Below are 144,179 nucleotides of genomic sequence, written 5' to 3' on the forward strand. Positions count from 1 at the left end.
GTGCTGTGTGTTACCTTTTTATGCCCTTTTAGATCATAGGCGATTGGTTCTTGAGTGTGTGAGGTCGGACTCCGGTTTCAGCCCCCAGTGTTCTATTGGAGGAGGCTCGATTTATGCCTGATGTCAATCCATGCCATGTTTTGGAAATGCCGGTTGTCCTGGGTTCGTAGCTCTGTTTCGGGATTTCGGCTCTCGCCTGCTTCAAAGGGTTTTATTACCTCCAGGCCATAATCCCCAGATGTTTTCACAGCAGGGATTCCAAGCCATTTGGCCCATTCTAGGTGAGCCGACTCCCTAAACTGTCATTTTGACATAGAACAGTTCATGGGCCGATGAGCTCAAGAATTCTGGTAACTTTGGGGGAGAAGTCTTCTTTAGATCAGAGCTCCAGCTCAGGGCTAGAATGCTCTTATCACAATACACCCCCCCTTTACCGTTACACAATATACCCTAACATTCTCTTTGCCTTTTTTTTTTGCTTCCCCACATTGTTTGGATAGAGAAAGTGAGGAGTCCACGTAGACTCCTAGGTCTTTCTCATGCATTACTTCTATGCCTACAGCTTCCAATTTGAGGATCAGTCTTTGGTGTGGAACCTCATCAAAAGCTTTTTGAAAATGTAAGTATATCATATCATATGCTTTCACATGATCTACAGCTGTAGTTGCGTGTTCAAAAAACTCCAATAAATTAGTAAGACATTGTCACAGGCAGAACTACAAGGAGTAAGGACCCAGTTGCAGAGCAAGGGGAGTCCAGAAACTGTCAAGGGGTCAAATAGCTGGCAAACAGGAACATCACAGGGAATCTGAAAGGGTAGGTCAAAGAGACAGGCGAGAGGTCTGTGATCAGGCAAACAGTACAAGGTAGGAAATCCAATAATCAGAAGTTGAGAGGGAAAAGGCTGTGGTCGATAACTAAAGACGGCAACACGGTTAATAGAAGGCTCAGAATTGCTATTGGCCGTAAACAAAACTTCGCGATAAGTTAGTGTTTGTGTGGGGTTTATATAGAGAGGAGGAAAACCAAACGGAAGGTGCAGGGCAAATGGGAACAGGGGGTGATAGCAGTAGTACATGCATGTTTCAGGAATGTGGAAAGAATGAAGGGAGCTTGGAGAAGTGACTAGTGAAAAGAACAAGGGTGACATCTAGTGGTGAAATATCAGGCAGACAAATGTGACAGACATGATCTACCTCATCTTAAAATGCTCCTCTATACATTTTACAGGTGATGCAGGTGAGACTGATTTGTCTGTAATTTCCTGGCTCAGTTTTGTCCCCTTTCTTGTGGATTGGTTTGACATTTGCTGTTTTCCAGTCAGTTGGCACATCCCCTGTTCTACGTGTCTTTTGGAATATTTGAGTTAGTGACCTAAAAATAATTTCCCTAATTTCTTTAAGTGCTGTTGGAAATATAGCATCTGGCCCAGGTGATTTGTTTGTTTTTAATTCTACTAATCCCTTTAGTACCTCCTCCTCATTTATCCTGATCTCTCTTAGGATTTGACTGGACTGATAAGAACATTTGCCACATCTTGTTCGTTTTCCAAGATACTTCCATTTGTGCCCTTTATCTGTTTCACTTCCTCCTTTATTGACCTCTTGCTGTTATAGTATTGGATGAATTCATCCAGGAAGGCAATCATTCTGCAAACCTGACACTGTAGTGGAGACATGCTTCTAAATGTTAGTTTTTTTTTTTTTTAAGTCTCTTGGTTCCAGATCCCTAGTCAACTGCTTAACTTTTATGACCGAGAAACAGCGCCGCTCTTTCTCAACAGCTGCTTTAAGTCTACCTGCCCCCAATTCACACCTAACTGGCCACACCTGCAACAGAATTCCTACTAGTCCTTGACTAAATGTCCTTTCTACAACCTATTTACTTTCACCAACTCAGCAGCTGAACTGAATTGACTTCAATTTATGCAAACTACAGACAATGCTTGCTTCAATTAAGGCAAACTTAAAACAAAATGAGGAATGCTAAGACTGGTCTGAAACAGAAAGACAAAAAATAACTGTAAACTACAAGGTATTCAATAAATAAAAGCTGTATTAATTCTGTCCTGTAGCCATTAAGTTACATTTGTGGGTAATTCAGTGTCTTCTTAGAAATACAAACAAAAAAACTTGATTCGTGGCATCTTCACACACTGCACCTATATATAGGAATGAAATTGGCTCATTGAAGAAAAATACAATGCAAAGAAAATGAAGATTTCTGTTTTTCACTTCTGACAAAATAGTTACAAATTTAAATACATTTGCTACGTAATGGCTTAACCAACTGGCTATATATTGTCATTTAAATTAACTTTAAACCATTCTGCAGAAAAAAAAAGCCTATCATTTGATATTTTAAAACTGATATTTTGAAAACAACCACAGTCATACATACAACCTGGTACTTCAGACAATTAAATATTCTAATTTTCAGTACATTTAAACGGTATATTTAAACATTTTAATAAGTCATGAAGGTGAACTTACTTTCCAGCGTGCTCTTCGGTCTGAGGTCATCTGAGCAGATGCCTTTCCTGAATATGGTCTTGAGGAAGAGTGCTCGAGCGCTTTCAAATAATGAAGCTGGAACATTTCACATTTGACAGTATCAAACATAGTTATAATGATTATTATTCATACGTATGATATTTTAAGGTAGAAGGAAAAAACTTACCAGCCACTTGGTATTTTTACCAGCCAAAGGCAAACATCACCAAAAATGCATGAGGGTGTGTAAATGTGTCATGAACATGTTAAAACATGACATTTATTCAGGTAATTAATCAATTACAATATATACTGTATAGACTCTTAGACAGGTGCATATGAGGGAAAAGGATCAGGATAGAAAAACATGCTCCCACACACTCTTTCTACTTGCAAGTGTTATAAGGTCTTTGACCAAAACTTTGCATTCTATTGAATTATAACACTTGCTAGTAGAGACAGTGTGAGGAACATCCTTTTCAAATTAATCAATCACATATGCAATAACATGGCAGCTAATGTGGACACTAAACTAACACAGGGGTGTTACTCCACTTCCTCTCACTGCTACTCCCTTCTCTGGGTTTCCGCGTGTCATTAAAAGTCATTACATTTCAAAGTATTTTCTTAAGGCCCTTAAAAGTAATTAAAATGTATCTTGTTGTCATTAAAATCACTCTTTGTGAGCTACAATGTAAAAGTCTGATTCTCTCTCTCATCTGCACTCTGACCACTGCTCTCAGCAGTGCATAATCTGATACCTGCCTGATCACCTGAGAGTTCCAGGGCTGAGAGAGATCCTTTGGATTGGCTAGATATTAACAGAGTCACGGTCTGTGATTGGGTAAAAAATATATAATCTCTAGGGATGATGACGGACAGTAATGTCCTTTGGTCAGTACCATGCCTATGTTCTGCAGTTGCGCAAACACCAACAAAGACACGATGTAAACAAATCGCACATGGTTCTCTTCAGCAGCTTCTCAGCTATGCAGCAAAAAAGCATGTCTCAAATCATGTCCCCATAAATTAATACTTTGTTATTGATGTAATTGATGAATACTTATCTAACACAACAACTTTGTTAAATAAATATCTATGTAAAAATACACTATTAGAAGACTTATGGAAATGGCATAACAGCAGACCTCGTGTGAGACTCTCATATTATTATTGTTTCACGACATTATCAGAACTTTTATTGTCACAATTTCAAATTAACTATAAAGGTTGTGACTATTTGTTGATAAAGGAATATGTTCCAATTACAGCTGTAACTGACAGACCAATATGTTTTTCTTTTTCAATGTATATTAATTTTCATTCAATTGCCAGTTGAGCAATGTGAGCTGCAACAAAAATGCACATAGCGTCCTTTCTGCAATGTTTTCCAGTCACAACAGCGAAATACAAAATATATAAGACCTATCTAGCTAGCTAATTTATAGAATCGACTTGACTAAATGATTTACTTTTCCACATTTCCAAACCACACTCAACATATAGACTACCGGTCTACATTCAGAAACATACCTGTGCATTTGAGTTCCAGCAAATAAAAAAATTGTAGCGCAGATTTCCACCGATTGTGCGTGTATGGACTTTGTAAATGCAACTATTATAATTCTAAAAAACTTTGATCCACGTCATTAAAAAGTCAGTAATTATGACCATGAAAACTCATTAAAAGTAATTATTTTTCCACATCCTTAACCTGCAAGAACCTTGTTTCTGCTTCATTGCTCTCCATGAAATGTGTCCTCCTGGACTGAAGGCTGAAGATGCCATATATTTTCAAAAAACATATTGTGGTTTGCCAAATCAATCATACCAACACTACAGCGTCAACAAATTAATTCGTATTTTGAAATATACCGACCAATACGTGATGAGAAACTAGAAAAAGTTAAGTTCCCGTACATTTGTTGGCTACCAGCCAAAGTGGCTGGTAAAATTGACAGATCATACTGGTGCCAACCATATGCTGATGTCAGCTATATGTCACCCCCACAACCGTGACTGTTGTCCAACCATGCCAACCATATGCCGACGTCGGACCAATGTCCTGTGCTATCTGGGTAGTCCGGGCACAAGCCAGCAGAGGAGCCCCTCTCGCGGGTGAGGTCTCTTACGACAGACTAAGGCTTAGGCCGGGCGGTGGGCCTCGTCTATTACTGCTGCTGCGAGCACTCTCACCGTGGAGGAAAAAGTCCTGTGGACAAAAACCAACACAGCGAATTAGCCTGAATAATAATAATAATATTAAATGAGTAGTAGTCGTGTGAAAGCCTTGCTGTTGCTGGACACAACACTGTGTATCCAAACACTGGGGTGTAGGATACAAGCGCCGCATAGGCCTGTAGGCTTAACCACACCATCTGTGCTGGGGTTTCCGGGGACACTGGGTGATGTGGGGTCCGGGGTCCGAGGGGGCCAAAGTTAGTAGGCCACCAGCTGAAGCTGGGCCTAAAACCGAGGCTGCACACACGGACAAGGAGGCATAGTAGAGCTTGATCCCAGCAAGGTGAGAGTGCGAGATATCCTACAGCCACAGCCGCGGACTATAGCCAACGGAGGTGCCCCTCATGATGCAGGAGAAATCTCTTACGACACACCGAGGCTCAGGCCGGGCAGCTGGGCCTCGGATTTTACTGCAGCTGCTAGTGCTCCTGCTGTGGAGGAAAAAGCCCTGTGGACATATAAACAACACAGCAAGCAGTCGGAATATATAAGGCACTATATAAACACGACTATTATTTTTAAAAGTGCTCTATTTGAAACAAAACTGAAACTGAAAGCGCAGGCAGATCCCCGGTGCGCGGTTGGAACAGTCAGATTAGCTACCAATAATAATGAATGCGATTAAATAGACACACACACACTAATAACGGTGCCGAACAACACAGCCGTGAAGCCAACCAACTGAACAGTGTAAATAATAATAACAAAAGTCTAATGCACAGACAAGACACAGAGAGCTCAGATTCTAGGGTCCAGCGAAATGGCAAAAGAGGATGAACTTGTGCAGACGTCACGTTTTATAGAACAGGAAGTGGAAGGGACCTGTTCTGAGTGACGTGCCCAGGGGCCAATGGCAGCTTTGATAGAGTGATGTTTTCGATCAGGTTGCTACGCAAGTGTGCAGAGACCCCTCCCCCTTGGGCAGTGCTTCCTACTTGAAAAATAACACAATATAGGGGACGTAGTAGTAATAAATATTACCCAATACTCATAATTGTCTGTATGTATGTAGGTCATCACAGACTCAAACATAATCGTATTATGTACATTACTGCTGCTGTGTGTCCAAAACAGGTGTGTAGCACCTACTGCAGTGCTGTGTAGCTGCCATATACTTTTTGTAAGCTTGTTTTCATCTTTTGAAAATACAGTGCTTAAAGTGCACAAAGTGGATGATTTGTTTGTTTATTTTACTTATTTATTTTACTAGTGTTGTTATTAAATTCAGTGCATATTTGGATGTCCTATTAATATTATTATTATTAAGTTATTGTTTTAGTTTTCTTACATTTTCTTTGGCTGAATTTGATTAATGATCCACTCTAACTGGGCATTAATTAGTTAATTTTTCTCTGAACCATGTTATTGAAACACAATTCTAATTTAGAGAAGCTGTGAAAAGCCTTATTCATTGCCTTTTAATTGTTTATTATTCAACTTCAGGAAAAAATTATATATATATATATATATATATATATATATATATATATATATAACATTTAAAAAAGGGAAAAAATAAATACATTAAATTACAGCCCCACTTCCAGATTTAAACCCATAACGCTGGGCTTGCAGCGCTGTTCCTTAACCACTGTGCCAACAAAGATTAGTATTAAAGTGAGAAATCTGTTTTAAGTAGCATAAAGCTGCCACAATGCTTAAATGGATGTTTCCACTGGCTGTTTTTCTGGATGCCAAAGTATCTGGTGCCAGACTTGGCCGTAAGCATCCGTCACGCCCGCTAAGGAAATACTTTGTTTTCAGAAGGGGAGATGTGTGCTTCATTTGTAGACAGACAGGGAAGAGAAAAGCATCAGATACACATCAGCTACATTATGAAGTGTCGTGTGGGATCACAAAGAAATTACAGTTTTATTATCAGCATGGAGTTAATATTCAAATGTATTAAAAACATGGATTTAACAGGACCGTGGTGCAGTTCCATAACAACTACAAAAAAACGGGACAATAATCGAAGCGTTAGCAGCCAATAATTTACATTTTATGAACAACTGGACAGTGTTTCAGACTTTCATCTTGTGAGTGGTGTGCAGGCCTGTTGTACAACAGCTCCACAGAGACAAGAATGAAGGCGAACACAATTTAGTAAATGTTTGCCCATTAACAAGTTAAATGAATGAATACATAAATACAGCAGATCTGTGTTTCCCTTTAAAAGATGAAGGAATGGTTTAATAAATGCATCTATAAGTCCATAATCACAACAACTGAAACATGCACACTTTAGTTAAATTTTAATCCTTGATCACTTAGTTATTAATGGACACCAAACAACCATGATGTGTGGAATGGCCTCCTCTTCTTATGTTCTGATACACTCACCTAAAGGATTATTAGGAACACCTGTTCAATTTCTCATTAATGCAATTATCTAACCAACCAATCACATGGCAGTTGCTTCAATGCATTTAGGGGTGTGGTCCTGGTCAAGACGATCTCCTGAACTCCAAACTGAATGTCTGAATGGGAAAGAAAGGTGATTTAAGCAATTTTGAGCGTGGCATGGTTGTTGGTGCCAGACGGGCCGGTCTGAGTATTTCACAATCTGCTCAGTTACTGGGATTTTCACCAACAACCATTTCTAGGGTTTACAAAGAATGGTGTGAAAAGGGAAAAACATCCAGTATGTGGCAGTCCTGTGGGCGAAAATGCCTTGTTGATGCTAGAGGTCAGAGGAGAATGGGCCGACTGATTCAAGCTGATAGAAGAGCAACTTTGACTGAAATAACCACTCGTTACAACCGAGGTATGCAGCAAAGCATTTGTGAAGCCACAACACGTACAACCTTGAGGCGGATGGGCTACAACAGCAGAAGACCCAACACCGGGTACCACTCATCTCCACTACAAATAGGAAAAAGAGGCTACAATTTGCACAAGCTCACCAAAATTGGACAGTTGAAGACTGGAAAAATGTTTCCTGGTCTGATGAGTCTCGATTTCTGTTGAGACATTCAGATGGTAGAGTCAGAATTTGGCGTAAACAGAATGAGAACATGGATCCATCATGCCTTGTTACCACTGTGCAGGCTGGTGGTGGTGGTGTAATGGTGTGGGGGATGTTTTCTTGGCACACTTTAGGCCCCTTAGTGCCAATTGGGCATCGTTTAAATGCCACGGCCTACCTGAGCATTGTTTCTGACCATGTCCATCCCTTTATGACCACCATGTACCCATCCTCTGATGGCTATTTCCAGCAGGATAATGCACCATGTCACAAAGGTCGAATCGTTTCAAATTGGTTTCTTGAACATGACAATGAGTTCACTGTACTAAACTGGCCCCCACAGTCACCAGATCTCAACCCAATAGAGCATCTTTGGGATGTGGTGGAACGGGAGCTTCATGCCCTGGATGTGCATCCCACAAATCTCCATCAACTGCAAGATGCTATCCTATCAATATGGGCCAACATTTCTAAAGAATGCTTTCAGCACCTTGTTGAATCAATGCCACGTAGAATTAAGGCAGTTCTGAAGGCGAAAGGGGGTCAAACACAGTATTAGTATGGTGTTCCTAATAATCCTTTAGGTGAGTGTACATACCTATATATGCATATGTATATGTTCTATGGCTCTATGCTAAGTGAATGCACTCACGGTTACATATGCTCATGTGGAGAACATATGAGGGGAGCAAATTGTGTCTGTGTGAGGCCGGTCACCCTGCAGCATATCTTCACTGGGGTTGCTGTTGCAGGGTGTACAGTGCAGCATTACTGTCCAAGTGTCCACAGACATGATGCATGCTACTAACTATGTTTCTTATGTATGTATGTATGTATGTATGTATGTATGTATGTATTGTCATTCTATCAAAGACTTTATGGTGCAGCACACATATATAAAAACAGACAGCCCCATTGTTGACTGTGCGCTGGAATGTCATATTATAATACGGGCAGTAGGGAAGTGTGCTCTTATCTGCTCCACTAATGTGAAGGGTGTTTATCTGCACTACACTACACTAAATATTCTCTTGTCTTTCTTTAAGTGTTGAGTAGTTTGTGTAAATCGAAAGGATAAAATCCCATTTAATTGCCCTAACATTTCAGGTTTTAACAACTCCAGGGGGGTGAATACTTCCTGCACTGTAAAATGCATTATAGACTACAACATAGCTACTATCACATTTAATATTGATTTATTTGTAATGGTAAATTGTACTTATCACAAGAAATAATAAATCGTTGAGACTATAATAAATGAACTAGAATATAGTGTTTGTATTTAATTATCACTGTCATTTTCAATTAAAAAAAATGATTTGTGATTTGGCTGTTCTATGTCCCTAGACAGATTCAACACTGGGTTTACCTCTGAGAATGAATGCTTTAGTGGGACATTTCCTTAACTGTATTCTGAGCACCTGCGACTTGCAGTGCAGTATATAAACACAGCAATTCTGTGCATTGGGTCTAAACAGACATAGCACTTTAAAATGCTACTCTTGGCAGAGATCGTGTTCATTGCTCTCTTCATCAGAGCAGAGAAGCCTGTCTGCAAACCACGAGGAACAATAGAGTCCCCTCTCATTGCACAGGATGGAGATATTATAATAGGAGGGATATTTTCATTACATAACAACCTGATATCTAATATGCCAACATTTAAAACCAACCCAGGACAAATGCAATGCAGAGAGTAAGTACAAAATGCTTGCTTGCATGTTTGTTTTCTTATTAATTAATTACATTGTAGGGATTACTATGATTACTTTTTTTTGTTTTAGTCCACACATTAATGAATATCATGTAGCCCTGACAATGATCTTTGCCATTGAAGAAATAAATAACAGTACAGAGATTCTTCCTAATGTGTCTCTGGGATTTAAGATATATGATGCATGTGGTTCCACAACTTTGGGGATAAGAGGAGCAATGGCTTTAATGAATGGGCAAGAGGACACAATCAAATCAGACCAGTCCTGCAACAAATCGCCATCTGTTCCTGCAATAATAGGAGAGACTGCTTCCTCACCAACAATTGGAATAGCAACAACTGTAGGGCCATTTCATATACCAGTGGTGAGTAACAGGTTAATTAGTTAGCTTTATAAAATAGACACAATAATACAGACAAAAAATATAAACTGAAACTAAGATAAAAGCATGGAATATAAATATTCTAGTAATAACAAATAAAACTATTGAAATATATAACATGTAAGTAATTTACTTATTTTACACATTATAATAATGAATTATTAAAAATTCTTGTAATACTACTACTTCTAATAATAAATGAGTATATTTAACCAAAATACTACTGCAAAGTAAATGTATACATACTTTCAAAGACACACATATCAATAAATACATTAAGTACATCCAAAGACACATTCATACATAAAGACATGAAGGGCAATTAAACTTGCTAATCTAAACTTTAATCTATTGTTTCTACTTAATCTAGGTGAGTCATTCAGCTACATGTGCATGCCTCAGTAACAGAAAAAAGTTCCCCACCTTTTTCAGAACCATCCCCAGTGACTTCCATCAAAGCAGAGCCCTGGCTCAGCTCGTGAAACACTTTGGATGGACCTGGGTTGGGGCAATCAGGAGTGACAATGATTATGGCAACAATGGAATGGATACTTTTATAAAAACTGCACAACAGGAGGGGATTTGTATTGAGTATTCAGAGACCATTGGTGGAACGTATTCACATAAGAGATTTGTTGACACAGTTGAAATTATTAAAAAATCTACTTCCAAAGTCATTGTTGCCTTTGCATCTCGTACAGATATGGTGTATTTGGTGAAGGAATTGATCATTCAAAATGTCACAGGTTTTCAATGGGTGGGCAGTGAATCTTGGATTTCAGACAGAAATCTTGTCTCAAAAGAAAGCTATACAATATTAGGTGGGGCAATTGGGTTTGCAGTTAAGAATGTAGAAATACCAGGACTGAAAGATTTTCTACTGAGTGTCCGTCCCTCTGGTGCCCCTGAAGATGTTGGGTTCAAGAGCCTTTGGGAAAGTCTTTTCAATTGCACTGTGACTGCTCAAGAAAATTATGCTACTAATAGGATATGTACAGGGAAGGAGAATGTGTTAAATAATGAGTACACTGAAATAGCAGATCTCTCCATACCAATTAATGTGTATAAAGCTGTGTATGCTGTAGCACATTCATTGCAATCTCTGTTTACATGTGAAAATGGCCAAGGAACATTTAATTACAAAAATTGTACAAAGAAAAAGATAGAACCTTTGCAGGTAAACTAAAGCCTTATAATGGATGTTATTAAGAGTAATAATAGATATAGAATTCATATTGAAATCAACCTGTTTTCATCCAGGTACTACAATACTTGAAAGATGTAGATTTTACAACCAGGAATGGAGAAAGGCTTTTTTTTTATGAAAATGGGGACCCAGCAGCACGATATGCACTAGTGAACTGGCAGCTAAACAAGGAAGGAATCACCACATTTGAAATGATTGGTCTGTATGACACCTCTTTACCAGAAGGACAGCAGATTGTAATGAACAATCTGAGCACAGTGTGGTCAAATAATCAAAATAAGGTAAGGTCTTCAAACATGTATACATAAGAACATTTATTTAAAGTTTATAAATGAGAGGAGGCCATTTGACCCAACATGCTTGTTTGGTGTTCTTAATAACTAAGTGGTCCAAGGATCCTATCCAGTCTATATTTAAATCTTCCCAAATTTTCAGCTTCAACCACATCGCTGGATAGTTTGTTACAGATTCTGACAACTCTCTGTGTGAAGTAGTATCTTCTGTTTTCGGTCTTGAATGCCTTGGAGCCCAATTTCCATTTGTGTCCCCGGGTCCGTGTGTCCCTGCTAATCTGGAAAAGCTCCTCTACATACTAGACAACTTGATACTCTTCTTAAAGAGAGAGCACAACCTATAATGAATTTGAAATGATCATCTATTTCTAAGAACCATTGACACCACACAAATTTTAAGTAGCATATATATATCACTACTCTATAGGTGCCAAAGTCAGTCTGCAGTGAGAGCTGCCTTCCAGGGACTCGTAAGGCAATTGTCAAAGGAAAGCCAATCTGCTGCTTTGACTGCATTCCATGTGCTGAGGGAGAAGTCAGTAATACAACAGGTGAGTAGATAAAAAATATGTTTTATTTTTATCTTCTAAAATGCAAATATGCTTTACAACAACTTGTGAAATGAAATACATTTAGAATCATGGATGCAATGCAATGCAATGGAATTTTTGTTCCTGGGTAGTAAGTGTTATTTCCTAATTGCTTATGCCTCAAAAGTATAGAAAATGGCTATTATTCCCCACAAACTTTGCTTTTGTGACCAGGACAGTGATATTTTGAAATTTACCTATTTCCAATGAGAAAGGGGCAGATTTGTATCTTTTTGTTCGCATAAAGTCAGAGAAAAACAACACATGAATCCAAAAAGTAATAAAGTAATACAAAAATGACTACACAAGATTTAGAAGTGAGTAGTTTCTTGAGATTTACGATTATACTGTAAATTACGAAAATACACAAGGAACAAGGAACAACAACAAAAGATGTTACACGGTGTAATCAATGCAATTATTTTATACTCAGGTCTTAAAGAAAAGTACTTAATGAAGCATCTGTTTATACTTATTGCTTTGACATACATGCTGCAATAAACACTGCAATTAACAACCAGGCCACCAGGTCACAGTCTGCAGTTCAGACAGAAAAAAATGTAATTCAGTTAAACTACTTGTTTTTCATTTTTCAGATTCCAGTGATTGTTCAAAGTGCCCTGTGGAGTTCAGCTCAAACCAACAAAGAAATCAATGCATCTTAAAGCAAGTCGAATTTCTCTCATTTGGGGAAATCATGGGGATATTGTTAGTTATATTCTCCATGACTGGAGCCTGTCTATCAATAATTACAGCATTAATATTCTATAAATACAGAGGCACTCCAATAGTCAGAGCCAATAACTCTGAGCTCAGTTTCCTCCTGCTCTTCTCATTAACTCTGTGTTTCCTTTGCTCACTTACTTTCATTGGCCAGCCCTCTGAGTGGTCCTGTATGTTGCGCCACACAGCATTTGGCATCACATTTGTCCTGTGCATCTCTTGTGTTCTGGGGAAAACAATAGTGGTGTTAATGGCCTTCAGGGCTACACTGCCAGGCAATAATATTATGAAATGGTTTGGTCCCACACAGCAGAGGTTAAGTGTTCTTGCTTTCACACTCATACAGGTCCTGATTTGTGTCCTTTGGTTGACAGTTTCACCTCCTTTTCCTCACAAAAATATAAAATACTACAAAGAAAAAATCATTCTAGAGTGTGATGTAGGATCAGCAGTGGGGTTTTATGCTGTGTTAGGGTATATTGGATTCCTCTCTGCCATGTGCTTTGTGCTGGCTTCTCTGGCTCGTAATCTGCCTGATAACTTCAATGAAGCCAAATTCATCACATTCAGCATGCTCATATTCTGTGCAGTCTGGATCACCTTTATCCCAGCTTATATCAGCTCTCCTGGGAAGTTCACAGTAGCAGTGGAGATATTTGCCATTTTGGCTTCAAGTTTTGGGTTGCTTTTCTGTATTTTTACACCAAAATGTTACATTATCTTATGGAAACCTGAGAAGAATACAAAAAAAAATGTGATGGGTAAAATGCCTTCAAAGTCACTTTAATGAATTATCCAAAATGTTTTCCTTAATGTGTATTTTTCATTGTAAATTAAATAATGTGAATGTAAATGTCATTAAATAGTTTGATAGTAATAGTGTGGTTCAAGTCCTGTATTCTGAGACAAATTCTAAGATGTCAATGAACTGCTCAACTTTTCCATGGCCAGGTTGAAGACTGATGAAAATGCTTACAGAAAATGCAAAAGGTGAACTGATTAAAAATAATTAATAAGGATGTCCAAGAAAATTAACTAAATAGAAAAAAAAAATGAAACGAAACAATCCAAGAAAACAAGTAAGTTACAAGAAAGCAATTATTCGAATTTCTAGACGTTTCCTTTGTTTGCATCGCCACGGTCCACACTGTGCACACCTCTCTCTCTCTCTCTCTCTCTCTCTCTCTCTCTCTCTCTTTCTCTCTCTCTCTCTCTCTGCCTCAAGCTCCCCTTTTCTATCTTAAACCCCACCCACAGAAATATTTCATTATCTTCTCAAAATAAAATAAAAACATCTTCAGTAAATGCAGTACGTACAATATAGATTTTTCCAGCTTCTACTAATCTATGATATTACAGTTTACCATCATTACTCCCCATTTTCCACTGACATATAATTTCCTTTGACTTCTCTTCCCACCTCATCCTCCATACTCCAAAGGCATTTTCTCGATTCTGTCAAGCCAATCAAAAGTTTGCCCAACTGGCCGGAGCAACAATGGCGATCTTTCAAAACAAAACTAAAAACACTTCACAGACAAACATAAGAAGAACATAAGAAAGTTTACAAATGAGAGGAGGCCATTCGACCCTTCGTGCTCGTTTGGTGTCCATTAATAACTAAGTGATCCAAGGATCCTATCCTGTCTATTTTTAAATGTTCCAAAATCTTCAGCTTCTACCACATTGCTGGGGAGTTTGTTCCAGATTACTCTATGTGTGAAGAAGTGTCTCCTGTTTTCCGTGTTGAATGCCTTGAATCCCAATTTCCATATGTGTCCCTGGGTGCGTGTGTCCCTGCTGATCTGGAAAAGCTCCTCTGGTTTGATGTGGTCGATGCCCTTCATGATTTTGAAGACTTGGATCAAGTCCCCACATAGTCTCCTCTGTTCCAGGGTGAAAAGATTCAGTTCCCTCTGTCTCTCCGAGTAGGACATTCCTTTCAGACCTGGAATAAGTCTGGTTGCTCTCCTCTGAACTGCATCTAGAGCAGTGATATCTTTCTTGAAGTGTGGAGCCCAGAACTGTACACAGTATTCCAGATGAGGTCTAACTAGTGCATTGTACAGTCTTAACATTACTGCCCTTGTTTTAAATTCTACACTTCTGACAATATACCCTAACATCATGTTTGCCTTTTTTATTGCTTCCCACATTGTTTGGATGGAGAAAGTGAGGAGTCCACATAGACTCCTAGGTCTTTCTCATGCGTTACTTCATCTAGTTCTGTTCCTCCCATAGTGTAATTATAGTGGACATTTTTGTTATCTGCATGTAATACCTTGCACTTGTCCACATCAAATTTCATCTGCCAGGTGTCGACCCACAACTGAATGTTATCTAAGTCCCTCTGAATAGCCTGTGCTGCCGAGATTGTATCTGCTGAGCCACCTATTTCAGTATCATCTGCAAATTTGACAAGTGTGCTAACTATCCCAGAGTCCAGATCATTAATATAGATTAGAAACAGCAAAGGCCCTAATACTGATCCCTGTGGAACTCCACTAACAACCTCACTCCAGTTAGAAGCAACTCCTCTAATCGACACCCTCTGTTTCCTATACATCTACCAGTTGATAATCCATCTACTTACATTACCCTGAATGCCTACAGCTTCCAATTTGAGGATCAGTCTTTGGTGTGGAACCTTATCAAAAGCTTTCTGAAAATCTAAGTGGGCACTAGGAATATCATATCAATGCTACACCATGTAACCATTTTTTTTGTTTGTTTGTTTTGTTCCTGGGTAGTAAGTGTAAAATGAGATTTACGATTATACTGTATTTACAGTATAACCATACATTTAAAAAAACTACTCACTTCTAAATCTTTTGTTGTAATTTTTGTATTACTTTAGTATAAATACATGTTAATTTGATTCATATTTTGCTTTTTCCTGACTTTTTGTGAACAAAAAGACACAAATTCACCCATTTTCTCATTGGAAATAGGTAAATTTCAAAATATCACTGTCCTGGTCACAAAAGCAAAGTTTGTGGGGAATAATAGCCATTTTCTATACATTTGAGGCATAAGCAATTAGGAAATAACACTTACTACTCAGGAACAAAAATTGTGTTACAAAGCGAAAACTAGGAACCCCATTAAAAAGAAAAGTATTTTATATGAGTAGGCAACCAAACTAACACACGCAAAAAAAAAAGAAAATTCTCCCGTATAACCTGACACTAGACTCTGACTAGGCGGTTTCCTTTGAAATCATCTGGGTCATGCTACATGTGATTAACACATTACCCCATTACTCCAGATCATCTGGAAAGTAAGAATAACAGCAAAACTAAGATCAAAGGTAATTTTTGGTGGGTGGGGTACAGTGAAAGATTAAGTACAGTATGCGTAGTTTAGGTATGTACAGAATGTGGAAAAAATACAAAAATAAAAATACTAAACAATATCCTCAGCAGTTCAGACTTTTCTTGATAATTATTTGACTCTTTGAACTCCTGGGACATGGTTCACCTTACAGAATAATTTATTTAATGAGAAAAAATTGGTTAAAAAAAAGAAGATGGACCAAGCATGTATGATATTCCAAAAACGATATTCCATTTGGCATCACATTTGTCCTGTGCATCTCTTGTGTTCTGTTGAAAACAATTGTGGTGTTAATGGCCTTCAGGGCTACACTGCCAAGCAAGAATATTATGAAATGGTTTGGGCCCACACAGCAGAGGTTAAGTGTTCTTGCTTTCACACTCATACAGGCCTTAATATGCACCCTGTGGCTGATTCTATCCCCCCCTTTTCCATATCGAGAATCATTCTAGAGTGTGATGTAGGATCAGCAGTGGGGTTTTATGCTGTGTTAGGGTATATTGGATTCCTCTCTGCCATGTGCTTTGTGCTGGCTTTCCTGGCTCGTAAACTGCCTGATAACTTCAATGAAGCCAAATCCATCACATTCAGCATGCTCATATTCTGTGCAGTCTGGATCACCTTTATCCCAGCTTATATCAGCTCTCCTGGCAAGTTCACAGTAGCTGTGGAGATATTTGCAATTCTAGCTTCCAGTTTTGGTTTGCTCTTATGTATATTTTTTCCAAAATGTTGCATAATTGTATTATAACCTGAAGAAAATACCAAAACATTTAATGGGGAAAAATATCCAAATAGTCTCCTTGACAGTATTTTTTTCTTCTGTGTAATTTATAACTATTTTAAGTATTTTGAGAATACTTATTTTAGATACAATATGAAGGTTTTGAGTTAAATTATATTGTATGTATTTCTTCATTATTATCATGATTAGTAGTAGTAGAATTAGCAGCAGCAGCAGCAGCAGCAGCAGTAGTAGTAGTAGTAGTAGTAGTAGTAGTAGTAGTATTATGTATGTATGTATGTATCTTTACATACAAAAATAAATGAAGAACAAAGATACCCCCTGCTGGAGGAACATCACAACTATAGCAAAGCAGGATTTTTCACTACTGAGAACTCCCCTTACTGCATTAATCAATCTGGTATAACACTGGGAATTCTATTAAAATTGTGTGATAAAATGCAGCTCAGAGGAATAAGATTGTCTTTAATTTGACTTTAACTAAGGCAGTTGAAATTATTACTTTCAAAATTTTAAATTAATTTAATACAACAATAATAAAAACCAATGAGTCATAAAAAGGTCTGAAATCTCTTGATTTTCTTTTCTTGCAAAACTAAAAACTAAATTAAATATTATAAACCAACAGCAATAAAAACAGATTCAAACAAAAAAATCAAATACATATTCCAAAGAATGGTATAGTTTGAATAAGAACATTGTATGTATATGAAAAATCTGACGTTTAAGAAAAAATATAAAACCTATATATCAATCGGTAAATGTAATAGTATTAAATAATAAGCACAAGTAGAGACATGTCATTTTTCTTTTTTCAGTACTATTAATCTCATTATTTCAGTAAATATTCCAGATCATGAGAAATCTTTCATTTGGTACAGTATTTGTTTTAAAGTTGTTATTCTCTGTGTTCTGATCAACCTCTGAGAATAACACAAAGCTCAAATGAGATGTGCTACAAAATATACTATATCAGCTGAATACAATCCTTAATGAAGTAAAAGATTATTTGGAAATGAGACTCTTTTTTGTTTGTTTGTTTGTTTGTTTGCTCTTTTAATATGGGCCAAGTGTCTCATTGAGAACTGATCTGTAATTATGAAAAGATGGAGACACCATAATTGGAGGAATCTTCATTTTTCATAGTGGCACCAAAGAACAAATACTGTTTCACAGAAAATCCCAAAAATATATAAATGTCAAAGATTAACAACAACAGTGAGTTGTTTGCTTTGTTTTAATAAAGACTCAACAATTACTAATGTTGTGCATGGAATATTAAATGAATCCGTGGAAACTGTAACAATGTTGCTGTGGTCTACAAATTGAAGTTATATAATTTCAAACTTTATATATTCTTCATATTCAATGTCTGAGCAACACAGATATATAATATTTTACTTCTTGTTTTACTATTTACTGGTTTACATTATGCAATGGATTACTCTAGTTACAGTGGAACTAAGCTTGCCCAAACAATTATATTTACCATATAGGAGACATACATTATAAATAATAAATATGACAGACATAAATTAATTGAATAGAAATAAAGACATTCCCCATGATGTTACCTTGGGCTGCAACATATATATATTGCTTTTGGTACAACTAACTTGTAAAGAGCAGCAATGTCTGCAATGTATGGTCAAGAACTCAGAGCAAACCAATACCAGACAAGCTACAGTGCAAGTCATTATAGGACACCCCTCAGCAACTGATGATCACCAAAGCAACAGGACCTTTCCATATACCAGTGGTATGCAAACAAAAAATGTATAATACATAATGATTAAACATCAAATTGTTCTAATGCATATTACATACATAATATGCTTTTTTGTTATTGTATAATTACAAAATATCTTCCTGCTGTAGCTTTTGCTCTGGTTGTGTGGTTAGTGGTGTCATGTAGGAAACTGACGAACTGTTAACATTTTGAATTACTTGTGGGAAAGAAAAACAATCATACTTGTTATTTGTCGATTCATGTTTTCCCTTCACAGATCAGCCAATCATAAAACAAGCAGTCCTACACGAACACAACCCTTAACTAACTATTATAAGCAACATTTATATGCAAGTAAAACCAAAGAATGATACAAAACTACATTTCACACATTGAACTGCCACACTGAAATCAGAATAATTTAAGTTTATGAAATGATAGCAAATCTGAATCAATGAGACGAAAACAAACCAATCATACAGAAGACTGTCAATTATACTGTGGGTGTAGAAATGTTCTAGGAAATCCATAAAATTCTAATTCAGGAACAGAGTTTTGTACAATAATAGTACATTATCTACACTAGCACAGATATGACTGCAAGGCTGATAGTCAATTAATTATCCAAAAGAGGAAATGTATTTGTGTGTTTATACAGCATTTGCAGAAGTGCTTTTTAAATAAGGGATGGAATCAAAGGAATACAGTGCTCTTTGTGATTTATAACGTCTGTCTTGCAAAGACTCACTAGCACATGTCAACTCCCTTATTATTATCATCATTATTATTAGTTATCATGATCACTACCTTTGTCAGATTTCAAAGGTAACTTGTCTGCTCAAAGGTGCTTTCCAGAAAGTCAACAACTTTCAAGACAATGCAAGACAATTCTGACAACAGCATTTCGGGGCCATGGTTACATAAGGACAGTTTAATTTATTAACACAAGTGGTTCCAAGCTAATTACACAAAGACAAATTAATTTCTTGTTTGGCTCGTGATGACTACTTTGGGGTTATCTTTACCCAGGGATATGTGGCAGATCCAACACACCTCTGAGAGCTGCGGTGTTCATGAGTTTCTATGTTTCCATGGTTTCTATCTGACGTTTGTTTTAGCACATGGGAGGGTTCTACATCAAGGCACAATATAAAAACATGGTACATGCAGTTTCTGGCCATTATCTGAAGAATCCATCAAAATGTTACTCCTGCAATACGTGCTGTTTTCTCATTTAACAACAGCAGAAAAAACTAATTGTGAGCTACTAGGCAAAGCAGAGTCACCTGCATTTTCAAGGGATGGTGACATTTTATTAGGTGGAATCTTTTCAATAAACAGAGACTATCCAGGTACCAGCCCAGACTTTCAAAGCATCCCAGGGCGTGTGGAATGCATGGGGTAAGCAGACCATTACATTAATGTGGATTAAACTGGTGACATTTTTATTTTAAAATACTTACAATGTTAAGACTAAATATATCTTAAAATTGTAAGCATTAACTAATTATTTACACATATCTCCACAGCATACATTTAAGAGAGTTTAAGTTTGCGCAAACAATGATCTTTGCTATAGAAGAAATAAATAACAACACAGAATTGCTTCCAGATGTTTCTTTGGGCTATAGAATCTATAGTGTGTGTAATACTATACCAGCATCAATAAGGGCAGCCTTGAACTTAGTAAATGGCCAGGAAGGAGGAGGCATTTTTGAGAAATCTTGTACAAAACCACCCAACGTTCATGCTATAATAGGACAGTCATCATCATCAATCAACATTGCAACTGCAACAACAATTGGACCATTTCACGTTCCGGTGGTAAGATTTTTTTTTTTTCTTTGTTCTGACATTGTCACTAAAATATATCAAGACTGGCATGCTGGATACGTAAATTCAAAATATGCCAAAGGAATACATCTAAAGATGTATGATGAATAAGGGGAAATTGTTTTAAGGGAAATTATTATATCATAAGGTAACTGCATATATATCCATCACCTCAAATTGTTCGTTTTTCATCATTTAACTTCCAAAGAAACTTAAAAAATGTAATGCCATACAAATATTGAGAATGATAATTTAACATTAAATTGCTTAAATACTTCTTAGTTATGGGACATTTGAGTTATGAAACATCTTTTAAAACAAATAATAAAAAATAATTTAAGTTGTTAATGCTATTATTATTATTATTATTATTATTATTATTATTATTATTATTATTATTATTATTATTATTAATAATAATAATAAAGTTATTTTGAGCTATTAGATTATATATGTATTATTACATGTATTTATCACTATGTACTTTCTGTATAGATCAGTCACCTTGCTACCTGTGCTTGTCTGAGTAACAGAAGAAGATTTCCCTCATTCTTCAGAACTGTTCCTAGTGACTATCATCAAAGCAGAGCCCTGGCACAGCTTGTCAAGCACTTTGGATGGACCTGGGTTGGGGCCATTAGGAGTGATGATGATTATGGCAACAGCGGGATGGCTACCTTTGTGGAAGCTGCTCAACAAGAGGGGATCTGTGTAGAATACACAGAGGCCTTATCCAGGACAGATCCACTAGAGAAAGTTCACAACATTATTCAAGTTATTAAAAAATCCACATCTAAGGTAGTTGTGGGTTTCCTGGCTCAAGGAGAAATGTTAGTTTTGCTGCAGGAAATGACCCTGCAGAATGTTACTGGTTTGCAATGGATTGGCAGTGAATCTTGGATTACTGCCAGAAACCTTGCAAGTTATGAAAGTTATGAAGTTCTAGGAGGTGCAATTGGATTTGCAATTGTTAATACAGTAATAACAGGATTGGATGATTTTTTGTTGCGCATCCATCCGTCTAATGATCCTAATAATGACCTATTAAGGAGGTTTTGGGAAACTCTTTTCAGTTGCACTCTGACCAATACATCAGGCTCTGCTGATGCACAGCAATGTTCAGGGTCTGAAAACTTAAGGGAACTGGATAACCAATATACGGACATGTCAGAGATGAGAATTCCTCACAATGTTTATAAAGCAGTATACTCAGCAGCACATGCACTACATGATCTTTTCAGCTGCAACTACAGACAAGATCCCTTGTTTAAAAACAAATGCGCAAGCAAAATGGAAATTGAACCATGGCAGGTAAGAATATTTAATGGATTTTAATCTTACCCAGAGTTCATTACATAATTGGCACTTTTTTGTTTTCTCACAGAAGAAAGATTAAAGTAAATAAATTAAGGTTCAACGTTACAAGACAAAAACTACATCATAACACTGTATTCATTAAGACAAAATGAAAGTATGAAATGGAGTACTGTATTGTTCCACAAAGCTCACATATCTTTTTACTAGCTATTTAAGATCAGTAAATGAGATGAAGTATAGTTTTTAAATCATCAAAAGGTGTGAAACAATTATGAAATGATGATTACTCTTCAATGATGGTCTTAAATTAGGTGCTTCATTACCTGCAAAACATCAATTTTACAACTAAAATGGGTGAAAGAGTGTCATTTGATGAAAATGGAGATCCTGCAGCAAGATACCAACTTGTAAACTGGCAGCTTAACAACCACCGGGTCACAGAGTTTGTGATTGTTGGAGATTTTGATGTCTCCTTACCACCAGGACAGCAGTTTACAATGAACAACATGAGCATTGTATGGTCAGGGGATCAGAATCAGGTAATCACCATTGTATTCATTGTATTAGGTTAAATTCCATATATGTCACTAATTAAATTGTAATAAATATATATTTATTTATTTTCATGTATTCACACATTCATACATACATCTATACATATATAAAACATGTATGAATGTTTGCTTTTCTGACTTTATAACAATTTGATTCCATTACAAATATTAGATGTAAATTATGCCAAGTAGCTGCTTATATTGATTATGGTTTGTCTGTTTTTTTGTATGTGTGTATGTTTGGGTTTTTAATGCTGCATATTTATACAGCCTAATTCTTTCAGAATTGTATTGTATGTATTTGTCATCTAAAATGTTTTAAAGCTGCCAGTGTCAGTGTGCAGTGAGAGCTGTCACCCAGGCACTCGCAAAGCTGTTCAGAAGGGAAGGCCTGTCTGCTGCTTTGACTGTGTACCATGTGCTGAAGGACAGATTAGCAACCAAACCAGTGAGTAATACTTAAAGCAAAAAATCCTTACCTTGATATAACTGATGAGAAGACCTGAATGGAAAATAAACTTTGACATATGTATGTATTCAGTTATGTCTACAACAAATCAGTGACGATGGCGATATTATGGAAGAGTGAAAATTGGATGGAGTGTATCTGAAAGAAACAGCAACTGTTGAATGGATATTGTCTAGTACTTCATCACTGAATGCAAAAAAATACATATATATATATATATATATATATATATATATATATATATATATATATATATATATATATATATATATATATCCTTTTTATCTTTTCCAGATTCCATTGACTGTGCTAAGTGCCCTCTGGAGTACTGGTCCAATAAAGAGAGAGACCAGTGCATATTAAAGGACATTGAATTCTTGTCTTATGGAGAAATCATGGGAATACTGCTAATTATATTTGCATTACTTGGAGCATTCTTAGCTGTAGTTACAGCAATAGTTTTCTTTTATTTTAGAGACACTCCAATAGTGAGAGCCAATAACTCTGAGCTCAGTTTCCTCCTGCTCTTCTCATTAACTCTGTGTTTCCTTTGCTCAATTACTTTCATTGGCCAGCCCTCTGAGTGGTCCTGTATGTTGCGCCACACAGCATTTGGCATCACATTTGTCCTGTGCATCTCTTGTGTTCTTGGGAAAACAATAGTGGTGTTAATGGCTTTCAGGGCTACACTGCCAGGCAGTAATATTATTAAATGGTTTGGGCCCACACAGCAGAGGTTAAGCATTTTTTCCTTTACATTCATTCAGATCTTAATATGCACCATGTGGTTAATTCTATCCCCCCCTTTTCCGAATCAAAATATGAAATACTATAGAGACAGAATCATTCTAGAGTGTGACCTGGGATCTGCAGGTGCATTCTGGGCTGTGTTAGGGTATATTGGATTCCTCTCTGCCATGTGCTTTGTGCTGGCTTTCCTGGCTCGTAATCTTCCTGATAACTTCAATGAAGCCAAATTCATCACATTCAGCATGCTCATATTCTGTGCAGTCTGGACAACATTTATTCCAGCTTATATTAGCTCTCCTGGAAAATTTACAGTAGCCGTAGAAATATTTGCCATTTTAGCCTCAAGTTTTGGCTTGCTATTTTGTATTTTTCTACCCAAATGTTATATAATAATACTAAAACCTGAGATGAATACAAAGAAGCATTTAATGGGTAAAATGCCATCAAAATCCCTATGAATTATTAAAATAATGTTATCTTGACCTCAAGTTTTCATTTGATTATTAAGTGAGGAGCAGTTTATTGTATTCAAGGGCAAACAGATTCCATTCTGTGAAAATCTGTGACATTTCCATGGAAAGCCAAATTATCATTTAGAGATATCTCTAAATGCATTTAAAGATATCTTCAAATATTTAAAGATATCACTAAATCATTTAAATATATCTATAAATGATTTAGAGATATCTGCAGATCATTTAGAGATATCTGCAAATGACCTCCTGTACTTTGGCTGAGATTATCACTTCCTGTTTCCTTATTCAGTTACATAGAAATGAACGAACAAGTTAACAGGAAGTGATCATCTTGGGCTACATACAGGAAGTCATTTGAAGATATCTCTAAATGATTTGCAGATATCTCTAAATGAACAGGAAGTTATTTGAAGATATCTCTAAATGATTTGCAGATATCTCTAAATGATCAGGAAGTCATTTGAAGACATCTCTAAATGATTTGCAGATATATCTAAATGTACTTTTAAATGGCATATCTTTAAATGATTTGCAGATATCTTTAAATGATTTAGAGATATCTTTAAATATTTGAAGATATCTGGAATTATTTGAAGATATCTTGAAATATTTGCAGATATCTTTAAATGATTTAGAGATATCTTGAAATATTTGAAGATATCTTGAAATATTTGAAGATATCTTTAAATGATTTAGAGATATTTCTAAATGATAATTTGGCTTGCCATACATTTCCTCTATGAATTCCCTACCTTCACCACCAAAGGTAGCCACTCCCCATGGATTACCATTCTCCTTCATTAGCCCTGCTATCTCCTTTTCTCTTCTCACCTGTTCCCAGTTTCACCTGCCCTTCACATCACTATATATACCAGTCTACTGACAATAGTCTTTGCAAAGTTTTCTTTATGCCCTAGTATCAATTCCGAGCCTGCTCTTTGTATCCTGACCTTTGTTTGCTTACCAGTGCTTTTCCCTATGACCTCTGATTCTTGAATTTCCTGTTCTAGATTGTTTGCTTGATCTCCTGACCCCAGCCTGCCTTTTGACCACAACTTTTGCTTGACCTACTTTGTTCTTGTTGCTGGCCTTAGACCTTTTGTTTGTCTGACATTCCTTTTGTTCTCCGCATCTGGGTCCTGTACTCTGACTGAAGCAAGCCATTACAGAAAACTTTGCCATCAATTTTGCTTCCGAATGTCAAAGCCATTTTGAAATCCCAAGGTGCAATGCTAGGATCGCATGAGAAGATGCTCCAACAGATTGAGTCCACCCTGGACCAGCTCCTCAAGAGGGTACCGCCTGTCTCCCATCAACCACCACCCCCACAGCTGCTACAGCCAGTTCTGCTCCTGCCAATGTAGTTCCAGCTACTGAGGCTTGAATGATCTGGCTCACTATGCCCAACAAATGTGATGGATCTCCGGACCACAGGGGTTCTTCCTCTAGTGCTCTCTTTACTTTGCAGATCAAGCTGCCGGTTGTGCTAATGATGAGGCTAAAATTGCGTTTCTTTTTACTCTGCTCATAGGAAAAGCTCTGCAATGGGCATCTGCCATCTGGGAGTAGCAGTTACTCACTCTTTGCCAACCTTCCTAACCCACTTCAAGGAAGTGTTTAACCACCCTGCAGAAGGAAGGGATTAGGGAGAACAACTTTTGGTCCTCCGCAATACATCGGCAGCTGATTACTCCCTAAAATTTTGCACACTAGCTGCTAGTAGTGGTTGGGATGAGAGATCACTAATCACCATGTTTCGATGAGGACTCAGCTCCAAACTGCAGTCTGAGCTTCTATGCTGAGATAAGGATTTAGGGTTGTAGAAATTAATTCAGCTCGTGGTTTGTCTGGATAACCTGCTGCAGAGCAGGAGACGATGCCCTGTTGCAGACCTGTCACGCCAGCCTGCCAAGTCGTGTCCACAGCCCTTGACCGAACTAGAGCTCATGTAAATTGGGCATACTCGTCTCTCAAGGAGGAAAGGCTGAGCAGATTCCAGCAGCACCTCTGCCTTTATTGTGGCCAAGCCGGATACTTCCATGATGCCTGCCCAACTTGTCCTGGTACTGCAGAGGACACCACAGTGCCCACTTCTGTCTCGTTTTCTGGGTCTCTTCACTGCTTGAATCTGGTAGAGTGCTAAAGAGGTTAAAGCTTCTTTATTATGGGATTCAGGCTCTGCTAGGAACTTCATCCACCAGGCGATGGTAGAGAAACTTGGAATTATCCTGCATTCCTTCGCTCCAAATTAAAGCAATTGACAACCAGCCCATCGGTTCTGGTACCATCTCCCAGAAGACAATCCCTACTCGCCTCCACATCAGCCGTCTTCATTCTGAAGACCAGTCCCTATTTGACATTAATTCCTTGAGTGCTTACATTGTTTTGGGTCTCACCTGGCCTGTTTGCCATAATCGCACTATTTCACTGAAGGAGGACAAAAATTCTGTCCTGGGGTCCTCAGTGCTTCTGGCGATGTCTCTCTCTTCCCAGAATAGCCACACATGTACAGAGCTGTCTCCAGTCCACCCCCCTCGAAATACCATCTGAGTATGCAGTCTTGGCGGCAGTCTTTGACAAAACCTAGGTTTCCTGTCTTCCTCCGCATAGACCATAGGATTGTGCCATCGACGTGCTTTGCGGTGCCTCTAATCCCAGGGGTCATATATACCCATTGTCCCTCCTGAAATCCCAAGCCATAGAGGATTAGATCAGAGAAGCCCTAGAACTCAGAATCATCTACCCCTCAACCTCACCAGCAATTGTTTTTCATCGCCAAGAAGGACTGAGGTCTGTGACCAGGGTTGGGGAGTAATGGAATACAAGTATCGGTGTTACATAATCAGATTACAGAATTTATCCTGTTACGTTCCTCCTGTCAGACGAGTATTCTGATTACCGATACTTTTTAAAAAGAGTAAGAGATTACTGATTACTTATACATAATTTACATTAAGTTAAAGTGTACATGTGTAAGGCAATATGAAGTGGCCCGTGTGTAGTATTTTTGCAACATAGTTTTTATTTACGGTCTCTGGCCAAAGAGTGGCTGATTCGGCGCCATGCTGCAACAAGCCGCAGAATGGAGCTGCAGTCAGCGCTATCAGCCAGTAACACACAGCTCTACTGCGGCGCTGTGACAACACTGTGTGAGCAGGGGTTTAACTCTGGAAGTACAGGCAATTGTTCACGTCCAAAGAAAGAAAATGGAGCAAATATTAAAGTGCAATTAAGATGTGCCGACCACGGGCCAATGTCTGCTTCCGAGGACTACACTTAAAATAATAATAATAGTAATAATAATAATAATAATAATAATAATAATAATAATAATAATAATAAAACATCTGGAGGTAAGATTTTATTTTTTTAAATGTGTGCAACTGTAATACAATTATGCTTGACATGCGAGTATAAAATACGAATTTTAATCACAATTATAATAAATACGATTTAATAATTACATATTTTTATGAAAGCATAATAAGCAAAACGGCAGCACAGAAATAGTATAACCAAAACGTCATCGATAGTTTGTATTTGCAGTAATAACTTATCTTAATTTAATATACATCCACGTACTAGTTCCTGTGCATCCTAGCTGGTTCTGTGACCTTAACAATGAAAGACTTAATATAATACCAAAATAACATCATACAACGTGTTTAGCGCCTAAAACAAAACAAATCGCTCAAACTGAATAAACTCCTGACCCCTGCCGTGCTGCACGGTGCTCTCTACACAGTGTGCGTTCAGGATCCTCACAGGTCAAACCTGTAAACTTTCACAAACCGATAGATTTCACTTAAAAAAGGTTAGACGTCAATAATGTGTTCATTGCAGAAACAAGATGCATACCATTTCTCAATTGTTGATACAAATAACGCCCTAATTGCATTGATTTCAAACTGTTTTCGGTGCTGGTGAATTGAAACGGGTGATATCAATAACATGGATAACAATACATGGCGTTTAAATCCCCTTTATTATAGCAAGTGGCTTGATCCGTGTATCTTCACAGACAAAACAAAATAAACGTACTTACAATTTACAGACAAGGTACCAATTTAAGTTTGAAAGAAAATATGTTTCACTATATTATTTATTTATTAGCAGATGCCCGTGTCCAGGGCGACTTACACTATATCAGTGATTAGCAGAAAACTGAAACCAGCTCCTTACAATAAAATGACTGAACGTGATGCACCTTCTTTGACATTAATACATCATTGATATGTTTGATTTATACGGTGGCCCTTGAAGTGCAACTGCTGAAAAAAAAGCAGTGGCTGTGAGATTTGGAAGTGCTGAAAAAATAAAGCAGCTGCTGCAGCATTTTCAGAGGCAATTACGGAAAGGGAGGCACATTGTGAAATATATTTGACTGATGCCATTGGACAGCAAGCAAGTCACGTGGGCAGTCAACAGAGTCTGAGAAACGGGCACCAACTGTATCATATTAATATTGTTGTATCTTCTACTCTCTATCCACTGTGATGACATATTAAGAGTTATAGGGCTGTCCTAAAATGTATTAATTAATGAAATTAATGAAAGCTAATGGTATCACTAATTTAACTAAACATGTATATTTTCATATACATAAGAACATAAGGATGTTCTTATGTATATGAAAATATACATGTTTAGTTAAATTAGTGATACCAATTACAGTACTCAGCCTATATGTAAACTCTAAGAAGTGAAGTTTCTAATAAGAACCTTTTTGGATTCCCAGGGTTGATACTGTGGAGGATCCTTAAGGTTCTTATTAGAACCCTTTACCAAGGTTCCCTGCAAACAAGGATCCTTAAAGCACGTTGAATGTGTGTTAAATCAATCGCGATCATGATGAAAAGGGCTCTTAAATGCTCCCTTGTGTTACCACGGAGCTCACGCTTCTTAAACGAACCCTTTAACTCACGAACAACCCAAAGGGTCGATAGAACCGCTGAAGAATCATACATTTTTAGAGTGAGTATGTACTCGGTTGGTGTTTTTTCTGTTACAGTTATTAATTTACTGTAGAAGCTTTATTTTCTGTTAACTGTATTTGAAAGATTTTACGTTTAAAAAGTAAAGTAGTCCTGATCCAATGTAAATTACAATGTCTGGTCATGCATAAGTGGGGCAGGCTAATTTGATAGCAATTCCAAAAGATAGAATAACACTCATTAATAATAATAATAATAATAATAATAATAATAATAATAATAATAATAAATATGTTGCTGTTTATATAAATTAAATATACTTTTCTTACAATTTTATTGTGTAAATGGGTTATATATATATATATATATATATATATATATATATATATATATATATATATTGTGCAGACACATTTGTAAATGGTTTATTTGAAGTAGACAATACAACAAAGGTTAAGGTTCCCAACAGGTTGTGTACAGAACACTACAGACAGGACATGGTTTTAAAGCAGAAACATACATTCAGTATAAAACGCATGTAGAATTAAGATAAGTTAGAGAGACAATGCAAAAGTCCTTAATAAAATAAAAATCCATCCATTTTCGAAGCCGCTTATCGTGGTCAGGGTGGTGGGAAGCCCATGGCGGATCTGCAGGAATACAGGAACACCCCAGGACGGACGCAGCCCATTGCTGGGCAGTTTAGCTTTGCCGATCAACCTGGCGGACGGTGGGAAGAAGCGGGAGACCCGGGGAAACCGCGCAGACAGACACCGAGCCGAGACCCAAACCAGCGCCACCGTGCCGCCCCTAAAATAAAAATACTATTTTATATTAATGTGTTGTTTATTATTGTTTCTTAGATTTTTTGGAGTTTCCCAAATTTCCCAAATTAGCTCCTGCTCTTGTCTATTAAATCAGTAAACTGCTCCTTCAGATGGAATTGTTAACGGATGTTTTCTGTTAGTGTTTAAGAATAATAATAAAAATAATAATAAAAATAAAGCACTGTCACACTGCCTTGTAATAATTAAGTACAGCTGTTAATTTAGTAAATCTAGCTGCTTTAAAACCCATTCTGTCTCCTACCTAAGCTTTCATTAATTTCTAATACATTTTAGGACAGCCCTATAACTCTTAATATGTCATCACAGTGGATAGAGAGTAGAAGATACAACAATATTAATATGATACAGTTGGTGCCCGTTTCTCAGACTCTGTTGACTGCCCACGTGACTTGCTTGCTGTCCAATGGCGTCAGTCAAATATATTTCACAATGTGCCTCCCTTTCCGTAATTGCCTCTGAAAATGCTGCAGCAGCTGCTTTATTTTTTCAGCACTTCCAAATCTCACAGCCACTGCTTTATTTTTTCAGCAGTTGCACTTCAGGGCCACTGTAGTATTTATGTCGGTTTGTAAAAAATGTAAGGGTATCAAGATCAAGCCCGGCGCCACGGGGGGCAAAAGGGGGAATATTGTGCCCCCTCACACTATATTTTGATCCGGTTATTAATTGTCCATGTAGAAATGTCTTATGGCAATGTGCATTCTTGTCACAAAACTGACATGCGTTGCTGCAGATTGTCTGTAATTTTAGTTTCACTGGCTTAAAAAATGATACACTACTACAAAATGCAAAGTATAAATATGCAAGATAATTAAACTGATGCAGATCTTAATTCCCATTTTAATAGTTTGAACTGTTGATACAAATAAACTATTTCAATCCGTCCCATATTAGGATGTGTAGTACATTTTGTTTCACTTCTTGAACTTGGCTGCTTTTGTTTTTAATAAAGAAAAGTATTCCAAAAGTAATCTAAAAGTATTCTGAGTATTACGTTACTGAGTAATGTATCGGATTAGGTTACAGATTATTTTCAAACAAGGTAATCAGTATTCTGTAACAGAATACTTTTTAAAAGTAACCCTCCCAGCCCTGAATATAATGTATATTAAATTCTAACTATGACTTATGATATATACTACATATTTACAGTTAGATTGTGTTTGTGCTGCTTAAACAACAGCAGTGCTTAAAAACACTGGAAGTACATACCAGACGTCTTGTTAGATTGTAATTTTTAAAGACAAAATAGTGACAAAATAGACAAGAAAAGTGAACCAACTTGAGTCCTTTACATGTTATTAATATACCATCTACTTATTCTTAATGATTTTATATAAGTGCTGCAATATACACTCTAATTAAGAACCAAACCAACTGCAATTGAGTTAGGTATTTACTTAAAATTGTCTTTAATTTATCAGATTCCAGTGATTTATCCAAGTGCCACAAAACACATAAATAACAACCAGACAATCTGCCACAACTTGTAATTGATAAAGACTAATTAGTTATTCAGTTTAACTAGTTGTTTTTCATTTTTCAGATTCCAGTGATTGTTCAAAGTGCCCTGTGGAGTTCAGATCAAACCAACAAAGAAATCAATGCATCTTAAAGAAAAGAGAATTTCTCACATTTGGGGAAATCATGGGTATTTTGTTAGTTATATTCTCCTTGACTGGAGCCTGCCTATCAATAATGACAGCATTAATAGTCTGTAAATACAGAGACACTCCAATAGTCAGAGCTAATAACTCTGAGCTCAGTTTCCTCCTGCTCTTCTCATTAACTCTGTGTTTCCTTTGCTCTCTTACTTTCATTGGCCAGCCCTCTGAGTGGTCCTGTATGTTGCGCCACACAGCATTTGGCATCACATTTGTCCTGTGCATCTCTTGTGTTCTGGGGAAAACAATAGTGGTGTTAATGGCCTTCAGGGCTACACTGCCAGGCAATAATATTATGAAATGGTTTGGGCCCACACAGCAGAGGTTAAGTGTTCTTGTTTTCACACTCATACAGGTCCTGATTTGTGTCCTTTTGTTCACAATATCACCACCTTATCCTTATAAAAATATAAAATACTACAAAGATACAATCATTCTAGAGTGTGATGTAGGATGTGGGGTTTTATGCTGTGTTAGGGTATATTGGATTTCTCTCTGCCATGTGCTTTGTGCTGGTTTTTCTGGCTCGAAATCTTCCTGATAACTTCAATGAAGCCAAATTAATCTCATTCAGCATGCTCATATTCTGTGCAGTCTGGATCACCTTTATCCCAGCTTATGTCAGCTCTCCTGGCAAGTTCAAAGTAGCAGTGGAGACATTTGCAATCTTGGCTTCAAGTTCTTGTTTACTTTTTTGTATTTTTATGCCAAAATGTTATCTAATGATCCTTAAGCCTGAGAAGAATACAAAAAAAACATATAATGGGAAAATCCAAATAATGCTTACGAAAGAACACATGTTTTTGAATAAGAAAAAGCTGTATAAGCACACTAAAACACAGAACAATCCCACCCTCTGCTGGATGAAAACTGCTACTAAATTACCCAGGCAGATTTTACTTTATTTCGAATTGTTTCCTTTTTTCCCCCCACAATACATAAATACTCTGGCTTAATTAAATTACATTTATTGCATCAAGATATTGCCTTATAGAAAGGGGGTGTTACTGTGGGGTCACAGATTATGAATGTGGCATTCTTTTTTGTTAAGATCTTTGTTTGATTTTCTTTCCACTAGGGGACACAATGAAAACAAGATATACACACTTATTACAGATAAAAGAAGGTATATTATAACCAAAATACATTAAATGATAATAATGTATATAGCACAAAAGTGGTCTATTGTTAGATGCTGAAATCACTCATGAGGGTTTAAAAAAAATGAGTTTCTAGTACAATTTGAGCTTCATGATTGTGTGTGGTCCTGAAAATGTATATGCAAATTAGTATGTTCATGTGCAAAAAAGTCAGTGCAAATTCAGTTTCTATGACTGAGTGTTTAATAAGATCATTGTTTTTTTAATGCATGAACTTACCAGTACAATACAGCAATGTAATAATAATAATCAAAACTGGTTCAACCTATGTAACATTTTTGTTCAGATTGTTTGCTGTTTTTCATCATCAAAAGAATAATAAAATATATATTTTTTTATGTTCTTACCTTTGTTATTGTTATTTATTTTCATGTCTTTGGCAGAAAATAGATTAAACAGCACATATATTCCTTAAAAAAATCAAAATTTGCCTCCACAGTTTAGATTGAAAAACATCAATATTGATATCAATACAAATAGACATGAAAGTAATAAGCCATATTAACAAAGGCATAAATCACTTGCAAATGATTTTACCTGATGCACTGTGGCATCTTTTGTGTACCACTGAGAATAAAACCATCTTCAACTTAAACACCTGTGACTCCAAGGCTACTATAAAACCTCACAAACATAACTCTTTGGGATTTGATCAGGATCTTCACCCTGCAATGCTGCTCTTATCTATAACTCTGGTAGCACTTTTAACAAGAGCAGAGGAGCCCTTGTGTAGACTGCAAGGAAAACCTGAAAATCCACATTTATCGAAAAATGGAGATATTATAATTGGAGGGATCTTTTCTTTCCATAACAGTTGGCATAGTGCTCAAGTTACTTTTCAAACTGTGCCAGAGACACCGAAATGCAAAAGGTAAGTCAAACTTTAAAAACACACAACACAGATATGTTAGGCCTTCAAAGTCAACTAACTGAGAACATTTAAAAAAGTGTCTTTTATGTGCCTCTTTCTCCTAGTTTAAGCTTCAGAGAATTTCAAAATGCACAGACCATGGTTTTTGCCATAGAAGAAGTAAACAACAGCACTGAGATTCTTCCTGGCATTTCACTGGGATATAAGATCTATGATTCTTGTGGCTCTGTAGCACTGGCTATAAAAGCAGCACTAGCTTTAATCAATGGACTGGAGGAAACTCACTCTGGCACGTCCTGCACCAGACCAGATACAGTTCAAGCCATTATAGCAGAGACTTCATCAACACCAACCATAGGAGTATCTACATCTGTTGGACCTTTTCAGATACCTGTGGTAAGAGTTTCATAATGTAAAATGCAATTAATTATCTTTAAAAAATAATCTATCTACCAAGACATCTAAACTGTATAGACTGTTGCAGGATCTAAGTGTGGCATATGGCAAGCCGTTGTAACATTTAATCCATAATTTCTGATATCAAAAATACAATTGTTGATATCAGCAATTCATGGCATGCCATTGTGACATTTAATCCCTAACTGGATGTTAATTAGTATGCATTTCTGATATCAAGAATACAATTATAGTTATCAAAAATACAAGTTCTGATATGAAAAATACAATTATTGATACCAACGATTGGCAGTTAATGCCTAATGGTTAATGGTTCATGGCTTGTTAGAAACTAGAGATCAAGAGTTGTCAAACGTCTCACTCACGTATGTAGGGTCTTCCTAGCCTGAGCTACAGGCTTGCAAATTCAGCCATTTCTCATAGTTTACACGACTAATTTGCATATGCTCAAGTGTTTGGTTTTGTATTGTCAGTCGATTAACACTTATAATATGAAAGGCCACAACTTTCTCTTTCATTTGATATAAAATACATGCATATGGCACAAACTATCAAGGAGCTACACACAAATAAATCAACAGGACAATAGAAAAAATGCCAGTATAGAATTGCTATCCCGCTGATGGCAATGTCAGACATTAACAATGAGAGGAATGGCAATTCAGAGTGCTCTGAATTATTAACATTTACTCAGGGACTTTTCCGTAGAAGGGGAGTAACTACAACACAACGCACATTCAAGTTCCACATTTTTTATATCAAAAATGGATTTTTTTGATATCAGAAATTATGGATTAAATGTCACAACGGCTTGCCATAGTGCCATTCACAAGCTTTCAGTGATGATGAAACAAGGTTTCACTTAAAAGTGAAAATATTTCTTTACAGTTTTTTTCTCCCTTTTGTAGATCAGCCACTTTGCTACCTGTGCATGTCTAAGCAACAAAAATACATTTCCTTCATTTCTCAGAACCATCCCCAGTGACTATTACCAAAGCAGAGCCCTGGCACAGCTTGTCAAGTACTTTGGATGGACCTGGGTTGGGGCCATTAGGAGTGACAATGACTATGGCAACAGTGGAATGGCTACTTTCATGCAAGCTGCTCAGCAAGAGGGAGTTTGTGTAGAATACTCAGAAGCTTTCCTCAGAACAAACACAAAGGAGAACATATTGAGAATTGTTGACACTATAAAGAAGTCTAGCTCAAAGGTTATTGTAGCTTTTGTCTCTTACCTAGATATGGAGGTTTTGCTAAAAGAATTAGCTGTGCAGAATGTCACTGGTTTGCAGTGGATAGGCAGTGAATCTTGGATTTCTGATTCACACATTGCTACTGGAGAATGGAGTCAAATTCTGAGTGGATCAATGGGATTTGCAATCCCTAAGGCCAAAATCAGAGGACTGAAAGAATTCTTATTGAATGTCCGTCCATCAAACAATATAACAATTTTTAATGAGTTGTGGGAAACAATATTCAGATGTACCCTGTCTAAGAAAGAGAATGAAGAAAACACAAATCCATGCACAGGAAATGAAGATTTAACTGAAGTACATAACCAATACATTGATGTATCTGAATTGCAAATTGCCAATAATGTCTACAAAGCCATGTACTCTGTAGCTCATGCCCTACATGATATGTATATGTGCAAAAAGGGACAAGGACCTTTTGTTAATAAGACATGTGTAAACAAACTGGAGACTGAACCATGGAGGGTAAGTTGCTGTGCACCAAATTGGAACAGAACAATTGTTTTGTATGGTTAATTTAGTTATTTGTTTTGGTTTAATATGCTTTGAATGTTTAATCATATGAAAACAATGGTCTCATTTCAGTTACTTCATTATCTGAAAAGAGTTAATTTCTCAAGTAAAAATGGGGAAGAAGTCTTCTTTGATGAAAATGGAGATCCTGCAGCCAAATACAATTTATTAAACTGGCAGCTGAATAAAGATGGCAAGATTGAGTTTGTCATAGTAGGTTACTATGATGCATCTTTACCACAAAATCGTCAGCTAGCACAGAATAACATAACCATCGTCTGGGCACAAAATCAGGACCGGGTAAGTGATGTTCTTTGTAGTGATGTATTAATAGCTTTAAAGTGGTGTATGTTTTTTATTGTTATTTGTAATTCAACTGTATTTGTCTTACTCTATTGCCACTAAGGGGTTGTTTTATTTATTGGAAATTATTTTTACATTCTCTCTGGGCATTATGGAACTGGTATACAAGTGTTTCAAAAATGTCCAGCAACATTACAACAACAACAGCAATAAGAAAAAATTGAAATAATATAAAAATCCCTGTTGTTTCTAAGGTGCCAGTGTCAGTGTGCAGTGAGAGCTGTCCCCCAGGCACTCGTAAGGCAGGTCAGAAGGGAAGGCCTGTCTGCTGCTTTGACTGTGTACCATGTGCTGAAGGAGAGATCAGCAATGAAACAGGTAGAGTTTAATTTGCCTTGTTGTTGTTCCACTGCATAATGAACAAATTTAAGCTCTCTGTGTCACTATGGCTCCTAGTGACTACACTCAGAATTAGCAACATTGTAATTTGAATGGAATTACATCTTAGTTAATAATTCTCACTAGTTTGGTATGAAGCCAAAACCAGGCGTCATTTGTCATGAAAAGCAGAGTATAATGTTTCATGAACATAATGTGTGTGTGTGTACAATATATATATATATATATAGTGGCATTAAAAGCAACAATGCTTGTTATCAAAAAACAAATTCATGTTATTTCACATGTTTACCGAGTTCTGCATGTGTGGGTTATTTTAATATATTTTACTGTGAAATTGCATCTGTTAAGTGACAAGTTCTACCACATGTGGTTTGATTGTGACGGGAGTTTGGCGTTTGCCAGGGAACGTAAACATAATCCGGAGTGAGTCATTCTGATTATTTAATGAAGAAAGTGGTACTGGAGGTTGAGGTTGTCCATAATAATAATAACAATAACAATAACAATAACAATAATAATAATAATAATAATAATAATAATAATAATAATAATAATAATAATAATAGTACACACATCAGACAAACATAAGGGTTACTGAAAATGATATATATATATATATGTATGTATATTGTGTGTGCGTTTCATTTCTTGCAGACTCAGTTGACTGCACTAAATGTCCTCTGGAATACTGGCCGAATGAGCAAAGAGACTGGTGCATACTGAAGACCATCGAATTCCTGTCAATTGAAGAAATCATGGGAATATTATTGGTGACATTATCAGTACTTGGCACATGTTTAACAATAGCGATTGCTTTGGTATTCTTTAAACACAAGGATACTCCCATTGTTAGAGCCAATAACTCTGAGCTCAGTTTCCTCCTGCTCTTCTCTTTAACTCTGTGTTTCCTTTGCTCTCTTACTTTCATTGGCCAGCCCTCTGAGTGGTCCTGTATGTTGCGCCACACAGCATTTGGTATCACATTTGTCCTGTGCATCTCTTGTGTTCTGTTGAAAACAATAGTGGTGTTAATGGCCTTCAGGGCTACTATGCCAGGCAGTAATATTATTAAATGGTTTGGGCCCACACAGCAGAGGTTAAGCATTTTTTCCTTTACATTCATTCAGATCTTAATATGCGCCATGTGGTTGATTCTATCCCCCCCTTATCCAAATCAAAATATGAAATACTATGAAGACAGAATCATTCTGGAGTGTGACCTGGGATCTGCAGGTGCATTCTGGGCTGTGTTAGGGTATATTGGATTTCTCTCTGCCATGTGCTTTGTGCTGGCTTTCCTGGCTCGGAAACTGCCTGATAACTTCAATGAAGCCAAATTCATCACATTCAGCATGCTCATATTCTTTGTTGTTTGGATGACATTTATCCCAGCTTATATTAGTTCACCTGGAAAATTTACAGTAGCTGTAGAAATATTTGCCATTTTATCTTCTAATTTTGGGCTGTTGTTTTGCATTTTTGCTCCCAAATGTTACATTATTTTACTGACACCTGAGAAAAATACAAAAAAACATCTGATGGGTAAAATGCCATCAAAATCTCTGTAGTCAAAATGTGATTATAGATTAGGTTTAATGTATTTACTTCTTTATTTATCATTAATTCCTTTTATATTCATGTATTCATTAATGTATGTATGTATTATCTAAACAAATGGAAGGGACCAGACTGCTGGAATGCCTCAGGGGCGGGGCTCGGGTGGTGGAGGAGCTGGGGTCGGGCCGGGTCCCCTCCTACCACGAGCTGCCGTGGGCCGCCGGGGGCCAGGGCGGCGAGCCTGGGGGGGCGCCTGCCTGCCAGTGAAGCGCTGGCGGAGATCGGCAGGTGGGCGGGGCTGTGACCTGGACTGTGGTCCGGCCTGTGGCCTGCGCTGTGGTCTGAGAGCCGCGGTCGGGGGGCCTCCCCGCTGGCGAGCTGCCGCAGTCGGCCTGCGTTGCTGAACCTGAGGTGCCACTGGGTACACTCGGGCCAGCTGCAGGGACTGCTCCCTCTCCTGAAGAGTGCGCGATAGCATCTCCTCCACAGAGGGGCCAAAAGTAAAGCCCGGCAAGATAGGGGTGTCTGCCTCAGGGACCCGCCGTGCCTGGGAGAGCCAAAGCTGGCGGCGCACCGCCACAATGGCTGCCAAGGATCACCCTGTCGCCCTTCCCCCCTGGCGCATCACTGTGACCAGCTGATCAGCCGCCGCCGCTATCTCCGAGATAGGGAGCGGGGTGGGTGATGCGCCATGTTGCTCCGAGGGCTCCGCCAGCTGAGCCAAGTACAAGGCCAGCAGGCTTTCCGTATTTTGGAGGCGAGCCAGTTGGGCTCCAGCCTCATACGCCCTCTGGAGCAGCGTCTGTTGGGGCAGGCCAGGTCGCGTTGCTCTGTGGACAGCGGAGGTAGGGAGATGTGCGTGGCTATGGTGGAATTTACGCTGGGAAAATCCACCAAGCCCGCTTCTGCTGCGCCCTGGGTCCTGGCATAAGCCTCCCCTCTCCTGGCTAGGAAGGGGGCTGTTGCCAGATGGTCCCAGGTGCCCCTCAGCTCATCGAGGAGGGCAGGCAGCAGCGGGAGGGCCCATGTGGGCCGCTGCGCGTGCTGACCCCTCTCGAACCTGGAGTGCAGCAGGGCAGGATCAGAGGGCCAGGGGAGCTGAAGAGACTCCACAGCCCTCTGGATGACTGCCCAGAACTCCCTATTCTGTACCATGGGAGCAGGAGGGGCATCCATGCTCAACGGAGGAGGAGGGGTGGAAGCGACCAGCTCCTCCTCCATGAGCTCCGCCTCGAGCTCTGAGTCCTCGTGAGGTAGCTGCGACACCAACCACACGCAATCTTGCTGTTGCTGGACTGAACACTGTGTATACCAAGCACCAGGTGCTGGATACAAGCACTGCGTAGGCCCATAGGCTTAACCACACTGTGAGTGCTGGGGTTTCCGGGGACACCAGGTGACACGGAGTCCGGGGTCCGCGGGGGCCGAGGGTAGTAGACCACCAGCCGTAGCGGGATCTAAAACCAAGGCACGCACACACGGACCGGGAGGGCTAGCAGTGCTCGTTCTCGGTGAACCGAGAGAGCAAGATCTCCTACAGCCGCAGCTGTGGGCTGTAGTGCGGGCACAAGCCGGCGGAGGAGCAACTCATGCGTGCGAGATCTCTTATGACACACCGTGGCTCCGGCCGGGCAGTCGGGCCGCGAATTTTACTGCTGCTGTTAGCGCTCCTGCTGTGGAGGAAAAAGCTCTGTGGACAAAAAACCAACACAGCAAGCAGTCGGAATATATATAGCTCTATATAAACATGACTCGGGATTAGCTATCAATAATAACTAAACACACACAAGACGATGTGTAGCGAAAACGGTGGTGAACAACACTATGAAGTGAGCCCGCCAGCCAAAATATGCAGTTTGAATGTTTATTACAAACACAGACACAGAGAGCTTACGTTCCTGAGTCCAGCGAAGAGGCAAAAGAGGACGAACCTGCGCTGACGTCACATTTTATAGAACAGGAATTGGGAAGGGACCTGTTCTGAGTGACGAGCGCAGGGGCCAATGGCAGCTTTGATAGTGACGTTTTGATTGGATTCCCGCGGATGTGCGTAGAAACCCCTCCCCCTTGGGCAGTGCTCCTGACTTGAAAGATAACTATTCAGTGACCCCTTGTGCCCTGTGGATGGGGACATTGTCATCCTGGAAGAGACCACTCCCAGAAATGTTTCACTTGCAGTGATCCTTCCCTCTAAAGGGACAAGTGGAACCAAACCATTCCAGGAAAATGCCCCCAACAACAAAACAGAGCCTCCGGACCCCTTCACTGTAGGGGTCAAGCAGTCAGGCCTGTACAGTTCTCTTGGTGTACGCCACACATGCACTCGCCCACTTGTAGAGAATATGGTGAAGGATGACTCATCTGACCACATCACTTTTTTCCACATCTCTGTAGACCAGTGCCTGGTTTTTGCACCACTGAACTCTGAACACTGAACTTAATATGCATTTGTCTTTGTAATGAGGGGTTTAACACATGTGATTAACACATTACCCCATTACTCCAGATCAACTGGAAAGTAAGAATAACAGCAAAACTAAGATCAAAGGTAATTATTGGGGGGGTTGGGTACAGTGAAAGATTAATTACAGTATGCGTAGTTTAGGTATGTTCAGAATGTGGAAAAAATACAAAAATAAAAATACTAAACAATATCCTCAGCAGTTTTCACTTTTCTTGATAATTATTTGACTCTTCAAACTGGTTCACCTTAGAGAATAATTTATTTAATGAGAAAAAATTTGTTAAAAAAAAGAAGATGGAGCAAGCACCTATGATATTCCAAAAACTATATAAAGGCAACATTTAAAGCAACTTGACACTGAAGAGACAGGATACTCAGAAATGCTGCATTTCATACTGATTGCACTGCTAATTAGGGCGGAAGAGCCTGTCTGTAGGTTGCAGGGCAGACCACAACTACCTGAACTATCAAAGGATGGAGACATCATCATAGGAGGAATCTTTACATTCCATACTGGGCTAGATGGTGAAATGTATACATTCAAGATATTTCCAAAACCACCAACATGCAAAAAGTAAGTACATTCATGTATAGTAGGGTGTATTGCCTTTCAAATGTATTAATTTTCCATTTAATGTAGTTTTTTATATATATAAATTGGATATATTCAGCATTTACATGTAATTATGATATGCATATATACAATATTCCATACAATAACTATCAAAAGCAATGCCATTTCTACAGCTTAAATTTCAGAGAATTCCAGTTTGCTCAGACAATGATCTTTGCAATAGAAGAAATCAATAAAAATACAGACATCCTCCCACATCTTTCCCTTGGCTACAAAATCTACAATAGCTGTGGTTACATGAACATATTAAAAGCTGCGATGACTTTAGTGAATGGGCAAGAGGAAATAGTTATTAACAAGTCCTGCACCAAACCAGCTACAGTCCAGGCTATCATAGGACAGTCTGGATCCACACCAACAATTGGATTTGCAAGAATACTTGGAAGGTTTCATGTGCCAGTGGTGAGAAATATTTGTTCTTGCTTCATCTATGAAATGTTAGAGAAAGCTCATTGAATGCTACATGACAATTTGTGTAATTTAAATGTCAAAGTGGAATAACCATCATTTTAAGCATTTACTGATAACTGAAAAGAAGTTATAGGAAAATGCTGCTATTGCATTTAAAAAATGTATCTATATAAACAGAAAAATGCTAATAGCAGTAGTGTAATTAAGCAGTTCTTGCTTACATGTTTGTTAACATGCACAGGTATGTTCTACCTACACAGATTAGTCATTTTGCAACCTGCACATGTCTGAGCAACAGAAAAGAGTTCCCTTCATTCTTCCGAACCATCCCCAGTGACTATTACCAAAGCAGAGCCCTGGCACAGCTTGTAAAGCACTTTGGATGGACCTGGGTTGGGGCAATACATGGGGACAACGATTACGCAACAATGGGATGGCAACATTTTTACAGGCTGCTCAAGAAGAGGGGGTGTGTATTGAGTATTCAGAGACATTTCTTAGGACTGGGCCAAAACACAAGCTTCTTAGAATAGTAGATATTTTAAAACATTCCACCTCAAAGGTGATTGTAGCTTTCATGTCACACATTGAAATCAGTGTTTTGGTAGAAGAAATGCTGCATCAGAATATCACAGGTTTTCAGTGGATAGGCAGCGATGCGTGGATTACAGAGAAGTCCTTGGCACTGGGCGATGGTTATGAAGTTCTCAAAGGCACAATCGGCTTTGCTGTCAGCAAGGCAGAGATCCCAGGTCTGAAAGATTTTTTACATGATCTCCACCCAGCTGATTCACCTGAGAGCACATTTCTGAAGGACTTTTGGGAAACTGTATTCAGTTGCTCTCTGAACCCACAAGTCCTCACAAAACATACAAGACCTTGTAATGGATCTGAGCATTTAAGAGATGTAGATAACCAGTTCACTGATGTGTCTGAACTCAGATTCCACAACAATGTCTACAAAGCCGTGTATGCTGTTGCACATGCACTGCACAATCTGCATGCATGTGAGCACGGCCACGGACCTTTTGTTAATAAAACTTGTGCAAATAAGATGAACACAGAACCATGGCAGGTAAGAGAGAACATCTTTAATATTCTATAATTTCAAAATTCTATCAATAATTTAGAATATTTTTAATGTATTTAGAAACATTTTAAGTTGAGTGAAAAACTGAGGAACTCTCCCCAGTGAGTGCATTGTTTCACTGATGTATATGTGGAACTGGATGCCTCTACCTTGCAGGTGTTACATTATCTACAATCAGTGAACTTCACAACAAAAAGTGGAGAGAAAGTGTTTTTTGACCGCAGTGGTGATCCATCAGCCAGATATGAGCTAATAAGTTTACAAAGCAATACAGAAGGTGACACACGATTTGTCACAATTGGGTACTATGATGCATCTCTGCCAAAAGGACAACAGTTAATTATGAACAATGTTAGCCTCATCTGGGGAGGTGATCAGGAAAAGGTAAAATATCCAGTCTTAATTGAAATATGTTCTTTCCATATGTGTGCATAATATAGCAAAACGTGCTCATCATATACACTCACGAATAAAAACAAAAAACTGCTTATGTGTAAAACAGAAGCCTGCAATCGGACTGTTATTGCCTCACAGTTTATGTACTGATATGCACTTAAGCACTACTTAAATATGCTAAAACATATTTTACTATATCCATACAACCACAAATGCATACTTTCCATGAAGGGAGTAGCATGCTAATATGTTTCAGTTACTAAGTGTGCTAATATGCACTTAATTGTTATTTAGTGATGTTATAAACCCTGGTAATTGTGTGCATATGTAGTATCCTGTTTTAGAGTATATATGTTCAATATATAGTTTATCTTGTGATTGCTGCTTCCAGCACACTTATAAACCCTAATTATTTTAGATTTTGATTACATACATTTGTCATCTTAAATGCTTCTAAGGTGCCAGTGTCAGTGTGCAGTGAGAGCTGTCCCCCAGGCACTCGCAAAGCTGTTCAGAAGGGAAGGCCTGTCTGCTGCTTTGACTGTGTACCATGTGCTGAAGGACAGATCAGCAACCAAACAGGTAAAACCATTTTACATTTAAAACTGATTACATTTTTTTTTTAATTAAAGAATCATTTAAACTTATTCTCCTTTGGTATATTCAAGTTCAAATATATTCTAGATATATATGATTTGTTTGGCAAAAATACTTCCTTCAACTTGTTGAAAACCTGCCTACAATAAATCTTGCAATTTGAAAATATTAGGTTTTGATCTAGTTCTAGTTACTAATATTAAAAACTCTGTACAATGTAACCCTACTGAAGTATACAATTTTATCAAGCTAGACATATTTAGAAATCCCTGAGCCTATATTAACATTTGATGTGTGAGGTTTATGTTTAATACATTATCAGAAATAATAACATAAACACATAAAGAGTTTGATGTGAAATATAACTTTTTTTTTTTAGATTCCATTGATTGTATGCAGTGCCCACTTGAATACTGGTCAAATGAAAAAAGGGATGGATGCATTTAAAAGGAGATTGAATTCTTGTCCTATAGAGAAACTATGGGCATGTTGTTGGTGTTCTTTTCTGCAGTAGGAGCTTGCCTCACCATCCTTACAGCCATTATATTCTATTGTTTTAGAGATACTCCCATTGTTAAAGCCAATAACTCTGAGCTCAGTTTCCTCCTGCTCTTCTCATTAACTCTGTGTTTCCTTTGCTCACTTACTTTCATTGGCCAGCCCTCTGAGTGGTCCTGTATGTTGCGCCACACAGCATTTGGCATCACATTTGTCCTGTGCATCTCTTGTGTTCTGGGGAAAACAATAGTGGTGTTAATGGCCTTCAGTGCTAAACTGCCAGGCAATAATATTATGAAATGGTTTGGGCTCACACAGCAGAGGTTTAGTGTTCTTGCTTTCACACTCATACAGGCCTTAATATGCACCCTGTGGCTGATTCTATCCCCCCCTTTTCCATATCGAAATATTAAATACTATGCAGACAGAATCATTCTAGAGTGTGACCTGGGATCTGCAGGTGCATTCTGGGCTGTGTTAGGGTATAGTGGATTCCTCTCTGCCATGTGCTTTGTGTTGGCTTTCCTGGCTCGTAATCTGCCTGATAACTTAAATGAAGCCACATTCATCACATTCAGCATGCTCATATTCTGTGCAGTCTGGATCACATTTATCCCAGCTTATATCAGCTCCCCTGACAAGTTCACAGTAGCAGTGGAGATATTTGCAATTCTAGCTTCCAGTTTTGGTTTGCTCTTATGTATATTCTTTCCAAAATGTTGCATAATTGAATTAAAACCTGAAAAAAATACCAAAAAACATTTAATGGGAAAAATATCCAAATTGTCTCCTTGACAGTATTTTTTTCTTCTGTGTAATTTATAACTATTTTAAGTATTTTGAGAATACTTATTTTAGATACAATATGAAGGTTTTGAGTTAAATTATATTGTATGTATTTATTCATTATTATAATGATTAGTAGTAGTAGAATTAGCAGCAGCAGCAGCAGCAGCAGCAGTAGTAGTAGTAGTAGTAGTAGTAGTAGTAGTAGTAGTATGTATGTATGTATGTATGTATCTTTACATACAAAAAGAAGAAATGAAGAACAAAGATACCCCCTGCTGGAGGAACATCACAACTATAGCAAAGCAGGATTTTTCACTACTGAGAACTCCACTTTTTTTGATTGCATTAATCAATCTGGTATAACACTGGGAATTCTATTAAAATGGTGTGATAAAATGCAGCTCAGAGGAATAAGATTGTCTTTAATTTGACTTTAACTAAGGCAGTTGAAATTATTACTTTCAAAATTTTAAATTAATTTAATACAACAATAATAAAAACTAATGAGTCATAAAAAGGTCTGAAATCTCTTGATTTTCTTTTCTTGCAAAACTAAATTAAATATTATAAACCACAATAAAAACAGATTCAAACAAATAAATCAAATACATATTCCAAAGAATGGTATAGTTTGAATAAGAACATTGTATGTATATGAAAAATCTGACGTTTAAAGAAAAAATATAAAACATATATATCAATCAGTAAATGTAATAGTACTGTATAAAATAATAAGCACAAGTAGAGACATTTTCTTTTTTTAGTACTATTAATCTCATTATTTCAGTAAATAGTCCAGATCATGAGAAATCTTTCATTTGGTACAGTATTTTAAGTTGTTATTCTCTGTGTTGTGATCAACCTCTGAGAATAACACAAAGTTCAAATAAGATATACTATATACTATATACAAAATATACTATATCAGCTGAATACAATCCTTAATGAAGTAAAAGACTATTTGGAAATTAGACTCATTTTTTTTTTTATATCTTCTTTTAATATGGGCCAAGTGTCTCATTGAGAACTGATCTGTAATTATGAAAAGATGGAGACACCATAATTGGATGAATCTTCTCTTTTCATAATGGCACCAAAGAACAAATACTGTTTCACAGTAAATCCCAAAAATATATAAATGTCAAAAGATTAACAACAACAGTGAGTTGTTTGCTTTGTTTTAATAAAGACTCAACGATTACTAATGTTGTGCATGGAATATTAAATGAATCCGTGGAAACTGTAAAAATGTTGCTGTGGTCTACAAATTGAAGTTATATAATTTCAAACTTTATATATTCTTCATATCCAATGTCTGAGCATCACAGATGTATAATATTTTATTTCTACTTATTGTTTTACTATTTATTCTTTTACATTATGCAAAGTATTGTGCCCAAACAGCTGAACACACTAACTTGGAAAAAACTGATCATTTCCACAACATAGACATTGCTTTCTTTGTAGTATCTGTTAAATAGTCTGTCTTAAAGCACTAGTTACAGCGGAACTAAGCTTGCCCAAACAATTATATTTACCATAAAGTAGACATACATTATAAATAATACTTATGAGACAGACAAATTAATTGAATACCAATAAAGACATTCCCCATGATGTTACCTTGGCCTGCAACATATATATTGCTTGTGGTACAACTAACTTGCAAAGAGCAGCAATGTCTACAGCTACAGTGCAGGTCATTATAGGACACACCTCAGCAACTGATGATCATCAAAGAAACAGGACCTTTCCATATACCAGTGGTATGCAAACAAAAATGTATAATATATAATGATTAAAGATCAAATTGTTCTAATGCATATTACATACATAATATGCTTTTATGTTATTGTATAATTACAAAATATCTTCCCAGAGTATCAGAGTACCTTTTGCTCTGGTTGTGTGGTTAGTGGTGTCATGTAGGAAACTGACGGACTGTTAACATGTTTGAATTACTTGGGGGGAAAGAAAAACAATCATACTTGTTATTTGTCGATTCATGTTTTCCCTTCACAGATCAGCCAATCATAAAACAAGCAGTCCTACACGAACACAACCCTTAACTAACTATTATAAGCAACATTTATATGCAGGTAAAACCAAAGAATGATACAAAACTACATTTCGCACATTGAACAGCCACATTGAAATCAGAATAATTTATATTTATATTTATAGAATAATAAGTTTATGAAATGATAGCAAACCTGAAGCAATGGGACGAAAACAAACCAATCAGACAGAAGACTGTCAATTATACTGTGGGTGTAGAAATGTTCTAGGAAATCCATAAAATTCTAATTCAGGAACAGAGTTTTGTACAATAATAGTACATTATCTACACTAGCACAGATATGACTGCAAGGCTGATAGTCAATTAATTATCCAAAAGAGGAAATGTATTTGTGTGTTTATACAGCATTTGTAGAAGTGCTTTTTAAATAAGGGATGGAATCAAAGGAATACAGTGCTCTTTGTGATTTATAATGTCTGTCTTGCAAAGACTCACTAGCACATGTCAACTCCCTTATTATTATCATCATTATTATAAGTTATTATGATCACTACCTTTGTCAGATTTCAAAGGTTACTTGTCTGCTCAAAGGTGCTTTCCAGAAAGTCAACAACTTTCAAGACAATGCAAGACAATTCTGACAACAGCATTTCGGGGCCATGGTTACATAAGGACAGTTTAATTTATTAACACAAGTGGTTCCAAGCTAATTACACAAAGACAAATTAATTTCTTGTTTGGCTCGTGATGACTACTTTGGGGTTATCTTGACCCAGGGATATGTGGCAGATCCAACACACCTCTGAGAGCTGCGGTGTTCATGAGTTTCTATGTTTCCATGGTTTCTATCTGACGTTTGTTTTAGCACATGGGAGGGTTCTACATCAAGGCACAATATAAAAACATGGTACATGCAGTTTCTGGCCATTATCTGAAGAATCCATCAAAATGTTACTCCTGCAATGCGTGCTGTTTTCTCATTTAACAACAGCAGAAAAAACTAATTGTGAGCTACTAGGCAAAGCAGAGTCACCTGCATTTTCAAGGGATGGTGACATTTTATTAGGTGGAATTTTTTCAATAAACAAAGACTATCCAGGTACCAGCCCAGACTTTCAAAGCATCCCAGGGCGTGTGGAATGCATGGGGTAAGCAGACCATTACATTAATGTGGATTACACTGGTGACATTTTTATTTTAAAATACTTACAATGTTAAGACTAAATCTATCTTAAAATTGTATGCATTTACTAATTACTTACACATATCTCCACAGCACACATTTAAGAGAGTTTAAATTTGCGCAAACAATGATCTTTGCTATAGAAGAAATAAATAACAACACAGAATTGCTTCCAGATGTTTCTTTGGGCTATAGAATCTATAGTGTGTGTAATACTATACCAGCATCAATAAGGGCTGTCTTGAACTTAGTAAATGGCCAGGAAGGAGGAGGCATTTTTGAGAAATCTTGTACAAAACCACCCAACGTTCATGCTATAATAGGACAGTCATCATCATCAATCAACATTGCAACTGCTACAACAATTGGACCATTTCACGTTCCGGTGGTAAGATTTTTTTTTTCTTTGTTCTGACATTATCAATAAAATATATCAAGACTGGCATGCTGGGTACGTAGATTCAAAATATGCCAAAGGAATATATCTAAAGATGTATAATGAATAAGGGGAAATTGTTTTAAGGGAAATTATTATTTCATAAGGTAACTGCATATATATCCATCACCTCAAATTGTTCGTTTTTCATCATTTAACTTCCAAAGAAACTTAAAAAATGTAATGCCATACAAATATTGAGAATGATAATTTAACATTAAATTGCTTAAATACTTCTTAGTTATGGGATATTTGAGTTATGAAACATCTTTTAAAACAAATAATAAAAAATAATTTAACTTGTAAATGCTATTATTATTATTATTATTGTTGTTATTATTATTATTATTATTAATAATAATAATAATAATAATAATAATAATAAAGTTATTTTGAGCTATTAGATTATATATGTATAATTACATGTATTTATCACTATGTACTTTCTGTATAGATCAGTCACCTTGCTACCTGTGCTTGTCTGAGTAACAGAAGAAGATTTCCCTCATTCTTCAGAACTGTTCCTAGTGACTATCATCAAAGCAGAGCCCTGGCACAGCTTGTCAAGCACTTTGGATGGACCTGGGTTGGGGCCATTAGGAGTGATGATGATTATGGCAACAGCGGGATGGCTACCTTTGTGGAAGCTGCTCAACAAGAGGGGATCTGTGTAGAATACACAGAGGCCTTATCCAGGACAGATCCACTAGAGAAAGTTCACAACATTATTCAAGTTATTAAAAAATCCACATCTAAGGTAGTTGTGGGTTTCCTGGCTCAAGGAGAAATGTTAGTTTTGCTGCAGGAAATGACCCTGCAGAATGTTACTGGTTTGCAATGGATTGGCAGTGAATCTTGGATTACTGCCAGAAACCTTGCAAGTTATGAAAGTTATGAAGTTCTAGGAGGTGCAATTGGATTTGCAATTGTTAATACAGTAATAACAGGATTGGATGATTTTTTGTTGCGCATCCATCCGTCTAATGATCCTAATAATGACCTATTAAGGAGGTTTTGGGAAACTCTTTTCAGTTGCACTCTGACCAATACATCAGGCTCTGCTGATGCACAGCAATGTTCAGGGTCTGAAAACTTAAGGGAACTGGATAACCAATATACGGACATGTCAGAGATGAGAATTCCTCACAATGTTTATAAAGCAGTATACTCAGCAGCACATGCACTACATGATCTTTTCAGCTGCAACTACAGACAAGATCCCTTGTTTAAAAACAAATGCGCAAGCAAAATGGAAATTGAACCATGGCAGGTAAGAATATTTAATGGATTTTAATCTTACCCAGAGTTCATGACATAATTGGCACTTTTTTGTTTTCTCACAGAAGAAAGATTAAAGTAAATAAATTAAGGTTCAACGTTACAAGACAAAAACTACATCATAACACTGTATTCATTAAGACAAAATGAAAGTATGAAATGGAGTACTGTATTGTTCCACAAAGCTCACATATCTTTTTACTAGCTATTTAAGATCAGTAAATGAGATGAAGTATAGTTTTTAAATCATCAAAAGGTGTGAAACAATTATGAAATGATGATTACTCTTCAATGATGGTCTTAAATTAGGTGCTTCATTACCTGCAAAACATCAATTTTACAACTAAAATGGGTGAAAGAGTGTCATTTGATGAAAATGGAGATCCTGCAGCAAGATACCAACTTGTAAACTGGCAGCTTAACAACCACCGGGTCACAGAGTTTGTGATTGTTGGAGATTTTGATGTCTCCTTACCACCAGGACAGCAGTTTACAATGAACAACATGAGCATTGTATGGTCAGGGGATCAGAATCAGGTAATCACCATTGTATTCATTGTATTAGGTTAAATTCCATATATGTCACTAATTAAATTGTAATAAATATTTATTTATTTATTTTCATGTATTCACACATTCATACATACATCTATACATATATAAAACATGTATGAATGTTTGCTTTTCTGACTTTATAACAATTTGATTCCATTACAAATATTAGATGTAAATTATGCCAAGTAGCTGCTTATATTGATTATGGTTTGTCTGTTTTTTTGTATGTGTGTATGTTTGGGTTTTTAATGCTGCATATTTATACAGCCTAATTCTTTCAGAATTGTATTGTATGTATTTGTCATCTAAAATGTTTTAAAGCTGCCAGTGTCAGTGTGCAGTGAGAGCTGTCACCCAGGCACTCGCAAAGCTGTTCAGAAGGGAAGGCCTGTCTGCTGCTTTGACTGTGTACCATGTGCTGAAGGACAGATTAGCAACCAAACCAGTGAGTAATACTTAAAGCAAAAAATCCTTACCTTGATATAACTGATGAGAAGACCTGAATGGAAAATAAACTTTGACATATGTATGTATTCAGTTATGTCTACAACAAATCAGTGACGATGGCGATATTATGGAAGAGTGAGAATCGAATGGAGTGTATCTGGAAGAAAAAGCAACTGTTGAATGGAAATTGTCTAGTTCCATAAAGAGAAAAGCACTTCATCACTGAATGCAAAAAAAATACTATATATCTTTTTTATCTTTTCCAGATTCCATTGACTGTGCTAAGTGCCCTCTGGCATACTGGTCCAATGAAGAGAGAGACCAGTGCATATTAAAGGATATTGAATTCTTGTCTTATGGAGAAATCATGGGAATACTGCTAACTGTATTTGCATTACTTGGAGCATTCTTAGCTGTAGTTACAGCAATAGTTTTATTTTATTTTAGAGACACTCCAATAGTCAGAGCCAATAACTCTGAGCTCAGTTTCCTCCTGCTCTTCTCATTAACTCTGTGTTTCCTTTGCTCACTTACTTTCATTGGCCAGCCCTCTGAGTGGTCCTGTATGTTGCGCCACACAGCATTTGGCATCACATTTGTCCTGTGCATCTCTTGTGTTCTGTTGAAAACAATAGTGGTGTTAATGGCCTTCAGGGCTACACTGCCAGGCAATAATCTTATGAAATGGTTTGGGCCCACACAGCAGAGGTTAAGTATTTTTTCCTTTACATTCATTCAGATCTTAATATGCACCATGTGGTTGATTCTATCCCCACCTTATCCAAATCAAAATATGAAATACTATAGAGACAGAATCATTCTAGAGTGTGACCTGGGATCTACAGGTGCATTCTGGGCTGTATTAGGGTATATTGGATTTCTTTCTGCCTTGTGTTTTGTGCTGGCTTTCCTGGCTCGTAAACTGCCTGATAACTTCAATGAAGCCAAATTCATCACATTCAGCATGCTCATATTCTGTGCAGTCTGGATCACCTTTATCCCAGCTTATATCAGCTCTCCTGGAAAATTTACAGTAGCCGTAGAAATATTTGCCATTTTAGCATCAAGTTTTGGCTTGCTATTTTGTATTTTTCTACCCAAATGTTATATTATAATACTAAAACCTGAGATGAATACAAAGAAAAATTTAATGTGTAAAATGCCATCAAAATCCCTATGAATTATTAAAATAATGTTATCTTGACCTCAAGTTTTCATTTGATTATTAAGTGAGGAGCAGTTTCTTGTATTCAAGGGCAAACAGATTCCATTCTGTGAAAATCTGTGATATTTCCTCTTCCCTACCTTCACCACCAGAGGTAGCCACTCCCCATGGCTTACCATTCTCCTTCATTAGCCCTGCTATCTCCTTTTCTCTATACACCTGTTCCCAGTTTCACCTGCCCTTCACATCACTATAGCACTAAGGGGCCTAAAGTGTGCCAAGAAAACATCCCCCACACCATTACACCACCACCACCAGCCTGCACATGATGGATCCATGTTCTCATTCTGTTTACGCCAAATTCTGACTCTACCATCTGAATGTCTCAACAGAAATCGAGACTCATCAGACCAGGCAACATTTTTCCAGTCTTCAACTGTCCAATTTTGGTGAGCTTGTGCAAATTGTAGCCTCTTTTTCCTATTTGTAGTGGAGATGAGTGGTACCCGGTGGGGTCTTCTGCTGTTGTAGCCCATCCGCCACAAGGTTGTACGTGTTGTGGCTTCACAAATGCTTTGCTGCATACCTCGGTTGTAACGAGTGGTTATTTCAGTCAAAGTTGCTCTTCTATCAGCTTGAATCAGTCGGCCCATTCTCCTCTGACCTCTAGCATCAACAAGGCATTTTCGCCCACAGGACTGCCGCATACTGGATGTTTTTCCCTTTTCACACCATTCTTTGTAAACCCTAGAAATGGTTGTGCGTGAAAATCCCAGTAACTGAGCAGATTGTGAAATACCGGCCCGTCTGGCACCAACAACCATGCCATGCTCAAAATTGCTTAAATCACCTTTCTTTCCCATTCAGACATTCAGTTTGGAGTTCAGGAGATTGTCTTGACCAGGACCACACCCCTAAATGCATTGAAGCAACTGCCATGTGATTGGTTGGTTAGATAATTGCATTAATGAGAAATTGAACAGGTGTTCCTAATAATCCTTTAGGTGAGTGTATATACCCGTCTACTGACAAAAGTCATTGCAAAGTTTTCTTTACGCCCTAGTATCAATTCCGAGCCTGCTCTTTGTATCCTGACCTTTGTTTGCTTACCAGTGCTTTTCCCTATGACCTCTGATTCTTGAATTTCCTGTTCTAGTTTGTTTGCTTGATCTCCTGACCCCAGCCTGCCTTTTGACCACAACTTCTGCTTGACCTACTTTGTTCTTGTTGCTGGCCGTAGACCTTTTGTTTGTCTGACATTCCTTTTGTTCTCCGCACCTGGGTCCTGTACTCTGACTGAAGCCAGCCATTACAGAAAACTTTGCCATCAACTTTGCTTCCGAATGTCAAAGCCACTTTGAAATCCCAAGGTGCAATGCTAGGATTGCATGAGAAGATGCTCCGACAGATTGAGTTCACCCTGGACCAGCTCCTCAAGAGGGTACCGCCTGTCTCCCGTAAACCACCACCCCAACAGCTGCTACAGCCAGTTCTGCTCCTGACAATGTAGTTCCAGCTACTGAGGCTTGAATGATCTGGCTCACTATGCCCAACAAATGTGATGGATCTACGGACCACAGGGGTTCTTCCTCTAGTGCTCGCTTTACTTTGCAGATCAGGCTGCCGCTTGTGCTAATGATGAGGCTAAAATTACGTTTGTTATTACTCTGCTCATAGGAAAAGCTCTGCAATGGGCATCTGCCATCTGGGAGTAGCAGTTACTCACTCTTTGCCAACCTTCCTAACCCACTTCAAGGAAGTGTTTAACCACCCTGCAGAAGGAAGGGATTAGGGAGAACAACTTTTGGTCCTCCGCAATACATCGGCAGCTGATTACTCCCTAAAATTTTGCACACTAGCTGCTAGTAGTGGTTGGAATGTGGAGCCCATGTAGCACCTCTGCCTTTATTGTGGCCAAGCCGGATACTTCCATGATGCCTGCCCAACTTGTCCTGGTACTGCAGAGGACACCACAGTGCCCACTTCTGTCTCGTTTTCTGGGTCTCTTCACTGCTTGAATCTGGTAGAGTGCTAAAGAGGTTAAAGCTTCTTTATTGTTGAATTCAGGCTCTGCTAGGAACTTCATCCACCAGGCGATGGTAGAGAAATTTGGAATTATCCTGCATTCCCTCGCTCCAAATTAAAGCAATTGACAACCAGACCATCGGTTCTGATATCATCTCCCAGAAGACAATCCCTACTCGCCTCCACATCAGTTATCTTCATTCTGAAGACCAGTCCCTATTTGACATTAATTCCTTGAGTGCTTACATTGTTTTGGGTCTCCCCTGTCGTGTTTGCCATAATCCCACTATTTCACTGAAGGAGGACGAAATTCTGTCCTGGGGTCCTCAGTGCTTCTGGCGATGTCTCTCTCTTCCCAGAATAGCCACACATGTACAGAGCTGTCTCCAGTCCACCCCCCTCGAAATACCGTCTGAGTATGCAGTCTTGGCGGCAGTCTTTGACAAAACCTAGGCTTCCTGTCTTCCTCCGCATAGACCATAGGATTGTGCCATCGACGTGCTTCCTCTGAGAGGCACGTCCTGGTCCCTCCTGTAATCCCAAGCCATAGAGAATTAGATCAGAGAAGCCCTAGAACTCAGAATCAACCTCACCAGCGATTGTTTTTCATCGCCAAGAAGGACGGAGGTCTGCTACCTTGCATAGATTACCGGGGACTTGTAAAATAACCATTAAGAATTACAATTCTCTACTCCTTGCGCTAGCTGCATTGAAACTAATCCGGGGGCTCGGTTTTTCACCAATCATGACTTAAGAAGTGCCTAAAATCTAATACGCATACGTGAGGGGTGTGAATGGATGACTGCTTTTATCACATCTAGCGGACATTATGAGTTCTTGGTGATGCCCTTCAGTCTGGTAAATGTCCACTCTGTATTCCCGGCTTTTGTTAACGAGGTCTTGAGAGAGTTTTTAAATCAGTGTATCATCTATTTAGATTTATTCCCCGACCCTATTACGGCCATGTAGCTCATGTGCGCTAACTCTTGCACTGTCTTCTCTGAAATTGGCATTTTGTGAAGGGGAGAAATGTGAATTCAATCTCCAGTGCATTTGTTTTTTGGGCTACGTGATCAATGCTCAAGGCATGCATATGGATCAGGAGAAGATTTGTGCAGTTACTGATTGGCCTCAGCCCCCCACTGTGAAAGAATTACAAAGATTTACAAAGATTTTTTTATCGGCACTTTATTCACAACTTTAGTTCAGTGGTGTCTCCTTTAACATCCCTTCTCAAGGGGAATGACCGCATTCTATCCTGGACTGACAGGGTCACAAATGGCTTTCATCAACTGAGGAATTTATTCACCACCGCTCGCATATTGAAGTGTTTTGCTTTCACATTGTCATATTGGCCAGGCTCTAAGAACACTAAAGCTGATGCCCTCCCTCCCCAATTCAGCTCCTCAGTCTCCCCAGTCCGCACCGGAACCAATATTGGCACCCTCATGCATCATGGCTCCCATTAGATGGGATATAATGGCACAAATCAGTCAAGCTCTTACCTCTGATCGAGCTCCTGCTACTTCGCTACATTCGCTCCAAACTCCTCCACTGGATTCAATCCTCTCCAGCTACTGGGCATCCTGGCATTCACCGCACCTTGTCCCTTTCACGGAGAACATTTTGGTTGCCTATTATGACGGCTGATGTGACACGTCTCGTCAAGGCTTGCACATTTTGTTTTCAATCAAAATCCACCCATCAACTCCCAGCAGGGCTCCTGGACCCCCTTCCTATTCCTCACCGCCCCACATAGCCATAGACTTCCTCACCAATCTTCCTGACTCCCAGGGATAGACTACCATCCTGGTTGCCTGGAACTGATTTTCCAAGGGCTGCAAACTAATTATTCTGAAAGGCAGCCCCACATCCTTTGAAACCGCAGAATTCCTCTTTCTTCAGCAACTTAAAGACTATGGAGTATATGTATATGTATATATAGCTGTATATGGTTTTGTTTGGTTTGAACTGATTATAATTTGCAAATAAATACTTTAGTTCTGCTCAAAGTTAATTTCTCTCTCTCTCTCAGAGATGTCAAACGATTGATATTGGAAAAAAATAAAATAACTCAAATTCTCTCTAATCATGATGAATGGCACATTTACTCATGTCTTAAAATGACATAAAACATGTACATATATTGTCACACCATGGGGGGTTGCCACGATGCTGGGCTATTGAAATAGGCAGGGTCTCAATAAAGTGCTGTATGTGTCGGTTTATTGTTACAGTGCCCAATACAAAAGATGTTGAGAAACAAAGCCATAGCTCCTGGTTGTGCTAAACAGTGAAACAGGTCCCTCTCTACACATAAGACAATAAAAAAGTCAGGCACTAAACACACAGCAAGGACCAAGGACCAAGGACCATAAATCAAATGTCTGTCACCACGTTTGTTTGTTAGTTAGTTAGTTAGTTTGTTCGTTCGTCCATTCATTCATTTGTTAATTCCCACACTCAGTTTGTTTTCTCCATCATCGTCCAACTGCTTCACCCCACTCCTACTCTCCACCACAAAGCATTACAACTTCCTGCTTTTATGCTGTCCAAGTAGTACTACACCCAGCACTACAATACAATCTGTGCGTAATTCAAGCAGAATGGGTATAAAATAAGGAAAGCCTTCAATCAAATATTGTTTTAATAACAATTACAAGTATAAAACTGTATGGAAAAAGGGTTGCCATAGTTTCAAGAGATTTCTGCTTCTTCATTATAAATGTACATGGAGGTTACACTTAACATGGTTTAATTTAGCACGGTTTCAGAACAACATGATAAAATGATAAATGCACTTAGTATCATCAAGTATTTTGTTTGGTCAATGTTTTGGTTATTATCTATTTATTACATTTTTTACTTGTTTTGTTTCCTACACCATTATTATTACCATTATTTATCTCTCACAGGCTTCCATTGGAATGCATCTTCTTTTATAAGATGTCTTCCTATGGAGAATTATGGAGGTTTAGTTTTACACTGTTTCAGCTAACACGTGTTAAGTGAGATGTGTACTGAAAAAGGTCCCCTATAAATGCAGTTAGATCATCAGATTAATTTCACTAAACTGAAAAGGTGAATTAAGTTCAAAGAAAATCTGCGCTGGATATTATAGACTTTTAAAGGCATAGGCTCAATATAGGAAATAAAACTATAGTATTGCAGGTCCCCTATTTCTTCTCACTGAGCAATGTCACATTTTCCCTCAGGGGCTCGGGAACAGGGGACCTAAGTGCAGTGCTGGATCACGGGATGGTCGGACAGGCATGGGTCGGGTACCGGCAGATCAGGGCAATGGAGGCTGGGCGAAGACGTGGTCGTGGGAACAGGCGAAGGTCAGGCGATCGGGCGAACAGAGCAGGCAAAGGCGAGACGGAGTCGTAGTAGTGAAGACAGGCAGGTGGTCAAGGGAACAAGACAGATACGGGGCTCGAGGGCACAAAGGCTCGGAGGAACAAGACTGGAACTGGAACTGACAAAACTTCGCCACGACTGAGGGAAGTGAGGGGATTATAAAGGGAACAGAAACCAGGTAGGGAGGTGCAGGGCGAATGGGAACAGAGGGATAGAACAGGAGTGCACATGGGTGACCGGAATGTTAATAGAGTGACGAGAGCAGGGAGAAGGCAGGGAAATGGTGGCTCTTAGTGGGGATAGAGGGGGAGCGCTAGGGGACCATGACAAGCAAGTTGCTCAGACAAACAAGTCTGTTAAAGCTTTCAGAAGAAAATACTGCTCTGTTCTATATTATTTTTACTGATGCTGTACACCGCCTTGACTAGCACTTGATAGCTCAAACTTTGTATGCTTCTAAGATATTGAATTTCACCTTCAAAGAGATTAAATATCACTCTGTTTTTGTCCATTGAACCATATGAAAGTGTTAAATTGTTGTTCCAGTGTAGAAATTGAGATGCAGGAGGACTAGAAAATACTTCTTACTGAGGCCTGACACTGTGAAGCATCATGAAAACTCATTCATCCAAACAAGCCTATATTTATATAATGGTATCTGAACTATATGTCTTTTTTTTCCAATCTATGAATGATAACAGTTTTGACAATATAATACTAATTGCTATATTAAAATGAAGGGCAGGATTAAATAAAAAATTATTGTAAGGTACGAAAGCGAAAAGTTGTAGAAGAGTCTCAGGAGGAAATCTCGCAGGTGAACTTCTCACTGAATTAAAGGCCGGATTAAATAAAAATGTAGACCCACCCGCTAATAGCAAACAAGAAAGCTATACATCATATTGGTTACATTTCTATTTAGGAGAAAGTAGCATCTTAAATCTTACAGTGATGCCACAACTGAGTACAGTTCTGTAGTTTTCTTTAGTGGGTGGGTCAAAGTATTGATTTAATCCCAGCTTTAATACCACCACAGTATAGCAGTGCAATATCCATTTGCAGATATGCCGCTAATGCATCTGTGAGCGACTCGCAGCATGAACCTTCTTGATTTACACCTTCCCTAAATCAAATATCTACTTCAATAAGGTAAGCAATACACATATTTCACAGCATCCACAACCTTCCAATTACCAAAACATTATTTGTAATTTGATATAATAACAAAAATAAAAACCTACAGTTAATCACTTAATCACATACTTTCAATAAAAGCAACTTTAAATGCACTGAAATGCTTGCATATATTGGTAGCCATGATTTCCTCCAGTAAAACACAGAATGCTTGTAAATAATAGATGGTAAATCAAACACACTGATCTATTGCCAAATGTAGAAATTGTTTCTCTCACATTAAGATTTGAAACTATATAGGATAACCCTACTGGACAATATTTCAGAAATACATACCTTTCAAAACTTGTTTTTAAAATCATTATCCTGACACATGTGAAAGCAAACATGTTGTTTAAAAAACCTTATTAGCGTGGAAATAAACTATGAGTTAAAAAAGGTTAGATATTGCTTTATTAAATAAAAGAGCTTTGTTTATGTAATTATTAATCTCAATCAACATGAACATGAATTTAACAATTTCGTGATCAATTGTTACTAAAAGAAAACATGAGATCTAACCCACCTTTGAGAGTTACTGTAGGGATTACTGCTTGAATTCCACTCAAGGTTTATTTTAGCACCTGTAGCACAGCTCCACACCCTGTAAAATATAAAAGCAGGATGTGCTGCATGTAGTCACTGACATGGAAAATGCTAGTACTAAAAGTACTTCTACTTGCCTTTTTAGCATCAGCAGAGAAGCCAATTTGTAGACTACAAGGCAGACCAGACCTGCCCACATTTTCAAAGAATGGGGACATTTTAATCGGAGGTTTATTTTCATTAAAACCAAGAATGGTTAGTACAATGAACAACTTCACAAGTTTGCCAAAACCTACAAAATGCAACGGGTAAGTAAAAATTTAAAATTGTACTTGATTTGTATGTATGGGTTATGTATTCAACATTATTTTTTGACATGTTTAGTTATTCACTAGTTATGTATATTCCTTAAGGATACATTTCAGAGAATTTCAACATGCCCAGACCATGATTTTCACCATAGAGGAAATAAACAACAGTACAGATATTCTCCCCAATGTCATCTTGGGCTATAGGATCCACAGCGTGTGTCCAGATATACTATCAACATTGAGGAGTGCTTTTAATTTAGTGAACGGCCAGGAGGAAGGAAATCTCTCTGAAAACTCCTGCACCAAACCACCTAACGTCCATGCAATTATAGGACAAGCAGACTCATCTGTAACAATAGGAACTGCAACATCTCTCGGACCTTTCAATGTGCCATTGGTAAGAACATTTTAACGCTTTTTACTTTTCATATCCAAATTATAATTAGGTAAATTGATATTAAAATGATATTAACATATAATAAATTTATCAACATTCACTTTTATTCACATTATTTCTGTCTTCGTACTCTTTTGTGAGTACAGATTAGTCACCTTGCTACCTGTGCATGCCTGAGCAACAGAAGAAGATTTCCCTCATTCTTCAGAACCATCCCCAGTGACTATTACCAAAGCAGAGCCCTGGCACAGCTTGTCAAGCACTTTGGATGGACCTGGGTTGGGGCCATTAGGAGTGATAATGATTATGGCAACAGTGGGATGGCAACCTTTGTGCAAGTTGCTCAAGAGGAAGGAGTTTGTATTGAATATTCAGAGGCATTTTCAAGCATTGATCCAATACACAAAATTCATAGAATTATAAAAATCATTAGAATGTCTACTGCAAAAGTCATACTAGCTTTCCTGCCTCAAGTTGAGATGTCTATCTTATTACAAGAAATGCTGCTTCAAAATGTCACTGGTGTGCAGTGGATAGGCAGTGAATCTTGGATAACTGCCAGAAACCTTGCTAATCATGACAGTTATAAAATTCTTGGTGGCGCAATTGGATTTACAAATGTGAACACCAAAATAAGAGGTTTAAATGATTTTTTACTAAGTGTTCACCCATCTAATGATCCCCATAATACATTTCTGCAGGATTTTTGGGAAACAGTTTTCAGCTGTAGTCTGACAAACCATGACAAGGAAACAAAAACAATTCCTTGTACAGGGATGGAGAACTTAAGAGAAGTGAATAATCAGTACACTGATGTGTCTGAGCTCAGAATCCCTCATAATGTTTATAAAGCAGTGTACGCAGTGGCGCATGCTCTTCATGATCTTCTCAGCTGTAAATATGGGGAAGATCTCTTTATAAATAAAACCTGTTCAAACAACATGGAAATTGCACCTTGGCAGGTAAGGATCTTATGTTCTTTAAACTAATCTTATAGTCATACAACAACCTTAAATGTTACTGAGGTTTTATGTGTAGCTTGATAAAGTTGGAATTGTGAATATTACACCTATAAAACTGAATAATTAAAAACTGCAAACTGCGTACAGTATACCGTTTGAACTTAAACTGAAGCTTTGACTCATCTACCACAGTCAGGGATTTGCACATTAATATCAAATATGATTATATGAAAATATTTGAATAAACTCTCACCAAAAAAAAAATTGAAACAATCTGTTTTCACAGGTGCTTCATTACCTGAAAAACATTAATTTCAAATCTAACACTGGGGAACAGGTGTCTTTTGATAGCAATGGGGATCCAGCAGCAAGATATGAATTAGTTAACTGGCAACTAAATAACAACGAGAACATTGACTTTGTTGTTGTTGGACATTATGATGCATCTTTACCAAGGGAAACACGTTTTACAATGAACAACGTGAGCATTGTCTGGACAGGCAACCAGAATCAGGTAAGTTTTCATCAACTTCTTTGATCTAACCCAAAATGACTGCTAACTATATGCTGTATTATAGCTGTGTCACTGGGTCACATATAATTTACCATGTACTGTGCTAAATAATCATGAACATTCATTTTAGGTTGATTCTTGTTTTCTTGTTTTGTTCTTTCTGCTGAAGTGTACTTTGAAAGTTACTATTGCTTCTTTTACTCTTACATTAAATTAAGTAGAAGATACTTATGATAACAACTTTACAAGTTTATCAAATGTATACATTTGAATATTGGTATAGTCTACTTTAAATAGTTAAAACATTAACAGTAATTACAGGCATGGCATATTACCAATTGTGTCTAAGGTGCCAGTGTCAGTGTGCAGTGAGAGCTGTCCCCCAGGCACTCGCAAAGCTGTTCAGAAGGGAATGCCTGTCTGCTGCTTTGACTGTGTACCATGTGCTGAAGGACAGATCAGCAACCAAACAGGTAATAAAAACAATAAAATAATAAACAATAGCAAATTTAAATGTTCAAAATGTGAAGCATAATTAAAATATAGGTTGCTGAATGTATAATGCAGTAGCATTATCAGTAGCATGTTTATTGTCTAATTCATTAAGTTTAATAAATATTGATTGTTAAACTATACATATTTGTCTATGAAGTATTCTCAGGTTGCTGAATTCGACAATGGGAGTGAAAGTAAAATTCTAGGACATATACTGAATTTGTGTTCAATATACACTGAAAGGATAAAATTGAAAATAAGACTAAAATAAACAATTGATAAGAAAATTATTTTACCAAGAACATTTAAAATAAAATAAATAAGCCTTCGAGATACAAACATTCGAGTTGCATGATTTTCATGTTAACGCTATTTGCAAATGGACATCCAATCAGGAGGATCTATTTTATTTATTTACTTATTTATTTATTGATTGATTGATTGATTGATTGATTTATTGGCAGACGCCCTTATCCAGGGAGACTTACAAAACATAAGCTCAATACAAAGTCCAAAAATACAGTTCAGTACAAGGCATCACACATTACAAATTCAGATTTTCATAATACAAAGCAATTCAAAGCATAATACATTTTACAAATTCCAATTTAAACAAGTGAATACAATAAATAAGGTCGTACATCCTGGATAATAAAAGCTAAGTGCGGACAAGATGTTAGGTCGCAGTCAAGGGCTACGGGAAAGGGAGCAAATGGGAAATCAAAATAATACGAGTACAAGGAGGTCAAGGACTCTGCTGTTTGACTTCAGTGGGAAGGTCGTTTCACCATTTAGGGGCCAGGGATGAGAAGGAGCAGCTCTGGAGGAAGGAGAGTGGAGAGGAGGTAGAGTTAGTCTTCTAGCACCGGAAGAGCGCAGTGGTCTGGAGGGGATGTATGGAGAGACGAGTGACTGAAGGTAACTTGGTGCAGTGTGGTCGAGGCGGTAGGTGAGGGTCAATGAATTGAATGTGTGCCGGTATCGGTAGCCAGTGGAGGGAGCGGAGCAGTGGAGTAGCGTGTGTGAATCGGGGCAGAGAGAATACCAGACGAGCCGCAGAGTTCTGGATGAGCTGGAGCGGGCGGGTAGTAGATGCAGGCAGGCCGGCCAGGAGGGAGTTGCAGTAGTCCAGGCGGGAGAGGACCAGTGACTGGACGAGCAGCTGAGTCGAGCAGTCGGTGAGGAAGGGACTGATTCGGCGTATGTTGCTCAGGAAGAATCCACAGGTGTGTGTCAGCGTGGTGATGTGCTGGGTGTAGGAGAGTGCAGGATTGAGGATTTTGCTCATGAATGACACTGTGAACTACTCACACTGCCCTTGCAAGAAAAGCATTGCTTGCAAACGAAACCAAAAACCATTCATTTGTCTTGAATGTTCCCTTGCGACTCCAGTTTGAATCCAAAGCTAGACTGTAGTTTTCCAAGTTGTAGCTTGTAACCCATTTTGTGCTCAGATACTATACTGAAGCTCTCGTGATGTGATGTAATATCTTACACATTATGCCAGCTTTTTAATTGAACCGTATAATAGCCAGTCATTATAATAAAATATAAATAAATACATCGTCTCTATTTAATAGAGAAAATATTGATCTTCGATAAATTCATTAGTTGATTAATAGGTCTAATTAATCAATTAATTGAGGCAGCCCTAATACTGTATACACAAACACACACACACACACACACACTAGATCATGTCTGTGATTCATAGTAATTTTTTTCCAGATTCCATTGACTGTGCTAAGTGCCCTCTGGAGTACTGGTCCAATGAAGAGAGAGACCAGTGCATATCAAAGGACATTGAATTCTTGTCTTATGGAGAAATCATGGGAATACTGCTGATTATATTTGCATTACTTTGAGCATTCTTAGCTGTAGTTATAGCAATAGTTTTCTTTTATTTTAGAGATACACCCATTGTTAGAGCCAATAACTCTGAGCTCAGTTTCCTCCTGCTCTTCTCATTAACTCTGTGTTTCCTTTGCTCACTTACTTTCATTGGCCAGCCCTCTGAGTGGTCCTGTATGTTGCGCCACACAGCATTTGGCATCACATTTGTCCTGTGCATCTCTTGTGTTCTGGGGAAAACAATAGTGGTGTTAATGGCTTTCAGGGCTACACTGCCAGGCAATAATATTATGAAATGGTTTGGGCCCACACAGCAGAGGTTAAGCATTTTTGCTTTCACTTTCATTCAGGCCTTAGTATGCACCCTGTGGTTGATTCTATCTCCCCCTTTTCCAAATCAAAATATGAAATACTATAAAGACAGAATCATTCTAGAGTGTGATGTAGGATCAGCAGTGGGGTTTTATGCTGTGTTAGGGTATATTGGATTCCTCTCTGCCATGTGTTTTGTGTTGGCTTTCCTGGCTCGAAAACTGCCTGATAACTTCAATGAAGCCAAATTCATCACATTCAGCATGCTCATATTCTGTGCAGTCTGGACAACATTTATTCCTGTTTACATCAGCTCTCCTGGGAAATTTACAGTAGCCGTAGAAATATTTGCCATTTTAGCATCAAGTTTTGGTTTGTTATTTTGTATTTTTCTACCCAAATTTTATATTATACTACTAAAGCCCGAGATTAATACAAAGAAGCATTTAATGGGTAAAATGCCATCAAAATCCCTCTGAATCCATCTGTCTATCTATATATCTATATCTACAGCAAAACTAAAATGCATTAATCAATAACAAACATATTTAAATAATAGTATTTGAACTATGGGTTGGATTAAATCAAAACTTTGACCCACCCGCAATAGAAAACTACAGAACTATTGTCCGCTTCATTTTTAGTAAGATGACACTTTCTTCTAATCATAAATGTAACCGCTATGATGTATAGGTTTGTAGTTTTCATTAGTGGGTGGGTCAAAGTTTTGATTTAATCCAGCCCTATGTGTAGTTCATAAGTCAGTAGTACAGTGATTTGTAATTGTGTATAATAATAACACCCTATATTACTCTATGTAGAATCTGTACTTATGCAATACATCACCTACCAATTTAAACAACTCCTTAAAACAGTATCGTATCCCAGGTGCAATTCTGTGATAGCCAGTGGTCTCTGTGAGTGAAAGCGTTACGCCCTGTGGAGATTAGCAGAACACATGAAAACAGGGGCTTGAACACTTCTGCCTTAAAAGAACATAGAAGGTTATGTGCAGTCATGAGGATATTTTATAACAAAAGATACACTGGTAAAGGTAATCGCATACCCCACATGAACACTTACTCAATAATTATTCTGTGTTTATTATTATTGCATGTTTGTATTTTTAGCATTGTTTTACATGTTCTCATCTTTCTAATTCAATTTATCACATATTTGCAATAAAAACAACCTTCAATTCTTGTTTATATTGGTCGCCATGATTTCTTCCAGAAACACCCAGCTTGCTTGTGCTGAGTGAACAAGTTACTACAACTGACAATCAAGCACACTGATCTATTACTATACATAGAAATCCTGTTTCCCTCACTGCAATTTCAAGTAATATTGAATTAACTTATAACTCTTAGACAATATATCAGTAATATGTACCTTTCTGAAATCTGTATCAGAATCTTTATTCTAGGGAACATGTTGTTTACAGAATCATAATAGCTTGGAAATATACATGATGAGTATAAACAATATTTAAACTGCTGTGTTAAATAAAATAGCTGTATCTATGTTTATGTATTTTCATGTAGTTCAAATCAGACAATACATTCTTGACATTTTAGAATGAAGTTATCAAATGTATCCCTTATTATTTTCATCCAACAAAACACAGAAGACCCAGCTGTGAGAATTATTGTTGTGACCTGAAGAACCTTTGAGAGTTACTGTTGGGATGAGTGCTTGAATTTCATTCAAGGTTTAATTTAGGACCTGGGACAGCTCCACACCCTGTACAATAAAAAAAGCTGGATGTGCTATATGTAGTCACTGACATGGAGAACATTTGAAAATGCTAGTACTAAAAGTAGTTCTGCTTGCCGTCTTCATATCGACAGAGAGGCCAATATGTAAGCTGCAATTCAGACCAGAACTGCCCGCATTCTCAAAGAATAGGGACTTTTTAATTAGGTCTATTTTATTTAAAAACAGGGATGTTCAGTACAACTTCATAACTGTGCCAGAACCTACAGAATGCAAGGGGTAAGTAAAACTTACATATATATGAAATGAAATTATATGAGCTATTATAAACAAATATATTAATAATTATATAATATAAATATTGTCTAATCTAGAATTTATATAACATATATAATATATAATCTTCATAATACTGCTCAAAAATATTAAGGGAACACTTAACATTGATTTCTGAAAGTGTTCCCTTAATTTTATTGAGCAGTATATATATATATATATATATATATATATAGTTGGAAACACTTTATAATACAGTACCCTTACTACAGTGTACTTATGCTGTAATTACACTGTAACAAGAGTGAATTTACCTTGTACTTTATTTATAGTTGAAATTAAATACTAGTGTAAGCCTACCCTGACCACTCTGCCTGCAGAGTACCTGGGGGTTGTGGGTCTGCTGTAAATAAAGGGAGGTTATCAGTGGATAAAGGATGGAGAATTAAAAACAAACAAGGAGAATCCTGGGTCTCAGCAGTAGATGGTGAATTGGCTGATCTGTGTTGTTTTGTTTTTCTTCCGTTATTTTTAAAAATGGTGTGGTGCCTCCACCCCGGTAATGCCAACACAAAGAAGTGCCACTATACACCCCCAAACATTCAGCAACTAAGTAACCACAACACTAATAATACCTGTAATAATAAAACAAATACTTTAAAGCAACAAGTACTTTTTAACAGTTACTAAAAAGAAACAATAAGCAGCACATTGAGTAATTATTATTAATAACTCCACAAAATTAAAACCAGGGCCTGTAGTGCATTTAACTTTTACCCCACTCTAGCAATAATAATAATAATAATAATAATAATAATAATAATAATAATAATAATAATAGCAACACACACAAATTTAGTACAAAAAACAACAACAATCGTGTTGATTTATTTAAACACATGCGAGTAGAGAAATGTAAATGTAAAGAATCAAGAAAATAAAAACACAGAATTGATCTCGCAGTCTCAGAAACAAAATAAAAAATAAAAACAACACAATTCACTGTGAAACAAATACAAATATACCCACAAGTCTAAATTGTCGTGAAAAATCAATAAATGGCCAAATGTCCCGATAGGTTGAATCCCTTGTTTTTATCGTTGGTGCACCTTTTCATTTGTTGGAGATCTCGAAATAATAATAAGATTGATAAAAAACTAAAACAAGTCAACATTGTCCTCTTTGGCCTCGCTGCTGAGGGCTTAATCGAATTGTACTGCAGAAATAAAACTCTTCACCTCGGTTATACACGACAGAGTTCAACGAGGACTTATTCACTCAGACAAAAATATAATTGAAGTAATTAAAAAACACAGTCCCGCCAGTGGACAAACGTAAATAAATATATAAGCACGCCCCAACCACAAACTCACACCACCTCCTCACGACACAGAAAGCGGGTCCGAGTTATTCCAGCCGCTCGTCCGGACTCCCGCGTTGGTCAGCGCCAGCAGGCCTGATGATGGATCTGTTACCTTCGCCAGTCGTCAGTCCTTCCTTCCTCTCGGCGCCGATCCCCAGAGATGTACTTTGGTTTTGTTTTTAGAAAGCACTGGTTACCGCCTACACTCTACACTGTTTACACTTTGACTTACAATAATAAAATAAATGTAACGGATGAACAACAATAATGTGAGCAAATAATTGTATATACACCTTATATGCTGCCATATAAAACATTAAACACTAAAACATGTTGTGAAGAATAATCTAATGACACATTTTGGAATTGTAATATTACTTAAGGTGACAATAAGAATACACAGTCCAAGCAAGTAAACCCAAACACACATAAACAAGTGATATATGTGAATGTATTATGAATCATAGTAATTAACTCAGTGCAATATATTAGGAAGAGTACTGTATTATAAAGTGGTAGCTTTTATCATGTAATTACAAGACAACCCATGTAAGTAAATGTAAAGCCACATTAAGAGAATAGAACAGAAGGTGGTATATATCAATACACTGAATCAATGAAAACACATGTAAGTAAATAATACAAAAATAAAAACACGCATGTCATAAATACGGTGATGGTTAATTTAAAAAGCTGAAGTTCTTAGTGACCTTCAAATCACTTTGGGAGGCTTCTTTTAGAAATAGTCAACACATTATCTTAGCTTATTTATTTTCCTTCTTTAACCATATACTTTATGGTTTTGGCAAGATGGTGATCAACACATTTGAAAGTAACATATAAGATCAATTATAAATAACAAATTAAATAATTAAACTATATACTCAGGTCAACACTAGCAGTGATGTCCCTGTTCCAGTCGGGGATCAAGACGTTTTAAAAATAAAACCGCCGAATGTTATTTACAGTTTCAATCATTAAACAACACAAGCCGCTAACAATGCACTCCAGTATTTGTATAAAAAATTATACAGAAACGTGCCTTAAATTAAACGAGGAGTATATGAATAGGCTAACACACTATAAAATCACTCATTATTGTGTATGTAATGTGGTAAATAATAATAATAATAAAGTATGAATTATTTCAAAGAGAGAAGTGGAACCAGGATGTTTTACAGAAAAAACAAAATTCTGACAAAACATGGAAAGACAGGAAAAATACATCGTACCTGCACAGATCATCACCGGGTCTAATTGAAATGTTCTCCAGGGCAGCTAACATTTGAAGTTCCCTCCAGTCCAGGCAGAAATGGACCAGCAAGGGGTGATGATGTCCCAACACATTCTAATTGTATTGTTTTCTGATTGGATGTTTGATTTATTGATCCAGGACCAATATTTGTTGTTGTGGTTGATCACACATCACTCAACAAAATCAGGTTGTGCTGACTGACGTAGTAGTGTTTCTCTCTCTTTTTCTCCCCATTTTCTTATGTTCTTATCTGAATTAGCCAGTGGAAACACCCGTTTAAGCGTCCGGGGTCCGCCAGTGGAAAAGGGGCATAAATCCTGGTATTGGTCAAGGACAACGAATCACAGGCATAGGTTGTTGAAAGAACATTAATATTACCCCCCCCCCACACACACACACACACACACACACACATTTACACTTCTGAAACGAAACTTGCGGCTCTGCTATGAATTAGAATATAATAACAAAACACATTTACTTTACCTAACCAAACAGTCAGTATGTAGAAATTGGTTTAATAATGATCCACATTCTTCCAAAATAGCTTTAAGTTGCCTATTTTTATTAGTTTTTTTTTTTTTTAACTGTATCATGACATATTTAAAATACAATACAGCGCCCTAGCATAATAAATAGGCATCTGTGACATATAACACAGGGCACTCATTTGGGCTGATGATGCAAGTGTGATAAGACTTGTATAAGGGGCCCTTTAGGAATTATTTAAAACCTTGGTGTACACACACATATGAAAAGCTCATACACATGTTAAACATTCGCACATGCATCTATAGTATTGAATACTCACATACACAGGAAACACTTACACACATACACACATATTTCAACCAAGTATTGAAACTCACAATTTAATTAATTAAAGCTCATCCAGAACTCTGCGGCTCATATGGTATTGTCTCTGCCCTGATTCACACACGCTACTCCACTGCTCCGCTCCCTCCACTGGCTCCTGATACCGGCACACATTCAGTTCAAGACATTGACCCTCACCTACCGCTGTCTCTACCACACTGCACCAAGTTGCCTTCAGACACTCGTCTCTCCATACATCCCCTCCACACCACTGCGCTCTTCCAGTGCCAGAAGACTAACTCTGCCTCCTCTCCACTCCCCTTCCTCCAGAGCCCGCTCCTTCTCTTCCCTGGTCCCTAAATGGTGGAACGACCTTCCCACCGAAGTCAAAACAGCAGAGTCCTTGATCTCATTCCGGCGCTTACTCAAGACACATCTTTTCAGACAGTAATTATAATATTAGTCCTTTACCCCCATTAGATAGCACTTCACAGAGTTTTATTTGCTTCTTGTGTTTTTGATTGCTTTCCTCCTTGCTCCCTTTCCTGTAGCCCTTGACTGTGACCCTACATTTTGACAGCACTTAGCTTTTACCGTCCAGGATGTAGGACCTCACTTACTGTACTTGCCTGTGCAAATTGTAAATTGGAAGTTGTAAAATGTATTATATTTTAAATTGCTATGTCATATGTAAATTGAATTTGTAATAATTGATGCTTAACTGTATTTTTGCACTTTATTTTGTACTCATGTTGTAAGTCGCCCTGGATAAGGGCGTCTGCCAAGAAATAATAATAATAATAATAATAATAATAATAATAATAATAATAATAATAATAATTCAATTCGTAGGTTGAAACACAATCATTCACTGAAACAGACACAGCTGTGTAGGAGGAATAAAACTGGGTGAGGAACAGCCAAACTCAGCTAACAAGGTGAGGTTGCTGAAGTCATACACCATGGGAAGACTGAGCACAGCAACAAGACACAAGGTAGTTCTACTGCATCAGAAAGGTCTCTCCCTGGCAGAAATTTCTGTGCAAGCTCTTAGAAGCACAAAGAAATGGGCAATGTTGAGGACCGTAGACGCAGTGGTTGGCAAAGGAAACTTACTGCAGCAGATGAAAGACACATTATGTGTACTTGCCTTCGCAATCGGAAGATGTCCAGCAGTGCCATCAGCTCAGAATTGGCAGAAAACAGTGGGAACCTGGTACACCTGTAGCGTTAAGGGGGGGGGGGGGGTGTATTTTGATAGAACATTTTAGCTCTGAGCTGAAGCTCTGATCTAAAGAAGACCTCTCCCCCAAAGTTATCAGATTTCCTGAGCTCATCGGCACATGAACTGTTCTATATATCAAAGTGACAGTCTTGGGAGGATGGTACCGAGAATGGGCCAAATGGCTTGGAATCCCTGCTGTGAAATGTCTAGGGAATAGGGACTGGAGGTAAAAAAAAAACTTTGAAGCGGGCGAGAGCCGAATTCCCGAAACAGAGCTACGAACCCATGCCAACCTGCATTTCCAAAAGATGGCATGGATTAACATCAGTCATAAATCAAGCCCCCCTCCAATAGGACACTGGGGGCTGAAACTGAAATCCAATCTCAAGAACTCAGGAACCAATCACCTATTGATCTGACAGACTATAAAGAACAGCTCACAGTCTCGTTCTCTCTCTCTCTCACCTGAACCAGAAACTCGCTGCCACAGCTCAACCTGTAGCTCTGTTGTCAGAACCGGAACCAGAAACCAACCAAGTCTTTGCCGGCAACAGAAGAGTTAAACTGGGAAAAGGAGATTGAGCCGTACGAAGAATTCTTTTAAAGGACTTTATTAAATAAAGAACTTCACAGACTACGCATGCCTGCCTGTGCCCACCTGATCAGTGGAGTTTTACAGCTGGACAATTGACTAAGTCGACTGTATACGAAAGTGTCAGTCATTTAAATAGTTATTTGAGTCTTAAGAAACTTGACCCTTGGAACAAACAGGGCCCTGCTTTCCTCAAAGACTTTGTCTTCAAGTAACTACAGTGGAAACCCTGCTTACAAAGAAGATTTTGTGCACAACCTTGGAGCCTTCAAACCAGTGGAAAATCTGTTTGGAAAAGACTCTGTTTCGCGAAACCCCAACTTCCAGGTGCATCGACTGAGTGGAAGTTATTGGACAAAGCCGAACTGGACTGCCTTTGTTCCAAACCACACGGACCTCGTGCCGTGTGCTGTTAACTGAGCCCGAAGCCAGAGAGGCCTCTCTGCGATGAAGTTCAGATAAGTTTAACAGTTTGGAGTTCATGATTCATGACATTTGAGAAATAAATTAGAAATGTTAATCTGTGATTCATAACTCTAGAATGTGTAATATCATTTAGTTTTCTTAAATATAAATGTGTTGCATTAAACTGTTTTGTTGATAATTTTAGAAATAAAATCTGTCAACGCCGAGAAATATCTTCTCATTCCTCTTTAACTGTTTAGTCTGAAATTGACACAAGTTAATAGACGTTAGATTATTGGTGGCCCTGCCTATCCTTAATCATTGAATAATAATCAGTTAATGGAAATTGTGGTAACAAGTAATGATAGGATCTTTCTCGGCACCTAAACGTAAATGAGACTGATATATATATAACGAGAAGTTACCTGACATAAATACTAACCTGCGTAGTTATTTAATGTCTGACTAACAATACTAATGAGAGACTCACCTTCGTCTTACTAACCGGTATTGTAGTCAATGTGTTTATAACCTTTTTTGTTTAACGATTTGTGTGTTATCATATGCGATCCCATGGTCTTTGATTTGGTCACAGAAGTAATTTGTCTTTGATTTGTTGATCTAGAGTTGAATTTTAATTAGTTTTTCCCTTTTGTATAATTAGTGTAGTGCTACATTTAGTCTTTGTTTTGAATAAATTTGACAATTTATACCTTTGGAATTGGTGTCTGCATCCAATTATTACAGAAATTGAGTTCTACAAGATTCCAGGATTCATGATAAGGTGATAGTATCAATCCACTTCTTTAATTGAAATTTATAAGTGTACCTTACGCTACACTGTGTGCAAATGTACCTAGAAGAACTGATGCTGTTTTGAAGGCAAAAGGTGGTCACACCAAATATTGATTTGACATTGATTTTTCTTCTGTTCACTAACTTTGCATTTAGTTAATTGAAAACTAAAATCTATTAACATGTCTATTTTTGAAAGCTTTCTTACTTCACAGCATTTTTTCCACACCTGATTCTTAGAGGTGTAGATCACACAGTGTGTTCTAGTGATAAGGAGACCCTCATGGTATATTGCCTGCCTGGTGCTCAGGTTGCTGATCTCCCTAAACTAGTAGACGAGCTACTGGCCAAAGCTGGGGGGAGATCCACTGGTCATAGTCCACTTTGGAACCAATGATATAGGAAAGAGAAACTAAGAAAGAAACTAAAGAGCAGAGTCTCTACGGCAGTTTTCTCTGAAATACTTCCAATACCACGTGCCAGGCCAGGGAGACATGCAGAGATTAGAAAGTTCAACACGTGGTTGAAATCCTGGTGTAGGGAAGAGGGTTTTAGATTTATGGGGCATCTTCTGGGATAGATGGGACCTGTACAAACCCAGACAGTGTACACCTAAACAGAAGGGTGGCTAATGCATTGGGAGAGTGTGTGTGCAGAGTAATTGAGGATCTTTTAAACTAGGGACCAGGGGGGCAGGGAGGTCTGGGATATGTTCTATGTTATAATGGGGGATTTCATTTTCCCAAACATAGACTGGGAAAGCCCAGTTGAGACTACAGAAGCAGAAATAGAAATGGTTGAGATGGTAAATGACTGCTTTCTAACTCAATTTGTCAGGGAACCAACCAGAGAGAGTGCATGCATTGATTTAAAAATATCAAATATAGAATTAGAGGGACACTAGTTAGAGAACACTGTTTTCAACAAGTCTTATTTTTATGGTAATGGTTATGCAGTGAGAATTATCCAGCAATGCACTTTGTTACAGGCCTTTTGTCCCCAATTATCTGACAATGAATACTTATTACAATGGCTCAGATTGTGGTACTTTATTTGGGCTGCAGTGATTTGAGAACTGTAAATATGTCTCACAATGGAGGTGAAATGAGAATTGTTTCTTAATATGCTGACAAAAACAGGCCATTCAATATGAACCAATTGCTCTTACTATTTCTAACTCAGATTGTAATTGTTTTTTTTTTTACAGTGCTGTATATCAGAAATCTGCTGTCATATTGTAACTCCTACGCCCTGACTATTTCACCACTAGAGGTCACCTAAGCCACACTTTCCTCAAACTCTGTTCCAGGACTCTGATCGCTCCATTATTCAATTATCATCGCCGCAGTTCTCATTAATCATCTCCACCTGTCTCCAATTCCCATACTCATTAAACCTTTATATATTCTCCTTTGTTCCCTCCGCCAAACTCGAAGTCTTGCCTTGCCTCTCTGCAGCAATTCTGAGCCTTGGTTCTATTATTGTGTTTTCCAGTGTATCGACCTCTTGCCTGCCTTTAGTTTTAGGTCTCCGGATCGTCCCCTGTATTGTTGTTTGCTCGATCGATTGACAAACCTTCAGTGACCCCGACTACTCTTTGATACCACCCTCTTGGCCTTCTAGACACCGCAACTGGATCCTACACTCCTCAGTCTTCTCTGTTCCAGCCCTGACACATATACAGTATGTTATATATGTCTGTTTTTGTTTCCAGTCATATAAACATACTTTTTTAAATTTGCACTTCCTTTTTGCAGCTGAGAGTAGGGTAGAGATACAAAATCTGCCACCAGGTCAACAAAAAACAAATATATACAAATAAAATTTAAAATATGATAACCAAAATTAAAGTATTACTTACTGTAACATAACAAGAACAACACCCCAAGTAATAGCATATTGTGCTGTAAAATAATCTCTCATTTGCATTCTAACCAGTGCACTCTGGAGCAGCGCGTAATCTGACACCTGCCTGATCAGCTCAGAGTCCCAGGACATCTGTGGATTCCTCATCCTAAGGGAACAGAGCACGCTGGTATCAAAGGGTGCAATGGAACGGGGTGAGACTGGAGGAATAGCTGGTGAGGGAGTTCTGCACGTACTCTGCCCAGGGTTAGAAGTGACTCCACTCAGTCTGGGACATGCTGCAATAGGACAGTAGTCGGGACACGGGAGGTGAACTGAGACATCAGTTGCAGACTGAAGAGCTAGTGACAGCCACTAAGGCAGTTGTTCAGGGCATACTCTCTAGACATTCCTCTCTCCACTTTGACTTCTGTTTTTTATGATAAGAGGAACATCCAAACAGATAAATAGCCCACAGTTGCCAGTTTGCTTAGTATCTGTTCATAGATTTGTTGTTTCTACTGACAGGCAGGAGCTGTCTTTGATAATGATTGCTTGATAATTGCGAATAATGACCGTGGGATCAGACCTCTTGCAGTATATCAAAGGAAGCCATCTGGTTTCTGCATCCCACACCTTCCTCCAAGAAGATATCATAAACATTACAAAGGCCAGAAACCTGACCTCAAAGCAAACACTTCTTGGAAGCATGTGACTGGACCCTGCCCACAGAACCACATGTCATGCATCATATAAAAGCTGATAAACTTTGTTGTTCAGAGAGACGCCGCTGAGGTGGAGAGCTTCCATGTCGGTGGCTTCCAGGCTGGGCATGTTAAATAAATACATAATCCTCTGTGCTTCAAGACGATGTCCTCTGGCAAACTGTAAATGCAGAAGACCTGGTTGAATAGCATCTCTGCCGTCTCGAGAGCTGTGGGGAGTCCCTTCAGAGGGATGAGCCGGCAGCCCATGGAGAACTGATCTATTGCTACCAGGATGGTGGTGTAGCCCTGTGATTTGGGGAGATCGGTGACGAAATCCATGACTATGTGTGACCACGGACAGTGAGGGACTGGAAGTGGCTCAAGCAGACCTGCTGGAAGATTTCTGGAAGCTTTGGACTGCACGCAGGTGGAGCAGGCACCAATGAACCTGGTGTCGTCACACACTAAACCGGTCCACCAGAACCAGTAAGGGATGTTTGGAGCCCTCCAGCCAGTGTCTCCACTCCTCAAAAGGCCAGCTTGACAGCGAGAAGCTCACGGTTGCTGATGTTGTAATTGCGCTCCGCCGGTGACAGCTTGCGAGAGAAGAAAACACAGGGGTGAAGCTTGGGTGGCTCTCTGTGTCGCTGGAAAAGCACAGCCCCCACTCCAGATTCTGAGGCATCCACCTCCATGATGAACGGAAGAGAGGGGTCCAGATGGGAGCTGTAGTAAATAGTATCTTCATACGGGTGAATGCAGCAGTGGCGGAGTCTGTCCAGATGAATGTGCGTGTGGATCTCTTTAACAGAGAGGTTAATGGAGAGGCAAAAGTGCTGAAATTGCAGATAAACCGCCGATAGAAGTTCACAAAGCCCAGGAAGCGCTGCAGTTCCTTCACAGTGCGGGGCTGTGGCCAGTCGGTGACAGCACTCACCTTTTCCGGGTCCATGTGCACGCCACTGGCATCAATGACATATCCCAGAAAACCCACGCACTGGCAGTGGAACTCGCACTTCTCCGCCTTGACATACAGTCTGTTTATCAGCAGACACTGGAGCTCCTGTCACACATGGGAAATGTGTTCAGAGAGGGAGGAAGTGTAAATCAGGATGTCGTTGATGTAGACGATGATGAAGTGATGCAGGAAGCATCTCAGTGCCTCATTCACGAAAGCCTGGAAGACAGAAGGGGCAAGGTGAGACCGAAAGGCATGACGAGGTATACATAATGGCCCGTGTGTGTGATGAATGCCGTCTTCCATTCATCTCATATGAGACTGTAGGTGCTGTGCAGGTCCAATTTGGTAATGGGTTCCTCTTACATACTCCAGGGTGGCTGGCACTAATGGCAGCGGGTACCGGTACTTCAAAGTCACTGCATTGAGAGCCCTGTAATCAATGCAAGACTGAAAACTCACCCACCGAAGCCCACCGTCCTTCTTGGATCCAAAGAAGAAGCTGGCCATGGCTGGAGACGTGGAAGGACAAATGATTCCCAGGTCCAAAGCCTACTTGATGTACTCCTCCTTGGCCTGTGACTCTGGGAGAGAGAGAGGTTAAATATGACCCCTTGGAGGAGAGGTGCCTGCAAGGAGGTCAATGGCACAGTCCATGGATCGGTGCGGTGGTAAATGGGACATGTGGGTTTTACTGAACACCGCAAATAGGTCTGTATATTCGGGAGGGATGTGTGTTAGAGCAGAGAGAAGGGGACTCAATGTGTGTGGCCTTGCAAGGTGGAGACATCTGGTGAAACAATGCTGCCAACAGGATATTATGTCTCTGTCAGTCCAGGAAATGGCTGGATTATGTTAAGTGAGCCAGGGTAGCCCGAGGATCAAATCTGCTCCAAGGAGAGTCAATAATGAGGAAAGACAGTTGTTCTGTGTGCAGTAGATCAACAGATATGGTGATGGGAATTGTTTTTTGGGAAACCGGACTGGAACCAATGGGCTGGTCATTGACTGCTCAGACACGAAGAGGAGGTACACACAGTTAGAGTGGGATACTGAGTCGATTCACCGTCTTCTGGTTGATGAAGTTCCTCGAGGATTCTGAATCTAGCAGTGCAAGTACAAACACAGATTTAGAAATGAGCTGAATCCATTCCCAGGGCCTCATCTTTGCTGGCAAGTTCTGCTTGCAGTTCAGCATGCAGCCCCAGGCAGAAACAGTGATGAGAGCCCTACTATTCGCAGCCAGTGTGTGGAACTTCAAGGCATAATCTGCAGCAGATGATGTGCCCTGGCAAAGAGAGAGGAGTTGTTCCCTGGCCTTCCTTCAGCTGGATGGTTGAACATATCACGGATGCCCACTGGAGCGCTTTCCCAGTCAGGAGCGATCTAGTCCGCATCAGTTGGTAAGGATGTGGGTTGGTGTGCGAAATAAAGGTAGCACTGGAGCAAGAACCCCTTACAGCGGTCTGGTAAGCAGTCATAATTTTCTGGTACGGCTAGCTGCACTGGTCTGACTGGGACTGCCGGAGTGGCAGCTGCAGCGGGGGCAACAGCTACCAGGGGTTTGGGAAATTCATCAGGAAGCTTGAGGATCTGATCCAGGTGGTCTCAATCTGCTGGAGCATCCTCTCATGCTCAGTGAGCATGGTTACCTGGGTTGTGAGGGCAGTCCTCACCTCTGGAAGATCCGCTGGGTCCATTATTAGCGAAGATTTTTGTCACAGTGTGCAGAACACGGGAACAGGGGGACCTAGTCACGGTGTGTGGTGGACATTGTCAGACAGGCATGGGTCGAATACAAGACAGGGCAATCAAAGGTTGGGCAATCAGTCAGAGGAGGTCCGAGGTCAAGGGGCAAAGCAAGGGGTCAAGGCTTTCAAGCTTTAAACAAGGCACAAGAAGATACTGCTCAGAGTTGTAGTGTAGTACTAACAAAACTTCACAAAGTATGCAAGAGTGAGGGCTTTATATGTGAAGCAAAGCGAAGCAAAGAAAAAGTTGGGAGGTGCAAGGCGATTGAGAGCAGGTAATTGAACAATTGCACAAGGTGTTCAGGAATGTTGATTGAATAAAGAGAGCTGGGAGAACTGACTGGTATGGAAGGTTGTGCCTACACTGTGTTGGAGGAGTGCTGGACTGTAGCCATGACAACAATATAATACTAATTGCTATATTAAAATTGAATCAAATATCTATTTCAAGAAGCTAAGCAATACACATATTTCACATCACCCACACCCATGCCAATTACCAATACATTAATTATTTGTAAATTGATATAATAACAAGAATAAAACCTACAGTTAATCACTTAATCACAAATTTCCAATAAAAGCAACTTTAAAAGCGTATATTGGTAGCCATGATTTCCTCCTGAAATACACAGAATGCTTGTGATAGATAGAAAATTCAAAATCAAACACACTGATTTAATTCCACATGTAAAAATGGTTTCACGCACATAGATTTGAAACTATATAGGATAACCCTACTAGACAATATTTCAAAAATATATACCTTTCAAAGCTTGGTTTTAAAATCCTTATTCTGAAACAAAGCAAACACATTTACAAAACTTGATTTGCTTGGACATAAAATTTCATTAATATTAATATTTCTTTAATAAATAAAAGAGCTTTGTTTATGTATTTATTAACATCAAACAACATTAACATGAATTAAAGAATTGCATGATCAAATATTACCATGATGTAATTTTCTTCAAACAAAACACAAGAGATCTAACCCACCTTTGAGAGTTACTGTAGGGATTACTGCTTGAATTCCACTCAAGGTTTATTTTAGCACCTGTAGCACAGCTCCACACCCTGTAAAATATAAAAGCAGGATGTGTTGTATGTAGTCACTGACATGGAAAATGCTAGTACTAAAAGTACTTCTACTTGCCCTTTTAGCATCAGCAGAGAAGCCAATGTGTAGACTACAAGGCAGAGCAGACCTGCCCACATTTTCAAAGAATGGGGACATATTAATTGGAGGTTTATTTTCATTAAAACCAAGAATGGTTAGTACAATGAACAACTTCACAAGTATGCCAAAACCTACAGAATGCAACGGGTAAGTTAAAATGTAAAATTGCATTTTTTTTTTTTCCAATGGGTTCTGTATTTAGATGTTTAGTTGTTAATAATGTGTGCATATTCCTTCAGGATACATTTCAGAGAATTTCAGCATGCCCAGACCATGATTTTCACCATAGAGGAAATAAACAACAGTACAGATGTTCTCCCCAATGTTACCTTGGGCTACAGGATCCACAGTGTGTGTTCAAATATACTATCAACATTGAGGAGTGCTTTTAATTTAGTGAACGGCCAGGAGGAAGGAAATCTCTCTGAAAACTCCTGCACCAAACCACCTAACGTCCATGCAATTATAGGACAACCAGACTCATCTGTAACAATAGGAACTGCAACATCTCTCGGACCTTTCAATATGCCATTGGTAAGAACATATTTTTTATTTTTACAAATTATAATTAGGTATATTGATATTAAAATGATATTAAAATACAAAAAATATAGTGACATTAATTTGTAGATAATTATATTCACATTATGTCTGTGTCTTGTTACTGTTTTGTGGGTACAGATTAGTCACCTTTCTACCTGTGCGTGTCTGAGTAACAGAAGAAGATTTCCCTCATTCTTCAGAACCATCCCCAGTGACTATTACCAAAGCAGAGCCCTGGCACAGCTTGTCAGGCACTTTGGATGGACCTGGGTTGGGGCCATTAGAAGTGATAATGATTATGGCAACAGTGGGATGGCAACCTTTGTGCAAGTTGCTCAAGAGGAAGGAGTTTGTATTGAGTATTCAGAGGCCCTATCCAGAACAGATCCACTAGAGAAAATTCACAATGTTATTCAAGTTATAAAAAAATCTACATCCAAGGTAGTTGTGGGTTTCCTGGCTCAAGGAGAAATGTTAGTTTTGCTGCAGGAAATGACCCTGCAGAATGTTACTGGTTTGCAATGGATTGGCAGTGAATCTTGGATTACTGCCAGAAACCTTGCAAGTTATGAAAGTTATGAAGTTCTAGGAGGTGCAATTGGATTTGCAATTGTGAACACCAAAATAAGAGGTTTAAATGATTTTTTACTAAGTGTTCACCCATCTAATGATCCCCATAATACATTTCTGCAGGATTTTTGGGAAACAGTTTTTAGCTGTAGTCTGACAAACCATGACAAGGAAACAAAAACAATTCCTTGTACAGGGATGGAGAACTTAAGAGAAGTGAATAATCAGTACACTGATGTGTCTGAGCTCAGAATCCCTCATAATGTTTATAAAGCAGTGTATGCAGTGGCGCATGCTCTTCATGATCTTCTCAGCTGTAAATATGGGGAAGATTTCTTTATAAATAGAACCTGTTCAAACAACTTGGAAATTGCACCTTGGCAGGTAAGGATCTTATGTTCTTTAAACTACCTTAAATGTTACTGAGGTTTTATGTGCAGCTTGATAAAGTTGGAATTGTGAATATTACACCTATAAAACTGAATAATTAAAAACTGCAAACTGCATAAAGTATCCCTTTTGAACTTGAACTGAAGCTTTGACTCATCTACCACAGTCAGGGATTTGCATATTAATCTCAAATGTAATTATATGAAAAGATTTGAATGAACTCTCACCAAAGAAAAATAAACTTTATTTATAAACAATCTGTTTTCACAGGTGCTTCATTACCTGAAAAACATTAATTTCAAATCTAAAACTGGGGAACAGGTGTCTTTTGATAGCAATGGGGATCCAGCAGCAAGATATGAATTAGTTAACTGGCAACTAAATAACGACGAGAACATTGACTTTGTTGTTGTTGGACATTATGATGCATCTTTACCAAGGGAAACACGTTTTACAATGAACAACGTGAGAATTGTCTGGACAGGCAACCAGAATCAGGTACGTTTTCATCAACTTCTTTGATCTAACCCATAATGACTACTTACTATATGTTGTATTACAGCTGTGTGACTGGGTAATGTATTATCTGTGTTGGGGTGTAACGGATTACAAGTAGCAGCGTTGTATTGTCAGATTACAGAAATTGTATTTCGGTTACAGTTACTCCTGTCAGACGAGTATTCTGATTACCGATACTTTTTAAAAGAGTAAGAGATTACTGATTACTTCTAGATCATTTACATGAAAGTGTACAAGTGTAAGGGAAGTCCCTGAATCTGAAGGGGCCCACGTGAAGTACATTTGCAAAATTGTTTTTATTTTCACGTATTCAGCAAAGAGTGTGTGATTCAGCGGCATTCTACAACAAGCAGTCATAATGGAAGTTGCTAGTCAGCATCCTAGTTAGTAACACACAGTTCTACAATGTTGTTGCAAGGTAAATTACATTGCTACAATGTTGGGGCAACATTGTGTGTTAATACAGTTTTAACTCGTGGAAGTACAGGCAATTGTTAACTTTCAAAGAAAGAAAATGTATAAAATATTAAAGTGAAATACAAGATGTGCCTACCACAGGACAATGTACTGTCTGCTTACAAGAACTCAACTTCAAATCATAAAAACATTTGGAGGTAAGATTTTATTTTTTAAATCTGTGCAGCCGAAATACAATTATGCTTGACATGCAAGTAGAAAATATGCATTTTAATAAAAGTGATAATAAATACAATTTAATTATTACATATTTTTAATGAAAGGATAATAAGCTGCAGCACAGGCATAGTCTAACCAAAAACATTATTGATAGGATAACTTATTACAGCAAATACAAATTTAACTATCTAATGTTAAGATACTTAGTATAGTATAGTACTTAATAGTTCCTGTGCATCCTAGCTGGTTCTGTGTCCTTAACAATGAAAGACTTAATATAATACCAAAATAACAACATGCAACATGTTTATAGTCTAAAATAAAAACAATGTGTTTTCAGTGCCTGGTGAATTGAAACCGGTAACTGCGTTTCTCATGGATAGAACAATGTAATTAATTTAAATGCCCTTCACTATAGCAAGTTGCTTGATCCGTTTATCATCACAGATATAACAAAATAAACTGTAGTCTTTATAAGCATTTAATGCACTTACAATTTACAGAGAAGATACCTATTTCAATTCAAGAAAATGGGTTTTGCGATATCGGTGATTAACAGAAAACTGAAACCAATGCCTACATTAAAATTACGGTGATCGTGATACAACATCTTTGACCGTTATGTCTGATTTATGTCAGATTGTGAAAATGCAAAGGGTATCGAAATACAGTTTCACTTTTTTTTTTTAATGCATACACTACTACAAAATGCAAAGTATAAATATGCAAATAAAACTGATGCAAATCTTAATAACCATTTTAATTGTTTGTACTGTGGAAAAAAAATACTTTTTAAAAGTAACTCTCCCAACCCTGTGTATTATTTACCATGTACTGTGTTAATTAGGTTGATTCTTGTTTTCTTGTTTTGTTCTTTCTGCTGTACTTTGAAAATTACTGTTGCTTCTTTTACTCTTATATTAAATTAAGTAGAAGATACTTCTGATAACAACCTTACAAGTTTATCAAATTTATAAATTTGAATACTGGTATAGTCTACTTTAAATACTTAAAACATTACCTATAATTTCTAAGGTGCCAGTGTCAGTGTGCAGTGAGAGCTGTCCCCCAGGCACTCGCAAAGCTGTTCAGAAGGGAAGGCCTGTCTGCTGCTTTGACTGTGTACCATGTGCTGAAGGACAGATCAGCAACCAAACAGGTAATAAAGAAAAGGAAAATACTTAACAATAGCAGATGTTTAATGTTCAAAATGAGAAGCATCCTTAATATTTATTCTTATAGCTCTGTATATATTGTGACAAATCAAGGAGCAGGGTTATACATGGCACATATGTCAGGGCACGCCTGCTGCAGGGTCTGTACCCTATGGTAGAATACCCAGAAACCTTCAGGCAGCCATATTACCATTTAATTAATTCACCTGGTGCTACTATTTCAGTGATCCACCAGGTATATAAGGTGTGGCTGAGAGAGAGAATGAGGTGGAGGGGGGGGATCTGGAAAACAAAGCAAGTGTTTAATCTAGATTGTGTTGAGACTGATGATTTTGTAAGACTCCAATGGGAGCTGGGTTTGGGAGTTAAAAGATCTAAAAGATAATGGAGAAGACCCGCACATGTGTACAACCAAAGTGGTTTGTCACTATAAATATATATATACACGATCAGCCATAACATTTTGACCACCTGCCTATTATTGTGTTGGTCCCCCTTTTGCCGCCAAAACAGCCTTGTCCCGTCGAGGCATGGACTCCACTAGACCTCTGAAGGTGTGCTGTGGTATCTGGCACCAAGACGATAGCAGCAAATCCTTTAAGTCCTGTAAGTTGCGTGGTGGGGCCTCCATGGCCTCCATTGTTTGTCCAGCACATCCCACAGATGCTCGATTGGATTGAGAACTGGGGAATTTGGAGGCCAAGTCAACACCTTGAACTCGTGATTCATAAGACCAGGCCACCTTCTTCCATTGCTCCGTGGTCCAGTTCTGATGCTCACGTGCCCATTGTATGAGCTTTCGGCAGTGGACAGGGGTCAGCATGGGCACCCTGACTGGTCTGCGGCTACACAGCCTCATACGCAACAAACTGCGATGCACTGTGTGTTCTGACACCTTTCTATCAGAACCAGCATTAACTTTTTCAGCAAATTGAGCTACAGTAGCTCGTCTGTTGGATCGGACCACACGGGCCAGCCTTCGCTCCCCACGTGCATCAATGAGCCTTGGCCACCCATGACCCTGTCGCCGGTTCCCCCGTTTTTCCTTCCTTGGACCACTTTTGATAGGTACTGACCACTGCAGACCGGGAATACCCCACAAGAGCTGCAGTTTTGGAGATGCTCTGACCCGGTCATCTAGCCATCACAATTTGGCCCTTGTCAAAGTCGCTCAGATCCTTAGGCTTGCCTATTTTTCCTGCTTCTAACACATCAACTTTGAGGACAAAATGTTCACTTGCTGCCTAATATATCCCACCCACTGACAGGTGCCATGATGACAAGATTATCAGTGTTATTCACTTCACCTGTCAGTGGTCATAATGTTATGGCTGATCGGCGTATATATATATATATATATATACATATGTGTATATATATATATATATATATATATATATATATATATATATGTATACATATGTATATATATATATATATATATATTACAATCTTCATCAGAATCTGAAAAGTTTATTCTTCAGTTAGTTTAACTGATGAATTAGTAAAGTTTAAGGATATTTTTATTCTCATTGTTTGCTTCATTGTATAGAAAACAATGAGAAAGAAAGTCATGAAATGTTTACAGATGACAATTTTCCACCTTCACTGAATATGTGTTCAATATCACAAATGATAGATTCAAATTAACAATATTTATATAATCAAAACATTTTTGTACCAAGGCTTGTGATTCTTAATATTTTTTTCCAGATTCCATTGACTGTGCTAAGTGCCCTCTGGATTACTGGTCCAATAAAGAGAGAGACCAGTGCATATCAAAGAATGTTGAATTCTTGTCTTATGGAGAAATCATGGGAATAATGCTGATTATATTTGCTTTACTTGGAGCATTCTTAGCTGTAGTTATAGCAATAGTTTTATTTTATTTTAGAGATACACCCATTGTTAGAGCCAATAACTCTGAGCTCAGTTTCCTCCTGCTCTTCTCATTAACTCTGTGTTTCCTTTGCTCACTTACTTTCATTGGCCAGCCCTCTGAGTGGTCCTGTATGTTGCGCCACACAGCATTTGGCATCACATTTGTCCTGTGCATCTCTTGTGTTCTGGGGAAAACAATAGTGGTGTTAATGGCCTTCAGGGCTACACTGCCAGGCAATAATATTATGAAATGGTTTGGGCCCACACAGCAGAGGTTAAGCATTTTTGCTTTCACTTTCATTCAGGCCTTAATATGCACCCTGTGGTTGATTCTATCTCCCCCTTTTCCAAATCGAAATATGAAATACTATAAAGACAGAATCATTCTGGAGTGTGACCTGGGATCTGCAGGTGCATTCTGGGCTGTGTTAGGGTATATTGGATTCCTCTCTGCCATGTGCTTTGTGCTGGCTTTTCTGGCTCGAAATCTTCCTGATAACTTCAATGAGGCCAAATTCATCACATTCAGCATGCTCATATTCTGTGCAGTCTGGACAACATTTATTCCTGTTTATATCAGCTCTCCTGGGAAATTTACAGTAGCCGTAGAAATATTTGCCATTTTGTCATCAAGTTTTGGCTTGCTGTTTTGTATTTTTCTACCCAAATTTTATATTATACTACTAAAGCCTGAGATGAATACAAAGAAGCATTTAATGGGTAAAACGCCATCAAAATCCCTCTGAATTCATCTGTCTATCTATATCCATAGCAAAACTAAACTGCATTAATCAAAAACAGACACATTTAAATAATGATATTTCAACTGTGTGTTTTTAGTATTTCTTTCCAATCTATGAATTATAACAGTTTTGACAATATAATGCAAATTGCTTGATTCAAATTAAATCTCCACTTTAAGAAATTAAGCATATTCCCCATGATACACTGTCATTTGCAGTCAGAAGTAAATTGATTTGTAATTTTATAAAATAATATAACCTTATATTAGTCTTTGTAGAATCTGTACATATACAATACACCACCTACCAATTTAAACAACGCCTTAAAACAGTATCGTATCCAGTAGCCAGTGGTCTCTGTGAGTGAGAGTGTTACGCCCTGTGGTGATTAGCAGAACACTTCTGCCCCAAAAAAACATAGAAGGTTATGTGGAGTCATGAGGATATTTTATAACAAAACTACACTGGGAAAGGTAATCGCATACCCCACATGAACACTTACTGAATTATGGTTCAGTTTCAATTCAGGAGTGCAATTGTTTATTATTATTGCATTTGTATTTTTTAGTTTGTATTTTTAGCATTGCTTTCTTGTTACATCTTTCTAATTCAGTTAATCACAAGTTTTCAATAAAATCAACCTTAAGTGCACTGAAATTCTTGCTTTCATTGGTAGCCATGATTTCCTCCAGAAACACCCAGAATGTTTGTACTAAATGAACAGGTTACTACAACTGACAATCAAGCAAGCTGATCTATTAATACATATAGAAATCCTGTTTCCCAATTTCAAGTTATATTGTATTAACCTGTTGTAACACAGTGTGGGGCAGGGTTATAGAAGACAGATATATCCCTGCACATGTCTTTCATTTTTTGGCTGCTAGGCCTACAAACACAGAAAAAACAGTGATCTATTAAGACATATATAAATTCTGTTTCCCTCACTGCAATTTCAAGTTATATTGAATTAACCTATACAAATTAGACAAAATATCAGTAATATGTACATTTCTGAACTCTATATAAGAAAATTTGTTCTGAAATATGTAAACAAAATAGCTTAATTTATGTTTATGTATTTTCCTGTAGTTCAAATAAAAATATATATTAATTTTAAAGAATTAAATTATCACATGTATTCCTTATTAATTTCTTCCAACAAAACACAAGGGATCTAACCCACCTTTGAGAATTACTGTTGTGACTTGAAGCACCTTTGAGAGTTACTGTTGGGATGAGTGCTTGAAATCCACTCAAGGTTTAATTATTATTATTATTATTATTATTATTATTATTATTATTATTATGTATTTCTTGGCAGACACCCTTATCCATGGAGACATACAAAATGTACCACCTGTGACAGCTCCACACCCTGTAAAATATAAAAGCAGGACGTGCTATATGTAATCACTGACATGGAGAACATTTGAAAATGCTAGTACTAAAAGTAGTTCTGCTTGCTGTCTTTATATCAGCAGAGAAGCCAATATGTAAGTTGCAAGGCAGACCAGAACTACCTGCTTTTTCAAAGACTGGAGACATTTTAATCGGAGGTCTATTTTCATTAAAAACAGGGATGTTTAGTACAATGCACAACTTCACAACCATGCCAGAACCTACAGAATGCAAAGGGTATGTACAAATAAAACACATTTTGTTTTATATGAGCTATTATAAACATATATAATATATATAATATAAATATAGAATTATATATTATATAACTGATATAATGTACATAAAATATATTGTAAATATTATATACAAACACACATACAAATATAAACAATTTATATATACATAATATGAATTAGTGTTTTACATGTTTAGTTATTCATTATTTATGCATACTCTTTCAGCATAGATTTCAGAGATTTTCAGCTTGCCCAGACCATGATCTTCACCATAGAGGAAATAAACAACAGTACAGATATTCTCCCCAATGTTACCTTGGGCTACAGGATCCACAGTGTGTGTCCAAATATACTATCAACAGTAAGAGGTGCCTTTAATTTAGTGAACGGCCAGGAGGAAGGAGTTCTCTCTGAAAACTCCTGCACCAAACCACCTAACGTCCATGCAATTATAGGACAAGCTGCCTCATCTGTAACAATAGGAACTGCAACATCTCTTGGACCTTTCAATGTGCCATTGGTAAGAACATTTTAATGCTTTTTCCTTTTCATATCCAAATAAAAATTAGGTATACAAAATTGTATTAAAATAAATATGAAGTCACATGCATTTGTAGAATGATTGTATTTACATTATTTTTACCATTCGTTTGGTACAGATTAGTCACCTTGCTACCTGTGCATGCTTGAGCAACAGAAAACGATTTCCCTCATTCTTCAGAACCATCCCCAGTGACTATTACCAAAGCAGAGCCCTGGCACAGCTTGTCAGGCACTTTGGATGGACCTGGGTTGGGGCCATTAGTAGTGACAATGATTACGGCAACAGTGGGATGGCAACCTTTCTGCAAGTTTCTCAAGAGGAGGGTATTTGTATTGAGTATTCAGAGGCCTTTTTAAGCATTGATCCAATACACAAAATCCATAGAATTATAAAAATCATTAGAATGTCTACTGCAAAAGTAATACTAGCTTTCTTGCCTAAAGTTGAGATGTCTATGTTATTACAAGAAATGCTGCTTCAAAATGTCACTGGTGTGCAGTGGATAGGCAGTGAATCTTGGATTACTGCCAGAAACCTTGCTAATCATGACAGTTATAAAATTCTTGGTGGCGCAATTGGATTTACAAATGTGAACACCAAAATAAGAGGCTTAAATGATTTTTTACTAAGTGTTCACCCATCTAATGATCCCCATAATACATTTCTGCAGGATTTTTGGGAAACAGTTTTTAGCTGTAGTCTGACAAACCATGACAAGGAAAAAAAAACAATTCCTTGCACAGGGATGGAGAACTTAAGAGAAGTGAATAATCAGTACACTGATGTGTCTGAGCTCAGAATCCCTCATAATGTTTATAAAGCAGTGTATGCAGTGGCGCATGCTCTTCATGATCTTCTCAGCTGTAAATATGGGGAAGATCTCTTTATAAATAAAACCTGTTCAAATAACTTGGAAATTGCACCTTGGCAGGTAAGGATTTATTTTATTTTCTTATTTAAAAACATCTAATAATATTAAGCAAAAGCCTTTATTATTACTCTGTAGATTGAAAATTCTGATATGTGAATATTCAAAATTAGTCATGAACACAAAATAACATTTACATTTCAAAACACCTGCAAATCACAAACAGCATAATGTATTTGTTTTGTACTTCATTAAATATAAGCATTGACAGTCAGGGAGTTGCACACTGGTATCAAGTATATGAATAGTGAAAAAATGAAACTTGAAACAATCTGTTGTCACAGGTGCTTCATTACCTGAAAAACATTAATTTCAAAACTAAAACCGGCGAACAGGTGTCATTTGACAGCAATGGGGATCCAGCAGGAAGATATGAATTAGTCAACTGGCAACTAAATAAAGATGAGAACATTGACTTTGTTGTTGTTGGACATTATGATGCATCTTTACCAAGGGAAACACGTTTTAAAATGAACAACATGAGCATTGTCTGGACAGGCAACCAGAATCAGGTAAGTTTTCATCAACTTCCTTCTTCTAAACCAAAATGACTTCTTATTATATGTTGTTATATAAACTGTGTGACAGAGCCATGTATTATTTACCATGTTCTATGCTAGATAGATTATTAACCATGTTCTATGCAAGTACTGTTGAATTAGATTTTTTTTTTGTTCTTGTTGAAATTATACTATAATTTGTGGCTTAGTAACAGATACAAAACAGTCATTCTTTTTGTTGTTGTTGAACTGTACCTGTTACTGTAAGTTACTGTTTCCTCTTCATACTCCTACAAAGACGCACATTAAATCAAAACAGTTCTAGATAACCCTGTCATCAATACTAATAAAAGCTTATGAAATGTATATATTTGATTAGTGGTACAGTCAAACTATGAACGGTTAAAGCAATAACAGTAATGACATGCATGGCATTACCTGTAATTTCTAAGGTGCCAGTGTCAGTGTGCAGTGAGAGCTGTCCCCCAGGCACTCGCAAAGCTGTTCAGAAGGGAAGGCCTGTCTGCTGCTTTGACTGTGTACCATGTGCTGAAGGACAGATCAGCAACCAAACAGGTAATAAAAGAAAAGGAAAATACTTAACAATAGCAGATGTTTAATGTTCAAAATGAGAAGCATCCTTAATATTTATTCTTATAGCTCTGTATATATTGTGACAAATCAAGGAGCAGGGTTATACATGGCACATATGTCAGGGCAGGCCTGCTGCAGGGTCTGTACCCTATGGTAGAATACCGACCATAGAAAACTAAGTTTCTCAGAAACCTTCAGGCAGCCATATTACCATCTAATGAATTCACCTGGTGCTACTACTTCAGTGATCCACCAGGTATATAAGGTGTGGCTGAGAGAGAGAATGAGGTTCAAAGCCAGTTTGTGTTTAATCTAGATTGTGTTTAGAATGATTTTGTTAAAGACTAGTTAAGACTTCAATGGAAACTAGGTTTTGTTTTGTTTTATTTTGTTAAGTTTTAAACATACAGGCACAGTCCTGTTTTGCAACAACCTCAATGGGTCGTGACTTGTTTCTACTCTTAAAAGATCACAATGGAGAAGACCCGCACATGTGTACAGCCAAGGCAGTTTGACACTATATATATATATATATATATATATACATATACATATATATATTTCACAACCTTCATCGGAATCTGAAAAGTTTATTCTTAAATTAGTTTAACTGATGAATCAGTATAGTTTAACAATATTTTTTTTATTCTCAGAGTTTGCTTCATTGCATCGAAAACAATGAGAACGAAAGTCACATGTTTACAGATGACAATTTTCCACCTTCACTGAATATGTGTTCAATATCACAAATGATAGATTCAATTATAAATAAGAGTGAAATTAACAATATTTATATAATCAAAACATTTTTGTACCAATGACATTAAACATTAAATCAGGTTTGTGATTCTTAATATTTTTTTCCAGATTCCATTGACTGTGCTAAGTGCCCTCTGGAGTATTGGTCCAATGAAGAGAGAGACCAGTGCATATTAAAGGACATTGAATTTTTGTCTTATGGAGACATCATGGGAATACTGCTAATTATATTTGCATTACTTGGAGCATTCTTAGCTATAGTTACAGCAATAGTTTTCTTTTATTTTAGAGATACACCCATTGTTAGAGCCAGTAACTCTGAGCTCAGTTTCCTCCTGCTCTTCTCATTAACTCTGTGTTTCCTTTGCTCACTTACTTTCATTGGCCAGCCCTCTGAGTGGTCCTGTATGTTGCGCCACACAGCATTTGGCATCACATTTGTCCTGTGCATCTCTTGTGTTCTGGGGAAAACAATAGTGGTGTTAATGGCCTTCAGGGCTACACTGCCAGGCAATAATATTATGAAATGGTTTGGGCCCACACAGCAGAGGTTAAGTGTTATTGCTTTTACATTAATTCAGGCCTTAATATGTAGCCTGTGGTTGATTCTATCCCCCCCTTTTCCACATCAAAATATGAAATACTACAAAGACAGAATCATTCTGGAGTGTGACCTGGGATCTGCAGGTGCATTCTGGGCTGTGTTAGGGTATATTGGATTCCTCTCTGCCATGTGCTTTGTGCTGGCTTTCCTGGCTCGAAAACTGCCTGATAACTTCAATGAAGCCAAATTAATTACATTCAGCATGCTCATATTCTGTGCAGTCTGGACAACATTTATTCCAGCTTATATCAGTTCACCTGGAAAATTTACAGTAGCCGTAGAAATATTTGCCATTTTAGCATCAAGTTTTGGCTTGCTATTTTGTATTTTTCTACCCAAATTTTACATTATACTACTAAAACCAGAGATGAATACAAAGAAGCATTTAATGGGTAAAATGTCCTCAAAATCCATCTGAATGATTAAAATAAGAATTTTGACTCATTTGAAGCATTCCTTTGATTATTCATTTTAGAGAACTGTCTTCTAAGCAAGAGTAAACAGATTCCAATTTGTGAATATCATTCCTATGAGACTGTGGAGCTTTTTGGTCACTCATGACTAAACTAATGGCAACAATGTGTGAATTTAAAGAGGGGGGTGTGTGTATATGGTTTTGTTTAACTGAATATAATATGAAAACAAACACTTAAATGTGTTGTTTTCATTTTTTATAGCTCAACCGTTCTGTAGTATTCTCCTACATGTATCTATCTATCTATATACATAAAGAGATGGATTGAGTTTAAAGTAGCTATAGACACAGCCACAACAGTTATCTTTCAATTCGTAAGCACTGCCCAAGGGGGAGGGGTTTCTGCGCACATCTGTATGAATCCGATCGAATCATCACTCTATCAAAGCTGCCATTGGCCCCTGTGCCATCACTCAAACAGGTCCCTTCCACGTCCTGTTTGCACAGCAACTTCCTCTTTTGCCTCTTCGCTGGACTCGAGAACGTGAGCTTTCTGTGTCTTGTGTGCAATTGGTATCATAAACGTTGCGGTTTTGGTTGGCTGGTTTCACTTATAGTGTTGTTCCCCAATGTTTTGAAACATCCCGTCTCTGTCTTGTGTGTGTGTATATTAGTTATTTATTAAAGCTAATCCAGTTTCTGTTCCGTAGGTGCACCGCAGGTCCAGCTGCGCATCGTTTCGGTTTTGGTTTTACAAGTAGAGTCTTTAAAAATAAATAGTAGTGTTCATATAGTGCCTTATAATATCTGTCTGCTTGCTGTGTTTTTTTCCTTCACAGTGGTAGTGTTAGCAGCGGCTGTAAATCCGAGGCTCGGCAGCCCAGCCTAAGCCTTGGTCCTAAGCCTTGGAAACCCCGGCACACACGGTGTGGTTAAACCTACGGGCCTACATGGCACTTGTATCGCACACTTCGATGTTCGGATACACAGTGATCTGTCTGGCACATACAGCGGCCAATCCTGCTAGGCGCTGCACTTCTCGCAGTGGTGTCCCAGTTGCTGTGTGCCTCTTGATACTCGCACTGACCGGTGCCCTCACTGCACGTTTCTGGTAATGCATGTGTATAGCGATCGGCGAGGTGGAGAGACTCCAGTCCGACACAGGCCGCCGCCGAGTCATCCAGTGATCCCACACTCCGGTGAGCGACAGTAGGGGCTAGGGAAGCCTGGACCTCAGCCTCTCCCTAAGCCCCTCTGTCTCCTCCTCCAGGAGGCAGCCGCGCCCCCCGCACCTGCTGCTCCTGCTGCGCCTGCTGCTGCGGGCTCAGAGCTAGAGACGGATCTCATGGAGGAGGAGCCGGTCTCGGCCACCTCTCCCCCTCCATTGAGTGATGACACTCCCCCTGCTCCTGCCTCCAGCCCCCCTGGCCCTCCGATCCCACCCTGCTGCACTCCAGGTTTGAGAGAGGACACCAATCTCAGAGACCCACACGGGTCCTCCCACTGCTTCCAGACCTCCTCAACTTGCTGAGAGCTACCCAAGCGGCCCACCTTCATAACACAGAGAGCCTGCTGGCCCTATACCTGGCCCAACTGGCTGAAACCCATCTCCAGCCCCGCCCCCTGTCACGGAGATAGCGGTGGCGGTCAACCTGTTGGTCACAGTGATATGTCATGGGGCTAGGGCAACTGGGGGCTCCTTGGTGGCCATTGTGGCGGTGCGCCGCCAGCTCTGGCTGTCACAGGCAAGATGGGTCCCTGAAACAGACAGGACCCGCCTCATGGATGCCCCTATCTCACCGGGCTTCACTTTCGGCCCCTCCGTGAAGGAGATGCTGATAGGCATCCTCCAGGAGTGGGTGTTTAAGTGTTCCAGTGCAGAAAGGGAGAGGCAGGAAGATAGTAATGACTTCTTAGGTCTGACATTATGAAGCACCACAAAAACTAATTCATCAAAAACAAACCTATATTTATATAATTGTATCTGAACTATGTTTTATTTTCAATCTATGAATAATAGCAGTTTTAACAATATAATTGCTAGATTCAATTTAAATAAAATATCTACTTCAAGACTCTAAGGAATACACATATTTCACAGTACCCACACCCATGCCAATTACCAATAAATGAATTATTTGTAAATTGATATAATAACAAGAATAAAACCTACAGTTAATCACTTAATCGCAAATTTCCAATGAAAGCAACTTTAAATATACTGAAATTCGTGCGTATATTGGTAGCCATGATTTCCTCCTGAAATACACAGAATGCTTGTAATAGATAGAAAATTCAAAATCAAACACACTGATTTATTTCCACATGTAAAAATGGTTTCTCTCACATAGATTTGAAACTATATAGGATAACCCTACTAGACGATATTTAAAAAATATATACCTTTCAAAGCTTGGTCTTAAAATCCTTATTCTGAAACAAAGCAAACACATTTAAAAAACCTTATTTGCTTGGACATAAAATTGAACTAAAAAAGGTTACATATTTCTTTAATAAATAAAAGAGCTTTGTTTATGTATTTATTAACATCAAAAAAATTAACATGAATTTAAGAATTGCGTGATCAAATATTACCATGATGTAATTTTCTTCAAACAAAACACAAGAGATCTAACCCACCTTTGAGAGTTACTGTAGGGATTACTGCTTGAATTCCACTCAAGGTTTATTTTAGCACCTGTGACAGCTCCACACCCTGTAAAATATAAAAGCAGGATGTGTTGCATGTAGTCACTGACATGGAAAATGCTAGTACTAAAAGTACTTCTACTTGCCCTTTTAGCATCAGCAGAGGAGCCAATGTGTAGACTACAAGGCAGACCAGACCTCTCCGCATTTTCAAAGAATGGGGACATTTTAATCGGAGGTTTATTTTCATTAAAAACAAGGATGGTTAGTAAAATGAACAACTTCACAAGGTTGCCAAAACCTACAGAATGCAAAGGGTAAGTTAAAAGAAAAAAACTGTATTTGATTTTTTCCAATGGGTTATGTATTTAAAATGTTAATGTTTACTCATTCATTATTTATGTATATTCCTTAAGGATACATTTCAGAGAATTTCAGCATGCCCAGACCATGATTTTCACCATAGAGGAAATAAACAACAGTACAGATGTTCTCCCCAATGTTACCTTGGGCTACAGGATCCACAGCGTGTGTCCAGATATACTATCAACATTGAGGAGTGCTTTTAATTTAGTGAACGGCCAGGAGGAAGGAAATCTCTCTGAAAACTCCTGCACCAAACCACCTAATGTCCATGCAATTATAGGACAACCAGACTCATCTGTAACAATAGGAACTGCAACATCTCTCGGACCTTTCAATATGCCATTGGTAAGAACATATTTTTTATTTTTACAAATTATAATTAGGTATATTGATATTAAAATGATATTAAAATACAAAAAATATAGTGAAATTAATTTGTAGATAATTATATTCACATTATGTCTGTGTCTTGTTACTGTTTTGTGGGTACAGATTAGTCACCTTTCTACCTGTGCGTGTCTGAGTAACAGAAGAAGATTTCCCTCATTCTTCAGAACCATCCCCAGTGACTATTACCAAAGCAGAGCCCTGGCACAGCTTGTCAGGCACTTTGGATGGACCTGGGTTGGGGCCATTAGAAGTGATAATGATTATGGCAACAGTGGGATGGCAACCTTTGTGCAAGTTGCTCAAGAGGAAGGAGTTTGTATTGAGTATTCAGAGGCCCTATCCAGAACAGATCCACTAGAGAAAATTCACAATGTTATTCAAGGGTTTCCTGGCTCAAGGAGAAATGTTAGTTTTGCTGCAGGAAATGACCCTGCAGAATGTTACTGGTTTGCAATGGATTGACAGTGAATCTTGGATTACTGCCAGAAACCTTGCAAGTTATGAAAGTTATGAAGTTCTAGGAGGTGCAATTGGATTTGCAATTGTGAACACCAAAATAAGAGGTTTAAATGATTTTTTACTAAGTGTTCACCCATCTAATGATCCCCATAATACATTTCTGCAGGATTTTTGGGAAACAGTTTTTAGCTGTAGTCTGACAAACCATGACAAGGAAACAAAAACAATTCCTTGTACAGGGATGGAGAACTTAAGAGAAGTGAATAATCAGTACACTGATGTGTCTGAGCTCAGAATCCCTCATAATGTTTATAAAGCAGTGTACGCAGTGGCGCATGCTCTTCATGATCTTCTCAGCTGTAAATATGGGGAAGATCTCTTTATAAATAGAACCTGTTCAAACAACTTGGAAATTGCACCTTGGCAGGTAAGGATCTTATGTTCTTTAAACTACCTTAAATGTTACTGAGGTTTTATGTGCAGCTTGATAAAGTTGGAATTGTGAATATTACACCTATAAAACTGAATAATTAAAAACTGCAAACTGCATAAAGTATCCCTTTTGAACTTGAACTGAAGCTTTGACTCATCTACCACAGTCAGGGATTTGCACATTAATCTCAAATGTAATTATATGAAAAGATTTGAATGAACTCTCACCAAAGAAAAATAAACTTTATTTATAAACAATCTGTTTTCACAGGTGCTTCATTACCTGAAAAACATTAATTTCAAATCTAAAACTGGGGAACAGGTGTCTTTTGATAGCAATGGGGATCCAGCAGCAAGATATGAATTAGTTAACTGGCAACTAAATAACGACGAGAACATTGACTTTGTTGTTGTTGGACATTATGATGCATCTTTACCAAGGGAAACACGTTTTACAATGAACAACGTGAGAATTGTCTGGACAGGCAACCAGAATCAGGTACGTTTTCATCAACTTCTTTGATCTAACCCATAATGACTACTTACTATATGTTGTATTATAGCTGTGTGACTGGGTAATGTATTATCTGTGTTGGGGTGTAACGGATTACAAGTAGCAGCGTTGTATTGTCAGATTACAGAAATTGTATTTCGGTTACAGTTACTCCTGTCAGACGAGTATTCTGATTACCGATACTTTTTAAAAGAGTAAGAGATTACTGATTACTTCTAGATCATTTACATGAAAGTGTACAAGTGTAAGGGAAGTCCCTGAATCTGAAGGGGCCCACGTGAAGTAAATTTGCAAAATTGTTTTTATTTTCACGTATTCAGCAAAGAGTGTGTGATTCAGCGGCATTCTACAACAAGCAGTCATAATGGAAGTTGCTAGTCAGCATCCTAGTTAGTAACACACAGTTCTACAATGTTGTGGCAAGGTAAATTACATTGCTACAATGTTGGGGCAACATTGTGTGTTAATACAGTTTTAACTCGTGGAAGTACAGGCAATTGTTAACTTTCAAAGAAAGAAAATGTATAAAATATTAAAGTGAAATACAAGATGTGCCTACCACAGGACAATGTACTGTCTGCTTACAAGAACTCAACTTCAAATCATAAAAACATTTGGAGGTAAGATTTTATTTTTTAAATCTGTGCAGCCGAAATACAATTATGCTTGACATGCAAGTAGAAAATATGCATTTTAATAAAAGTGATAATAAATACAATTTAATTATTACATATTTTTAATGAAAGGATAATAAGCTGCAGCACAGGCATAGTCTAACCAAAAACATTATTGATAGGATAACTTATTACAGCAAATACAAATTTAACTATCTAATGTTAAGATACTTAGTATAGTATAGTACTTAATAGTTCCTGTGCATCCTAGCTGGTTCTGTGTCCTTAACAATGAAAGACTTAATATAATACCAAAATAACAACATGCAACATGTTTATAGTCTAAAATAAAAACAATGTGTTTTCAGTGCCTGGTGAATTGAAACCGGTAACTGCGTTTCTCATGGATAGAACAATGTAATTAATTTAAATGCCCTTCACTATAGCAAGTTGCTTGATCCGTTTATCATCACAGATATAACAAAATAAACTGTAGTCTTTATAAGCATTTAATGCACTTACAATTTACAGAGAAGATACCTATTTCAATTCAAGAAAATGGGTTTTGCGATATCGGTGATTAACAGAAAACTGAAACCAATGCCTACATTAAAATTACGGTGATCGTGATACAACATCTTTGACCGTTATGTCTGATTTATGTCAGATTGTGAAAATGCAAAGGGTATCGAAATACAGTTTCACTTTTTTTTTTAATGCATACACTACTACAAAATGCAAAGTATAAATATGCAAATAAAACTGATGCAAATCTTAATAACCATTTTAATTGTTTGTACTGTGGAAAAAAAATACTTTTTAAAAGTAACTCTCCCAACCCTGTGTATTATTTACCATGTACTGTGTTAATTAGGTTGATTCTTGTTTTCTTGTTTTGTTCTTTCTGCTGAAGTGTACTTTGAAAATTACTGTTGCTTCTTTTACTCTTATATTAAATTAAGTAGAAGATACTTCTGATAACAACCTTACAAGTTTATCAAATTTATAAATTTGTATACTGGTATAGTCTACTTTAAATACTTAAAACATTACCTATAATTTCTAAGGTGCCAGTGTCAGTGTGCAGTGAGAGCTGTCCCCCAGGCACTCGCAAAGCTGTTCAGAAGGGAAGGCCTGTCTGCTGCTTTGACTGTGTAGCATGTGCTGAAGGACAGATCAGCAACCAAACAGGTAATAAAGAAAAGGAAAATACTTAACAATAGCAGATGTTTAATGTTCAAAATGAGAAGCATCCTTAATATTTATTCTTATAGCTCTGTATATATTGTGACAAATCAAGGAGCAGGGTTATACATGGCACATATGTCAGGGCACGCCTGCTGCAGGGTCTGTACCCTATGGTAGAATACCCAGAAACCTTCAGGCAGCCATATTACCATTTAATTAATTCACCTGGTGCTACTATTTCAGTGATCCACCAGGTATATAAGGTGTGGCTGAGAGCGAGAATGAGGTGGAGGGGGGGGATCTGGAAAACAAAGCAAGTGTTTAATCTAGATTGTGTTGAGACTGATGATTTTGTAAGACTCCAATGGGAGCTGGGTTTGGGAGTTAAAAGATCTAAAAGATAATGGAGAAGACCCGCACATGTGTACAACCAAAGTGGTTTGTCACTATAAATATATATATACACGATCAGCCATAACATTTTGACCACCTGCCTATTATTGTGTTGGTCCCCCTTTTGCCGCCAAAACAGCCTTGTCCCGTCGAGGCATGGACTCCACTAGACTTCTGAAGGTGTGTTGTGGTATCTGGCACCAAGACGATAGCAGCAAATCCTTTAAGTCCTGTAAGTTGCGTGGTGGGGCCTCCATGGCCTCCATTGTTTGTCCAGCACATCCCACAGATGCTCGATTGGATTGAGAACTGGGGAATTTGGAGGCCAAGTCAACACCTTGAACTCGTGATTCATCAGACCAGGCCACCTTCTTCCATTGCTCCATGGTCCAGTTCTGATGCTCACGTGCCCATTGTATGAGCTTTCGGCAGTGGACAGGGGTCAGCATGGGCACCCTGACTGGTCTGCGGCTACACAGCCTCATACGCAACAAACTGCGATGCACTGTGTGTTCTGACACCTTTCTATCAGAACCAGCATTAACTTTTTCAGCAAATTGAGCTACAGTAGCTCGTCTGTTGGATCGGACCACACGGGCCAGCCTTTGCTCCCCACGTGCATCAATGAGCCTTGGCCACCCATGACCCTGTCGTCGGTCCCCCTGCTTTTCCTTCCTTGGACCACTTTTGATAGGTACTGACCACTGCAGACCGGGAACACCCCACAAGAGCGGCAGTTTTGGAGATGCTCTGACCCGGTCATCTAGCCATCACAATTTGGCCCTTGTCAAAGTCGCTCAGATCCTTAGGCTTGCCTATTTTTCCTGCTTCTAACACATCAACTTTGAGGACAAAATGTTCACTTGCTGCCTAATATATCCCACCCACTGACAGGTGCCATGATGACAAGATTATCAGTGTTATTCACTTCACCTGTCAGTGGTCATAATGTTATGGCTGATCGGCGTATATATATATATATATATATATATATTACAATCTTCATCAGAATCTGAAAAGTTTATTCTTCAGTTAGTTTAACTGATGAATTAGTAAAGTTTAAGGATATTTTTATTCTCATTGTTTGCTTCATTGTATAGAAAACAATGAGAAAGAAAGTCATGAAATGTTTACAGATGACAATTCTCCACCTTCACTGAATATGTGTTCAATATCACAAATGATAGATTCAAATTAACAATATTTATATAATCAAAACATTTTTGTACCAAGGCTTGTGATTCTTAATATTTTTTTCTAGATTCCATTGACTGTGCTAAGTGCCCTCTGGATTACTGGTCCAATAAAGAGAGAGACCAGTGCATATCAAAGAATGTTGAATTCTTGTCTTATGGAGAAATCATGGGAATACTGCTAATTATATTTGCGTTACTTGGAGCGTTCTTAGCTGTAGTTACAGCAATAGTTTTCTTTTATTTTAGAGATACTCCCATTGTTAGAGCCAATAACTCTGAGCTCAGTTTCCTCCTGCTCTTCTCATTAACTCTGTGTTTCCTTTGCTCACTTACTTTCATTGGCCAGCCCTCTGAGTGGTCCTGTATGTTGCGCCACACAGCATTTGGCATCACATTTGTCCTGTGCATCTCTTGTGTTCTGGGGAAAACAATAGTGGTGTTAATGGCCTTCAGGGCTACACTGCCAGGCAGTAATATTATGAAATGGTTTGGGCCCACACAGCAGAGGTTAAGCATTTTTGCTTTCACTTTCATTCAGACATTAATATGCACCCTGTGGTTGATTCTATCCCCCCCTTTTCCATATCGAAATATGAAATACTATAAAGACAGAATTATTATAGAGTGTGACCTGGGATCTGCAGGTGCATTCTGGGCTGTGTTAGGGTATATTGGATTTCTTTCTGCCATATGCTTTGTGTTGGCTTTCCTGGCTCGTAAACTGCCTGATAACTTCAATGAAGCCAAATTCATCACATTCAGCATGCTCATATTCTGTGCAGTCTGGACAACATTTATTCCTGTTTATATCAGCTCTCCTGGGAAATTTACAGTAGCCGTAGAAATATTTGCCATTTTAGCATCAAGTTTTGGCTTGCTGTTTTGTATTTTTCTACCCAAATTTTATATTATACTACTCAAGCCTGAAATGAATACAAAGAAGCATTTAATGGGTAAAATGCCATCAAAATCCCTCTGAATTCATCTGTCTATCTCTATCTATAGCAAAACTAAAATACATTAATCAAAAACTATGAATTATAACAGTTTTGACAATATAATGCAAATTGCTTGGTTCAAATTAAATCTCCCAGGATCCACTGCCATTTGCAAGTAAATTGATTTGTAATTTTATATAATAATAACACCTTAGATTAGTCTTTGTAGAATCTGTACATATGCAATACACCACCTACCAATTTAAACAACTCCTTAAAACAGTATCCTATCTCAGGTGCAATTCTGTGATAGCCAGTGGTCTCTGTGAGTGAGAGCGTTAAGTGGTGATTAGCAGAACACATGACCGGAGGTAATGTGGAGTCATGAGGATATTTTATAACAAAACTACACTGGGAAAGGTAATCGCATACCCCACATGAATACTTAATGAATTATTGTTCAGTTTCAATTCAGGAGTGCAACTGCATTTGTATTTTTAGCATTGCTTTCTTGTTCACATCTTTCTAATTCAGTTCATCACAAGTTTTCAATAAAAACAACCACTGCACTGGTGCACTGAAATTCTTGCTTTCATTTGTAGCTATGATTTCCTCCAAAAACACCCAGAATGTTTGTACTAAATGAACAGGTTACTACAACTGACAATCAAGGAAACTGATCTATTAATACATATAGAAATCCTGTTTCCCAATTTCAAGTTATATTGAATTAACCTATTGTAACATAGTGTGGGGCAGGGTTATAGAAGACAGATATATCCCTGCACGTTTCTTTCATTTTTTGGCTGCTAGGCCTACAAACACAGAAAATAAAACTACATTGCTACATTGCCCACAAACCCCAGCACTCAACTTCCTGTTGGCTGTCAGCTGACCTACTCCAGCAGTCAGCTGATCCACCACCAGGAACAGGTGTCTCAGGGCTGCCTGCATAAAAGGGAGGACCCAAACATTTAGTTCTTTGTCTCATACCTGCTGTGGACAGGGACAAGGAGGTCGACTGAGTAGCATAAAAACAGTAAAAGAAGAACAAAAAGACAAAGACAAAGAACCCTTGACTTCTGTTTTTAAAGAAATGCAGAAAGTTTGAAGCCTAAGTCAGGAGAACCACCCGTACAACCTGCTTGTACCTAACTCAACCCCCCATTGTGCCACACTATACAAATTAGACAATATATCAGTAATATGTACTATTCTGAACTCTATATCAGAATCTTTATTCTAGGGAACATATTGTTTACAGAATCATAATAGCTTGGGAATATACATGATGAGTATGAACTATTTAAACTGCTGTATTAAAATAGTTGTATTTATGTATGTATTTTCTTGTAGTTCAAATCAAACAAAACATTCTGGGACATACCCCTAAAGGGTTTGACATTTTACACACAGTGTCTGAATGGTAATTTCTTATAACCAGCAGTGATTTCATTGGTATTCTAAACTAAGCCTTCCCATCTTATCAATATTATAATCAATACTCATGAATAATAATAATTAACCTCTACATTGCCAATTGCATTAGAAGTTAATTTGCAGATAATACATTGCAAGAAAGGAATGTGAGTTGCTGATAACAGAAGAAAGGAGTGATAGAAAAGTTAAGACAAGAATGCAGGCCATTAAACTTACTAACATGAACTCCAGAGTCATGGCACATACAATTCAAAGAAAGACTAGCATATATATTTTTCCCCCACACCACTATTTTGTGTGTGTGTATGAGTTGTTTATTATAGCTAATCCCATTTCTGTTCCGTTCGTGCACCGGAGGTCCAGCTGCGTATCAGTTCAGTTTTGGTTTCACAAAAATAAATAAATAGTTGTGTTTATATAGTGCCTATAATTATAATTATCTGACTGCTTGCTGTGTTGCTTTTTTGTCCATAGGACCTTTTTCCTACCTTTTTCCGTATTAGCAGCAGCAGTAAATCCGAGACCCGGCCGCCCGGCCTAAGCCTTGGTCTGTCGTAAGAGACCTCACCCGAAAGATGGCCTACTTTACCGGCTTGTGCCCACACTACAGCTCACGGCTGCAGCTGTAGGAAGTGTGTGCAGCCGCAGGAAGGGCTAAGGTTGTTTGTGGTTGGTGTTGTAGTACCCCCATGTCCCCAGTAGCATTGCCTGGTGGAGACGCACTTACAGTGGCCAGTCCCGCTAAGTGCACCATTAGTTGGGGCGTTTCCCAGCTGCTGTGTTGCTCTCGGTACTCACACTCACTTCTGGTAGCGCGCGTGTGTGGCACTCATTGAGAATCACCTCAACCGCCACCCCGTCCAGCAATCCCCCACTCCAGTGAGCGACAGTAAGGGTGTAGGAGGGGAGTCTGTCTGCCCCATCGTGGACTGCCTCCAGCTTCCCAAGCCCTCCGATACCAACCAGCCGTGTTCAGGTTCGAGAAGAGGACACCAATTGCAGTGGCCCACACCGGTCCTCCCACTGCTTCTGGACCTCCTTGACGAGCTGAGAGCTACCTGGGACCAGCCGGTCGAGGCCCTCACCCAGGCTCGGCTGAAGCGGTGGACTTTCCGCAGGTTAAATCGACCATCACCATGCAGGTCTCTCTACCTCCACTCTTCGTGGAGTGTCACAGAGACCTTGCTCCGGAGGGCTTACGAGGCTGGAGCCCAAGCGGCCCACCTTCGTAACACAGAGACTGCTGGCTGAAAGCCAGGACACAACCAACGCATGTCCAGCCTCGCCCCCCATCACGAAGATAGCGGTGGCAGCCAACCTGTTGGTCACAGTGATGCATCACAGGGCAAGGGCAACTGGGGGCTCCTTGGTGTCCATTGTGGCGGCACACAGCCAGCTCTGGTTGTCACAGGCAAGACAGGTCCCTGAGATGGCCAGGATCTGCCTCATGGACACCCCTATCTTGCCGGGCTTCACTTATGGCTCCACCTTGAAGGAGATGCTGACACACACCCTCCAGGAGAGGAAGCATTCCCTGCAGCTGGCCCAGGTTTACCCATGACTCCTGGGTGCTCAAAATTATAACAGTTGGTAACTCTCTGCAGTTTGACACACCCACCCACTTCTTTGGCATGGTATGGATGCGAGTGAGGGACATGTTGAAGTTGGATCACTCAGTTATTAATGGACACCAAATGAGCACGATGGGTCGAATGGCCTCCTCTCGTTTGTAAACTTTCTTATGTTCTTATGTTCTTAAGTGTGCAGCGCTTCATGTTGAAATCACTGCTCTCCAATAGAAGCAAGCAATCTGTGTGATTTTATTCCCCATACTAGTAGATTAGATCCCAGTAACAAAACAGAATATTTGTGGGCTAAATTTATGAATAAAAGATCTGGAGGATTAGTGGTAGGAGTGTGTTACAGACCACCAAATTCAGATATTCAGAAAGATGTTGCATTGTACAATGTAATTAGGACTGCATGTGGCTGTTATAATGGGGGATTTCATTTTCCCAAACATAGACTGGGAAAGCCCAGTTGAGACTACAGAAGCAGAAATATAAATGGTTGAGATGGTAAATGACTGCTTTCTAACTCAATTTGTCAGGGAACCAACCAGAGAGAGTGCATGGATTGACTGAGAACCAATGGCAAACTGTGATCACAATACAGTTAGCTTTGAGGAATACTTTCAAAAAACAAGGACCAAGTCTTAAATAATGATCTTTAATTTTAGAAACGCAAAAAGCACGATGGGTTGAATGGCCTCCTCTCATTTGTAAACTTTCTTTTTCTTCTTACTTCCTTGTGCCCAAGAAAGATGGTGGTTTGTGCCCCATCTTGGATCTGAGGCGTCTGAGCCACTGCCTCAAGGTGTTGCGCTTCAAGAACATAAGAACATACGAAAATGTACAAATGAGAGGAGGCCATTCAACCCATAGGTGTCCATTAATAACTGAGTGATCCAAGGATCCTATCCAGTCTGATTTTAAAAGTTTCTAAATATTCAGCTTCAACCACATCGCTGGGGAGTTTGTTCCAGATTGTGACTACTCTCTGTGTGAGAAGTGTCTCCTGTTTTCCATCTTGAATGCCTTTTAGCCCAATTTCCATTTGCGTCCCCGGGTGCGTATGTCCCTGCTGATCTAGAAAAGCTCCTCTGGTTTGATGTGGTTGATGCCTTTCATGAATTTGAAGACTTGAATCAAGTCCCCACATAGTCTCCTAAATACTTCTGTTTACCTCTTGGTCTCAAAAGCTGCTTTAAGTAGCTTTTGTCTACCTGCCAACAATTCACACCAGACCGCGCTGTTGCCGGCAATCACCTCTGCAAAACGCGTGAGCGAGTACACGCGTTGTCCATACACCAACCATGTCATGATTTTAAAAGGTTATGTGGAGTCATGAGGATATTTGATAACAAAACTACACTGGTAAAGGTAATCACATACCCCAGATGAACACATCGAATTATCATTCAGTTTCCATTAAGAGATTCAAGTGTTTATTATTATTGCATGTTTGTGTTTTTTGCAGTTTTACGTGTTCAAATCTTTCTTATTCAATTTACCAGTTTTCAATAAAAACAACTTTAAATGAAACTGAAATTCTTGTGTAGATTGGTACTCATCGTTTTCTCCAGACACGATCAGAATGTTTGTACTAAATGGACAGATTACTACAAATGACAGTTAAGCACATTGATCTATGTCTACATGTAGAAATCCTGTTTCCCACATTGCACACTATTTCAGGAATATATACCTTTCTGAGCTCTGTCAAAATCCTTACTCTGAAACATTACAGTGCAAACTTTGTTTACAGAATCTTGTTAGCTTGGAAATAACTATGATAATGAGTATAAAACGTATTTCATATACAGTGCTGTATTAAATACAATTGCTTTATAACTGATTCATGATTAAAATCAAACCACAAATGTGAATTTAAGAAATGCATGATCAAATGTTTTGTTAGGCTATCTGCTAAAAACAAAACACACAAGAGATCCCACCCACCTTGGAGAGTTGCTGTTGGGATGTGTGCTTGAATTCCACTCAAGGATAATTTCAGCACCTGTGACAGCTCTACGCCCTGTATAATATAAAAGCAGGATGCACTGACATGGAGAACATTTGAAAATGCTAGTACTAAAAGTACTTCTACTTGCCCTTTTGGTATCAGCAGACAAGTCAATTTGTAGGTTGCAAGGCAGACCAGAACTGCCCGCATTTTCAAAGAATGGGGACATTTTAATAGGAGGTTTATTTTCATTAAAATCAAGGATGGTTAGTACAATGCACAATTTCACAAGTATGCCAGAACCTTCAGAATGCAAAGGGTAAGTATAAATGGAAAATTACATTTCTTTTATGCCCTATGGACTTAATGCAATAAATGTGTTTTTACATGTTTAGTTATTCATTATATATGCCTATTCCTTCAGGATATATTTCAGAGATTTTCAGCTTGCCCAGACCATGATTTTCACTATAGATGAAATAAACAACAGTACAGATATTCTCCCCAATGTTACCTTGGGCTACAGGATCCACAGCATGTGTCCAGATATACTATCAACAGTAAGAGGTGCCTTTAATTTAGTGAACGGCCAGGAGGAAGGAGTTCTCTCTGAAAACTCCTGCACCAAACCACCTAACGTCCATGCAATTATAGGACAAGCTGCTTCATCTGTGACACTCGGAACTGCAACATCTCTTGGACCTTTCAATGTGCCATTGGTAAGAACACTTTAATGCTTTTTACTTTTCATATCCAAATTAAAATTAGGTATACAAAATTGTATTAAAATAAATAATGAATTGTAGAATGATTGTATTTACATTATTTTTACCATTCGTTTGGTACAGATTAGTCACCTTGCTACCTGTGCATGCTTGAGCAACAGAAAACGATTTCCCTCATTCTTCAGAACCTTCCCCAGTGACTATTACCAAAGCAGAGCCCTGGCACAGCTTGTCAGGCACTTTGGATGGACCTGGGTTGGGGCCATTAGAAGTGATAATGATTACGGCAACAGTGGGACGGCAACCTTTCTGCAAGTTGCTCAAGAGGAGGGTGTTTGTATTGAGTATTCAGAAGCCTTTTCAAGCATTGATCCAATACACAAAATTCATAGAATTATAAACATCATTAGAATGTCTACTGCAAAAGTAATACTAGCTTTCTTGCCTCAACTTGAGATGTCTATCTTATTACAAGAAATGCTTCTTCAAAATGTCACTGGTGTGCAGTGGATAGGCAGTGAATCTTGGATAACCTCCAGAAACCTTGCTAATCATGATAGTTATAAAATTCTCGGTGGTGCAACTGGATTCACAAGTGTGAACACCAAAATAAGAGGCTTAAATGATTTCTTACTAAGTGTTCACCCATCTAATGATCCTCATAATACATTTCTGCAGGATTTTTGGGAAACAATTTTTAGCTGTAGTCTGACAAAAATGAGAAGGAAACAAAAACAATTCCTTGCACAGGGATGGAGAACTTAAGAGAAGTGAATAATCAGTACACTGATGTGTCTGAGCTCAGAATCCCTCATAATGTTTATAAAGCAGTGTATGCAGTGGCGCATGCTCTTCATGATCTTCTCAGCTGTAAATATGGGGAAGATCACTTTATAAATAAAACCTGTTCAAACAACATGGAAATTGCACCTTGGCAGGCAAGGATTGTATGTTCTTTAAACAAATCTTGTAGTCCTGATGTTTTATGTGCAACTAAATAAATCAGAGATGTGAATATTAGAATTGTAACTAAAGTCCAATATACAATTTAAATTGCAAACAGCATAAAGTATTTAGTTTGATCTTGAATTGTATCTTTGATTCACCCACCACAGTAATGGAGTTGCACATTGGTATCAATTATATAAATAGACTTGAATAAACAATCTTTTTTCACAGGTGCTTCATTACCTGAAAAACATTAATTTCAAATCTAAAACTGGGGAACAGGTGTCTTTTGACAGCAATGGGGATCCAGCAGCAAGATATGAATTAGTTAACTGGCAACTAAATAAAGATGAGAACATTGACTTTGTTGTTGTTGGACATTATGATGCATCTTTACCAAGGGAAACACGTTTTACAATGAACAACGTGAGCATTGTCTGGACAGGCTACCAGAATCAGGTACGTTTTCATCAACTTTGTTCTAAAACAAAGAGACTGCTTATTATTTGCTAATACCACTGCTTGAGCAGTTCAGCCCCCACAGATTATAAGAACTGAACACGTTTTATTTTTGATGAAACACCTTGGGAATCAATGTTAACTTATTCAAAAGGTAACTAATGCAGCAAAATGCAAAAAAGATAATGTTACAAAGGCAACATTACATTCCAATTTGAATGGATCTGTAATGTCCTTGTGAAAAAATTAGAACAAACCTTCCTTGTTGGGTAATGTTTATCCCAAGAAAACTATATATATATATATATATATATATATATATATATATATATATATATATATATAATATCAGAGGGACTGCACATATTTAAAATCAATTAACAAATGCTTCAACATTTTAAAAAGTGAAGTATTGAACTAGTTGTTTTATGACAAGTCAATCTTACTTTGCATAAATTACACAGTTGTTTTGTGTCTTTTGTCAAAATATTCACAGTCAATACTTTGCTTTGCTCTTTCAGATGCCAATCAATTTACTTCACTTTTATTAAAGTAACATACTCACTGCTGACGTATGCTTTGCATCACTAACTAAAGCATTGCCGTCTAAGATTGAAATCCACCTACATCTATGTAAATCAATACGTTATGCATGTTAAGCCTATAAAAACATTAAGCTGTATAACTGAATAATTTAAAATTATGTTGAAGTGTACTGAAGTGATAACATTAATGATTAGATTACTTGAGTAGTACATTAATGCATGAGTAATTCTAAGGGTGGGTTAGATTTACTCTATATAATTAGTATTGTCTGATATGGTTAAACAACAACGGTAATGACATGCATGGCATTACCTGTAATTTCTAAGGTGCCAGTGTCAGTGTGCAGTGAGAGCTGTCCCCCAGGCACTCGCAAAGCTGTTCAGAAGGGAAGACCTGTCTGCTGCTTTGACTGTGTACCATGTGCTGAAGGACAGATCAGCAACCAAACAGGTAATAAAAGAAATAGAAAGTACTTAACAATAGCAGATGTTTAATGTTCAAAATGAGAAGCATCCTTAATATATATTCTTATACTTGTATGTATGTATGTATGTATGTATGTATGTATATATATATATATATATATATATATATATATACAGTTTGCAAATGTATTCACACTCTGCCTATGAATCAAGTTTATTCTGTAATTAGTTTATAAAATATTGTTAAACTATTCCTATTTGTCAATGGAGTATTCTCAGAGTTTGCCGAATTTGATAGAAACAATAGAAATGACACTCACATGTTTATAGACACTGTATTCTTCCACCTATGCTGAATTTATATTCAATGAATACTGAAAATATAACTGAAAATGGAAAGTAAAAAGAACAATATTTATATATCAAAACCCCTTATGGTTTGCATGTATATATACACTCACCTAAAGGATTATTAGGAACACCTGTTCAATTTCTCATTAATGCAATTATCTAACCAACCAATGACATGGCAGTTGCTTCAATGCATTTAGGGGTGAGGTCCTGGTCAAGACAATCTCCTGAACTCCAAACTGAATGTCTGAATGGGAAAGAAAGGTGATTTAAGCAATTTTGAGCGTGGCATGGTTGTTGGTGCCAGACGGGCCGGTCTGAGTATTTCACAATCTGCTCAGTTACTGGGATTTTCACGCACAACCATTTCTAGGGTTTACAAAGAATGGTGTGAAAAGGGAAAAACATCCAGTATGCGGCAGTCCTGTGGGCGAAAATGCCTTGTTGATGCTAGAGGTCAGAAGAGAATGGGCCGACTGATTCAAGCTGATTGAAGAGCAACTTTGACTGAAATAACCACTCGTTACAACTGAGGTATGCAGCAAAGCATTTGTGAAGCCACAACACGTACAACCTTGAGGCGGATGGGCTACAACAGCAGAAGACCCCACCGGGTACCACTCATCTCCACTACAAATAGGAAAAAGAGGCTACAATTTGCACAAGCTCACCAAAATTGGACAGTTGAAGACTGGAAAAATGTTGCCTGGTCTGATGAGTCTCGATTTCTGTTGAGACATTCAGATGGTAGAGTCAGAATTTGGCGTAAACAGAATGAGAACATGGATCCATCATGTCTTGTTACCACTGTGCAGGCTGGTGGTGGTGGTGTAATGGTGTGGGGGATGTTTTCTTGGCACACTTTAGGCCCCTTAGTGCCAATTGGGCATCGTTTAAATGCCACGGCCTACCTGAGCATTGTTTCTGACCATGTCCATCCCTTTATGACCACCATGTACCCATCCTCTGATGGCTACTTCCAGCAGGATAATGCACCATGTCACAAAGGTCGAATCCTTTCAAATTGGTTTCTTGAACATGACAATGAGTTCACTGTACTAAACTGGCCCCCACAGTCACCAGATCTCAACCCAATAGAGCATCTTTGGGATGTGGTGGAACGGGAGCTTTGTGCCCTGGATGTGCATCCCACAAATCTCCATCAACTGCAAGATGCTATCCTATCAATATGGGCCAACATTTCTAAAGAATGCTTTCAGCACCTTGTTGATTCAATGCCACGTAGAATTAAGGCAGTTCTGAAGGCGAAAGGGGGTCAAACACAGTATTAGTATGGTGTTCCTAATAATCCTTTAGGTGAGTGTACATATACATATACAGTGGCTCTCAAAAATATTCACCCCCCTTGGACTTTTCAACAATTCATTGTGTTACAACATGAAATCAGAACGGATTTAATCAGGAGTTTGATCAACACAGAAAATATCCATAATGTGAAAAATATAATCTGCAATTTTTTCTTAATTAATTACAAATACAAATCAGAAAATATTTGAATGCATAAGTAATCACCCTCTTTAATCAATATTTGGTAGAGGCACCTTTGGCAGCAATTACAGCCATAAGTCTTTACCAGCTTTGCACATCTGGACACAGCAATTTTTGCACATTCTGCTTTGGCAAATTGCTCAAGCTCCATCACGTTGGATGGGGACAGCAATTCTTTCCACATAATCACAATTGGATTGAGGTCTGGGCTTTGACTGGGCCACTCCAGGACATTGACCATTTTGACCAGTATGGCTTTGGCTGTATGTTTGGGGTCATTGTCCTGCAAGACAGGAAGATTCATTTTCTCCCAAGTCCCAAGTCTCTTACAGACTTCAGCGGGTTTTCTTCCAGGACTTCTCTGTACTTTGCTGCATCCATTTTGCCCTCTATCTTTATAAGGTTTCCAGGCCCTGATGCAGAGAAGCACCCCCATAGTATCCTGCTGCTACCACCATGCTTCATGGTAGGGATGATGTTCTCAGGATGATATGCAGTGTTAGGCTGGTGCCAAAGGTAGCGCTTAGCGTTGAGGCAAAAAAGTTATATTTTGGTATCATAAGACCATAGAATCTTCCTCCACTTGATCTCAGATTCTCCCGCATGTCTTCTGGCAAACTCTAGCTGAGATTTGATGAGAGTTTTTCTTCTCTCCAATAAAGGCCACTTTTGTGAAGCACTCGGGCTATTGTTGCAGTATGGAAGCTCAGCCGTGGAAGACTAACTCCTTTAGAGTTGCCATATGCCTCTTGGTGGCCTCCCTGACTAATGCCCTTCTTTCCCAGATACTCAGTTTTTGAGGACGGCCTGATCTAGGCATATTCACAGTTGTGCCATATTCTCTCCATTTCTTAATAATGGACTTTACTGTGCTCCAGGGGATATTCAATGCCTTGGAAATGTTCTTAAATCCTACCCCTGATTGGTGCTTTTGAAGAACCTTATTTCGGTTTTGCATTGAATGTTGCTTCATCTTCATGCTGTCGTTTTTGTTAGGAATTGTACTAACCAACTGTGGGACCTCCCAGAGACAGGTGTATTTAACCTGAAATCATGTGACACACCTAAATTGCACAGAGGTGGCTCAATCAGGTGTGTCATAGCAAAGGGGGTGATTACTTATGGATTAAAGTATTTTCTGTTTTGTATTTGTAATTCATTTAGAACAATTTGCAGATTGTATTTTTCACTTTGATATTATTGACATTTTCTGTGTTGATCACTGGCAAAAACTGATTAAATCCATTCTGATTTAATGTTGTAACACAATGAAATGTGGAATGTCCAATGGGGTGAATACTTTTGAGAGCCCCTGTATACACACATACAGTACTGTGCAAATGTTTTAGGCAGGTGTGAAAAAATGCTGTAAAGTAAGAATGCTTTCAAAAATAGACTATATTTATCAATTAACAAAATGCAAAGTGAGTGAACAGAAGAAAAATCGACATCAAATTAATATTTGGTGTGACCACCCTTTGCCTTCAAAACAGCATCAATTCTTCTAGGTACACTTGCACACAGTTTTTGAAGGAACTCGGCAGGTAGGTTGGCCCAAACATCTTGGAGAATTAACCACAGTTCTTCTGTGGATTTAGGCAGCCTCAGTTGCTTCCGTCTCTTCATGTAATCCCAGACAGACTCTGTGATGTTGAGATCAGGGCACTGTGGGGGCCATACCATCACTTCCAGGACTCCTTTTTCTTCTTTACGCTGCAGATAGTTCTTAATGACTATCACTGTATGTTTGGGGTCGTTGTCATGCTGCAGAATAAATTTGGGGCAAATTAGATGCCTCCCTGATGGTATTGCATGATGGATAAGTATTTGCCTGTACTTCTCAGCATTGAGGACACCAATAATTCTGACCAAATCCCCAACTGCATTTGCAGAAATGCAGACCCAAACTTGCAAGGAACCTCCACCATGCTTCACTGTTGCCTGCAGACACTCGTTCGTGTACTGTTCTCCAGCTCTTCGGCGAACAAACTGCCTTTTCTACAGCCAAATATTTCAGATTTTGACTCGTCAGTCCAGAGCACCTGCTGCCACTTTTCTGCAACCCAGTTCCTGTGTTTTCATGCATAATTGAGTCACTTGGCCTTGTTGCCATATCAGAGGTATGTCTCTTTGGCTGCAAGTCTTGCATGAAGGCCACTTCTGACCAGACTTCTCCAGACAGTAGATGGGTGTACCAGAGTCCCACTGTTTTCTGCCAATTCTGAGCTGATGGCACTGCTGGACATCTTCCCATTGCGAAGGGAAGTAAGCATGATGTGTCTTTCATCTGCTGCAGTAAGTGTCCTTGGCCGACCACTGTGTCTACAGTCCTCAGCGTTGCCCGTTTCTTTGTGCTTCTTCAAAAGAGCTTGGACAGCACATCTGGATACCCTGTGCTCAGTCTTGCCATGTTGTGTGACTTTTGACAGTAAACTGTCTTCAGCAACATGACCTTGTTAGCTGAGTTGGCTGTTCCTCACCCAGTTTTATTCCTCCTACACAGCTGTTTCTGTTTCAGTTAATGATTGTGTTTCAACCTACATATTGAACTGATGATCATTAGCACCTGTTTGGTATAATTGTTTAATCATACACCTGAATATATGTCTACAAAATCCCTGACTTTGTGCAAGTGTACCTAGAAGACTGGATGCTGTTTTTAAGGCAAAGGGTGGTCACACCAAATATGGATTTGTTTTAGATTTGTCTTCTGTTCACTCACTTTGCATTTAGTTAATTGACAAATATAATCTTTTAATAGGTCTATTTTTGAAAGCATTCTTACTTTACAGGATTTTTTTCACACCTGCCTAAAACTTTTGTACAGTACTGTATATTTTAAAAAACACACATTAGATCAAGTTTGTGATTCTAAGTTATTTTTCCCAGATTCCATTGACTGTGCTAAGTGCCCTCTGGGTTACTGGTCCAATGAAGAGAGAGACCAGTGCATATTAAAGGACATTGAATTCTTGTCTTATGAAGAAATCATGGGAATACTGCTAATTATATTTGCGTTACTTGGAGCATTCTTAGCTGTAGTTACAGCAATAGTTTTCTTTTATTTTAGAGATACTCACATTGTTAGAGCCAATAACTCTGAGCTCAGTTTCCTCCTGCTCTTCTCATTAACTCTGTGTTTCCTTTGCTCACTTACTTTCATTGGCCAGCCCTACAGTGGTCCTGTATGTTGCGCCACACAGCATTTGGCATCACATTTGTCCTGTGCATCTCTTGTGTTCTGGGGAAAACAATAGTGGTGTTAATGGCCTTCAGGGCTACACTGCCAGGCAGTAATATTATGAAATGGTTTGGGCCCACACAGCAGAGGTTAAGAATTTTTGCTTTCACTGTCATTCAGGCCTTAATATGCACCCTGTGGTTGATTCTATCCCCCCCATTTCCAAATAGAAATATGAAATACTACAAAGACAGAATCATTCTAGAGTGTGACCTGGGATCTGCAGGTGCATTCTGGGCTGTGTTAGGGTATATTGGATTCCTCTCGGCCATGTGCTTTGTGCTGGCTTTCCTGGCTCGAAAACTGCCTGATAACTTCAATGAAGCCAAATTAATCACATTCAGCATGCTCATATTCTGTGCAGTCTAGATCACCTTTATCCCAGCTTATATCAGCTCTCCTGGGAAATTTACAGTAGCCATAGAAATATTTGCCATTTTAGCATCAAGTTTTGGCTTGTTATTTTGTATTTTTCTACCCAAATGTTATATTATACTAGTAAAGCCTGAGATGAATACAAAGAAGCATTTAATGGGTAAAATGCCATCAAAATCCATCTGAATGATTAAATTAACAATTTGGACTAGACCTCAAGCATTTCTCTGATTATTATGTTTAGAGCAGTTTCTTCTAATCAAGAGTAAACAGATTACATTTTTGTAATATCATTCCTATTATACTGTGGAGCATTTTGGTCACTCATGACTAAATTTACGCCAATAATTTGTGAATTTAGAGAGGGGTGTGTGTGTGTATGATTTTGCTTGCATATTATGAAAACAAATACTTAAATATGTGATTTTCATTTTTTATAGCTCAACCATTCCATAGCAGTCTCGTACATCTCTCTCTCTCTCCCTCTCTCTCTCTCTCTCTCTCTCTCTATATATATATATATATATATATACACACACACACACACACACACACACAAACACAAATACATACACAAAGAGATAATTGAGTTTAAAGTGGCTATAAACACTGCCACAGGAGTTCATCTATAGAAAGGGAGAGAGAGGAGGGTAGTAATTAGGCTACTTCTTACAGAGACAGGGGGCAGGATTAAGGCTGGGATTAACTCAAAAGTTTGACCCACCCGCTAATAGAAAACTACAGAACTGTACTCAGTTGCAGCTTCATTTTTAGTAAGATGATACTTTCTCCTAATCATAAATATAAGCGTTATAATGTACAGGTTTGTAGTTTGCTATTACCGGGTGGGTCAAAGTTTTGCTTTAATCCGGCCCTAAATCACGAATGTTCGCAAGGTGTGAGCGCGAAAAATTGCGGGAGAGTCGCAGGAGGGAATCCCGCAGCCCAGCTTCACGCTGAATGACAGTTCAAACATGCGCAGCTGCGGGCGGGGAGGACATTTCACTGGCGGGCAGCATGAGACACCACGAGCCAACCACAGTGTCTGAAACTGAAGAGAAACCGCAGGGAGCAAGATCAAGATGGTCCTGTGAGAGACAGCGATTGTTTTTTAAATCATAGTAAAACAGCAGTCTGTAAATCGACGACATTAATCTCCTCGCTAAACAAAACTGCAAGCCTGTACTTCGCAGCATTTACGAATATGAGTAGATAAAATAAAAACCGAAGCTGCCATTGATGACAGCCGTGTAGTTATTATTATTATTATTATTATTATTATTATTATTATTATTGTTGTTGTTGTTGTTGCTGATATTTTGTTATTTTTTGGCAGACGCCCTTATCTATTAGCGGGTGGATCAATGGTGATCTTAGGTGAATAAGAGATCAATGTAAATCTTTTATTCAGCTTCTACTTACGTGTAGCGGTGCAGATTAAATACAAACTGTGACACACCGGCTACAGAACTGTACTTCTTAGTGGTTACATTAATGATCAGAAGACACTAGCAACAACAACATAAGCCACAACCGTGTACAATTGTGTAATTGTCTATTGCGTGTCGACGTTTTTATTCGGTTTTTAATCCGAGCCGTAGACACGGTATTGTGATATAAATGCCTTTATTGTAATTTTAAATTTTATATTATCATTGTTTGAAAATTAACACTGATGTGTACATCACTCGCAATGTATTGTAAACGTTTTGCGCAGTGTTTCAAAGGGCAGCACATATCATAGTTCACCAAAGAATGTGCACTGTGGCCACACTGACGAACAACGTAATGCAGAAACCAGTGTTCAATGTTTACACATACATTTTAAATATATGATTGTGTTACAGAGCTATATTTACACTTGTACCATCTGAATTGCATATTCTTAAATATATTATACTACTAAAGCCTGAGAGGAATACAAAGAAGCATTTCATGTGTAAAATGACATCAAAATCCCTCTGAATTAATCTATCCATATCTATAGCAAAATCCATTAATCAAAAACAAATACATATTTAAATAATGGTATCTGAACTGTGTGTGTGTGTTTTTTTTTTTTTCCAAATCTATTAATTATAACAGTTTTGAAAATATAATGTCACCGACATGACAGAGGCTCATTTATATAATTATATAATCACTGTGGGTTTAATTGATTATCACTTATTATTCTTTATATTGATTTATTGGTTTGTGTTATTATGGTTTCTTTTGTTTTGATGTATTTTCCTTTTTTCACTTTATTTTCACTATGTTTATTGTCTGGCACACGTTTTGTGAGCTTCTTGACTGACAGGACACCCACTTGGACAATGAGGCATCTCACCTGCATTCCCACATCTATTCCCCGCTCCCACCTGCTCCCCAGTGCTAATTATCCACCCCTGAGTGCTTTAAAAGGGGGTATGGTGCAGAGAGAAGAGGAGCTTCACTATTACCTGAGACGTGAACAAAAGAGGAGGACTGTGAGCCAGTCAGGCGCAGGGAGCCAGCTGTGGGAGAGATGCTGAACAAAGGAAGCTGCAAGACCGTGTGAGTGGAGAGACAGAGCAGTTCACGTCTATCCATGAGAGAGACCAGGGGATGTGCCTGAGTCAGGAGGCACACACACGCCATATGAAAGATAAGTGCATTGCTCTGTATTGCCTCGTAATAGTAAAGACAGACAGTGATGAGCGAGTAACTACTGCAGGGAGCGTGATAGAAAGCTTTAATGTACTGACGTCTGTGTTTCAACCCTCCCTGTGGCTCGCTGCCTGAGTCTAGTTCTGTTTAAATTCAGACAAAGGCGGAATATCCACGGTTATTCGTAGGAATTATAGTCTCCTAAATTCAATCTCTTTTGCCCTATAGTGCTGCTTTCCCCAACTGGATCCCATTCCCAACTGAGCCCCAAGTGCTGCTTTGCCCTTGAAGTGAATAGAGATGAGAGAGAGCAAGGTGTGTAGCGACGAGTGGACAGTGATCTTATAGAGGGACATAATGGGATTCATCTTTCCATTCCGAACTACGGGCAGCCTGCGACGGTGTCCTAGAACTTGGTTTTTGAATTGGGGTTCCTGAGAAATTGGACAAAGTGTTTTGCTTTTCTTCTCCTTTTCTCTTTTTATTGTTAGCCATATTCTTTAGCAAGGAGCTTCTTTAGCATAGGCACAGACCATTCGTTTTTTATTTTATCAGTCTTAAGATTCTTTTAGCCCACATTATTAAAGGCATTTTAATTAGTTGTACTTTTAGTAGTTTACCTGTGCCCTGCCCATTATAGGCTTTATCCCCGGCTGAGTTTATACTGTATATCGGATTAAGTATTTTACAATTTCAAAATTAAAAAGTACACAATTTCAATACTTACGATTTTTTTTTTTTAATTAAATTCTAAACATTTCTAAATCATTAAAATAAATCATATTTAAGAACACAAAACAAACAGTGATTAGGTGCATTCAAATAAGTCAAAATAATACCTAAAACAAGGTACATTTTGCAAAAGTGAATTTTTCACAAAAAAACAACAACAATCTGCTGCATTGAAAAAACTAAACGGTAAATGCATTAGACAAACAAAAAACAAAACAAAAGAACCAAACAAAAACAGTGTAATGCATTTTTAAAGTAAGAATAATGGTCATTGCAACAGACAAACCATAAAACATTCATAAACCTACATAAATATTTTTTGAAAGCAATCATTTTCTTAAAAGAATAAAAGCACTTGGACTCGGGCTCCAGCCGGGGGAGTATCCATCCCCTGAGATAGTATCCCATCATGGGATTCTAAACTGCCCTAGATCTTGAATTTTCCAGTTGTTTAAGGCTGTGTCTTTGCCCCTCTGGTGGATCTCCAGATTGACATGATCTCTTACCTCCTTGCGATGACTTTTGGGTCCAGCTCCTGCTTATTGAACAAACAGATGTTCTGTCCCTCCCACAGGGCCTGTTTAACCGCACAGATGACAGGCCACTAACACCTCAGAGTTGTTGATGTCAGTCCTCTGACTGGGCCAAACAGGATCTGCTGGGCGGTTGTCTGCACAGGTACGTCAAACCGGAGCCAGACCCTGCAAGCAGAGGGGCATTCCTTAAAAATATGAGCCTCTGTCTCCTTTCCCAGGCAGTCCTTGTAGGGGCATGTGTCAAACAGGGCCAAACCCCTTCTATACATGAACACTTGAGTGGGGAAACACAGATTCACAGCCATCCAGGAGACATATTTCTGCATATTTGTGAGGCAAACATGCGTAGCGTTAGCCCAGATATTTCTGCAGGTTTCAGTAGGAACATTTTCTATTCTGCTGGTCAGCGATGCTTTCTGGAGGCCTACTTCGAGTGCAAAGGCTCAGAGCGCCCTGTAGAACAACGGGGGATCCCACAAGTGCAGCCTGGTGTTATCCAGGGCAAAGAGGCCGAGTGGTCTCAGACTGCTGGCAAAGCGGTTCATAAAACTCACTTTCTTGCCAGCAGCCTGGATGTTCTTAACCACATATGCCAGCCCCTGCACCTCAATGAGCCGCACAACCACGGTCTGTGTAGACCACAGCCATGTCGTCCATATAGTCCCGGGCTTTCAGTTGCTTTCCACCGGCGCCCGGGAGATGGAAACTTTTCACCCGGGTGTCCCGGGGATTGCCTGCATGAATGGCTCCAAACAGATGACGTACAGCAGGGCTGACTTGGGACAACCCTGTCGAACCCCTGACCTGACCAAAAATGGTTCAGTCAGGTGGTGGTTCCCTGCTGCTTAGGCTGCTGTAAATTATCTTAACCCATCTCCTCAGGCCAGGAGCGAGACCTATCCTCTCCATCACTAGCTGCTGGTATTCATGGCCCACTCTGTCGAAGGCCTTCTCCTGGTCCAAACTGATCAGGACCAGGGGAAGCCTTCTCTCGTTCGAGTAGGCCACAACATCCCTGAGCAGCATGGCATTGTCGGTCGCCGATCTCCCCCGGGCACCACAGACCTGGTCGGGACCCACGACATGAGGGAGTGGCCGCTGTAGCCGGAGCGTAAGTGCTTTGGCCAGTCGGTGCACAGGAGGCTGACTGGTTGCCAGTTTTTCACATCCTTTGGATCTCCCTTCTTTTGGAGAAGAATAAGGATACTCCTCTCCATACGAGGCGCCAGTCTAGCCTCTCTGTACACCAACCCCAAGACCTGTGCCAGATCTTCCTTAAGCACCTCCCAAAAGATTTTGTAGAATTCAGCAGGGATCCCATTGGGACCCAGTGTCCTTCCAGAGTTAAGACTCTTTATAACCTGGGAGAGTTCAGTGGTGGTGATCTCTGGATCCTCCTCCTCCTCCTCCTCGTCCTCCTCCTTGCAGGATTCCAATAGGGACAGAAAGTGATGGATCAAATTTTGATCCACCACCTTCTGGTCATATAACTCCCTGTAGAAGTCACACACCACTGTCTCAACAGTTTCTCTGCCCTCCACCTCCTGCCCCAAGGTGTCGATCATGGAGGACATTGTAGGCTGCCTCTCCTTCATCTTCTTGAAGAAGAAACTGCTACATTTCTCATAATTCTCCATGATACGGACCCTGGAAAGGACCTTGATCTTTTCTTGTTCCTCCCTATAGAGGGCGGATAGGCTAAGTTTTACCCAGGCCACCTCATCAGCCAGGTCGAAGCCTGAGTTTATACTTTATACTAATTTATTTATTTATTTATTGAAAAAATAAAGTGTATATCGTATCTGCTGTCCTCCTGTGCTGAGTGTGCAAAGTTACGTGTCTTTGAATATTGCGTGGTCGTGGTCCCCCCGACTTGGGTAATCTTGGGGGTGGCGTGGTCGACCGGTTTTAATTGTAGTGCCACCACCACTTACAAAAATGTGGCGTAGCCGGCAGCACATATACACCCAGCATGGAGGCAGCTGATGTTCAGGGTCCCCCAATGACCGTGACAATAGCTATGCTGTGGTTCTTGAGGGTGCCTTTAGTCCCCAAGTTTGGAGGGGAGGGGCAAACTGTTAAGTATGGGGAATGGAAGGCTCAGGTTCAGGCAAAGATACAAGCTCAAACACTTAATGCACAACAAGAGGTAGATTTTATTTGTGGGGCTTTGGAGGGGCAGGCTAGATAGGAGGTCTTGGTACTAGAGACTGGGGTGCGGGGGAATAGTAGACAGATCTTTACAATTCTTAATCTATTATACCTAGATATCTATTATATTATAAGAGATTTCATCAAAAGAGGTGCTGAGGTCAAGGTTTTTCCAGCTGTGACAGGAAAGAGGGGAGACCATGGGGGCTTACGCTCTGCGGCTACATGAACTCTTCTACAGATGGTGGAAGGAAGAGCCAGAGGGCTCAGCCAAAGAAGAAGAGACGTTGCGCAAACAGTTCATCGCTGTACTACAGCTGAGCCATCTGAAACAGGAGCTTCAATGTCAGCTGCATCGAACCCCAGGAGAGAGTTTCAGCCAGATCTTGCAGGATCTTGCAGGCGTTGGAACAGGAGGGATGGAACCGACCAGAAGAAGCTTCTGCCCAGTTGGTGCCCTCAGCTGCCCCCAAGGAAGGTACCCCTTGTAACACTACTGATTGGAGGGAAGCTTTTAAAAGCGAGCTCCGAGTAGAAATGCACAAACAGTTGAAAGAACTGGCCAAAATGTTAAGAGAAGAGCTGTGAGGGCCCCCATTAGAGAGGCTGCCCGTTTTAGATCCAGAGGTCAGTGCCCCCGAGGCTCCAAGTCGGGCAGGTCGTAACCAGCCTCGTTAGGATGGGTTTGGGCACCCTATTTGTTTACAGTGTTGGATGGGGTAGCATATGTGGTGCCACTGCCCCCAGAGGAGGCAAAGTGAACCAGCTTTAAACTACCGCCCCCAACTATGGTAGGGCATGGGGGAGGGGGACAGGTGCAAGCAGCAGCTGTGACAGATATGCCCAATTGGTGGGAGACTGCCCAGGGACAGAAGTGGTAGCGCAGGGGGTAAGATTACCCTGCATTTTAGATACTGGGTCCCAAGTCACTTTATTTAGTGAGTCATTCTTTTCTAAATATCTAGGACACCAGACAGTTCGGGATAGGGAAGAGGTCCCGTGGCTTAAGCTCCGGGCGGCAGATGGGTTAAGGATCCCGTATGTAGGATATGTGGTGTTAAATTTTATTGTGGGGGAGTTACAGTATTGAATAAAGAAGGTATTCTGGGAATGAATGTGATTGGGGCAGTATGGGAACAACTTTCTAGACAAGACACTGGGAGCTGGGTTAACTTGGGCGCCGAGGTTGGGGCCCTGAGAGCAGGTGTTTGCCGTTTGCCGGAAGATGGAGGTAGAGAAAGAGACCCTCCACGAGCATGGGATGGCCCGACTAACCAAGCAGTCCCTGGTACAGATTCCAGCCTACAGTGTGCCTACACTGTGTGTTGATAGAGGCCAGGAAAGAAGGGCTGGACTGGCAAGTGGCACGCTCTGTGGCCTGGGTGTGGCAAGGTAGGGCCCTTATGAAATTATTAAATGTACATCCTCTGTCGTGCTTGTGACTCGTGACAATCTGCATTGAGCTGTATTCAGGTGGTGGAATTGGCAGAAGGTTAAAAAGCTGTCTGTCCTTCCATAGGCATTGAGATGTGTTCACTATAGTACTGGCTGGGAGCCAGACATGGACACTGCAGGTGATAAGGTAATGGGGATTGAGGTCTGTATATTGTTATCAAGTTATGATCTGTCCATTGGGAAGAGAGGTTGCTAGCACTTCATTCCCTCCGAGACCTCTCAGTGGTCTCTTTCCCTATAAAAATTCATAATGGCTGGTGATCTGCACGCTGGTGGGCACCAACCTGAAAATAAAAGTGTTAATGGGGGTGACACCATGGTGCATCAAATCAGGGAGTGGGCACAATCTGAGCCAAGGCATCACTGCCTGCTAGGCGGCCATTACTGTTCAGAGTAGATAGCACTGCCCAAGGGGGAGAGGTTACTGTATAACAAAACCGTCACAAGGGAGGAGGCAGCAAGCTGATCAGGGAGCCTGCCCTGAGGCGTACCACTAGGGGCCTAGGCAACACAACTCCAGACGGTAATCTCAAGGGCCTCGTAGGGCCGCACCTGAGGTGCCCAGGAGCGAGGACCGTAGTCATGCTCTTACCAGGAACTGTCTAGAATCAGCATATAAAAGACGGGGCTACAGAGGTCAACTCTTACGCCCTCCGCTCACAATAGCTCACTGCTCTACTCTACTTACACAATTTCTGGCGCGGGCAATCAAGCAACCTGTGCGGCCTCTGTGCATTATCATGGCAGTGGACCCCTGATGCAATAGCAGCGGGGCCACAGATCCAATGAAAAAACCACAGAATACATAGTCGGCTAGTCAACAGAGTAGCCGAGCTGAACAACAATATACAATATGTACATATCGTGTGACTGAAACTGGGTTGTCAGTAAATCCAGGAGCAGCTCGTGTGGGTGCCTAGTCCGATGGAAAGGAAGACATGGTTAACTAGTTCCCTTAGGATGCACTTAACAGGGGCAGACTGGGAGAGGAAAAGCAGGGTCCAGAGCCAGAGCCCGTAGTTCTCCGGGTTCCCAATGGAAGGGACTGGTCCCGTCACGTCCAACCTGTAGAACCTGGCAAACGTAAGCGGCAAGGCCCAAGCTGCAGCTGCACAAATGTCTGCCAAGGAGACGCCTTGAAAAAGGGCCCAAGATGTGGCAACGCCTCAAGTTGAGTGGGCCACCAGGTGTTCAGACAACGGTGGACTCGTAGGCCATGGTAATGGTGTCCACAATCCAATGCGAGAGGCGCTGTTTTGAAAGCACCTGGCCCTGTGTCCACGCTCCATAAGACACAAACCGTTGGTCTGAGCGCCAAATGTCCTTAATGCGTTCCAAATAGCACCTGAGGGCCCGCACAGGGCAGAGCAGGTGAAGCCGACTCTCTTGCTCTGAAGCGAAAGGAGGAGGATGAAAAGCCATCTACTCAATAGGCTTGTTGACATGGAATGGAGACAGCACTTTTGGGAGGAATGCAGGGTTAGGTCCGCTGCCGTGTTGGACAGGCCTGGGAGATGAACTGCTCTGATGGAGAGGAACTGTGGCTGCGCCCACAGAAGCAGATGGCGTGCTAGACAGTACAGTCTGCGCGACCGGAGACCTCCTTGCCTATTGATATATGCGACCACCGCTGTGTTGTCTGTCCGGACCAGCACATGTCTATCCCGCAGGACTGGCAGGAAATGTGACAGTCCAAGGAATACTGCTTGTAACTCCAGGATATTGATATGGACGGCCCGTGCTGGCTCCATCCACCTACCTCAGACTCCACGTCCATCGCAGACTGCTCCCCAACCCTGCTTGGAGTCATCTGTCGTCATAACTACTCAGTGATAGACTGGTCCCAGGGGCACACCAAGGGTCAAAGTATGAGGGCTCCACCACCAACGGAACGCCTTCCAGCACACCGGAGTACCTGTGACTCGGCGTGTTCGATCGCGTTTAGGATGCATCCTGAGAGACCTGAACCACCACTGTAGCAGCCTCAATTGGAGGAGGCCGAGGGGGAGGGTCTGTGATGCAGCCGACCAGGAGGCCCCGCTGCCTCTGGCAAAGGGACACCCTGACATAAGCTCTCAGTCGGAAGAGGGAAAGACACATGCGTATGATGGCAACTCTCTCTGGCACCAGTGGTGGTGAGCATGGCAGTGGAATCGAGATGCAGTCCGAGAAACTGTGCCTGCTGAGTTGGCGTCCGGTGGCTCTTCTCTCGATTGACCCGAAGGCCCATTTGGAGAGGCGGCCTAAAATCAGGTTTGTGTGTTTCTGAACCTGCTCCCTCAAGTGAGAACAAACCAGCCAGTCCTCTAGATAATTGAGGACACGGACCCCCTGACAACGTAAGGGGGCTAACACGACGTCCATGCACTTGGAAAAAGTGTGTGGGGCTAGTGACAGGCCGAAGGGGAGAACAGCAAACTCGAACGCTCGGCCCTCGAAGGCAAAGTGGAGAAATTTCCTGTGTGTCTGCGCAATGGGGATGTGAAAGTAAGCTTCTTTCAGATCCACCGTGGTGAACCAGTCGCTGTGCTTGACATGGTGCGCAGGTGGAGCATCTTGAAGTGCAACACCTTGAGGTGGTGGTTCAGGCGCCTCAGATCCAAGATGGGGTGGAAACCGTTATCTTTCCTGGGCAAAAATAAGTATGGGGAATAGAATCCCTCATCCTTCCCCGGCGGGGGCACTTTGCGGATTGCTCACTTCTCCAGGAAAGCTGTGATTTTGGCGTGAAGGGACGCGCACACTACAACGGGTCCCTCACTCGCATCCACACCACTCCCTGGAAGGGGGGTGGATTTGTCTGAAATTGTAGAGGGTAGCCAACTGATATAATTTGGAGCACCCAAGAGTCTTGGGTGTGGAGTTGCCAATTTGAGAGTTGCTGGGGGTTGTAAGGGTGGGCCAGAGGCTGCTGGAACACCTCAGGGATGGGGCTCAGGTGGTGGAGGTGGTGGGGTCGGGCCGGGTCCCCTCCTACCACAAGCTGCCGTGGGCTGTCAAAGGCCAGGGCGGCAAGCCTGGGGGGGTCGCCTGCCTGCCAGTGAGATGCTGACAGAGTTCGGCAGGTGGGCGGGGCTGCGACCAGGGCTGTGGCCTGGGAGCCGCGGTCGGGGGGCCTCCTCGCCGGCGAGCTGCCGCAGGCTGCCTGCACTGCTGGGCCTGAGGTGGAATGGGATAAACCCAGGCCAGCTGCATGGACTGCTCCCTCTTATGAAGGGTGCGTGTCAGCATCGCCTTCACAGAGGGGCCAAAATTGAAGCCTGGTGAGATAGGAGTGTCCATGAGGCGAGTCCTGTCTGCCTCAGTGACTGGGAAAGCCAAAGCTGGCGGTGCGCTGCCACAATGGCTGCCAGGGATCGCCCAGCCGCCCTTGCCCCCTGGCGCATCACCATGACGAGGTGGTCAGCCGCCACTACAATCTCAGAGAAAGGGGGTAGGGTATTTGAAGCGCCATGGTGCTCCAAGGGCTCTGCCAGCTGGGCCAAGTACAGGGCCAGCAGGCTCTCGGTGTTCCTGAGGCGAGCCGCTGTTGCCGCTGTTGCCAGGCCAGGTCGCGTGGACAGCGGAGGCAGGGAGACGAGCGCAGCTATGGTGGAATTAACCCGGGGAAAATCCACCAAGCCCACTTCTGCCATGCCCTGGGTCCTGGCATAAGCCTCCCCTCTCCTGGCTAGGGAGGGGGCTGTTGTTGGATGGTCCCAGGTGGCCCTTAGTTCCTCGATGTAAGGCAGCAGTGGGAGGGCCCGTGTGGGCCGCTGCGAGCGTTGACCCCTCTCGAATCTGGAGAGTGGCGGGGCAGGATCAGAGGGCCAGGAGTGAGCCGGCAGTGGATCGTCATGGTGTGGGGGGTGGCGGCACCTGTTGTTTGTTTGTTGTTTGATTTGGTCCATCCTGCTCTTTAAGGCAAGGACGGCCTCATATCACGCTCCCTGTCCGCGAAGCCTGACCTCCGTCGCCGACGGCGCGGCAGGGAGGAGGCGAGGGACGACGCCGAAGAAGGGGAGGCTCGTCCCTGTTGGTCACATGCACACGTGCGGCACTGCAGGCAGGAGGGGCGCAGCTGCCGCAGGGGGTGCAGCTGCCGTGGCAGGTGCGGCAGCAGAAGCAGGAGGAGACACAAGCGCGGGAGGCGCGGCTGTCTCCGTCACTGCAACCCTGGAGGAGGAAGTGGAGGGGCTCGGGAGAGGCGGAGATCCAGCACCCCTGAGGCTCCCCCATCACTTGCCAGAGTAGGAGACCTTCGGGTGCGACGGCAAGTGCGGCGGCACCCGGTGGAACAGCAGACCTCTTGGCCAAATTGTGCCCGCTGTCAGTGCCCAGATAAATGGGGCATAAAACCTCCTCACTCCAGATGGGCAAGGTCCGTTGGCCACAAGCGGCATAGTGGCAGGGGCGAGAGGAGCTCATCGCCGAGCGCCGAGCACACACAGGGAAAAGTACAGCAGTGGCGCCAGTCACGCACGGATGGGGAGGGCTAGCAGTGCTCGTTCTCAGTGAACTGAGAGAGCGAGATCTACAGATGCAGCCGGGGCTGTAATGTGGGCGCAAGCCGATGGAGGAGCACCTCATGCAGGCGAGATCTCTTATGACACACCGAGGCTCAGGCCGGGCAGCTGGGCCTCGGATTTTAGCATGATAAAATGCTATGAAGTACTATCTAACGGGGATTAAAAGGACTAATATTAGAAGTACTGTCTGAAAAGATGTGTCTTGAGTAAGCGCCGGAAGGAGGTCAAGGACTCTGCTGTTTTAACTTTGGTGGGAAGGTCGTTCCACCATTTAGGGGCCAGGGATGAGAAGGAGCAGCTCTGGAGGAAGGAGAGTGGAGATGAGGCAGAGTTAGTCTTCTGGCACCGGAAGAGCGCAGTGGTCTGGAGGGGCTGTATGGGGAGATGAGGGACTGAAGGTAGCTTGGTGCAATGTGGTCGAGACAGCGGTAGGTGAGGGTCAGTGTCTTGACCTGAATGCGTACCGGTATCGGGAGCCAGTGGAGGGAGTAGAGCAGTGGAATAGCGTGTGCAAATCGGGGCAGATAGAATACCAGATGAGCCGCAGAGTTCTGGATGAGTTGGAGCGGGCGGGTAGTAGTTGCAGGCAGGCCAGCCTGGAGGGAGTTGCAGTAGTCCAGGCGGGAGAGGACCAGTGACTGGACGAGCAGCTGAGTTGAGTAGTCATGAGGAAGGGACGGATTTGGCGTATGTTGCTCAGGAAGAATCTACAGGTGCGTGTCAGCATGGTGATGTGCTGGGTGTAGGAGAGCGCAAGATTGAGGGTGACTCCTAAATTTTTATCGGAAGAAGAAGGAGAGAGTGTGGTGGATTCCAAGGGGATCGAGATGGAGAGATCAGCAGAAGGTGAGGAAGAGTGGGGGAAAAACAGTAGATCCGATTTGGAGAGGTTGAGCTTGAGGTGGTGCTAGTGCATCCAGGCGGAGATAGCAGACAAACAGGAAGAAATGTGAGAGGGGATGAGACGGTCAGAAGAGGGAAAAGACGGGAAGATCTGGGCATCATCAGCATAGAAGTGGTAAGAGAAACCATGGGATGTGATGAGGGGGCCCAGGGAGCGAGTGTAGAGAGAGAATAGGAGCGGGCCCAGGACGGAGCCTTGGGGAACGCCTGTGAGGAGAGGCTGGGGGGTAGATGAGGAACCTCACCATGTCACTTAGGTAGGTCCGGTCGCTGAGGTAGGAGGAGAACCAGGTGAGAGCAGTCCCAGAGATTCCAAGGTCAGCGAGGCAGGAGAGGAGGATGGAGTGATTGATGGTGTCAAATGCTGCGGAGAGATCAAGGAGGATGAGGACTGAGGAGAAGGAGGCCGCCCAAGCACAGCTGAGGGAGTCAGTGACTGCCAGGAGAGCCGTCTCAGTGGAGTGATCTGTGTGGAAGCCGGATTGCAGAGGATCAAGGAGAGAGTGTTGGGACAGAAAGTCAGAGAACTGACGGTGGACTGCCAACTTGAGAAGGGAGGAGATGAAGGGGAGTAGATCAGGAGCGGTCCAGGGCACACGTTGTAGGTTTGTGACATAGGAGGAGACTGGAAATGTCAGAGTCCGAGAGAGGTGTAGCGTAAGGTACACTTATAAATTTCAGTTAAAGAAGTGAATTTAAGTATCACCTTATCAAGAATCCTAGAATCTTGTAGAACTCAATTTATGCAATAATTGGACGCAGACACACGCACTCAATATCAACAAATCAAAGACAAATCTCTTCCGTGACCAAATCAAACAACATGAAATCGCATATGATAACACACAAAACGTTACACAAAATTACAAACACATTGACCACAATACCGGTTAGTAAGACGAAGGTGAGTCTCTCATTACAGGTTAGTATTTAACACTAGAAGCACCGACATTTCAAACTACCTTCAAGCGCCATAGCCCGTCATTGTAACCGATAGCTGTTTAACAGCTGTGATATGACAATCAAAGGCAAACCATCGTATAAAACTCAGAAGTTTTGTTCATGAACATCAAATCCAACACTTACATAGCACAAATGCAGTATTTAAATTGAAATATGATCATAAAACATTATTATTATTTCTATAAACGCACTTTTTTCTAAACCCGCACACTGCAGTCAAAACATGAATATAGCCTACAATAAGCAAAAAGCTGAAAAACGGCATACAATAAGATAATGAAACAATTGCAAACGTAAATATTAGAATAATGCTCAATAGCAATATTTTATAGTTCAAAAATAACTATTGCGTTTATAATAAACATAATTGTACACTGAAGTAAACATTTTCAACACTGTGTAAACTTTGTTTTCAACATACACTGCTTTTATTCACCGTAGCTTTGTATTTCAATAAACTATTTACTATATATTTAGCCTGCATACCTGACAGCTCATACAGTCCACACAGGACACGATTCTGCACTTTCCCTGCATGAGCTCGAACCTCACACTGCATTTTGACAGCCTCTCCAGGTCAACTCTTTTTCTCCACGAATATACAGCATCACAATAAATGAGAGAGACAGAGAGCAGGATGGGAATCGGAGAGATTGTCATGGCTTCTTGCTGTTGCTGTGTGGCGTCTCTTCGCAGTCTTCTCATCGCTGGAGTCCTGCAGCTAGAGTCCTGCAGCTAGAGTCCCTGCCCTTTGGAAATGGGGCCCTTCAGAAGGGTGGCACTGAAGGCTGCTGGTGCTGACTGCTGGCGCAGAGGTCCAGGGGGCTGTTAAATACTTCACCTGTAACTAATTAGGACAGTGCACACCTGCGTTGCATATGCGTACACCATATGAAAGATAAGTGCATTGCTCGGTATTGCCTCATAATACTAAAGACAGACAGTGATGAGAGAGTAACTACTGCAGAGAGAAAGCGTGATAGAAAGCTTTATTGTACTGACGTCTGTGTTTCAACCCTCCCTGTGGCCCGCTGCCCGAGTCTAATTCTGTTTAAATTCAAACAAAGGCGGAATATCCACGGTTATTCATAGGAATTATAGTCCGCTATATTCATTCTTTTTTGCCCTGTAGTGCTGCTTTTCCCCGACTGGATCCCGTTCCCAGCCACGTGCTGCTTCTCCCTTGAAGGGAATAGAGATGAGATAGAGCAAGGTGTGTGGCGATGAGTGGACAGCAGTCTTATAGAGGGACATAACGGGATTCATCTTTCCATTCCGAACTACAACGAGCAGCCTGTGACGGCGTCCTAGAACTTGGATTTTTAATTGGGGTTCCTGAGAAATTGGACTAAGTGTTTTGCTTTTCTTCTCCTGTTCTCTTTTTATTGTTAGCCATATTGTTCAGCAAGGAGCATCTTTAGCTTAGGCACAGACCGTTAGTTTTTTATTTTATTTTATCAGTATTAAGATACGCCTCGGGTAATATTGGGGGTTGCGTGGTCGAACGGTTTTATTTGTAGTGCCACCACCACCTGTGACAATAATACAAATTGCTACATTAGAATCAAATTAAATAATATCCACATCAAGAAATTAAGCAAATTCCCAGGAATTATTTGATTTGTAATTGTATAAAATAATAACACCTTATGGTAGTGTTTTTAGAATCTGTACATATAGAATACATAACCTACCAATTAAAACTCCTTAAAACAGTATCCTATCTCAGGTGCAATTCTGTGATAGCCAGTGGTCTCTGTGAGTGAGAACATTAAGCCCTGTGGTGATTAGCAGAACACATGACAGGAGGGGCTTGAACACTTCTGCCCCAAAAGAACATAGAAGGTGGAGTCATGAGGATATTTTATAACAAAACTATACTGGTAAAGGTAATCACATACCCCACATGAACACTTACTGAATTATCGTTCAGTTTCCATTAAGGGATGCAAGTGTTTATTATTATTGCATGCTTGTATTCTTAGCATTGTTTTACATGTTCAAATCTTTCTTATTCAATTAATCACCAGTTTTAAAATAAAAGGAACCTGAAATGCACTGAAATTGAAATTGTGCATATTGGTACCCATGGTTTCCTTCAGAATCACCCAGAATGTTTGTACTAAATTAACAGATTACCACAACTGACAATTAAGCACGTTGATCTATGTCTATATGTAGAAATCCTGTTCCCCACACTGCAATTTGAAGCTATATTGTATGAGCTACTGGACAATAGTTCAGGAATATACACCTTTCTGAGCTCTGTCAAAATCCTTACTCTGAAACATGTGAATGCAAACTTTATGTTTGTCTATGATGAGTATAAAAAGTATTTTATATTTACATTGCTGTATTAAATAAAATTGCTTTATTATTTAAGAAATGCGTGATCAAATGTTTTGTTAGGCTATCTGCTAAAAACAAAACACACAAGAGATCTAACCCACCTTGGAGAATTACTGCTGGGATGAGTGCTTGAATACCACTCAAGGTTCATTTTAGCACCTGTGACAGCTCTACACCCTGTAAAATATAAAAGCAGGATGTGTTGTATGTAGTCTGACATGGAGAACATTTGAAAATGCTAGTACTAAAAGTTCTTCTACTTGCCCTTTTAGCATCAGCACAGAAGCCAATTTGTAGGGTGCAAGGCAGACCAGACCTGCCCACATTTTCAAAGAATGGAGACATTTTAATTGGAGGTTTATTTTCATTAAAATCAAAGATGGTTAGTACAATACACAACTTCACAAGTATGCCAGAACCTACAGAATGCAAAGAGTGAGTATAAATGGAAAATTACATGTATTTTTTGTCCCATGGACTTAATGCAATAAATGTGTTTTTACATGTTTAGTTATTCATTATATATGCCTATTCCATCAGGATACATTTCAGAGATTTTCAACTTGCCCAGACCATGATCTTCACCATAGAGGAAATAAACAACAGTACAGATATTCTCCCCAATGTTACCTTGGGCTACAGGATCCACAGTGTGTGTTCAAATATACCAGCAACATTAAGGGGTGCTTTTAGTTTAGTGAACGGCCAGGAGGAAGGAGTTCTCTCTGAAAACTCCTGCACCAAACCACCTAATGTCCATGCAATTATAGGACAAGCTGCCTCATCTGTAACAATAGGAACTGCAACATCTCTCGGACCTTTCAATGTGCCATTGGTAAGAACATTTTAACGCTTTTTACTTTTTTACTTTTTTCTAAATTATACAAAATGGTATTAAAATAAATATGATGTCACATTCATTTGTAGAATGATTGTATTTACATTATTTGTTTTTTTTTACCATTCTTTTGGTACAGATTAGTCACCTTGCTACCTGTGCATGCTTGAGTGACAGAAAACGATTTCCCTCATTCTTCAGAACCATCCCCAGTGATTATTACCAAAGTAGAGCTCTGGCACAGCTAGTCAAGCAATTTGGATGGACCTGGGTTGGGGCCATTAGAAGTGATAATGATTATGGCAACAGTGGGATGGCAACCTTTCTTCAAGTTGCTCAAGAGGAGGGTGTTTGTATTGAGTATTCAGAGGCTTTTTCAAGCGTTGATCCAATACACAAAATTCATAGAATTATAAAAATCATTAGAATGTCTACTGCAAAAGTCATACTAGCTTTCCTGCCTCAAGTTGAGATGTCTATCTTATTACAAGAAATGCTGCTTCAAAATGTCACTGGTGTGCAGTGGATAGGCAGTGAATCTTGGATAACTGCCAGAAACCTTGCTAATCATGACAGTTATAAAAGTCTTGGTGGCGCAATTGGATTTACAAATGTGAACACCAAAATAAGAGGCTTAAATGATTTTTTACTAAGTGTCCACCCATCAAATGATCCCCGTAATACATTTCTGCAGGATTTTTGGGAAGCAGTTTTTAGCTGTAGTCTGACAAACCATGACAAGGAAACAAAAACAATTCCTTGTACAGGAATGGAGAACTTAAGAGAAGTGAATAATCAGTACACTGATGTGTCTGAGCTCAGAATCCCTCATAATGTTTATAAAGCAGTGTATGCAGTGGCGCATGCTCTTCATGATCTTCTCAGCTGTAAATATGGGGAAGATCACTTTATAAATAGAACCTGTTCAAACAACTTGGAAATTGCACCTTGGCAGGTAAGGATTATATTTTCTTTAAACAATCTTATACTCAAGATGTTTTATGTGCAGCTAGATAAGTCAGAGATGTGGACATTAGAAAATTAAAGTAAAAAAACTCCAATAAAGTCCAATATACAATTTCAATTTCAACACACCTGCAAGTTGCAAAGAGCATAAAGTATTTGTTTGAACTTGAATTGACTCTTTGATTCACCCACCACAGTTATGGAATTGCACAATGTTATTAATTATATGAATAGACTTGAATAAACAATCTGTTTTCACAGGTGCTTCATTATCTGAAAAACATTAATTTTAAATCAAAAACTGGGGAACAGGTGTCTTTTGACAGCAATGGGGATCCAGCAGCAAGATATGAATTAGTTAACTGGCAACTAAATAAAGATGAGAACATTGACTTCATTGTTGTTGGACATTATGATGCATCTTTACCAAGGGAAACACGTTTTACAATGAACAACGTGAGCATTGTCTGGACAGGCAACCAGAATCAGGTACGTTTTCATCAACTTTGTTCTAAAAGAAAGTGACTGCTTATTACATGTTGTATTACAGCTGTATAATTAATCTTCATTAGTAATAGATTCTAAACGGTAATTAATTATGTTTTTGGTTTGTTTGTTTACCTGTTCATTTAAAGTTATTGCTGCCTCTTCTTACTCCTACTAAGACATCAATATTCTTCTAGGAGACCCTTTCAGCAATACTAATCAAATATTGCCAACTGTATACATTGCAATAGTGCGGTCTATGCATGTGAATGTCAAGCAGTTTAGTACTCGAGTACTCTACTCTTAATTTTTTTTTTTATGAAGTACCCAAACTGAATCAACTTTTACTTTGTATAGCGTCCTTCACATGGTAGCCACAGCTTGATAAAGATAATAAAACTAAACAAATAAATAAATGATCTGGCCTCCCGTCCTGGGTGTATTCCTGCCTTGCGCCCCATGCCTGCCGGGATTGGCTCCAGCTTCCCACGACCCTCACCAGGATAAGCGGTTTTGAAAGTGGATGGATGGATGGATAAATCATAAACAAGTAATCTAAAATAAAATAATCAGTACTACATTTGTTTCACAAGTATTACAGACATGTGGGTGATAATACTTTAAACGCCTCTAAGGGGCAATACTAAAATAAAAAATAAAAATACACTATTGCTAATACCATTGCTTGAGCACCTTTGCAAAGTAAACGCACATTGCAGTTCAGCTGTTCACTATTCCCCCACACATTACAAGAAGTGAACACATTTTATTATTGATGAAACACCTTGGGAATCAATGCCAACTTCTTCAAAAGGTAACTAATTGACAAAGGCAACATTACATTCCAATTTGAATGAAGAGTCCTTGTGAAAACGTTAGAACAAACTTTCCTTGTTAGGTAATCTTTATCCCAAGAAAACAATAAAAACAAAATATATCAGAGGAACTGCGCAATTCAAAATCAATTAACAAATGTTTCAACATCAAAAGTGAGTCAGTCTTACTTTGCATAACTTACACTGTTGTTTTGTGTCTTTTATCAAAATATTCACAATGAATACTTAGCTTTGCTCTTTCAGATGCCATTCAATTTACTTCACTTTTATTAAAGTAACATACTCACTGCTGACATATGCTTTGCATCGTCATCACTAAAGAGTTGCCGTCTAAGATTGAAATCCGCCCACAACTATGTAAATTAAAACCGGTATGCACGTTAAGCCTATAAACACATTTAAGCTGTATAACTGAATAATTTAAAATTATATTGAAGTGTACTGAAGTGATAAAATGAATGATTGTAGATTACTAGAGTAGTCAATTAATGCATGAGTAATTCTAATGATATAGAGTAATCCAACCCACCCCTTGTATTGTCCGATATGGTTACACAATAACAATAATTACATGCATGGCATTACCTGTAATTTCTAAGGTGCCAGTGTCAATGTGCAGTGACAGCTGTCCTCCAGGCACTCGCAAAGCTGTTCAGAAGGGAAGGCCTGTCTGCTGCTTTGATTGTGTATCATGTGCTGAAGGACAGATCAGCAACCAAACAGGTAATAAAAGAAAAGGAAAATACTTAACAACAGCAGATGTTTAATATTCAAAATGAGAAGCATCCTTAATATATATTCTTATAGTTGTATGTATATATAGTTTGCAAACGTGTTCACACCCTTCATCTGAATCAAGTTTATTCTGTAAGTCATTTAGTTTATACAATATTGTTAAAGTATTCCTATTTGTCAATGGATTATTCTCACAGGTGGCTGATTTTGATAGAAACAATAGAAATGGCACTACCATGTTATAGAAACTGTTTTCTTCAACCTATGCTGAATTTATGTTCAACGAACACTGAAAGGATAACATTGAAAAATGAAAAGTAATTAACAATATTTATATATTCAAGCCCCTATTTGGCATGTGTGTGTGTGTGTGTGTGTGTGTGTGTATATTCACTCACCTAAAGGATTATTAGGAACACCTGTTCAATTTCTCATTAATGCAATTATCTATCCAACCAATCACATGGCAGTTGCTTCAATGCATTTAGGGGTGTGATCCTGGTCAAGACAATCTCCTGAACTCCAAACTGAATGTCTGAATGGGAAAGAAAGGTGATTTAAGCAATTTTGAGCGTGGCATGGTTGTTGGTGCCAGACGGGCCGGTCTGAGTATTTCACAATCTGCTCAGTTACTGGGATTTTCACGCACAACCATTTCTAGGGTTTACAAAGAATGGTCTGAAAAGGGAAAAACATCCAGTATGCGGCAGTCCTGTGGGCGAAAATGCCTGGTTGATGCTAGAGGTCAGAGGAGAATGGGCCGACTGATTCAAGCTGATAGAAGAGCAACTTTGACTGAAATAACCACTCGTTACAACTGAGGTATGCAGCAAAGCATTTGTGAAGCCACAACACGTACAACCTTGAGGCGGATGGGCTACAACAGCAGAAGACCCCACCGGGTACCACTCATCTCCACTACAAATAGGAAAAAGAGGCTACAATTTGCACAAGCTCACCAAAATTGGACAGTTGAAGACTGGAAAAATGTTGCCTGGTCTGATGAGTCTCGATTTCTGTTGAGACATTCAGATGGTAGAGTCAGAATTTGGCGTAAACAGAATGAGAACATGGATCCATCATGCCTTGTTACCACTGTGCAGGCTGGTGGTGGTGGTGTAATGGTGTGGGGGATGTTTTCTTGGCACACTTTAGGCCCCTTAGTGCCAATTGGGCATCGTTTAAATGCCACGGCCTACCTGAGCATTGTTTCTGACCATGTCCATCCCTTTATGACCACCATGTACCCATCCTCTGATGGCTACTTCCAGCAGGATAATGCACCATGTCACAAAGGTCCAATCATTTCAAATTGGTTTCTTGAACATGACAATGAGTTCACTGTACTAAACTGGCCCCCACAGTCACCAGATCTCAACCCAATAGAGCATGTTTGGGATGTGGTGGAACGGGAGCTTCGTGCCCTGGATGTGCATCCCACAAATCTCCATCAACTGCAAGATGCTATCCTATCAATATGGGCCAACATTTCTAAAGAATGCTTTCAGCACCTTGTTGAATCAATGCCACGTAGAATTAAGGCAGTTCTGAAGGCGAAAGGGGGTCAAACACAGTATTAGTATGGTGTTCCTAATAATCCTTTAGGTGAGTGTATATATATATATATATATATATATATATATACAGTTACACAATTGTCATAATTTTGGCTCTGTACACCACCACAATGGATTTGAAAGGAAACAATCAAGATGTGCTTTCATGTAGACTTTCATCTTTAATTTAAGGCTAGTTACATCCAAATTGTGTGAACGGTGTAGGAATTACACCCATTTATATGTGGTCCCCCCAATTTGAGGGTCTCAAAAGTATTTGGACAAACTAACATAATCATGAATTAAATTGTGAGTTTCAATACTTGGTTGCAAATCCTGCCTGAAGTCTGGAACTGGGTTTCTTCCCTGGTGATGCTCTGCCAGGCCTGTACTGCAGCTGTCTTTAGTTCCTGTTTGTTCTTGGGGAGTTTTGCTTTCAGTTTTGCCTTCAGCAAGTGAAATGCATGCTCAATTGGGTTCAGGTCAGGTGATTGACTTGGCCATTGCAGAACATTCCACTTCTTCACCTAAAAAAGTCTTCAGTTGCTTTTGTTTAATATTTGTTTTGTTTAATAGTTTAATATTTTGTTGCACAACTTTTAGAGGCAATCACTGCAATCAAACATTTTCTGTAGCTCTCAATGAAACTTCTGCACCTGTTAACAGGTAGTTTGGCCCACTCTTCCTCAGCAAACTGCTACAGCTGTCTCAGGTTTGATGGGTGCCTTCTCCAGACTGCAAGTTTCAGCCCTTTCCATAGATGTTCAATAGGATTCAGATCAGGACTCATAGAAGGCCACTTCAGAACAGTCCAATGTTTTGTGCTTATCCATTCTTGGGTGTTTTTAGCTGTGTGTTTTGGGTCATTATCCTGTTGGAGCACCCATGAGATGGAGCTTTCTGACACTGGGCAGCATGTTTCACTCCAGAATGCCTTGATCGTCTTGAGATTTCATTGTGCCCTGTACAGATTCAAGGCACCCTGTGCCAGGTGCAGCAAAGCAGCCACAAAACATAACCGAGCCTCTTCCATGTTTCACTGTAGATATGGCGTCTGTGAACGTACCTTCACCTTAGAGTTCAGCTTGTATCGCTTTGGCAGTTATCCTTGGTTCTTTTTCTGCCATTTGAACTATCCTTCTGTTCAATCTGGGGTCCATTTACCTCTTGCGGCCACACCCAGGGAGGTTGGGTACAGTTCCATGGACCTTGAACTTTTTAATAATATTTGCAACTTATTCTATGACATACCAAAGGCTTGCAAGTATACATGATGCAATAGCTTTTAATGTCATCACTTTTCAGGAGGAATTAAGCATTATTTTAATGAGCTGTAAGGGTACCAACAAATTTGAGCATGTCTGTATATATAATAACACCCATTAGATCATGTTTGTGATTCTTAGTTATTTTTTTCCAGATTCCATTGACTGTGCTAAGTGCCCTCTGGAGTACTGGTCCAATGAAGAGAGAGACCAGTGCATATTAAAGGACATTGAATTTTTGTCTTATGGAGAAATCATGGGAATACTGCTAATTATATTTGCATTACTTGGAGCATTCTTAGCTGTAGTTATAGCAATAGTTTTCTTTTATTTTAGAGATACTGCAATTGTTAGAGCCAATAACTCTGAGCTCAGTTTCCTGCTGCTTTTCTCATTAACTCTGTGTTTCCTTTGCTCACTTACTTTCATTGGCCAGCCCTCTGACTGGTCCTGTATGCTGCGCCACACAGCATTTGGCATCACATTTGTCCTGTGCATCTCTTGTGTTCTGGGGAAAACAATAGTGGTGTTAATGGCCTTCAGGGCTACACTGCCAGGCAATAATATTATGAAATGGTTTGGGCCCACACAGCAGAAGTTAAGTATTTTTGCTTTTACCTTCATTCAGGTCTTAATATGCACCCTGTGGCTGATTCTATGCCCACCTTTTCCAAATCGAAATATGAAATACTATAAAGACAGAATCATTCTGGAGTGTGACCTGGGATCTGCAGGTGCATTCTGGGCTGTGTTAGGGTATATTGGATTCCTCTCTGCCATGTGCTTTGCATTGGCCTTTCTGGCTCGGAAACTGCCTGGTAACTTCAATGAAGCCAAATTAATCACATTCAGCATGCTCATATTCTGTGCAGTCTGGACAACATTTATTCCAGCTTATATTAGCTCTCCTGGGAAATTTACAGTAGCCGTAGAAATATTTGCCATTTTAACATCAAGTTTTGGCTTGCTGTTTTGTATTTTTCTACCCAAATGTTATATTATACTAGTAAAGCCTGAGATAAATACAAAGAAGCATTTAATGGGTAAAATGTCATCAAAATCCCTCTGAAATATTAAAATAATTATTTTGACTCAAATCAAGTTTGGAGCAGTTTATTTTATTAAAGAGTTAACATATTGTATTCTGTGCATATCATTCCTCCAAGACCATGGTATATTCTAGTCACTCTAAACTAATACAGAAATGTAAAAGAGTGTGTGTGTATGGTTTGGTTTTGAACTGAATATAGTTTAAAAATAAATATGTAAATGCGCTATATTTTGTGTTGTTATTCAAATGTTCTGCAATATTATACTATATATAATAAAGTAATGGATGGAGTTAAAAGTGGCTATAAACACTCACACAGGAAATCCTCTGTAGATGCTCTGTAGAAAGGGAGAGGTAGGGGGATACTAATTGCCACTTACAGATACCTAAAGTTATGAAGCATCACTAAAACCCATTAATCAAAAACAAACCTGAACTATATGTGTATGTTTTTCTTTCTATTTTCCAAAATCTATTAATTAAAGCAGTTTGACAATGTAATGTTATTTTTACAGTCAGACAGGTTCATGGAGTGATGATTTTGAATGTTTCCCTCGCTCTAATAATATTTTTAAAATGCAATGTAAGTTATCTGTAGGTAAGGCTAGTTTGATAGCACAAACAAACAGATGTGACATTTAACATCCCTTGTGAAAGAAAGTATACTGGGTCAAAATAGTACTAATGAAATTGTATACTATTAGTATACTCTTTTGATTCAAGTATACTTTTTAGTACACTACTTTTTAACAAGGGATATGTTAAACATTATGTGTTGATGAGTTGTGCTTTGAAAAGCCTGTTGTTGCTGGAAAGAATGATCAAACTGAAGTAATTTATTATGACACTTCAATGTAAACACTTTACAGGCAACACACAAACCCGTAGTCTTATGTGAACTGTAACTTTTTAATAATAATAAAAGTATAATTTTCGTCATTAATTAGAAATCAGTCCTTTTATTTCTGTTAACATTGGCCATCTGAGCTGGTAGCTTACAAAAACTGTTACTTTAGTTATTGTTTCTGATAGCTGACCAATGCACCATGAGCATGGCAATTTGTTTAAGAAACACTTAAAGTAGGCTAACTTTGCTTTATAGCATTTATGTTAGAACTGTTTTGGATATGAAATTAGCCTAGGACCTACACTTGTAGTTCTTTACAATGTAGTTCTACTTAATTTGTCTTCCCCAATAAAGTGTTTACAGTCAATAGCGTGATCATATGTATTCAGCCTGATAATTGATTAAGATCCAGTCAATATGCTTATCAAGTACTTGTAATATTAGTCCTTTTAATCCCTGTTAGATAGCACTTCACAGAGTTTTATTATGCTTCTTGAGTTTTTGATTGTTTTCCTCCTTGCTCCCTTTCCCGTAGCCCTTGACTGTGACCCTACATCTTGACAGCACTTAGCTTTTACCATCCAGGATGTATGACCTCACTTACTGTACTTGCCTGTGTAAATTGGAAGTTGTAAAATGTATTATAATTTGAAATGCTATGTTTTATGTAAATTGAATTTGTAATGTTTGATGCCTTTTCTTAACTGTATTTTTGCACTTTGTTTTGCACTTATGTTGTAAGTCGCCCTGGATAAGGGCGTCTGCCAAGAAATAAAAAAAAAAATAATAATAATAATAATAATAATAATAATCAAAGCTCAACTCATCAAAACTCCTCCTCGTTTATTCTCGCAGATACCCCTCTCATATTCCATGGTCTGCAACTCTATGCTTCTCCAGTAGACCGCGAAGACAGACAGTTCAGTTAAAAAATATGTTATCTTTAGAGTTAGAAGCACTGCCTCAGGGGGAGGGGTGGCTGGTGGGAGCGCTGGAACGTATCGAAGACATTTGCCTATCAAAGCTGCCACTGGCCCTTGTGCCTGTCACTCAAACAGGACCCTTCCACTTCCTGTTTGTATAAAAGATGACATCTGCACAAAGACTTCCTCTTTTTGCCCTTCACCTTGGTTAAGAACATAAGAAGAAGAACATAAGAAAGTTTACAAACGAGAGGAGGCCATCGTGCTCGTTTGGTGTCCATTAATAACTGAGTGATTCAAGGATCCTATCCAGTCTATTTTTAAATGTTCCCAAACTTTCAGCATCTACCACATTGCTGGAGAGTTTGTTCCAGATTGTGACTACTCTCTGTGTTTGTCAAGACAGGTTAGAGCTTCTGTGTTTGTGAATAAAAATGAGAAATTGCGTTTTTCGGCTGGCTGGTGGTACAAATATTACCATCCACCCACCGATTCTGTAACGTGTTCAGTAACTAGGGGAGGTGGACCCAAGTGCGGTGATAACAAATCCAATAGAAAAGTCAATAAACGGGTGTGGGGTCAGAAGCCAGCAAACAGGGACAAGAAGGCAATCCAGAAGTCAGGGTCAAGGAAATAAAGCAAGAGGTCAGAACCGGGCAAACAGGGCAATACAGGAAATCCAATAATCAGAATACATGGGAACAGGCACAGGTCGAGACACAGGAAGGCAATACGAAATATATAAATGCTTAGATTGCTATGAAGTAGACAAGGATTAGCAGTGAATTAGGGAAACAGAGGGATATAAATACACAGGGCTGAGGGAAGTAGGTAACAGAGGTAGGGAGTGAGAACCAATGGGAGAAGAGAGTGATGGAAGAAGTGCACATGGTAACCTGGAATGTAAAGTGGATGATTGTGGAAGGTGAGGTGCTGAGTTCAGTATTCTGGGGATGATGACCTCAGGTTTTGAAGTGTGGAAGTGCAAGGTAAAGACATCACAGATTCGCTATGCGAAAGCGCATGCAGAGGCAGTAATAGCTGAGCCATTACAAGTCTGTCGTAAGAGACCTCGCGAGAGGGGCTCCTCCGCCAGCTTGTGCCGCGCAACTTGGTAGAAGTGTTCCCTGGTTTTTTGACCCAGTGCCCCAGTGCAGTAACATGTGGTCGGTGTGTAGTGCCCACTGTGTTTGCCACATTGGCAAATCTTACAGCGTTGCTTACAGCGGCAAATCCCTCTAGGTGCTCCTCTGTCGCGAGAGCACCTCGGCTGCTAGTGTGCCTTTGGTACCCATGCTGACTGGAGCACTCGCTTCGCGAGTACATGAGCATGGCACTGACGAGATGGAGAGACCCTGTTCCTCCTCCTCCCGCCTCTGCTGCTGTGCCACGTGTGGCCACCACATGTTACCTGCTTGGAGCAGTGATGTGGTCTGCCCCTGCTGTACAGGACCAGACCGTGGGTCCCACCACCACCCCTTGCTCGGGCACGCGTGCTGGGTCCCAGTCACGTCCTGGAAGCCAGTGTGGCTGCCGTGTCATTAGGCTGTCCTCCTCTCCAAGAAAGGCGGGGCTTCGATGGATCCTGCTTTCCACCTAGACCTTAGCTCCTCTGTCTCATCTGTCAGGCCCGTGACTGCTGGGGCTTTTGTCCCACTGCTGGCCGTGACAAGGACCAGTAGAGAGGACCCCCTCCCCCACCTCTTCCTCACCGTTGGTGTCCACCGAGATGCCGGTGCAGAGGCCCGAGCTCTGTGGACAGGGGGCGAGATGCTGCCATCCTGGCTCTCAACACCAGGATGGAGCAGATCTGTGCCCTACTTGCTGCACAGGCAGCCCGAGCAGCCCCCCTCCTCCTCCTCCTTCTCGACCTGCCATTTCACCGGCAGTGTCTATGGAGTCTGAGGGGAGCCTGTCTGTCCACTCTGCAGAGGAGGACCTGGGGAGATAACATCATCTAATTTGATCTAATTTGGAGGCGGATCTGAGGGAGGATGTGGCTTCCCCCCCTCCTCCCCCCACAGGTGAGGATCTTGTCCCTACTTTTGGCAGGCAGTCGCCCAGTGGGCTGTGAAGTCCCTCCAGATTCCCTGGCCAGTGGACCTCGCACCCCTGTCTTCCAGGTTTGAGAGAGGGGAGCAGTCGCAGCATCCCACATGGGCTGCTCTCCACCTGGGACCACCCAGCGACAGCCCCCGCCCAAGCACTGGCTGGCGAGGTCTACGCCAGGACCCTGGCCTCGGTCCTAGCGGGGCTAGTGAATTTCCCTAAGATGATTTCCACCATCTCGGCATTGATGTCCTTGCTCTGTGATGCCAAGGGACCTGTTCTGTCCTAACAGATAGTGCAGGGTGACAGAGGCGATGCTCCGCCAAGCATAGGAGGCTGAAGCCCAGGCGGCCTGCTTCTGCAATACGTAGTCCCTGCTGGTCCTCTACATCACCCAGCTGGTGGAGGCCCCGGATGCAAGGCCCTACTGGGGAGTTGGCTGCGGCGGCAGACCTCCTAGTGATGGTCATATGCCATGGGGCAAGTGCGAATGGCCGTACCCTGTCAGCCATTGTGGCGGCATGCCATCAACTCCCGGATGTAGACAGCACCCGGCTGATGGATGCCCCCATCTCGCCCGGGTTCACGTTTGGACCGTCCATGGAGGGCATGCTGGCACGCTCCCTCCAGGAGAGAGACTATAGTGCACCTGAGTGTACCCCCAAGCAGCACCTCTGGGCTAGGCCCGCAGACAATCTGCAGGGCCTAGAAGGCCAGCCCTCCTGCTGACCTGCGCCAATGACTCACCGCCAGGCAGGCGCCTACCCAGGCCTGCCGCGGTAGAGCCAGACCAAATGCCAGGAGCCGTGGCAAGAGGACTGGCAGCGGAATTATCCAGCAGTGGCTATTATTATTATTATTATTATTATTATTATTATTATTATTATTATTATTATTATTATTATTTGTATTTCTTGGCAGACGCCCTTATCCAGGGCGACTTACAACATATAAGTTGTATAATATAACATATAAGTATAAAACATAGTGCAAAAATACAGTTAAGTAAAAGGCATCAATCATTACAAATTCAATTAAACTAAACATAGCAATTCAAAATACATTTTACAAATTCCAATTTGCAATTTAAACAAGCAAGTACAGTAAGTGAGGTCCTACATCCTGGATGGTAAAAGCTAAGTGCTGTCAAGATGTAGGGTCACAGTCAAGGGCTTCGGGAAAGGGAGCAAGGAGGAAAACAATCAAAAGCGCAAGAAGCATAATAAAACTGAGAAGTGCTATCTAGCAGGGATAAATGACTAATATTACAAGTAATGTTGGAAAAGATGTGTCTTGAGTAAGTGCCGGAAGGAGGTCAAGGACTCTGCTGTTTTGACTTCGGTGGGCAGGTCATTCCACCATTTAGGGGCCAGGGATGAGAAGGAGAGTGGAGAGGAGGCAGAGTTAGTCTTCTGGCACTGGAGGAGCGCAGTGGTCTGGAGGGGATGTATGGAGAGACGAGTGTCTGAAGGTAACTTGGTACAATGTGGTCAAGACAGCGGTAGGTGAGGGTCAGTGTCTTGAACTGAATGCGTGCCGCTATCGGGAGCCAGTGGAGGAAGCGGAGCAGTGGAGTAGCGTGTGCGAATCGTGGCAGAGAGAATACCAGACGAGCCGCAGAGTTCTGGATGAGCTGGAGCGGCGAGTAGTAGTTGCAGACAGGCCAGCCAGGAGGGAGTTGCAGAAGTCCAGGCGGGAGAGAACCAGTGACTGGACGAGCAGCTGAGTTGAGTAGTCATGAGGAAGGGACGGATTTGGCGTATGTTGCTCAGGAAGAATCTACAGGTGCGTGTCAGCATGGTGATGTGCTGGGTGTAGGAGAGCGCAAGATTGAGGGTGACTCCTAGATTTTTAGCTGAAGAAGAAGGAGAGAGTGTGGTGGATTCCAAGGGGGTCGAGATGGGGAGGTCAGCAGAAGGTGAGGAAGAGTGGGGGAAAAACAGGAGATCCGATTTGGAGAGGTTGAGCTTGAGGTGGTGCGAGTGCATCCAAGCGGAAATGGCAGACAAGCAGGAAGAGATGCGAGAGGGGATGAGAGGGTCGGAAGAGGGAAAAGACAGAAAGATCTGAACATCATCAGCGTAGAAGTGGTAGGAGAAACCATGAGATGCGATGAGGGGGCCCAGGGAGCGAGTGTAGAGAGAGAACAGGAGCGGGCCCAGGACGGAGCCTTGGGGAACGCCTGTGAGGAGAGGTTGGGGCGTGGATGAGGAGCCTCGACATGTCACTTGATAGGATCGGTCGTTGAGGTAGGAGGAGAACCAGGTGAGAGCAGTCCCAGAGATTCCAAGGTCAGCGAGGCAGGAGAGGAGGATGGAGTGATCGACGGTGTCAAATGCTGCGGAGAGATCAACGAGGATGAGGACTGAGGAGAGGGAGGCCGCCCAAGCACAGCTGAGGGAGTCAGTGACTGCCAGGAGAGCCGTCTCAGTGAAGTGAGCTGTGCGGAATCCGGATTGCAGAGGATCAAGGAGTGAGTGTTGGGACAGAAAGTCAGAGAGCTGACAGTGGACCGCCCGCTCGAGAGTCTTTGAGAGGAAGGGGAGTAGGGAGACAGGGCGGTAGTTCTGAGGAGAGGTGGCGTCAAGGGTTGGTTTCTTGAGGAGTGGGATGACAGCAGCTTGTTTAAATGCAGAGGGGAAACAGCCAGAGAGGAGTGAGGAGTTGAGGAGGGAGGAGATGAAGGGGAGAAGATCAGGAGCGGTCGCTTGGAAGAGGCGAGAATGGAGAGGATCCAGGGCAC

The 144,179-nt window shown here is 39.8% G+C and overlaps 8 protein-coding genes and 3 pseudogenes across 8 annotated transcripts; all 11 read left to right on the forward strand.

The window, feature by feature from the left end:
• The first annotated feature begins 9,194 nt into the window (after positions 1-9,194).
• LOC136753931 (extracellular calcium-sensing receptor-like) lies at positions 9,195-13,398 on the forward strand. Its single transcript, XM_066710311.1, has 6 exons — positions 9,195-9,397; positions 9,486-9,780; positions 10,169-10,975; positions 11,059-11,286; positions 11,726-11,849; positions 12,485-13,398. The coding sequence occupies exons 1-6, from the start codon at positions 9,195-9,197 to the stop codon at positions 13,396-13,398; spliced, it is 2,571 nt and encodes an 856-aa protein (XP_066566408.1).
• Positions 13,399-19,802: 6,404 nt separating this feature from the next.
• LOC136754148 (extracellular calcium-sensing receptor-like) lies at positions 19,803-23,802 on the forward strand. The gene is made up of 6 exons (XM_066710480.1): positions 19,803-19,822; positions 19,951-20,245; positions 20,750-21,565; positions 21,883-22,110; positions 22,450-22,573; positions 22,889-23,802. The coding sequence occupies exons 1-6, from the start codon at positions 19,818-19,820 to the stop codon at positions 23,800-23,802; spliced, it is 2,382 nt and encodes a 793-aa protein (XP_066566577.1). The 5' UTR covers positions 19,803-19,817.
• A 9,633-nt stretch (positions 23,803-33,435) lies between these two features.
• On the forward strand, positions 33,436-37,753 carry LOC136753932 (extracellular calcium-sensing receptor-like). The gene is made up of 5 exons (XM_066710312.1): positions 33,436-33,693; positions 34,623-35,432; positions 35,553-35,780; positions 36,038-36,161; positions 36,840-37,753. The coding sequence occupies exons 1-5, from the start codon at positions 33,436-33,438 to the stop codon at positions 37,751-37,753; spliced, it is 2,334 nt and encodes a 777-aa protein (XP_066566409.1).
• A 3,731-nt stretch (positions 37,754-41,484) lies between these two features.
• Positions 41,485-46,569, forward strand: LOC136753933 (extracellular calcium-sensing receptor-like; annotated as a pseudogene).
• Positions 46,570-47,769: 1,200 nt separating this feature from the next.
• Positions 47,770-51,720, forward strand: LOC136753934 (extracellular calcium-sensing receptor-like). Its single transcript, XM_066710314.1, has 6 exons — positions 47,770-47,789; positions 47,918-48,212; positions 48,715-49,530; positions 49,848-50,075; positions 50,415-50,538; positions 50,807-51,720. Exons 1-6 carry the CDS (start codon positions 47,785-47,787, stop codon positions 51,718-51,720), a joined length of 2,382 nt encoding a protein of 793 aa, XP_066566411.1. The 5' UTR covers positions 47,770-47,784.
• Positions 51,721-53,080: 1,360 nt separating this feature from the next.
• Positions 53,081-64,130, forward strand: LOC136753935 (extracellular calcium-sensing receptor-like). The gene is given in 9 exon segments (XM_066710315.1): positions 53,081-53,211; positions 56,946-57,103; positions 58,955-59,117; positions 59,223-59,517; positions 59,664-60,179; positions 60,219-60,479; positions 60,766-60,993; positions 61,343-61,466; positions 63,217-64,130. Coding segments are annotated over 9 exon segments (2,790 nt in total).
• Positions 64,131-78,536: 14,406 nt separating this feature from the next.
• LOC136754149 (extracellular calcium-sensing receptor-like) lies at positions 78,537-84,995 on the forward strand. The gene is made up of 7 exons (XM_066710481.1): positions 78,537-78,682; positions 78,775-79,069; positions 79,217-79,732; positions 79,772-80,032; positions 80,309-80,536; positions 82,229-82,352; positions 84,082-84,995. Exons 1-7 carry the CDS (start codon positions 78,537-78,539, stop codon positions 84,993-84,995), a joined length of 2,484 nt encoding a protein of 827 aa, XP_066566578.1.
• A 1,609-nt stretch (positions 84,996-86,604) lies between these two features.
• Positions 86,605-90,979, forward strand: LOC136754150 (extracellular calcium-sensing receptor-like). Its single transcript, XM_066710482.1, has 6 exons — positions 86,605-86,630; positions 86,858-87,152; positions 87,292-88,107; positions 88,389-88,616; positions 89,057-89,180; positions 90,066-90,979. The coding sequence occupies exons 1-6, from the start codon at positions 86,605-86,607 to the stop codon at positions 90,977-90,979; spliced, it is 2,403 nt and encodes an 800-aa protein (XP_066566579.1).
• Positions 90,980-91,926: 947 nt separating this feature from the next.
• On the forward strand, positions 91,927-100,156 carry LOC136753936 (extracellular calcium-sensing receptor-like; annotated as a pseudogene).
• A 5,217-nt stretch (positions 100,157-105,373) lies between these two features.
• Positions 105,374-113,653, forward strand: LOC136753937 (vomeronasal type-2 receptor 1-like; annotated as a pseudogene).
• Positions 113,654-130,278: 16,625 nt separating this feature from the next.
• LOC136754151 (extracellular calcium-sensing receptor-like) lies at positions 130,279-137,635 on the forward strand. The gene is made up of 6 exons (XM_066710484.1): positions 130,279-130,319; positions 130,425-130,719; positions 130,862-131,677; positions 131,950-132,177; positions 133,610-133,733; positions 136,722-137,635. The coding sequence occupies exons 1-6, from the start codon at positions 130,294-130,296 to the stop codon at positions 137,633-137,635; spliced, it is 2,403 nt and encodes an 800-aa protein (XP_066566581.1). The 5' UTR covers positions 130,279-130,293.
• Positions 137,636-144,179: the final 6,544 nt, after the last annotated feature.

This window comes from Amia ocellicauda, chromosome 7, assembly GCF_036373705.1.
Source record: "Amia ocellicauda isolate fAmiCal2 chromosome 7, fAmiCal2.hap1, whole genome shotgun sequence".
Taxonomy (NCBI): domain Eukaryota; kingdom Metazoa; phylum Chordata; class Actinopteri; order Amiiformes; family Amiidae; genus Amia; species Amia ocellicauda.

Coding starts and splice junctions, on each gene's coding strand:
- LOC136753931 (XM_066710311.1), top strand. CDS start 9,195: ATGCTACTCTTGGCAGAGATCGTGTTCATTGCTCTCTTCATCAGAGCA. Junction 10,976..11,058: donor AAAAGATAGAACCTTTGCAG/GTAAACTAAAGC, acceptor GTTTTCATCCAG/GTACTACAATACTTGAAAGA. Junction 11,850..12,484: donor AGAAGTCAGTAATACAACAG/GTGAGTAGATAA, acceptor TTCATTTTTCAG/ATTCCAGTGATTGTTCAAAG.
- LOC136754148 (XM_066710480.1), top strand. Junction 20,246..20,749: donor GACCATTTCACGTTCCGGTG/GTAAGATTTTTT, acceptor CTTTCTGTATAG/ATCAGTCACCTTGCTACCTG. Junction 22,574..22,888: donor ACAGATTAGCAACCAAACCA/GTGAGTAATACT, acceptor TATCTTTTCCAG/ATTCCATTGACTGTGCTAAG.
- LOC136753932 (XM_066710312.1), top strand. CDS start 33,436: ATGGTTTTTGCCATAGAAGAAGTAAACAACAGCACTGAGATTCTTCCT. Junction 33,694..34,622: donor GACCTTTTCAGATACCTGTG/GTAAGAGTTTCA, acceptor TCCCTTTTGTAG/ATCAGCCACTTTGCTACCTG. Junction 36,162..36,839: donor AGAGATCAGCAATGAAACAG/GTAGAGTTTAAT, acceptor CATTTCTTGCAG/ACTCAGTTGACTGCACTAAA.
- LOC136753934 (XM_066710314.1), top strand. Junction 49,531..49,847: donor TGGAAATTGAACCATGGCAG/GTAAGAATATTT, acceptor GTCTTAAATTAG/GTGCTTCATTACCTGCAAAA. Junction 50,076..50,414: donor GGTCAGGGGATCAGAATCAG/GTAATCACCATT, acceptor AATGTTTTAAAG/CTGCCAGTGTCAGTGTGCAG.
- LOC136754149 (XM_066710481.1), top strand. CDS start 78,537: ATGTGTAGACTACAAGGCAGAGCAGACCTGCCCACATTTTCAAAGAAT. Junction 80,033..80,308: donor TGGAAATTGCACCTTGGCAG/GTAAGGATCTTA, acceptor CTGTTTTCACAG/GTGCTTCATTACCTGAAAAA. Junction 80,537..82,228: donor GGACAGGCAACCAGAATCAG/GTACGTTTTCAT, acceptor ATAATTTCTAAG/GTGCCAGTGTCAGTGTGCAG.
- LOC136754150 (XM_066710482.1), top strand. CDS start 86,605: ATGCCAGAACCTACAGAATGCAAAGG. Junction 86,631..86,857: donor GAACCTACAGAATGCAAAGG/GTATGTACAAAT, acceptor ATACTCTTTCAG/CATAGATTTCAGAGATTTTC. Junction 88,617..89,056: donor GGACAGGCAACCAGAATCAG/GTAAGTTTTCAT, acceptor GTAATTTCTAAG/GTGCCAGTGTCAGTGTGCAG.
- LOC136754151 (XM_066710484.1), top strand. CDS start 130,294: ATGCCAGAACCTACAGAATGCAAAGA. Junction 131,678..131,949: donor TGGAAATTGCACCTTGGCAG/GTAAGGATTATA, acceptor CTGTTTTCACAG/GTGCTTCATTATCTGAAAAA. Junction 132,178..133,609: donor GGACAGGCAACCAGAATCAG/GTACGTTTTCAT, acceptor GTAATTTCTAAG/GTGCCAGTGTCAATGTGCAG.